The sequence below is a fragment of the Gouania willdenowi genome, chromosome 9, assembly GCF_900634775.1.
Source record: "Gouania willdenowi chromosome 9, fGouWil2.1, whole genome shotgun sequence".
NCBI lineage: Eukaryota > Metazoa > Chordata > Actinopteri > Blenniiformes > Gobiesocidae > Gouania > Gouania willdenowi.
The window spans coordinates 14,627,162-14,743,639 of NC_041052.1; the positions used below are offsets into that span (position 1 = coordinate 14,627,162).

Consider the following 116,478-nt stretch of genomic DNA (forward strand, 5'->3'; position numbering starts at 1 on the left):
GCAGTAGGAATATCGAAACTAGAGATAAACATGCCCACCAGCGGTGGATGTAATCAGTCTAAGGGTCATATTCTGACTTAATGAGTGTCATACCACCCTCCAGGGTGACACTCATAAAAGATCTTTTGATGCTCATTTCTTTCCCGTTTGAAGTCAGCGCTTTTGATGCCCTCAGTGGAGAGAAAGGCCAGATCTGGAGCAGCTTTCTTCCCGGTCCTTCTCCAGTTCTTTGTTCTTGTGTTTACTCGAGGTAGTTTTGTCTGTTTACATTCACATTCTCAAGACTATAAAGGCTGCTAATTGTTACCAGTGTACAGTATGTTTAGTTACCACCAGGAGAGAATACACAGGATAGTTAGTGATACATCTCTTTGATCGAGTGTGTCAGGTTTCCACTCAGTGGTCTCCATCAGAGCCGTTAGATGGATTCTGTTCACGAAACATTACAATCGTCACAATCACGTAATAATTTGTTCAACTTCAAAATGTGGCCAACGTCAGAGACAGCTAAAGTATGCAACATCCTGTGGTGTAACTAAGTTGTCAAACTAAAGTGCTGAAGATTTGCTGTAATGGATTTTTCTCCTGACACAACAGCTGTGGCCTGAAGCATTAGGTTTACAGGTTATAAATCCCTTTGTGTCTTTGCTACATCATTTTAGAGGAATGCTTTTACATAATTAGTTTTAACATTCACAGTGACACCACATCACAACTCTCCCCCTCCAGTGGACGTAAAGGTTTTCTTGTAATTTTTAATTTTAAGTACATTTAAAATCAGCTAGGAACTGATCAGAGCTCAAAATACGAGGTTTAAAGTGTTGTAAGACATGGAAGGAGTTCCATAAGTTGAGATTTGTGTGAAACTTGAGTTTAACTTTGAAAAGTTTATTTTCAATATGAGCAAAGCTCTGCATTGGATCCAGGTTGTAATGGCAGTGACTTCCAACAGTGGAGGAATAGGAAAAAGTATGAAGAGGCAGAATGTTTGACTATAGGTTCAGGACCCAGAATTTGGACAAAGAGGTTGGTTTTTAAGCATGTGAAAAAGAAACCAAATCAGATCCTTTTGATCAACGGTATTAATTTGGTCTTCATTCAAATTTTGTATTACATACTGTATAATACATAATGTAATGCTGGTTACCACCAGAGGCGCACATGCTGGCTCCCTTACAGTAAATATGTCTGCCCGCCTCACTTTTAATCAAGTACAGTCAAGTAGAGGCGTGGGCAATATGTAAAAGATAATTTCTTTAAAAAGATTCTCAAAATAAAGAGAAAAAAAAATCACGTTTCATGTTTTAAAACTTTACTGTTTATCTTTGCAGCCCAGTATCAGAAGGTCCTCAGATTTTCAGAGCTAAAACGAAAACATAGTAGCCGTCAAGGCCAGAACAAGTTACCGATTAAACTGGAGAGAAGAGTATCTTTTTGTAGTTTGAATGAATTATAAAGTTTCCCATATAGCATTCTGACCAATGGGATCTCCTTATTTAAGAACAGTTTCTCAAATAAATATAAATAAATATCTGTTGATTCAAGTAAACCTAATCGTAGAGACTTCCAATCCGGTGCAATTACATTCGTTTTTTCTTAGATGTGTCAATTGTCTTTTTTAGTTTTGTAGGGATTTACCAACATTTCTCTGACAGATCATTGGTTGTATACTGAGTTTTGCGCTCTTTATAACTTTCCAAAAGGCCCGTAGGTTGCCCTTTTCACTGCCTGTTTGTAACTTTCTAAACCCTATGTTACCCAGACCCTGTATTCACACATATCTTTCTTTCCATTGGCTTGCTGGGCTGCTGATGGTTGGACCCGCCACCGATACTCCATCCCACCCCCATTTCCATCCACAACCCCCCCATTCACACACACACACACACACACACACACACACACACACACACACACACACACACACACACACACACACACACACACACACACACACACACACACACACACACACACACACACACACCATTCCTCCCCTACTTACTTTCTCTCTCCTCATCGAGCCTTGAGGCGTCCCGTTTCAGCCACAATGCTGCTGGAGAGAGGGTGAATGGGTGGGGTGGTGGCGGCTGTGGGGGACATTTAAGAGAGCAGTAGGTGGGAGTGGAGTCTGGCCGCAGAGGATCCAGTGTTTAAGAGAAAGGGGATTCTCTCCTTCACTCACACTTTTTCCCCTCTCTCCTTCTCTCACTTCCTTCCTGCCTCCCTCTCTCTCTCCTCACTGGCTGCACACCATCAGCCTGCACTCTAGGTAGACTCAGGCAAACACTCAAAGACAGCATAGAGAGGAGGGAAGATGACAGAGCTGTCAGCCCTCTGAGAGACACGGACCTGTGAGAGCGTTTGTCAGGGCAGTGAGCTGATAAGCCCTTCACTCTACGCTGCTTCAGCTTTGAGATTTTTCATCAGCGTGAGAGTCTGTGGGCGATATTGTGCAGAGGGTAAGTCAACCTCTTTACCTGCTATTCTTCATTGAATGAAGGACTAATTGAAAGGATAAATCGGCTGATTGCTGTAGCTAATAAGAAGATTGAACTGCAATGCTTCAAAAAACTTTTGTTATTAAAACCCTTTAAAAAACAAGATCTTCCCCAAGTCATTTTGTTACTTTAATTGTTGAACATCTCTGTTTGGTCACCAAGTTTAATAGAATTCCTTCCATATCATTGTTAGATATCTTTGTGATAGAAAATTGACTTTTCATTCATTCAAGCTGCTACTGTATCGCATCCTTCCGTTAACTGACACCAGACTTGGAAGACTCCCACGACTTCTGCTCTTTACGGCAAGCACCGGGGTGCCAATTATTCCTTTACACAAAAAAGTTACTTGACAGACAGACAGACAGAACCGCCTACCAGGTTGAATTTTCCACTGATGCTGAGCTGTGTTCCGATGCCTTGGCAGGAGTGTGCAGTGTCTGAATGAGCGTCGGTGCTGCTTGTCCGACACTTTACAGCTGCCGACAGACAGGAGGCTTGTGTAACCTGGGAGACAGACAGCTGCTGTGCATTAGATGCTACCAGTTAGTCTCTATTCCAGATTTCCAGTGAGTGAGGAAGCCTGGCTGTGATTCACACACTTGCACAGTTGCTGGACTGTTCATCTCCCTTTATTTCACGGTCTCCCATCCCCAGGTCAAGGTCTGTTTTGTTGGTTGTTTGCATCCCATGGGAAGGTTGTAGAGAAGATGTTGAGCTGGTCCTTGCTGATATGAGTGTTTGCGGCAGATAGGCCTCTTTTGGATAAGTGCCAGTGGGCTTTTGTTTTCATATCCTCTGTCCAAACACTTGCCACATTTGATGTGGCCGTACTTATTGTTTTAAGTGCCAGTTTATGGTGGGACAGCCGCTTAGGCTGAGAAAGGTCGAAGCAAACATTCCTGAGTCCTGAGAAACTAATGAGCATCTTAAACTGACCAAAAAACTGCACTTTAGTTCATTGTCGATGCCTTAAGTGTCTTTAAAATGGTGCTCATTTTGATTCCTGCTGTGTTTCCTTGAAAGCATCATGCAAACTCATCTTTGTTGTAGCTGAGATAGGAAACCAGATGAGCAATAAAGAGAGAGAGAGAGAGAGAGAGAGAGAGAGAGAGAAAGGTGGGTGGGTGCTGAGAGGTGAGGTGGCCAGAATTGGAGGAGACCCACTGGATACCAGGGCAGCGTCTGCTGGATGGTAATTGTGTACGATGAAGAGATGCATTGAAGGAGCCTGGCCACAGTTCACTGCAGACGTGAACCTTCTCAGACAAATTTATCTGCAGCTTTGTTTCCACACAGGTTTGTCCGCCTCTGAGGTGTAGGTGGCAGCGCATGCATGGTGCATTAATGTTTCATGATGCTTTGGCTACACATAAGTGTGAACCACCATGAGTGACACTCAGGATAATGACGAGTGAAAAACAGGCCTTTGTTTGGACAGCTGTTAGCTCCCATCGCTCCACAAAGCTCCAGGAGAGGGTGACTGTCTTTAACCCCACTTAGCTCCCTCGGTGGGTGAATGAGAGCAAACAATAATTGCAAGTATTCATGATGACCCACGCCGGGCACGACTCTGGAGAGATGTTTTGGTTAAACTAAATGAATGTCATCTTTAATTCAGGCTTGTCTAGGCTCCCCGCCATACGTCCTCCTCTCTAGTGCTGCTCTTTGTTTCCATCTTTTAACGCTATTGCTGATTTCTACATCTCACCAGCTCTTTAGATTTGTGGGTATCAGTAAAATGTTGTGCTAATTTATGGACAAGTGTTTGTATAGTTTCAACTGGGCTGAGGTTTGCACTGTGGGCTCAGCCACCTGTGGTCCAGATGGCTCCGAGTTGTAAACCCAGACAGAGTTAGGTACAGGAACCATCCTGTCCTTAGTAATCTTCTCTTGTTCCTATTTGGTAAGTTAGATAAATACCCAAAGTTAATCGAAAATAAATGTATACATATTTTCAGTCATGTTCACACTTGACACTAAAGCAATGTGCAAGCAGTTAGGTTAGGAGTTCAATCTCTTTGAAAAATAACAATTTTCCTGGAATAATCTTGTAAAGAAACAACCTAATTTATGAAGTGATACAAGTTTTTGTTGAGTTGTAAAACATTCTTCAAACTCATTGAGTGCCATTTGTTTGCAATAAAGTAAACAGTGTGATTTGGTTCTTGGTCATTTTTGGGGATTATTTATTGTTTACAAGAAATACGCAATATTATTGTTTACAAGAAAGACGCAATAAGAATAATAATGAGTTTTCTTCAAAATTAAAACTTCTAGAGCATGATTTTTCTTTGGTAACTTCATCTGTTTAATGTAAATTTTAGTCTGGCTTGTAAGCACATTTTTTTTTTTTGTGTTGTTGTTGCATTTTGTTTGTTCTGCTTCTAATTTTATATTCTAAAGTACCAAATGCTTAGTAGCCTATTATAGAGTGAGTTTTGATGCTGATGCTTTTGTCTGTTTTATTGAGCCAGTCAGATCCAGGCATTGGGAGATAAAGTTGATATTTAAGCAATATACATAGAGTAAGTACTGTTTTTGAATATGAAAATGATATCTGATATCCATTTGTCGATGAACACAAAACAAAATAGAACATTCAGGGGCAGATTCACTAAAGGTTTAGGGGTATTTAAATGTGTGCAAACATCACTCCACGCACTAATCAGCCATACAAACCCCAGGGAATCAGCAGTGCGCAGCTGCTGCACGTGGCAATACGCCCTCAATCCATTCAGTGCGTTTCCTTCTGATGAATATGTAAAGTAGGCGGAGCTCACAAGAGGAGCCAAAAAATAGGAGGAGGACATGCAAATAAATGAATGCAATACATTAAATCTGGAACTGTTTGCGGTGATTGTTTTAGCACAGGAAAATAGTACGACTGACAAGCAGGCGCAAACACACACGCAGAGATCTGCTGCAGTAAATGTTTACACAAAACACAGCGGAGTTGGAAAAAAGGCTGCAATTAACCTTTCTAGTATGAGAAAACAATTCAAATAAAACAATAGTCAATATTAACATCCACTGAATGAGAAAATAAAGTGTGAGTCAAGTGTGTGTGAGGGAGAAAACAGCTGGATAGCTGAAGCCCATGTCGAGTCCGGTCCGTTTGCTCCAGTGGGCTTCTCTATCTTTCTCTCCATGTTTTGAACTTCAGACTCTGGTGCCGCGTTGATGGAAGGAGCATCAGGCCAGAATCAGCTGATCAGATGCGTAATTTATGCGCAGTGATGGCGCAATGTTCACATATGAGAGTGTGCGTGACACAGCGCTGCTCAGACCCGCTGGATGATGGTCAGTAGATCATCTTCAAATAGTGTAGACTGATTGACAGACTGTTACTGCATTAACTCGGATCAATGGCAGATCAATAGGATGGTATTTGTCCAAATCTGCATACTTTTCATGGACTGATCAGTGCAAAGTTACAGGACCTGATGAAGCAGCCACAATAAATTAGGGGAAAAAAATGTTTATTTACTTTTCCAAATTATCAAATGTTTGTGCAGCAGAAAGAGAAGTCCATCTGCCTCCAGTTGTGTCATTTTTTAAAATGGTTAACATGACTATTAATAATTTGGATCAATCACATTTTCTGCCCCCCACTGGTATTAACATTTCCTCTCCACGGTGCTCTTAGATGTATGACTGTTTTTATTTTTACATTTATTTAATATCATTAGCATAAATAGATCAATGTACAGCAAATGCGATATCATGAATAATGGTAATATAACTATACTAAACTTACAGTTTATAGATCCCTGTTGTTTCACATATCTGTTTTGATACATGTCCGACTGTCAGGGCCTATGTACTACCAAGCTGGATTTCCTCTTAATGCTCTAACTTCCGGAATTTATTCCATGTGTCCTGTACTACGACGCTGGTTAATTTCGTAAGGGGCTAAATTACCATGGTAACTTAGGCTGAACGACTAACCTGGTCAGGAATAGGTTTTTTTCTGGCTAGGATTTGAGCGAGTATGATCAGTTCTCTTAGAAAACGACCTGCTCAATAAAAGATGGATCATTGTGTGAGCACGTTGCTGTGTGGATCTGATGTGACAGCTGACAGCAGAGAGAGAATATTCAGGCATCGATGCAATCATTTCATTTACCCGATGACATCTTATAGGAAAGATATATTTTTATCTGATGGACTGACCTACATTAGTCAGCTGATAACGCCTGCATGCGTCGGGCGCTTTCAGACCCATGAATTCATTAATTCGTTCATGTATTCTGTGATGACACAGAAAGTCTCAGTCCTGTAAGACTAATTAGATAGTACAGGCTATATAAAATACAAACATAGTCCACTTTATCATGTAGGTTGAGCTGTATGAACGCAGCATCAGAGCCACAGACAAGGGCTGTGCTTAATAAAGTGAAACTGATCTGATTGTCCATTTATTCTCCCATGAATCAATATTGTATAATCTTACTAATTTAAGCATTAACAATCATCAATTCCTGTATTCCTTTCTTCCTGCTTTTGCGGCAGCAACTGTGTTGTTTTTGGTCGGAATTATGGATTTAAATTTTTCCTGTTTTTAAAGAATTATTCCTCAATTGTGACGTAAGTCTGCCCGGCTTCTCCGTGATTGGTCTGATGCTGTAATGTCCACCCTGTCAATGGAGCGTGCACGTAGCCATTCTGAAATCACCTGGGTTAAATGAACGTGTTGATAACCTGCTTGGTAGTATACTGTAGCTGCTCTGTGACAGAGAATGTTTGGTTCGGTGAGAACCTAACGGAGAGATATCCCAGATATAGCGGTACTTATCCAGCTTCGTTGTACAGACCGTCAGTGTCAGTTCAACAGTCTTTAGTTCACATCCAATTAGAAAGCATCTAAAATGACCTTTTCTTTCCTAATAGCAAATTTCCTTTTCTGTTGTTTACTTGGATTTTCTGTACTTTACCAGTGGATAATTGTCCCATTCAAACAATAAATTGACTGTCTCCATTCAGCAAGATCCAGCTCACTTTCCTATTTGCAAGGTTTAAGTTCTTGTAATTACTTGTAAACCCTGAAATTTACAGCAATTTTCCACAAGTCATCATAGTATTTAGGTCTATATCTTGAGCTTGGTCGGATTAGTCATAAGTAAATAACAAAGACCCCCTTCTTACTCAAAGGATTCCTGTGTCTTAACCATCCCAGATGGTTTTTAATGTGCCTCTGATGCTAATGTGCAACAAGAAAGGAGTGGAAGTCTTAAGGCTGTGGGATCCGGGATGCTTTTGTGTTGTATGGCCTCCGTTGGAGGCAGAAAATAGATGAACACATGTGGCAGATACTTCGCACCGACACTTTGCCTCCACCGCTGACCTCGCACATTGGAATGCATGAGCCATAATGTTCTTGGAACAAGACAGGAGGGAGGCTTTCAAAAGGGGCAGACAATTTAAATAGGTGAAAATGGTAAAGAGGAAAAAAAAAACCAGGAAAACCAATGAGGAGTCGACCTCAGGGACTGGGGTCATTAGGCTCATACAAGTGTCTGAATGAAAGGCGCTCCCAATTTGGATACGTAACACGCTTCGAGCTTTCATAACAGACAAGGACAAACAGATGTCTGGGTATCACAGCCAACATGGTAGCTTCTGTTTGTAGGGGAGGGAGAAAAAAAATTCTTTCCATGCTGTTTGAATGGAAGCAACCAATAAAGCTTCAGAGCTTTTCAGCTGAAACATGTGGCTATTGAAAGACCCCCCTGAAAACTCTCGGACAGGTCGATTCAGCATTATCTAAACTTACTTAACATTTGATGACTTTATTTTCTGAAGAAGTCACAATGATCCAATAGTTCCTTTATGTTGATTAAAAGAATACGTTAAAAGACTAAACAAGTCAAAGATAGAAAAACTGACTGAACACAATTAGAAGTAGAATTTTTTAGCATTCAAAACAAGTGTGGGTCTCCAATAGCAGATAAGTCTACCCAATTTTCAAGTATGTAACTCAAGTGTCTGGCTCATGTGATTACATTTTTCACTAGGGGTAACCAGTTAATGGCAACAAACTCAAACATGGTATTCTGATTTCACACCAGGTCGATACATAGAGTACTTAGAGAGAAGGCAAGTGCAAGAACACCCAAAGCCGACACTGATGATGAACCCACTTAAGTGTCGTGGGAAGACGAAGAGTGTAAATAATTGGTTTTGTCCAGTTTTTTAAGGGGAAAAGAAGAGTGATTATTGGTTTCTAGCTGGTGACGGAGCCTAATCGTTGTCCCTCCCTGTGGTCACAGGTTAATCTACGAAGTTTCTGTAGACGGAACAAAAATAAAAGTCAATTTCGGTATTTTTAATATTTGTTAACAGCTCAACCATTTATCGCATAAAAAATTTAATTAATTAACATTATGTGCCAACAAAATAGTAGGTCACACCCCTTTTTATCCAACTTTTTTCTCATTCACCATAGAGACATTCATCGCACTTGTTTCAAGGAAAAGTTTTTGGTGGATTGTTTTTCTTATCTCTGTGTTCCTGAGCTGCATAGTTGAACTACATAAGGAGAAGGTTGACTAATTCAAGACTAACTGCAAAATTATATAATTAGTGAGGCATTGCAAAGATTAAGAGCTTTGGTTAATCACATGAAGTAGTAACTTTGAGAAAACGTGCTCGAGATAACCTCCAAGATTATCGTCAGGAAGGCACACCTAACACAATTAGGCTTGTACACAATATGCTGACAGTCTTAGAACAATAGTTACACAAAATAGCCAAAGCTTGTTTGGGATCTAGATCAGTGGTTCTCAAACTTGGCTCAAGTAGCCCCTTTCTCTTATTTTTGAATCCAAGTACCTTCCGTTTCCCGACTACAACATTTTGCTTAGAAAACTATTTAAAAACAACTATAGAGCATAATGATGGAATGAATGATCATGACCCCATTTTGATATTAAGAATTTCTCACAATCCCAAAGACTTTTTTTTTTAGAATTAGTTTTTGATCATGATTGAGGTCAGATATTTTTTTTTCCTTTACTGCATTTTAGTTGAACTAGATTTACATTTCACAAAGTGAAACTATAGAAATACAGTTGTTTATTTTTTTTTTATTAAAAAAAGAAGAAAAAAAAAAGAATAATAATTCATTTAATTAATTTTCTTTTTAAATTTCAGGCGACCCCACATGGGGTCCCGACCCCAAAGTTGAAAAACTTTTAATTAGTGGCTCCAAAATAGATGTATTTCTATAGATTTTTATAATTTCCGGTCTCATAACACATGGGGTGGGACCAAGACTGGCGCTTTATTTGTTAATTTTCCATTCTCTCTCAAGTACCCCCTGTAGTGCCATCACGTACCCCCATTTGAGAAACACTGATCTAGATTGTGATCTCATCTCACTGCTGATAACCAATAAGAGAAGGTGTAGGTTACCTTGTAAGTTTGTTTCATGCCCTGGAGTTGACATGAACACCTCAGTGTAGCATTACACCACCGGCAACAGCCAGAAGCTTGTTCAGGTTTATAGTAATTCATAAAGTGTGGAAAAAAATCTATATGAGAGGAAGTTTCTACAAAGCAGTGCCACCAGTTAACAATCATGTAGAGGAAAACAGCAGGTGGACGGATTGTTAAGGATGCACAAGAAGATGCCAAGCCTGTGCACCACACAGAGGTTAGGCTAATAAACAGCGGGTCACCAGCACCCAGCATGTTCAAAGGCCCATGAACAATGACTCGCATCCACCCTTCCCATCTGGGCCTGGTGCGAAAGGCAGAATCATGGCGGGGGTACAAGCCATAAAGAAAATTGATGTGTCTGATGGCGAGCCGCAAGTCAAATCACAAGGTAGTAAAAGAAAAAACTGCATCGAGATTTGACTGCCTGACATGCAATTGACCCAGGGAGCGTTTCAGTTTGTCAACATTTGTCTTGTCTGTATCTTTGTGTCAAAGAAGGAAATTGGTTTTTGTTGAAGAAATAGAGTTTTCAGAGCAGTATCAGTCAGACACGTCAACACGGCCTCCGAATCACTTTCCTCTTTCGTGCAACGCGATAGCGGCTCAGCATTGGCAGAGCACTCGTCTCCTGAGTCTCCAGATGAGTGTTTCTCCTCGTATCTCCGAGCCAGCCTCCCGTGTCCACCTTATCAGCCACAAACACACCCACCCCCACAATTCTCCCGCTATCCGTGTCATCGGATCCAGTGGGGTCGTACAGACAGCCAATGAGCTCACAGCCTTGGTTTGATAAGACTCGTCCTTATTTTCATCCATCAATAACAACAAAATCCCAGTTTCACTCTTGTTTCTAATGTCAAATTCTTATAGTTCCGTTCCCATGTGTCACATCATGCCAAAGAAGATACAAAGTCGTAACTATATTTAGTGTTAATCCATTTTGATTGAAATCCTTAGCCTTTAGTGCGCAGTATGAAAATAAAGTGTGGTTCGCTTATTGAATGAGCTTCAACTATCCAGCTCATTAGCTTTGAACAGGGAATACCAGTGATGGTTGTAAATCTTAGAAAAATTCATGCTGGGAGAAAATGGCTTCTTCTTTTTTTTTTTTTTAACTTTTAAGTAGTTTATTTGAATTCTCCTTCACCATCAGGTATGTCAGAGCAGAGAATGTCTTTTTGCAGTTGTTAGCAGTTAGTTATTGGAGTCTTGCAGTTTGTGATATTTGTGGCTAAAAACTGGTTAACTTAGTTCTAAGGCAAGACAATATAATTAAATTTGATATACCACCAACTAAGCATTTGTGTTTATCTTGAAGGTATTTTTAAGGTGCCATGCATTAATATTCATTGATCTATAAAGTTTAAACTGCTCCAAATCTTAAATGTAATATCCAACTGAGTTCCACCCTGTTCATTTCTGTCCTCTGTAGTGGATGTTACTTTAACTGCACTCATTCCTCATGAGCGTTTTCAAGGAAAACCTGGACTTTTAATTGACATGTTGGTGTCAGATGAGGGAAACTTTGTTTTCAAGGAGTTTATAGCAAAACGTCAATATCGGGCAAAGAGAAAATGTCAAATATTATTAAAAAAATATATATATATATTTTTAACCTTTGGTAATAATATATATTTTTAATTTTGGACATTAAAGACTGAACCTAATATTTTATGTAGGGAAAGATAAAAGCCTTTTTGTTAATGACCATTTGAACAAACATATGGACAATTTAATTGAGTAGGTTAATCTGAAAAAAACATGCTAGCTCATGGTTTCATATTAATGCCTCTAAATGTTAGCCATACACTAATGTGTACGAATGAAAACTATATGGTTCATGTTATACACACAATGATATCCAATAAAATGAATGTATAACAACAGAGATTGTTGTGATTGCCACGATTTGGCCCTTTTGATGTTTGTCACTTTTGTTTTTAAGTAAAACCATTTTGTTGTTCGCCACTGTGGGTGTGTCACAAGATTTGAAATAAGGTTATTATCTACATAATATTTAGGAGATTTTGCTGATTGAACACAGACCCATTCCAAAAAATTAGAATATCAAGGAAAAGTTGTTTAATTTCCATAATTACATTCAAAAAGTTTAGCTTTCATAGGTTATAGATTCAGGGCCTGCAATTTAAACTATTTCAAGTATTTATTTGGTTATTTTTACATAGTTTAGGCTTCCAGCTCATATTTCAAAATATTAGAATACTGTGAAGAAATCACCATTGGCTGGAAGCCCAAATTATGAAAAAAATAAACAAATAAATACTTGAAATTGCTTAAGTTGTGGGCCCTGAATCTATAATCTATGAAAGTTTAACTTTTTGAATGGAATTATGGAAATCAAACAACTTTTCCATGATATTCAAATTTTTTGGAAAGGGTCTGTATACACTCGAAAATAATTATATTTAATTTTTACAAAAATATTAGCGACAAAATCTAATAGTTAAAATGATTATTAAGGTGAAATATCGTCCTCTGGGTAGTTTATGCTACTATATATGCACATCTTGTTCTCCAGCTTTATACAATTAGAATTTTATGCAGGAAGTTCGTTCCTCATTGTATAATAAAAACAAAGTAGCCAAGGGCAAAAATAGCTAAATGAGATCCCAAACACTCTGCTCTCCTTGTAAAACACTGCTGTAGAATACCATAGTCCGACTCCAAGTAAGATCATTAATTAAATAAATCAAAATCTTTGTCATGGGTGCCCAATTTTTTTCCTGGAGAGCACCTGTCCTGCATGTTTTCGGTTAACTCGTTCTCAGGCTTTCTGTGGAGCTGCATGATGACATCACCATTAGATTCAGGTGTGTTGAAGCACAGAGACATAAAAAATGTGGGATAGGGGCTCTGCATGATAGTATTATGAGGCATGTGCTGACTCACTGAACCAAACTCTGCTCAGAAATGTGTAGTTTAGAAGAGTTTTAAAAAGTCTATCTTAACACAAAGTCTGTTCTTACCCAGTGCGCATAATAGCACAATAAAAATGATATTAGAGAGATTATCATCTTGTCTGTGGCCACTAACTGAGCAGGCCGCTTTGTTATCCTGCCGCCAGGCAAGTTATTCCTTTGTGCAATACAACACGGCAACAATGACCATACTGGCCATAAATAGGCAGAAAAAGAAAGAAATAAAGGAAAGACGACGTGTGCTCCAAAGCGTGAGAGGATAATAATTGGGAGAAATTCTCTCTGAAAGGCAATAACAGACGTAGCATCGATCATACGTTGTGCGGCCTTCTTCAGAGGAGGCGTCTTCCTGGAAATTCATTTCTGCTTTTGACGAGAGTAACTCAGCACTGTTTATGCTGTACTCAGCAGCTCACTTTGCTGTGACCTTGGTGCGGATACAAGAATTGGATCGATATTCACCTGCTCTCACTGAGAACCATCGGTCGTGTATGTGGAGTTTTTTCAACCCTGAAAGCAATGTGAGTGTAATAAGTATCTGGCAGCTTGGTAATTTTTTTTTTAATTTTTTTCTTTAGACAATTTATTTCAATGAACCAAACATGTGGGCCCTCATTTATCAACCATTCGTACGTTCAGATCTGAGCGTACGAAGTGCGTTCGACCAAATTCACACAAACGATCTGATCTCACGTCTACGCAAACCCGAGTGTGTGGATTTGTGCTGCAGCACAGCAAAATCTGAAAACACTCTGAAAATAAAGTATTAAACAAGCCTCAGCTGTCATTTAAGCATAAGCAGACACATTCAGGACAGATCAAAACGGATTATTAAAGCAAAATAAAATTATTTTAAAAAAGCTTACGTTTTGACTGATACTTGCATTTTTTTGGTTTTCCTTCAATAAATCCACTGACAAGTAACACATATCAGGCTTTAAACTCTGCTACAGGGCAGGAGCCAGAGGTTCAGCACTGCCAAACACGCGCACAGATCACAGGAGTGCTGACTAGTCAAAATGTAAAGAACTGTCTTGATCAAATAGCAGGATTTACGCCTTTATGCTGTGGATGAGTAATATTTCATTTAAAACGTAATTTGCAGTTTTTGAGAATTGAATTCAAATTTCATCCCAAGTCCTTTCCAATACGGAAGCATTGTTCACTTCCTCCATTATTCTCTTTCACAGAGCATTTAAAGGTCCCATATCATGCTTATTTTCACCCTTCTCCATTTGTTCTAAGAACCCCAAAAACATAGTATTTTAGGTTTATTTTCCCAAACTCACCTGTTTTCCAGAGTTTTAGCCTCTGAAAAGTCACTTTCTGAGCAACTCTACACAAACAGGCTGATTTGCGGTCTACTTATGCATATACATGTGTGGGCGTGTTTATAGAGGACGTCCGCCCTCCTCCCACCCACTCCGTAGCCAAGCTCACGCTGCTTTATAAACACGAGACAGAGCGTGGGGGCGGGGCGTTCGCCAGTACATACATGGACTGTAGAAAATACATACATAGCACTGCACGAAGGATGCTGTATTGCTCATCTTCGTGGGTGTGTCTGTTTACATGTTAATCACGGCAGAGAGCTTCCTGGAGGGGCGGCTTCTCCAGCTCACTGCCACATCAAATTCGTCATCAAAGTGGGAACGCGTCATCAAATTGGAGCGAGGTGTTTGGGCTCACCCTGCAGTAAGAAAGGAGCAAATCACCTTCTTACTAACGATTGAGGGAATCAATGAATAAAACACTTTGGGCATGTGTATGAAGGCCAAATAGCACTTTGTGATGTTTAAAGCACAGAAAAGTTGATTTCGCTTAACATGGGCCCTTTAAATGAGCTCCTTAAATTCCAGTTTTCACACTACCGAAAAGCGCATTTGTATGTTGTTCTTCACCTCAGCTGTGAGAATGCTGATTTTCATCTCAGAAACGTGTATTTCCTTGCAAATGTTTGTGTTTGTCCACAGTGGGCGGGGCCACAACACTTGATCATTTGTACGCTGTGATTGGTCAGATATGAAGTCCCACATTGGTCCTGTTGTATGACAGAATGTGCACTCAGATTTGTACCCGTTTTCACGCAAGATTGATACATGAGAGCTGTGAATTGTTGGGTTTTTCAAAAAAACTGAAGCTAGTGTCCATGTCTGAGACCTATTTGCAGAGTGACAGTGCATCAAGGTGAAAACAGCTCTCAGACAATCACCCTTCATTCATTCATTCCTTTTACCAGGCGACCCAGATTTGGATTCTGTCACCAAAGAAGGCCAGCTGAGTTTTTGTCATGCCTGACCTACAAAACTAGACAAGCTTGATGAATTCTTCAGAAAAGAAAAGCGTGTGCATCCTATCAGATCTGTTTAACATACAGTCCTGGGACTTGAGTTGTAGTTGTTGCCATTGAATATTTAGAGCATTTTCACACCAAATGGGGCACAACACTGCACGCTGCTCCATTATTCACTTTGTTTGTTGTTGGGTTATCACATGGACGTGGCATCGTCTGCCCATTCTGCTTCCTAGTTAGTGAACCTTTCATTTTCTTTTGTTGAAAAAAGTGCCGTCTGCACCCAATCAAATTAAATTTACTCTTCAGAGAAACAAATGAGGGAGATAACAGCTTCCCATTTTTTGTGGGATTTATCTCAGAACTCACTCGTGATATAAGTCGGCAACACTGAAGGACAGCTGCACTGAAGTTAGTCAGCATCCTTGCTTTCTGATAAAAGTCATCAATCTTTAAAGCAACTGAAGGTAAACTTGTGTGGACGAAGCCGTGTCCAGGAAGAGTATGTGTATGACTGGTAATGTCATCATTCAGCAGGAGATATTAATATCAACAGAGACAGCAGCTTCCAAAGAGAAATGGGATCCATGACTTTTAGTTCTCCAGCAGTGATGTGGAAGGAGGGGTGTCCAGTTACCTATTGCAGATTTACGCTAACTTGACATTTGTGCTCCTGGTTGCCTTTGGCTTCTTATTGTGGTATCGTGATTTGCAGGAAGATTACATTGAAAAGACCAGCATTTATTCTGACTTAGTTTTATTCTTCTCAGAAATATTTAGTCCTAGAAAATTGACTGAATTTAAAATGATTTCAGTTGACCAAAACTGTAGAGCCAGGGCACTCAAATCCAGTTCTGGAGAGCCCCTATCCGCAGCTGGGGTGAACCAGGGGTGCATCTATAACAGGGGTCTGCAACCCGAGGCTTTGGAGCCACATGTGGCTCTTTAACTCTTTTGCAATCGCTCCATATAGCTTTGAAAAAATTATAGAAATAAATAATTGTTATTTTCTTACAGATGGCATTAATGATTAAGGACATTAACACCAAATAAATTCACAATATAAAAATGTGTGAATCTAAAAATAAATCACATTTTATTTCACCTCCTGCAACATTTGACCATCAACTTACCGTGCACCTGTGGTTAACCTTAAGTTTTAAATCCCTGGTAAGAGAATTAAATCAACTAAAAGACTACTCTGGAAAAAAATAAAGATTTTAATTGTGTGGGGGACAGATTTATTTAACTGCCAACGTGCCAGCTAAATATGCATGCTTGATATGTAGCAAGCAATTAGCATGTGTTATGAAATTCAAGTTATTTTTTTGTAGCCCTTCAAATACATTATAAAAAACAATTTCTTTACACAAGATTATTCAGTATTATTTTAACTGTATTGAATTTTATACACTATATCGTCTTCATTTAGACGGTATTTTTTTGGCTCCAGAAGGACTTTAATACTGGTGAGATGAAGCAAAATGGCTCTTTGGAGCGTAAAGGTTGCAGACCGCTGATCTAAAACGTGCAGGATGAGGGCTCTTCTTCTCTTTTTTAATCAGTTGGCCAGTGAGTCCTGGAGAGGATTTGTCGTCTCTCTGCCGACGATTTATTTATACCCTTCATGATTGTAGGGTTGAGTTTCACTGCGACTGGAAACACTCTTGAAGGGATCCTCCACTGTTTTTACAAATGGCCTAAAACCTTTGACATGGAAGATCTATACCTAACAAAACGCATCACACTTTTAAAACTGGGACTACTTTACCCTGTGCGCCGTCTAGTTGAAATGACATCATTGGCGATTTGATAAGCCCCATTTAGTCCATTGAGTTCTGTAGGAGTTTGACGCATTCAGGAGAATTTAGCAGGGGGCGACAGAGCTCTTCTTCTCTCCTTTAATGGCGTCTACGAAACAGCAGAGTGGGAACTGTCGCCCCCTGTGCCCACAGATTTTTTTCGGGTCACGGTTTTAATTTATCATCTCTCAGTAAACAAAAGAGGTTTACATGGAATATTTTAGGTTTTACTAATTTTTATAGCAACCCAAAGCAGCACAAGTTGTCATTTTGACTGAAAAAGCTGCTAAATGATCCTGAATGCTTAAAAATTGTCATTTTCCAAGATGATACAAAGCATGTTTTATTCAGCACAATGAATCCACAAGTCTTTAAAACTTGCTTTACTTTCTCCCACCTGTAAGTTATTTTATTGTTTTCATAGGCACCAAAGACAGAGGGGAAAGGGGCAGAACAACCCCCCATTTAACTAGAGTGGGGGTTATCACATGGTATATGCACCCAGTTCTGGCACTGCAATTATTCAAAATCTTGTCCAAGTTAATCAACAATTTGACATTAAAAAAATTGTATACTATCCTGCATAGAAATATTAATAGCTTCTGCTAAAGACTGTTTATATATTAATTAGCTAATATTGTCAATACATTTTTACATTCATTTATATAATTTAAGTGTTTATTATATTTCCTTTTTAATTTCTGCCTATAAACTAAACAGAAAGACTTTTGTGACATTGATAAAATTGAAAAAAAATATTTAGGAGAGTATCCAATTTGGAGGAAAAAAGTCTACAAAAGTCATATATTGTAAATTGACTTTGCTGAAGCTGTTTTGCTTTTATTGGAACTTATTTTCTTTACTTTCTTTGAGCTGATATTACATGTTGCATATTTGACATTTCAGAAGAAGCTTTTCTTTACTCAAGTTTATTTTTCTCAACATGATTCTAAGAGCTTCAAGCTGAGAAGACTTCTACTTGAATAGTCTCTCTTGTGCTCGCCTGTCAGAAAATATAGATTGTTTTTATATTCAACCTTTCTTTTGCTCATTAAGTATAAAAATCCTGTTTGAAATGGTGGATTTAAGTTTGAATTTTTTAGGGATGTTGCATCTGTTCAACATAATCCCAAAACAAGCCCATAACATTGATTGGACTTTCTTTCCAGCGACGGCGCTAATCACATTTAAAACGGGGGCCCCTGCTGAAGGATTTTCACACTGTGTGGGGTACAATACCTTCAAGTGTTCCCTCGCGCTCACAAACAACGTGGGTAATTTAGATCAGTAGCTTCGAATGCGTGTCTGCCAGCAGGTTTTCCTGAGTGGAATTCCCCTCACCCTTAAATCACACGGCAGGCAATGAGTTTTGCCTCTGTCTGAGAGCAACTATGGAGGAAAACCAAGGGAGAGGATAACAAAGCAGCAGCAGTCAGACTGTATCAAGTCTATGTGTGGTGCCAGCAACAAGCTGCATTAGCATATATCCAGAGCCACAGGGTGCCAGTGGAGGAAGTCCAGCCCAGAGGGATCAGCGCTTTCTCAGGGTCACATCCAGGATCTCCCATTGTGATCGCTCCGCTTCATTTCGGAGCAGCGCTGTAGTAGATGCACCAGTTGGTAATGTTTCAAGGAATCTGTGCAAGGGCTTAACTTGCCAACGACATTAGATCTTACCACACAAGGCCAGATTTCAGATTTTAGGGCAGCACTTCTCTAGTGGCCAGCCTTTAAAGTGAAAAAGCAACTGGCAAGAACTAAAACCTTTACAGCAATCTAAAGCTGTTTTTGTTGTAGTGGGTGAGTAGGGGGGATTTGTTGGTTTAAGACCTAGTTTGTGTTGCTTTAGGAGTGCATTGTGACTTTAGCGACAAGTGTGGAAAGTCTCTTTAGTGTGACAAAGTGGGAAAATAAGACGGCAGGAGCTCTTTGGGCCCAGATCCTTTGGACTCCCTTCAGTAGGCAACATTAGTGCGACAGGCATCCCATCATGGAAGCGCTCATCCCTGACGGCCTCACATAAAGGAAGATCTGGTGGGTGGGGATGAGGGTTAGAGGCTGCATGTCAAACCATGAATTCCTCTCTAATTCCCACTTTATCACACACACATAGCAAACACAAGCTTCGCTCACTTGTCCAATGTGAGAAAAAGACTGCTTCAAAATATTCCATCTAAAGGTCATATTACCAGCAAGTCTGTTTGTCCAGACATTTTCATGTGGGCTATAACAGCTATTGTTAACCTGCAGAGCAGCCCAGTCAAACAGTGGAAACAATTAGTGTCAGCATCTCTGTCCAGATGGAGGTAGAAAGTTATCATTCTACGACCACAGTCTGACTAAAGAACTTTCCACAGAAGTACGGTATCTGCTGGTACCTGTGCCAGCACACGTATTCCATATTTGCATTTTGAGTCTTATGGTTTTAGGGAGGCAATAAATTATAGGAAACAATAGCAAGTAGATCTTTCATAAATCAAGTCTTGTTACATTCTGTAAAACGGAGTATCCCAAACAATATCAGCAGAAGACTTAAAATGGAAGTTACGGAACTCCTCTAAAACCATTAAGTCAAATTATTTGCATCTAAGTCAAACAGCGTGATGAGAAAAAACTTAAAGTACTGTTTTTTTTTCTTCCAGGATTTTACTTTTGCAGCCAAAGGAACATTTATTTTCTCAAAATCAAACCCTTGCTGAGATGTGCATTATTATTCTTTCACCAAAGCAGAAGAGCCACTTAAGCCCTACATTTAACTAAAAGTTGAAAATGTTCTTTTTTCTTTAAGTTTGAATGAATATGGTTTTAATTTCTTCAAATAAATCCACAGTAATTCAATACTAACCTATTTCGTCATGTTTTTAAACCCTCTTGGGCGGATTTTGACAATTAATTGAGTTGCAATGTCCCATCCCAAAATTATTCTGATTAGTGTACTCAATAGCCAGCACAGTTAGCGAATTATGCAAATACAGATGCTATAGGTAATTTTAAAAAACAATGAAGCTCATTGTGTTCTTAAGCCAAAGGTATTTTCACATTTACAGCATTGCTCTTGCACAAAAAAGCCGCCTCATTGATAAATCATATCTAACTGGTTGATGTTACAATTACATCAGTAGTATCAGAGCATATTTCATGAGTACCAGTACAGGACAAAAGGTGGTCTCGCACCTGATGCCCAATAGCAGTATTGGTATTGGTATACCATTTAAAATTCATTTTTTATGAACCATAAATGTTTGGAAAAAATCAAATATGGTATTAAACAACCTTGGTGATCAGCAGGCTATTTAGACAATAATGCATCAGGGCTTTTAAAAATCTTAAGACTCGATAAGAGTAAGAACAACGAGAATCATGTTACAGCGCTGAAAGGCCAAACCCAGAGCTATCAGCAGAGCAGGAATGCTGACCTGCAGGTTTCCTCTTTCATTTCTGACTGCAGGGTGGATGTAAGTGCAGACTCTTTCCTCTGCTTTTACAGGAAGTGAACAGATGTTTTAAACATACTCCGGTATTAATCTGTCAGCTGGAAGTTGTGGTCTGGACTGAGTGGAAAACGAAGGGGGGCACCTTGGTTTTGCAGGTGTTGCAAGAGCTGTTTGTGTCACCGCCGCCTGGTCAGAATTCCTGGTGTAGATTTCACCCCACCCCCTAAGGTCACGCACCGCCCCCTCGTCCTCCTCATAAGTAATTGCCACTTTTGTTCCTCTGAGGAATTGCGAAAGACTGCTTCTAGAATATGAACCCTTTGAAGGCCATCAGTTGATTACATGCATATAGAAATAACAGAAATAATAGCATCTAAAGTATGTAAAAATTTATAAAAATACCATGGTGGTGTAGTGGTCAGCACATCTGAAAGTTCTTTTTTTATCATTGAATATAAGGGGGATTTGTTGTTTTACAAACTTTTATTGGTAGCATTCAAGTACTGTTCAAACGAGTTATTTATTAATGAAAACACCTAATACAAACCTCAATATAGGGAGCAATAAACAGCTTGTAATAGATGTGAGGATTATGAAGGAGTACTTTTCTATTTTCTTCGGTTTCAGGTTCCTTTGAAAATATATGTGTAAAATAAAAAGGTGTTATTGGTTAGAGGTAAAATAATCCCTAATATCTCACTAAACGCTCCTTTATTACGGTCATTGTGCAATTGTAGGTAGAAGATGATTCAGATGCTTACAACATATGCACAGTGGTTGATTTTTTTAGAAATATATTGTCAAATGTCCAACTTAATTCTTTACAAATCATTTTTAATATGAGTAGAACATGAATATCTGTTATGAATAAGTTGTCCTCAGTTTCTTTTCTTCTGTTTTGGCTTCTTTTTAAATTCTAGGACTACAGAACAGCAGATATCTGACCACAGTGAGCTGGTGTTTCCTGTGAGGCTGAATTGCCAGGCTGTCATCATGGGAATGAAAGTCTGTATATTGGGCTTTGTGACAGTGGCCCTGCTCTTCCAGCTTTCTTCTGCTGGGCTCGTCAAGCGAGTTATCCGCCACCGCAGAGAAGCCCTGATGCCTAAAAAGAACCAAGAGAATCTCACTCTGCCTCACCCTGACCAGCCGGTGGTGTTCAACCACGTTTACAACATCAACGTTCCCTCCACAACCCTGTGCTCTGTAGACCTGGAATCACCTGGCAGCACTGACCTGAAGCACAGTATCCCTCAAATGGACATGCAGAACACTGAACACATGGAGCACTCAGTAGATGGTGAAAATCAGATCGTTTTCACTCACCGCATCAACATCCCCAAGCAAGCGTGTGGCTGTGACCACCAGCCGGAAATGAAGGACATTCTGAGCCGACTGGAGATGCTGGAGGCCGAGCTTTCCAGTCTGAGGGAGCAGTGCAGCAGTGGATCAGGCTGTTGTGGAGCTCCAGTATCAGGTACATCTACCGGTACATCTCAGATGAAGGTTGTTCAATTGGACTTTGATAGATCAGAATTTTAACACAACTTAGGCTTGATGAAGAGTTTTCCATGAACACTGAGGGACATTTCAAAACAAAATGGTGGCCATTGTGCTACAAAATCTGCTATTATCAAATTCCAAAAGCATTTCCATATGGGCTGTCAAATATACCTTCTCTTCAGCGTGTCCTGAGTTAGCCCTAAAGGTCTTTTCACAGCTAAACATTTCCAGCATATGTCTCAAGGGAGGCAACCAGGGTTTGCATTCTCCACCAGATGGACCATTTTAATTGACTTATTTTGATTGAGGGAGAACAACTCTACTCTGAGCTCCACAGATGTGGACTCATTGGGAGAGGTGCAGGCAGGAGTGTCCAAACGTGGTCCTCGAGGGCTGGTAGTCTACCAGGTTTTCAATGTGTCCCACACAGCTGAGAGACTTGTTACTATACTTTACTGCTTCAGGATTTCAGAAGGGTTGGCCATCACTGTGGGCCCATGAGCAAGGCAATTATACAAAAGCAAATTGATATTAGTCTTAATCTCTTTATCACTCTAACTCTGAAGCAGAGCCAAGCCACCATGCAGGGAAATCTCATTTCAGCCACTTGTAATTACAATGTTATTATCATGGTCTTTACCAAAAGTTCATGACCATAGATGATGGATTGAAATGCAAGATGCATAGAGAATTTCAAATATTGCAGTAACTCATGTTCTTGTTGCTCCTCAGGTGAACTAACCACCAAGCCATACTGCAATGGTCGTGGAAACTGGAGTGTTGAAACCTGCAGCTGCTTGTGTGAACCTGGATGGACAAGGCCCCCAACTGCACTGAACCCGAATGCCCCAATGACTGCCAGGACCAGGCCGCTGTTTGGATGGAAAATGTGAATGCTTTGAGGGCTTTGGTGGAGACGACTGCAGCATCGAGGTCTGTCTGCCAGAATGCGGAGACTACGGCAACTGCGTGATGGTTCCTGCATGTTGTGAAGAGGTGCTTCATTGGTGAGGATTGCTCTGAGACTAATTGCCTCAACAACTGCCTGGGCCGGGACGTTGCGTGGAAGATGAATGCGTTTGCGACCATCCATGGACAGGCTTTGATTGCTCTGAGCTCATCTGCCCAACGACTGCTACGACCGAGGTCGCTGCATCAGGGCACCTGCGTACTGCGATGAGGCTTCACGGGTGAGGACTGCGGGGAACTTACCTGTCCCAGTAACTGTAATAACCGTGGCATGTGTGTAAATGGGCAGTGTGGGTTTGTCAGACCGGCTACATCGGAGAAGACTGCTCCAAGCTCACCTGCCCCAACAACTGCCACGAGAGAGGCCACTGCTTTAATGGGAGTGCATTTGTGATCCAGGGTTTGAAGGTGAAGATTGCTCCATCCTGGCGTGCCTGACAACTGCAGCAACCATGGACAGTGGCCGTCAATGGAGAGTGCATATGTGATGTAGCAATACCAGGGCGAGGACTCGTAGTGAACTGTCCTGTCCCAATGACCTGCCAAGGCAAGGGTCGCTGTGTCAACGGGCCAGTGTGTCTTGCGACAAAGGCTTTGCTGGTGAAGACTGTAGCAACAAAACTTGTCCCAAAGATTGCATGGACGAGGAGAGTGCGTGATGGCAAGTGTGTTTGTTTGTCGGCTTCACAGGAAAAGACTGCGGCGAACTGACCTGCCCCAATAACTGCATGGACCAAGGTCGCTGCTGAACGGACAATGTGTGTGTCACAAGGGTTTTCTCTGGCGAGGACTGCAGTTAGGAGAGATGTGCCCGAACAACTGTCTGGAGAGAGGCTACTGCGTAGATGGTAACTGCGTTTGCTACGAGGGTTTCACTGGCTCAGACTGCTCTTTACTGACCTGCCCTGGGGATTGCCAGAACCAGGGTCGCTGTGAGAATGGAGTGTGTGCGTCTGTGATGAGGGCTTTATTGGAGAAAGGACTGCTCTGAGGGTAAGGATGGTTTATATATATGCAAAATATATTTTTATATTTGACAGTTTATCAAATATTCTCATCCTCACATACATCTGCCTTTAGTAATGTATCTTTTGGTTGTTTGTTGTTTTGTTTTTAGGTATATTCAAGACCATTAATATGTTGCATGGATTCAATAAAATTTGCCTAGAGGACTAGAATCAGCAGTATGGCTGTCTGGCACAGAAACTGTTGCTTTACAAACAGATACTGCTCAACTGTGCATGTCAAACAAAAAAAAAAAAAGCATCATTGAAGACATTTCAGATATTTTCAGGTCCATAATTGCTGACAGAAGGTGAAATGGCAGTGTTATGACCTTTATTAATGAGGGTTTGTTTTAAAAAATTATAAAAATTACAATATTGGTACCTGATTAGTAATAGTTTTAACTATTACCTTGGAATGGTCCCTTTGGAATTTGTGTGACGTTGTGCATGCAGTTTAAGAAAATAATATTTTAATATTAATATTAATTACTTTTTTCAGTAAGGCAAATTAATTTAGGATAAACACTAAGACAAATTTGTAAAAATAACTCCCTGCACTAGTTTGCTGTGTGACCTAATACCTAATCCTTCCAGATAAAACACACTGTGCTATGAAGAACTCAAAAAGACATAAATATAGTCTTTGCATTGGTGCAGTTTTCAAGGTTATGCTGCTGTTATACCCTGTGGTATGGTGACATAACGTCAAGTTGACCTTTAAAATATGTCAACTGTCAAGGTTTGTGTAAAGTGCTGCACTCGAGAGATCCCACTGTCCCCCTATTATCTAAAATTGTGTTGTATGTTAGCTTTAAGAAACTGTCATCCATCTCATGTTCCTTAGTCTGAATTTGTATGTAAGGTAGATAAATAGATTTCATTTGTCATATAATGTTTTATTTTATTAAGCAACTTTGGGATTTCAATAAGCTGTACGCGTGTCTGTAGAATCAATTTAGAAGTGTGCGTGAGAACGGCAGGCCACCCCATCAGATCCGTCGAATCTCGTGGTTAGAACGGGCTTCTTGCATTTGTGTGCGTGGAGTGTGATGTCTTGGTGTGTAGAAGAAAATGCTGAAGGTGTTTTTGAGGCTGTTAATGAATAACCAGGAATGCTCTTTTTGTATGAAGGGCAAAGCCAACATATTTGCAAAGATCTCACATCCTCTACAGCTTTATGGAAAAAAGAAAGTCAGCAATGCATCATCAGATACTTGAGATAGGAGAAAGAAAATAGCACATTATATTGGAGCCCAAAATGAGGTGCCTCTTGGGTAAATAGTCATGTTTTTCCTACTGTTAAAATAATAAATGGAACAGCTCAGGCAGATTCCAGAGAAGAGAGAAATATTATCTGCCTCACTAATGTTTAGTGTCTCTCCACAGTCTCCCCACCCAAAGACCTGAACGTAGTGGAGGTCACACCAGAAACAGTGGGCCTTTCCTGGGACAATGAGATGCGAGTGGAGGAGTACCACATCACCTACATGCCGACGGCCCCTGGAGGTTTGGAACTAGACATGCGGGTGCCCGGAGACCAGAAGGTGGCCACAATTAGGGAGCTGGAACCGGGAATCGAGTACCTGATCAGTGTTTATGCGGTTCTCAGCAACAAGAAGAGCGTTCCTGTTACTGCCCGGGTGGCAACACGTGAGTAAAAGCTTTTCTATGGAGGAGTTTGATGCATTCGGTATTTGTTTGAAGGAGTGTCAACTCAGACACAGTGTTGGAAATTGAAGATGTCTATCAAATAATTGTGATCCAAACATCTACAAGAAATGACCACTCTGCTCATAAGAATTTGAACCCCTATGTGAACATGTTACTTTAACCAGTAAATCCACCTTCTGCACATAACCCTTAATAAATATAACTTTTAATATATCTTAAATCTATATTTTTGTGTTAACATATGTCCTGAGCTCTCTCCATAGTAACAATAACAAGGAATCTAAGCCATTCTTTAATGCATTCCTGACATGTTGGCCATTTTGGCTTTGAAATTTTAGAATTTTAGCATCTTCAGCAATTCTTTTCAGAGTTTAAGTCTGCTCATGTCTTTTGTAAAAATAGTTAATCAAGATAAAAAGATTGAACATTTTATTCTAAGCTGTACTGCGTGGGTTTCCTCCCGGTACTCCGGTGTCACATATTGAGTTTACCTCCGTACTGAGATTATAACCCTAACCCTAACCCTAACATAATCCAATAAACAAATAAAACACGTGTCCGTTCCCTTTGAAAACAAAAATGACTTATTTTTTTTAGCAAAAATTCATTTTCTGGTAGTGCGCATATGCACTTATACAATCTCAGTATGATGCACAATTCCACAATCCAAAAATATGACTGTAAGGTTGATTGGAGACTCTAAATTGCCCGTAGGAATGAATGCGCGTGGTTGTCTCTTTCTGTATTGCCCTGCGATGGATTGGCGCCCTGTCCAGAGTGTACCCTTGCCTTGTGAGCCAGAGATAGGCACCGGTAGACCCCCGCGACCCTAAAAAACCGGAACAAGCAGGTCTCCTGTTAGACTCGTAAAAATACAGTAAGTCTTAAATAACGCTTTACACATTCATTCATCTTCTGACCTGCTTGGTCCCCCTCAGGCTTATGATTTGCTGGTGCCTATTTCTACCTCCCAACAGGTGCCAGGCAGGGGTACACCCTGCACAGGGTACCAGTCCATCGCAGGGGCAAACACAATGGACCAGAAAACCAGTCACACTCCCATTAACTCCAAAGCACAATTCAGAGACTCCAGGTGACCTGACATCCATGTTTTTCCTCTTCCTGCTTAGATCTTCCTGAACCTGAAGGACTCAAGTTTAAGTCAGTGCGGGAGACATCGGTGGAAGTTCAGTGGGACCCGCTGGATATCCCGTTCGACGGCTGGAACCTGATCTTCAGAAACACCGTGAGCCCCAGGAAGCTTCTGTGCTCCACCAAGTGGTTAAATCCTGTAGCCCAAAGTCCTTATCCTCATACTCCTCTGGTGGAAACATCTGATCCACTACAGACCCTCATCCTCTAACCAAAACATGCGAGTGTCTGCTGGAAAAACAGTTCAGCCGAGCCAGCAAGTAAAAACTGAGCAGTTAGCCAATCTTGACAGCTCCAATGACCTTAGGGCTCGCAGTGAATGTTACTTTGTTTAATGCTTTATTTTCCTTTTAAACGCTCATTGAGACCTTTCCAAGTGGTGCTACTGGAATCTGCTCCAAGCCACACTTTAATAATCCCAAGTCCCTGTCAGTTTATAAATTCAAACACCACCCAGTTTGCCTTTATGATTTAGCAGTTCTTCTCTTTATACCTCGCTTCATGCCAGGATTCGTTTCTGTAGTCTCTCATGACTGATCATTTTTTTCCTGTGTTGACAGAAAGAAGAGGATGGTGAGATCCTGAACTCCCTTGGCCGCCCAGAGACCACCTTTGAGCAGTCTGGATTGGGACCCGGCCAAGAGTATGAGGTCAAACTCTCGGTGGTGAAGAACAACATGCAGGGACCGTCATCCTCTAAGAACGTCTTTACAAGTAAGTGTGCTTATGTCTCAGAAAACGTCAATCTCACACTTCACAATGTGACATTCCTCATGTGAAGGAACCAAGAAAACTGATTTTAAAAAGATCACACAGACTGACCCTCTTGAAATGTGGTTATTCACATTGAAATGGCCTTGACCTCCACATTTGTTAATCTGAAACACGCCATCTGGTACAGACAGACGTGAAACTGGCATCAGAAGCATGCATACATAGAACCGTGGAGGAGATATCCAGGAATTTGTGATTTACATTTTTCCCTTAAATAGACTGTTTACTGTGTAAATCAAAAAGTAAAGCAGAGAAAGGAGAAACATGTAAGGGGGTTGTAAAAGCAGATGGGTCTTATCCGAATTGATGGCAATTCAGAGATTGTGGAACATTTTGTTAAGGTCTTGATTGATGGATTCACACAAAGCACACCGAAAAACTCAGACGCAGTGTTGGAAATTGAAGATGTCTATCAAATAATTGTGATCCAAACATCTACAAGAAGTGACACTCTGCTCATAAGTATTTGAACCCCTATATGAACATGTTACTTTAAACCAGTAAATCCGCCTTCTCCACATAACCCTTAATAATTATCGCTTTTAATATATCTTAAATCTATATTTTTGTGTTACCACATCCTCTGAGCTCTCTTCCATAGTAACAATAAAAATGACTCTAAGCCATTATTTAATGCATTCCTGACATGTTGGCCATTTTAGCATTTTAGTATCTTCAGCAATTCTTATCAGAGTTTATTGTTGGCTTGGGGCAAATTTGTAAAGTCTGCTCACGTCTTTTTTAAAATAGTTTATCAAAGCTAAATAGACAGGACATTTTATTCTAACTTTTTCCCACAATCCCCAAAACATGACTGTAAGGTTGATTGGAGTCTCCAAATTGTCCGTAGGGGTGAATGTGAGTAGTTGGCTGTGTGTGTTGCCCTGCGATGGATTGGCGACCTGTCCAGGGTGTACCCTTGTCTCACGCCCAGTGTAAGCCGGAGATGGGCACCGGCAGACCACCGCGATCCTGAAAAACAGGAACGAGCAAGTCTGGAAATCAATGGATGGATGGTTGTTATTCTAACATGCCTGTCCAACCTTTCCTATCTGAAAAGTGATTGAATATTATGTGACAAGTACTGGTACTCTTTGGAATTTACCTGTCGTGTCATGTTCTAAAAATTGAATTATTTTGTATAATCTGTCAGTTCGTTCACAGATGTATAGAAATGGGATTTGCGTGAAGCTGTAAATGTTAAGGTTTTGTATCGCTGATGGTTTTAGAATTCTAGGTTTGACCCTGAGGTCAAACGTACTATTCTTGAGCTTTTCTGTTTAGTGGGGGGTGTTTATTAATGCTCAGACCGTTTAGGTTGTTAAACTTTGTTTTGTTTTGTTTTTTCAAAATAAGGCTGCAATTTGAGCTCTACCAGCTGTTTCCCAGTGGGAGCCGTATCTTTCAGCACATCAGACTCCACAATAAATGTCTGGCAGATTCATAAATAAGTTAATAAAGGTCAGCTCCTGCCTGTAGAAGGTATTTAGTTTGGTTTTTATGGAAACACCATCAAACTTTGCAAGATACTCTACGGGGGCCTCCTTTTTGTGTAAAGTATTGCATCACGTAAAAAAAATCCAATTCGCAGGCATTCATTAAGCAAACACTAGAGTTGGGTATATTAGTATGCACAGCCTAGCGAAGTACAGTAGCAGGACTAGCAGGACAGCTCTGCTTTACACCTCCATCCACCCAAAATCCTGAAACACCTCACCTGATTTTTTTTTTCTTTGTGTGTTTTTCTTTCCCATATGGATAATTATTTTTAATGACAGTATGCCATTTTCCATTACCATGCCTTTTTTAAGCCGAGCTTGCATAAAGGCACCTGGACGCCCTTTATTAGGCTGGTGTGGGCTGCCTCTTGCATTGCAATAATCTGATGAAAACAATGACATTAGTTAATTCAAGAAACCTGTTTAAAATTGTATCTGGAGCTGAAGTGCGTTCTCTTGGTGCCTGTGACTGTGAGGGTTTGGAAAGGAAATCAGCACACAAAGAACGAAGACGTGGCCAAAACAAAAGTGAGTTTCAAGTTTTAAAGATGCTACAAAGACATTGATTGATAACTAAATATCTGATTATAATTTCATATAAACCAGCAATACCATTCGATTTTTGTCAATAGAATCATAAACTAGAGATCATTGAGGATCAAATAGACATAAGAGAAGTACAGTAGCCTCTTTACACTTTGTAGTTCTGCTATGAACTACAATAGTATGTGAACCCGCGCACTTGCTTTTGACATTATCTGTCATAAATATTAAATGAAGAATTATACATATTGGTAATAGTGTCATAATTTATTATTATCATTGTTATTATTATAATTTAAACTGCAATCTTAGAGCTCAGAGGCAACAGCCTATCAGTTTCCATACTTGCTTACTATGTGTTTGACATTAATGGGGATATGCTATGTTAGGGGTGCACCTAAATAGTGCACAGGATCCCAGCCACTCCCAAAATAAACAATGCATTGTAGATGAAATCTTACAGGTGTTTGAGTTCCTAAGATTTCGGGATTGATCGGTACTATTGTTTTGCAGAGTATGAGTCATTGTTTTTATAACATTGTCAAAGAAGCTCCATTAAGCATACTTAGCACAGAAATGCAAATCTCAACAAAATGGCTCAACTGGCTTCAAACCAATGGTGAACATAGAAATGTGGTTCAGAATATGCAGTGAAAATCCCCCTGTGTAATACAAAAACAGCTCCTAACTAAAACCTTCAGTCCTTCAGTTTTTGATAAGCATGCGAACAGCAGAGCCGCTGGATGAACACTAATAAACGGAGTTTAACAGTATTGTTATGTGGACGTCGTTCGGATGTTGTTATTCACAAAAACCTGTGGAAAACAAGCAATTTAAAAATAAAGTGAGCGCCAACTAACAATCGTAGCTGCTCCCCTGAACACCAGAACAAAGAAGTTATGTGCACCCCTTACTATTGTGCTATTAAACAAGCAACACGTCACAGTCTTTGAAGTGAATTAGAGCAGAATGCTACACTAAATCTTGTTTAAAAAAACAAACTTGACTTAACTGTGACTTAATGGAGTAGCTAGATCATAAAGATGTACGAATAATTGACATAAAATTGAAGTCGAGTTATTTATTGAGGGGGATTTTTAAAAAGTCCAAATGGGAAAATTGATTTTCCTGTTTAATCATGTGTAATCACGGAAAGAATCTCTCTTCTTTTACAAACTGTTAAAAAACAAGTTTCAAACACATGTTTAACTTGATAGACCTCCGCTACAAACTCTTCTTTTTTAAATTTTGTGTGAAATGTTTTTTTTCTAATGCATGATTATCTTTTTAAAAACACTTAGGGATCTCAATCGGAATCAAAAATCGAGTTTTCAAAGTAAAATTTGGGAAAGTGAAGTTGAGAGAGGTTTAACTAAAGACTTTAATTAGGAATCAGTCCATGTTCTCTGCTTTGACAAAGGATTTGTCAAAATGTAGCCAAGCAAGTCAAACTGAGACGTGCATGCTGAGAGGCTAATTGTGTGAAGAGAGTTACCGTGCTGTATCCATCTCTCTCATCCCTCATGTTTTTCCGCCAACACATTGCGCCGTATGTGGGAGGCTGCAGTCAGTCAAGCAGACAGACTCAGAGGGACGCCAACCTCTCAGCAGAAGGGTATCGTGACACCTGAGTGATACAGCAGCCGCTTCACCCTGAAGACAAATCTGTGCTCAGCTCTAATGCAGATTTTCTTTTTTATCAGTGGTGCGCAGAAGGCTGACTTTAGTGGAGTCGCTCGCTGTAGAGGAAATCTACCCTTGATGGCGTGAGGAGGTTTTCTATTAATAGTGTGAATTACCTCAAAAGAAATGCAATCGGAAGGTCACATTGGATGAAATCACTTCTTGAGTTACCTATGTTTACATATGGAACACTGATGTATGTCCACCTCATTGCAAATATTAAATGATTTGGTAACACTTTATATGAAGGGCTACACATAAGGCTGACATTACGCTGTCATTATTATGACATCACACCTGTCACTAGCATGAATAAGGTGTCTTGAAGGCCATCATTAAGTGTCATTTGCTAAACTGACTTTATCTGTATAAGGTCTGTTGCCCACAGATAAAAGTCCCCTAAAGGGAGATGAGGACATCTGATTGCTAGAATGACCCTTTTTTCTCTGCAGGTATTGACGCTCCCAGTCAGGTGGACGTACGAGACGTGACAGACACCACAGCATTGGTGACCTGGTTCCAGCCTGTCGCAGATGTTGATGGGGTCACCATCTCCTACGGGCCTGTCTCGGACGCTAACGAGCGCAGCGTAGTAGAGCTGTCCTCCACCGACAACCAATATCACCTGGGAGGCCTGGCCCCCGACACCCAGTACAAGGTGTCACTGATGGCTCGGAAGGGCGGGCGTTCCAGTACCCCCATCTACGACTCCTTCCTCACAGGTGAGACTCCATCGTAATTATATAACGCTGTGTGGATGAAAACTACAGGCGACTTTAATGAGCTGCTAAAGGTAGGTTGGAGATTGGACCACACATATTTTACTAGTGGCGATATGTTTACAAGGAAGGACATCCTGCTGTTGTGGCCTTTAAGAGCCCAGGAGCCCAATTTAAAACAAAACGTTTCATTCTTCAATCAAATTTCTATTACCAATAATGAAATACATATACATTTAATTCAATTGAATTCAACTTTATTTATATAGCGCAGATTACAACAAAAGTCATCTCAAAGCACTATCAAAATATATAATTCGTAGTGAGGGAAAAAACCCAACAAAATCCACATGAACGAGCATTAGCAACAGTGGAGAAAAAAATAACTCCCTTTTAACCGGTAGAAATCTCCAGCAGAACCAGGTTCAGAGGTGGCAGCCATCTGCCTCGTCTGGTTGGGGTTAGTGGACAGAAGGAGGAGAACAGAACAGGATGGATAGATAGACCATCAGAGTATCCTAGAATTGTTGAGCCATGAACCACAGATCAGGAACTGTCAGCTCCAGCTTCAAGACACCTGAAACAGAGAAGAGAAAGAAGGGCGAGGAGACGGCACTGACTGCAGAAAAACATGATACAGTATTAGCAGGTCTGCCTGCAGGATTTTGGGCTTTGTTCTTAGTGGTTGGGTTAACGCTTGTTAGAAAAGAGACAAATTCTTCCCGTAGATTGGTAAGCTAGCGGCGACTCTATGGTCTGTAAATGCGACCGTTACAGACGAGCATTATATACAGTACATATTTTACAATTTTACCTCTATTTTGACATGGGCTGTTAGTTGCTAATGGTCTGGGATTCTCTCAAAGTTAGCTATTTCTATGATTTACTGTATATCAGCAGATGTTTTGAGTTTTCATTTCAGGGAGAACAGTGTCTTTCTGGCAGCTGTGTGTCCTGAGGTCAGTGAGGTGTCTATTCGGGTGGTGGGGGTGGTTTGGGCTTCTTGGGCCACATGCCTGGCTGGTCTTGTGGGTCCTGGGTGGTGCGTTGGCCAATAGCAGCTGTTGTGGACATGCAGGACATCTTTCACCATTACTGAGAAATGTTTGCTAGTGCTGACAAATACCTCTGTCACACTTTGATGCACACATCCACTCCTTTTTTTTTCTATCATTAACTGGCTGATTTTTACTTTATCCGGAGTGTTTCAGCGTGCACGCTCTCGCTTTCTCTGTCAGGCTGAGAGTCCAGTGCGCGATCACTCCTCGTAAACCTAATGCAGGGATTTGACAACTTTATGCCGTTTATTATTAACCGCTATTAAAAACTGGCTGAGTGACTTTTTTAATCTTATTGTACTTTTTATTCACTCTTCCCACTGTAAATGCATACGAGCCAGCACCGTTCCCCAAACTTCAATTTATTACCGGTATTTTGTTTTTATTTAAACAATCAGCATTCTTATTTTATATATCAATTCATCAATAAAAACAAATATTTAACAGATGCATGACTTCTGCTGTCACTCGCTCCCACATGAGTTATAAAACCTGTGAGAGGATCACTTTCCCCACGTTATCTGAAGCTCGTTTTTTTAATGTTCATTGGCTGTTACAGTTCAGTCATTCTGCTATAGGAGTGATTGTCAGTAATATTCTACCTCCTGACACCGACTTTCACTGGACACACGTGTGTGACACGACTGAAAAATCCACACATAGAGCACACCGCCGCATTGGCCGCACCCTCAACTTTAAAGGAAAAAAATAGCGTCCTATGCGTCACAAAATACGGTAGATTTTGGAAATGTTTAAATAATTTTTCTTTTTTAAAATTAAAACAACACAATCTTAAACAACTGTATTTCTACACTTTCCCTTTGTGAATCTACTAGTTAAACTACAATGAATAATAAACTAATTCTAGAAAGAAATGTTTTTGGGGTCGCCAGAAATTCTATCAAAATGGGGTCACGATTCAAAAAAGGTTGGGAACCACTGCTCGAAATACTGTTTCATTCCACCTATTTACAAAATGAGATTGTTTAGAATGTGTTATCACTAGTTAATTCCATCATTATAGTTGTTTTTAAATAATTTTACAAGCAAAATGTTGTAGTCGGACAAAGGAGGTACAGTACTTGAATTCAGAAATAAGAAAAAGGCGGTACTTGAGCAAAAAAAGTTTTGCTTTAGAGGAGCAAATCATCTTTTGACTTTGACTGGATGGATGTGCCAATGTGGACTTGAATGTTTTGTGTATTAAACCCATTTTAGCGTAAGTCAGAGTCTCTTTCCACCATTTCTGTGTTTTAGACCTTGACGCACCGAGGGAGCTGCAGACGGTGGAGCTGACGGATGAGAGTATCACTCTGGAGTGGAAGAACAGCCGGGCTCCCGTTGACAACTATCGCATCAAATACGGGCCGCTGTCTGGAGGGGATCACGGAGAACTGCTGGTCTCACCTGGACCAAAGGACTCAACCCAAGCCAAGCTCACTGGTACATCCCAAACAGATTTTAGCGTCAATGTTGTCATTTACAGCCTCAGAGACAACAATTCACAAACAGAATCATCTGTTACTTCTTCTGCATGTCGTTGTATAATCCAGGAACTGAAACACATTACCCTCGTTTATATGAATGTCATACTTACACTTCCTTATTCTTCAAATCTAAACTGAAGCTTGTCACAAATATGGCAACCCAAAAGTAGGCATTGCATTTTTCTCGTTATCACGTTACAAAATGAGTCACTACCCATAGCTCAATATTCAACATGAGTCATTTTATTAGGATTTTTATCAGTATTTGGCAAACTGATGATTGGTAATACATTCCAGCACAGTGTGGCATATTTACTCAATCTAATTCTCTGAAGGGGCTTCACAATGAGTTCCACACAAACTGCTAACCTAAATACTGTTTTTTAACGCTAATAACTGGTATTTAAATAGCTCTCTTGAATGTCTATAATCAGTACAGAAGCCTGTTAATTGGTTTTTCCTCATAATTGCTGATCTACTCAAGTTAGCCTGTAAAAAACATGCAAACTTGACAGCACATGCAAATGCAACATGTTGTCTTGTATCCTTCCATCTATCAGATGTGTAAAATGACACAAGCATCTATTCAGTACATTTGCCCGTTATGATTATCTAATCTGGACCTCTCTGCCAGAACACAAAAATATTAGGAGGAGGAGATGTAATTAGATTAGCTGTGCATTTATTTACCACAGGAAGGGACTAATGGTCATAGCTTTACTCACCGATGACTGCAGTTATTGTTGGAGGAGCAAAAGTAGGCAGAACCAAAGGGGATGTAATCGATCTGTCCCACTTAAGTGAAGTGTTTGTAACATATGAATCAAAAATGATTGAAAAATTGTTTTTTTTTTCCCGTTGTCCTTAAATCTTAGCTTCTTCCTTTGACTTTTCTGCTGTTTTTTGTTTGTTTGTTTGTTCTCCCCACAGCATTGACTTTCTTACAGATAGCCTCATATATTTGGTTTATTCAGACTTGTTTGCTGTAATTGGAGAGATACCATATCCTCCTCTTCCACTAACACCTCTAAAAGTTGCGCGCAACAGGTGAACTAACAGGGTGTGCAATCTTTTTGCATGTTTACCCAATGTAGCACTTGTTTTTTGGGATGTTGACAAATCAGGCTTAAAGAGCAGTTAAAGGGTCGTTTCTCTGCAGCCACATCAGGCCGACACTGTTGATTTAAACAAAACAGTTGACATTCTCCTGGTTTATTAGGAAAAAAGATACCGTGTGAGGAGTTGAATCCCTCTTAGGTAGTCAAAAGTTGTTCCTTTTACTATTAAAATCTTTGCATTTAAGACACGTTTGTATTGGTTCAAAATACCTTTTTCATATGAGAAAACCACCCAAGAGGGGTTGGGCATTCAGTCGTTAATCAGACAAACTGCTGGTTGTTTTGCTGCGAGGCTTCTGAAAGGAAAGCATGCATGTTTTCATCTTGCTACACTGCTGATAGAATCAGGCCTCATTTCTTCTGTGTGCATCATCAGAGCAAGGTTAGTAATAAATAAACAAAGCTTCAAAACAGACTAGCAGTGTCTTTGTCTGGCCTTGGTCCTCGTCTTCCAGGGGGAGCACATTGAGTGAAAATAACCCAGTGAGTCCATTCATTCGATCAACCCTCCCTCACTGCTCTAGCACTCCTTTCACACACTTATTATCTGTAATTGCCTTTACGCTAGTGATTTTATTGATGATGAGCTTCCTGGGCCTTAGGTGTAATTTCATGCTGTAAGCCTTGAAGTGCGCTGACCTCTGTGAGAGTTAATAAAGGAATTAGGAACGATCAGTTGAGAAGAGGGCTCCTATAAGGTGACTAACGGGCCTCCACAGTCTGCTGTATCGTAGCCAGTAGTGCTTCTGCATGGGACAAGGGTCCTATAGATCTATCAATGCCAAATACAGCTCTGACACTCCACACAGGCTCACCATGAAACGCAATTAGACTACGATCTATTGTGTAACCGAGTCACAAGAGGGTGCTTTTTTTGTGTTTGCCATGGGCACTGGAGTCACTCGTTCAAACAGCTGGCCACTTGACTACTCAGGCTGCCTCACTGTTCATGTGCTGACGACACCTCTGTGAATTTGTGCTAACAAAAGGTGAAAGAGCGTTTTGTCCCCAAATCATAGCCTTTTTTTAAGTGTCCTCTTTAACTCCTGCAGGCCTGAGACCCGGCACAGAGTACGGAATGGGAGTCACCGCGGTGAAAGATGAGCGCGAAAGTCTGCCGACGACCACCAACGCTGTAACAGGTGAGACACATAATACAGTCATGATATAGTAGGGCACTATTATTTCTGCGTTAATAGAATACGTACTGAATCACGGAATTGATCAATGAAAATGGAATCTACTGTTGAACGCGGAAATTGACAGACTGTTGATGAAACATCGTCACCGTGAGGAAAATAAAAAAACGGAATCTAAAAAATGTTATGTGGAGAACATGGAATTTGGAAAAGATAAAATGCTATTTACAGGGTTGGACTATAGTCTAAAAGTAAAAAGAGTAGCACTAAAAGTGTTTTATTCCAAACATCTCCCTCAGCCCTGGACGCTCCCAGAGACCTGACAGTGGCTGAGGTGACTGAGACGACCATGATGCTTGAGTGGCGACGCCCCCTGGCTAAACTGGACTCCTACAGGTTGGTTTACGTCTCAGCGGACGGTCACAGGGCTGAGGACGTGGTCCCCGGCAACACGGAGTCCCAAACCCTGAGGGGCCTGACACCCGGCATGCTGTACACCATCAGCATCGTTGCTGAGAGGGGACGACGAACCAGCGTCCCTGCAACCATCTCAGCACCCACAGGTCAGTGCTGGCAAACACACGCTTTGGAAATGATGGTTCTTAACCATGGAGAGTAGTCTGATGTCATAGAGCAGGGATGACCACTGTCCTTGAACCTGAACAGAGGTTTCTAATATCAACAGTCAGGATGACAATCCAAGATTAAATAAATACACAAGGTTGATGACAAACATGGGACAGTTGGTTCAAGGAGGGAGGAGACAAGAATCTGGGAAGAGAAGAAATCACACTAAAAGACACAAAAGTAAAAACTTGAATCTATAGCCTTGTGACACATAATGAGTATGTCCAAACATCCCCAGCCTCATTAACATACACATAGGGCCTGTACTACGAGGCTGGATCAGTATATTCTGGATTTATCTCCGCTTCACCTATCCACACATTTTCGGTCAGAGAGAAGCTGTACTACGAAGGAAGATATACAGCGTCAGACCAATCAAACACGGAGAAACTGTGTAGAGCAATTTACGTCACAATTGAGGAATAATTCTTTAAAAATATGAAGAATTAAAATCAATAATTCAGAGCAAAAACAACACTGTTGCTGCAGTAAAAGCATCAAGGAATGAAAGCAGGAGTTGATGAGTGTTAATGCTTAAATTAGTGAGAATATACATTTTTATGTCAACGGACATGAATCAGTTTCACTTTTACTTTTACCTTCTCTGTGGCTCTGATGCTGCATTCATACAGCTCAGCCTAATTCATAAGGTGGATAATATTTGTATTTTATATTATCTGACAGGACTGAGGCTCTCAACAGAATACATGAACAAATTAATTAATTAATTAATTTATTTATTTGTCAGTCTGAAAGCACCCGATACACGCAGGCTTTATCAGCTGAAGGTCAGTCCATCAAACACAGAGACGTGTTCACAGAATGATCCACCTTTTCTTGGGCAGGTCATTTTGTAAGAGAACTGATTGGTCAGGAGGCGGGACTTTAGTACTCGCTTAGATCCTAGCCAGAATAAAACCTACTCCTGACCAGGTTAAGTGTTCAGCATGGTGATTTAGCCCGTATTACGTTAGCCAGCTTCGTAGGACAACATACGCCGATTAATTCCTGGAAGTTAGCGCAATAAGAGGAAATCCAGCTTAGTAGTACAGGCCCATAATGTTTGATTTTTCAGTCTTACACATTTATGTAGTTCACATTTCCTATTTGGCCACAAATGGGCTCATTATACAGTATGTACTGAATGTACTTAACAGACTCATTAGGTATCAATGTAACATACTGTAGAATCCATCCATACTGTATTTATGAAGGTTTCTAAGAAGCTGTAATTTCTTTCTGTAATGTATTAATCGGTGATTGTTCATAGTGAGTAATTATTTTTTAATCCTTCTAAGCACATTTTTCTACTAAAGCTAAAAACCGATGAGCAATGGGTTCCTCTGCTGTCAAAAAGCAGCAAAGTTTATTTTAACACTTGTGAATTTATGGTGGTATTAAAAATGTCCTGAAAAAACAAGAGTCGCCCACACACTCCAGGAGCTAAGTGAGATCTTAGCTTCAGCTGAGACTTGGCCTGAGGGAAACTGCACGGTTCTGCTGGCGTTGGGTTAAAGAACAAGAGACGTGCACATTAACCGCAGGTTCGTTCTGTTTGTCCTTCAGTACCGCAGCCAAACCAAGGCGATGAATTGAATTCATTGTTAGCTTCTGAATGTAAGTCACACTCTCTCTCTCGACCCCCCCCCCCCCCTCCCATCAAGGCTCATTTCTAGCATGTGGGATTATTTTACATTTTTCTCCCTTTTTTTTCTTTTTTTTTTTTTTTTAAATTGTAACAAGAAAAGAGGTGATTATGGCATATTTGTGGTTAAATTGCCAGAAAGGATCTTTCAGTTATGCAACCAGTGCCCGTGAAACGCACGGCTGAGGGCTAAAAACAACCTGGCATGCAGGAAATGTTGGTAAGTTTCTCTAGAAAATGATGCTTCTTTTCCATTTTCCTTCAGACGGTTTCATTAAAATGTGAGCTTGTGAGAGGGTGTGAGTGTGCACGTGCATGTGTCTGCTCCTTGTGTGTGTGGTCGTGTGTGTGTGATGAAGACACCGAATGGCTAAACAGAATGAAGTGAACCTTTGGTTGTGTGTGGATGTGGGGTGTGTGTGTGTGTGTGTGTGTGTGTGTGTGTGTGTGTGTGTTTGTACAGACATGCGCGCATCACGCACAATGCTCATTCATGTGATAATTGCTGGCGTGAGCCCTGCTCCCCTCCTGGGTTTGTGCGATTTGACCGCGATGAACTGCCGGTCCGTCCGATAAAAGGCCACATGCTGAGACGCGTGTTTGAAACATTGTCTATAAAATCAGCCGCCCTTTTAATCCACGGCCGCAGCCGTTATCGTCTCCAGACACATAGTGCAAACACGGATCATGCTCCTTTCTCAGGAGGGGCTGAGAGAACGAAGAATGAAGAGGGGGCAGAACGTGGAAGGATTAAGATTGCCAAGCTGACATTGCGTGTTGGAGGGGAACTGACCAGCTACTGAACATAATAATGTGTTTCTATAAAAACAAGATATTTCCAGAGGCTGAAGGAGAAGGAGGATGTTGGAACTAAGCCATTTCTTGAAAGAAGGGCAGAATGAGGAGAAAACTGGAAACAAAGACCAATCAGCAGTCCCCTTGTTTGAAATTGAATAATACATTTTTACAGGATTTACAATCCAATCCTTCATGTTGTTTCTTGATGTTTATCTCGTCCAGTGGTTCCCAAACAGGGGTACAGGAGCACATTGCAGGGGGTACTCGGAAAGATTTAACCATGAATTCAAAAATAATCTGAAAATGCTCCTGGTTCCTTTTTAGGCTATTTTCTGGACAAATTTACCACAAACTAACAGGAATATTGCTCAATAAAATACTATATTTTCTTGTGATTTCTTGAAACAGGATTGCTTTATGCTGTAGAGGCCATTTTACTACACTTGTGAAAATAGGAGGCAATAATTACAAAAACATTTGACACTATGAATCACTCGTTACTATTCCAGTAATGTGAGATATATGACATAGGAGGGTTAGCACACAGACGGCTATCTAGCTATTTAAACAATACATTTCAGTCCGTAGAAATGAATGGTGTTAAATCACAACAAAAAATATTATCTTGTGGAATTCCACAAGGCTCAGTTTTGGGGCCTAAGCTGTTTATAATATATTTAAATAATATTTGCAAAGTGTCCCAATTTTTTTTAATTAATTATGTTTGCTGATGACACAAATGTATTTTGTTCTGGACAAGATATTAATAATTTAATTTCATTAGTAGAAAACCAATCAATAATTAGCTAGAACCAATGTTTGAGATGCATTTAGGGGTTTACTAGAGCCTGCTGTTCCAAAAATGAAATGTGAAGGGGGTAGTTGGGTACATGGGACAAAAAGAGATTGGGAACCACTGATCTAGTCTGCTTTTCTAATTCTTCATCATTCTTTGACCTTGTCAAATGCCTTTTACCAATGAAATATACTGTGTCTATGAAGATTCTCCATCCTCCAGGTTCAGATTTATGGTAAAACAGGTGAAGGCAACTGGTCATGCTCAGTGTATTTCTTGAAACGATTCAGCTTTGAATCAAAGAGAAGCTGAACTGTCTGTATTGAAATATATACCACACAAAAATAGGAATGCTACGCCTTCACCAGAGCCGTTTCTAGTTTTGTGTGAGCTTTACGCACGTTGCTGTTTGGGTGCCAGCAGTTTCAATATATGGTCAAGGAATTGCTACAATCTGGTATTCTTTTCATGTTAACGGGCGACAGTCATCAAAACCTGTCTTTAAATTTAAACATTTTAAGTTGAGCCTCTCAAGAAAGATAAGTGATTAAAATCAGAATGTCAATAGACAATACAGATATTTAGTGTTTTCAGATGATTTTTGGGAGCCAGAACACAACTCAAAAGCAAAATAATTTTAAGCACATTAGGGATGAAGAGAAGTGAATTATTCTCTCCGGATGAGGCTGAGGACTGTGTTCTGGGGACCCCTTAGTGACTAATGGCTTCCTAAGCAATGTCATATTCTATATATAGCCAGAAACGGCTCTGAATTTCTCCTTACCTTCACTAGAACTGAAGGTGCTCCTAAAAAAAGGGAATATGTTACAAAACATCTCTGAGCAAGGCAAGGAGCCATTTGCTGATTTACCATGCAGACAGTTTTATGCGCTCTAAAAGTACTTTAAATCCCTGATAATAATAAATAAAGAAGTTATTTTTGAAATAGAGCGATTGGAGATGCATGTCAGCCTGATAGTTTCGGATCCTTTCAAAGCATGCGCGAAACGCGTTTACAAACGGTTAGCCTATTTTACGGCAGTTCTTGTACTATTTAAAAGGTTGAAACCCTGCTTTAAAAATAATTATACATTTATGTTTTGAGTGAATTCCGATTTTTAGTTTTTATTTTATTTTAAGTTTAGTTTTTGATTGTCAATGTTTTGCATTTTTTTTTTTAGACATTTTTTTTTAAAAAAATTAACAATTACAAACACCACAAAACAGTCAATCATATTTCCATTTGTACTATTAAAACATTTAACAAACGTCCCTGGAGCTCTGTTGTAAATATTGCGAGTGAAGGAAAGTTACGTAGTCTACGCGCATGCGTTGAAAGGATCCTAAACTAAAGGATTGAACACTGACAATGCATGACCTCAGCCTGATCGTCATCCTGCATGTATGACAGTGATCTGTGCTGCAGTGACCAAAAGGTACACGAGGTCTGACTCATTCAAATACTAACCGACATGCAATGCTTCAGCTCACCTGAAAACAACAAAAGTATAATATCAAATGGAAGATATCATTATGAGATGATGATATCTCTGGGGATCATTTGATATTTGCGTATCTGCGACTGCATGCGCAAGTTAACCAGCACGAAAAAAAAAAAGACGTTGAGCTCAGTGGAGCTAAATCCGAGTCGTGACAGGAAGCAATTTTTCTGATCTTAAACTTCTTGAACAAGGAAGAGTTTAGGCCAGATTTCACACATGAAAACCAGACAAGATACGTATCATGATGAGTCAGCAGCACTTTTACGACATGGTGTGCGTGACGATATCCCAGTGAAAACCATAACAACATGTTTCTAGAAAGAAACTTTCTTGGTGACATTTCCAATTTTAGTTTGGCGTTTCATACTGGGGATTAGTATAATGTTTACTTTTTTTTATACAATCATAGGATTAGAGTCAGGATTGTATGAAACAAAACCACAGAGTAGTGAAAGCTTTGGTGTTAGCCACAATAAAACAATATTAACATATTAAAATTTGTACTTCAATTAAATCAGGCTTTTGAAAAAACATGTTTTTTCTTAACTTGTAGTTCCTTTTTCTCTAAAAGTAGTATACACTATCATTACAGTTAGTGTTGGGCTATATATCAGGATTTTATCCTTAGCCTACCCTACACAATATAGAATAAGACAACAATGTTTCTATGTAGCTTTATTGTAAATTGTATTGTAATTTATTTTGCTCTAAAATACTAGTTTTAAGAGTTTTGTCTTTTTAAAAAGTATGTTGAGTTGTTTTGTTATTCAGACAAGGTTTTTCAGGAAATCTTTATCTCCTGACATGTTTTGACTGTCTAAATAAAAGAAACCTCAACTTAACATACTGTTAAAAAAGAAGACAAAATGAATCTCACAGGAAGTCAAGTGAAACTTCAAAGGCGATCAGCAGAACATGTCAGGAGATGAAACATTTCCTTAAAAATCTTGTCTGAATAAGCCTTTTCACACTCGGAAATCTCACTCTCGTTCAGTACTCACACGTGAGTTCAATGGTCAAGAGGGATAAACTCGCCTTGGTTGACCACGAGTCTGACAGAGATTTAGATTATTTTTACCATTAGAGCGTTGATTTCTTGAAAGATTTTTGGCGGAAACGTGGTATCGGTCTCCAAGGCAGAAATGCAGAGTTAGCTGTTAAAGCTAATGCTGCACACGAGATGAAAATTTTAGTTTTTTATGCCTTTTTAAACAGTGACCAATCAGCTGATCAGTGCGGTTTCACTTATCAGCCTGTTTAGTGTGCATCTTGTGCATTTCCTTCAAATGTGTAAATTTATTTGAAAAAACAACTTCATAAAAATAATCATTCACCTAGTTAGTGAATGGTGTACTTTGTAAATGTACCTTTTCTTAGCTCAGGAGAAGGAATGTGGAAACAGATTCTGTTTCTCTCATTGGTTTTACAAAAGTACTCGGATATGTGCATCTTTCCTGGGAAGATTCAGAATTCTGCCCACTGGAGACCCAGGTAGTCAGTGTTTTAGTGCACCAGGTGTAATCTGTGCGGAAGCGAGGGGACCGCCTCGCTTCGATACTGCTGCTGAGATGCTCACATCGGTTTTTAAAAGTGCTCGGATCGGCCGAAAGTGGCTTCAGCGGAAAACCCTTGTCCTCCCTCAAGTCCAAATATGTGTAATAATAATAGTATAAATACTATTAAAACACTAAAGATATCTGGAATAAAATTACAAATGCTGTTTGGTTGGAAATATCAACAGAGAGAACAAACTTGTTTATGTTTATATCCCTCTCGAACTATGACCCCCCCAGGTCGCGCATGCGCAGTTACAGAGTGTGAAAAGGCTTATAAACGAAACCTAAACTTAACATACAATTTAAAAAGAAGACAAAATGAATCTTGTTGGAATCTTTAAAGATAAAGTTTTTAAAGTTAAAGTTCTAAATTTAGAGTTTTAAAGTTCTAAAGGCTACTGTATCTGTCATGAATAATGTAATCGGCAGACAAGAGAATGTTAAAGATAAGTTTTTACTGAAGGTTGGAGCATTGCTAATCTCTTCCTCATGCATCTCCAACAGCATCCATAGGTTCAATATGGCTCCTGTCATGAAACAACGAAGCTACAGAACTCACTGACACGTACTGTCTTCAATGAAAGAAAAAATTGTGCCATTATACGATTGGCCCAAGTAGTTTAGTGACCTAAAGGATATTGTAGTTTATACATGTTATTGTTAGCATCTATCCTGGGAGCTTACCTAAATATGAGAATTACACATTAAGTATGTCAAAATCACTTTTTTCTGCCGAGAGCAAATGTATTTGCTGTGACTGATTCTTGTCTAACTCTTGACATTTTAGTCCAAGTAGCGAATTTTGTTGTATAAATATCAGAGTGACTGTCCTCTATGGGTTGAAACCCAGCTATTACAATCCAATATTGTTATTGGCTGAGAATGGTGGCTTGTGACATTTTGGTTGCTTCTTACGTCATGAATCAGCACTGTTGGGCCCACCCCGCCAATAAAAACTAGCACCTGTCGACAATGCAATCTGCGGCGACTAGGTTGGATTGACAGAATTGTGAATAGAGAGGTATAGCATAGCATAGATTGTTCCATGGAGATTCTGTAGACTGAGCATGTCTTAAAGCAGAACTAAGTAACTTGCGCTTAGCGCTTCCCCTAAAGGTCCCTTTTGGTTATGTCACTGTCGTATAAACTCACTGCCTGTTCCACCCCACAGCTCTCTCTCTCCCCTTTGCTCTCCCAAGACATTAGCAACTGATCAATGAAAAATCCAAATTTAACAGTGACCCTAAGGGTGCTTTCACACATATAGTCCCATGTGAAAATAAATGAATGATGTGGGAGTAATACAGAAGGGAGTGTGGAAATGTGTGTGATGTGTTTGTTTTTGTGCTGACAAAGCGGCTCTGAAAATGGATGGATGAATGAATGAATGGATGGATGGATGGATGGATGGATGGATGGATGGATGGATGGATGGATGGATGGATAGATAGATAGATAGATAGATAGATAGATAGATAGATAGATAGATAGATAGATAGATAGATAGATAGATATTTGTGTGTGTGCTGCCTGACGGAGCGCTGGATTGCGAGTGTGTGTGCGTTCCTGTTGCTGCGACAACATTGTGTTTGTATTGGGCTGCCGTAAAGCAGTACGTCTTGCCACCGGGTCGGAGGCAGGAAAGTTGCAAGTGTGGTTTTCTGGCCAGAAACAACAGGGGGTGATGAAAGACCCCCCAATCAACCCCATAAACACTTGTATTACCCTCTCAGGGACTATGAGAAGAATTTATTAAGGTGAAAAAGTTACTCAGTTCTGCTTTATCTGCTCCAGGAGGCACACCCATAATCAAGGCTATTTTTATTTAGATTTCCAGCTTAGATACATGTCAGCCAAAAGCTCATGATTTAGTTACAGTATAAGAAAACAAAAATTTGAATAGAAACTCAAGACTCATTTTCCAATATTTTTTATTCTATTTATGTATATCTAACAACTTCAGTAAATTCCAAAGTAATACTTAATGACTCCTCAGACACTTGCTGCAGGCCCATGTGGTATCTTGTCTACATTCCATTTACTCCTCTCTCTGCAACACTGAAAAGAGAAAAATGGGAGACTTGCTGTTTACCTGATCCTTCAATCTCCCTCTATTTTTTCATCTCTTTGCTGAATGCTTGCACAGACAATGTGTTCCAATTACAGGCTGCTGCACGTGCTGCTGCTCGGCCTCCCCGTATATTTGAAGTGGACAGCGTACTTCTGCCGCCCCGGCGGGGCTACGCTGCGCCTTCAAATGTTAATGGCACTTTCACAGCCATTAACGCGCCCAAGCTGCATCAGCATGTCTGCTTCTCGCGTTCTGTCTTTACCTCTTCCCACTTATATGGAAATATAGAGGCTATAGGCAGCCGCCGATAATGAGGCTGTTTGTTCCCTCAACCTTTGTAGTGGAGATTGGAGGGAATATTTCTGCTTTTCTTCCTTCCCCCGACAGCAAAGTGAAATCATTGAGACATAAATGAGGATGCTCAGACACTGTTATGGGGGAGGACGTGTTTGTTTTTGTGCGTTTTATACATTGTCGACCGGTAATGTTTATTTCCAAATATCCTACAGTGTATGTTAATGTGTCTTTTTATGTATTAAAGAATATCTTGGATCTAGGAAATATTTCTACAGTTTGTTCTTAAGCGGCCAGTGAGCGACAACAGATAACCCAGTTTCCGTGAAATTAATTTTGAAGTTGAGGTTTTGTTTATTCAGACAAGGTTTTTCAGGAAATGTTTCTCCTGACATGTTTTGACTGTCAACTGACTCAGCGAGTCTTCTAAGACAAAATTAATCTTGCTGGAACTATTACGTGGAAGTCAAGTGAAACTTCAAAGGAACCATCAAAGAACCATTAACAGAACTCATATAACGAAAACTGGCAGTTGATAGTCGAAACATGTCAGGAGATAAAAAAATGTCCTGAAAAACCTTGTCTGAATAAACAAAACCTCAACTTAACATACTGTTAAAAAGAAGAAAATTAATCTCACTGGAACTATTACATGGAAGTCAAGTGAAACTTCAAAAGAAACATCAAAGGCGATCAGCTGAACTCCTCTGCCGAAGACTGGCAGTTGACGGTCGAAACATGTGGGGGATAAGACATTTCCTGAAAATAAATAAACAAAACCTCAACTTTAACGGATAACCTGCATACCAGTTCTGGCTCCAGTCATCCACGTTGAATTGGTTTAACCATTTTGTGTGTTGTTGGTCTGTCTGTCATCACCCAGAGGAGGATAAGCCCGTACTGACCAACGTCACCATCAGCGACGTGTCATGGGACAGCTTCCTGCTGTCCTGGTCCACTGAGGACGGGGCATTCCAGGCCTTTACGGTCGAGGTGACGGATGCAGAAACGGGCGCCAAGTGGCAAAACCACACCTTGCCTGCTGACGCTCGCAGCCTCCCCATCTCTGGCCTCTCCCCCGCCACCTGGTACAGGGCCAACTTGTACGGGGTGTTCAAAGGGCAGCTTTTAGAGCCCGTGTTTGCTGACACCATCACAGGTATCAAAAGTGTTGCTCAGGCCTCGCTCTTTTCACGCACTTCTTTCTTTCCTTGGCAAACTCCTCGGATTAACCAATGCCTTTAACTCTTTTCCATCAGAATAATATTAATGATAAACTTCACCTATGAACTCCTTTTTACTGCATCTTTTTTTTTCTGTGATCAAATCTACAATGAGACTCTACCTTTTAAGTTTGATATAAAAAGGTTTCCAACTCTCTTTGAGGTGTATGAGTGAAAGTAAATTTCTATTATAGTGATAACTTTGATAGTGAGTAGTTGTCTTAGTCTTTGTTTCAGACTTCTGATGAAGACAAAATTTAGTTTATTCTCATACATATATATATATATATATGTGTTGTCTATTTTAAGGCCACTCTTTGACTAATTGCAATATTTATTGTGTAAACCACTCCCAACACAACAACTATATCATTATTAGTTCAAGGGCCAAATATGGAGCAGCGTTATCTCAACGAGGTGGGACAAGAAAACTCCAAGCATAATAATAATTTGTGTCGAATGTTCAGTTAGAGTTAGTTTTTTCCCTGCAATTTCCACTGAGACCCACATCGTCCTGTTGGTCAAATTAGATGGTTTTACGGGCTGCATCTGGTCCACGGGCCTGAGAACCGTACAACATGCACATAGTTTTTCATTTTAATCACTACAGATTGTTTAATTTACACCCAAACAATAAAGCATTCCATGAGGAGATCCACATTTGATCCAACGCTGAAAAAATCAGTCAACATGTCTGTTAGTACATGTCCACCCTTTAACAAGCCCTGGTTGGTCACATGACCAGGAAAGAGTCCAAACAACAGGTGCGCTTTGTCCACTCCTACCCTACAAATCACAGTGATTAGCAGCAATTAAAAAGCTCTAAATCACAGTGTGTTCTGAATGGGAGGGCTTTAAACAGTGAAACCAGACCAAGGCTGTTTTAGCATCCTTTGTGCCATCAGGAGATAATTTTACCTACACAAGACAGTCAACGCAACCATATTTACAAATGTCTTAAAATGTATATCATTAGCGTTCAGTATTTTACCGACAAATCTATCAGTATGGTGGAAGAAAATAAAAGACGGGAAGACTGACGGAGGAAGAAATCCCTGAGGCACTTTAATCACTCTGTGGGAGGCCGCTCGTCTGTATGCATCCCCAGTTCCTCAAAGCCGCGACAGCTCTTCATTCTCATGCTGCCATTGCCCTTGGGCTCCGGTGCTGCGGTGCCAGTGCCAGGAGGCTCGTTGGGCCATGCAGAATATGGCATTCACTCAACGTTGTCCATTGTCTGCATGTTAATGGGGTGGCGGAACACCTAACAATTTTAATAGGTGTGCGTGGTTCATGAAATACCTACACCAAGGCTTGAATAAAACAAGGCTGCCAAGTTGATTATGTTCTATTAAGTGTTGATCATCCCTTGACAGGAGGAAATAGGAGATAAGTGCAATGTTGGTTAAGGAAAAGAAAGGAAAAGTTGATGTTTTATGGAGAGATGTGGGCGAAGTTCAAAACAAGCAGCATTTTTTTCAACTACGGGTTATCAGGTGAGACCAGGGGTGGACTGGGGCAAAAATTCTACCCTGGCAGTGTCTGACTAGACTAGCCCACTACATTATCAGAGGATACCATGTAGAAGCCCCTATTAAGTCAGTGATCCTCAACATGTGGCTATTTGTCTTAATTAGGCAACTTGGGCCCTTTTGTAATGCACCTCGTTTTTATTATTATTATTCTTACAAAAAAGTGATCGCATTTTTGAGGGCCTAAACACGTTCAAAAACTCATAAAAATTTGAACGCATATTAGGACTTGCGAAAAATTTGATTTTTTGGGGGGAATTGCACATGTAAATGTCAAAATGACTCAAAAAGCACCCCCTTGAAAATGATATTTTCTCTCAGCTGGGACTGATGATATCATCACAGTGGAAATTCTGTCAAATTATGACATCATCACGGTAGAGGTAAGACTGATGACATTGTCACAATGAGGATGTATACATCACCCATCCATCCATCCATCTTCATACCCGATTATTCCTGTTTATCAGGGTCGCGGGGGTCTGCCGGTGCCAATAATAATTATACACTGTACAATAATGCATACATTTCTCACAATAAACAAAAACAAGAACAAACATTTAATCTGGAAGTTATTAATGTACAAAATAGCACACTACAGGATAAACGAGTCTATTCTTGTCCCGATCTCCCCCTTACTTACGATCAAAGCCAGTCTTTTGCTCAGCAGCCTGTTCACTTGGATGATGTGCTACGCTTATGGTAGTTATCAAGAGTTTGCCAAAAAAATTGGTTATGTTTTAACCCCACCGTCATTCACAGTCATAGCGCCACCTATTATTATTTGCACTGAACATTGCAGAAAAGTTTGTGATAAAATCCTTGAAAATGGTCAGCTACGTGTTAACATCTTAAAATTTCTGCCACACCCCGACATGCAACACACCTCAACGTGCGCCATGTCCCAACATGCGTGTGGTTGCGACGGTCCATTCAATGCTGCTTGCAGCTTTAATTTTAATTATCATGACCCCAGAAATCCTTAAAATGGGGACAATTTTTAACTCATTTTTACCTGGTCACTTTCACCATTTTGCTACTTACTTTGTCCCATTTTTGCCCCTTCTCAAAAAGTTCTTACACTATTTTTAGATTTTAGCTACCTTTTACCAATAATTATTCCTTTCCCCCCCTATTTTTGCAGGTTACTTTTTGACACTTTTTTTCCAATTTTGTTCTTTCTTGAATTCTTTTGGCCACTTTTCATCTAAATAAGCTAACTTTTGCCCAATAAATATTAGTTGTTTAATTTTCCTCTACGATTTGCCCCTCTTTGTCCCACATTTTTGCCCTTTTTCACTATTGTTTGCCACATTTTGCTAATTTGCTCCATTCCTCTTTATTTCCCCATTTTTTGGCCACTCTTGACTGCTTTTAGCCCATTTTGGTCACTTTTCACTCTTTTCTTGCCACATTTTTGCCATTTTTGGACCATTTTGGCCATCTGTTTCCATATCTGCCTCCACTCGCTTGAAAAGAAAAACGGACCGGCCCTCTCTGGGTCGACGGCCCACCAGGACGATGCCCAGTATGCCAGATGGCCAGTCCACCCCTAGGCGAGACGAGAGTCGCCCGGACTTCAACTCGTAGACCCCCTTCTCAGTGTGTTTGCTGGCGACAGCCTCCGTCCTCCAACAACAGCCCTTTATGTGACCAGGGATTGGTTTTGAAAGGGAGGGTGGAGGTTTTGGGACGGTAAAATCAGTAGCAAAGCTAGCACATGTTAGCTTTCTTGTGCTGACCACATAAAGCTGCCCGGCGGCTAATGAAGAGTGACAGCTCCCTGGGATTTGTATACTCTGCTTCTCATTTCCACCCCTTCTTCTCACAACAAATGCCTCACGCTTTCTCCCCCTCACAAAGAAGAAAAGGGGGGCTTTCAGGCAAGTTCAAGGACCCCTGAGACCCTCACACTTGGTGTAGTGTTTTAATGAGCACTAGTGCTGAGTTTAGCAGAGCCTTCCCTGAACCCACTCATATCTGCCTCTATCCAGACTGCTTTAAAAGCTCTGTCCAGTCCGTGCGTCCATCTGCCACGCTTCCGGAAGTTTCTCTGGCTAATTAGAAAAAGCAAACTCATCCTCTGGAGAAGCTGAGCTCTTTCTCCGACAGCTGTAGGCTCCTGCTGCCTCTCAGCCTCTCTTCCTATCGCTGCCATTATTAGCCTCCGTTAATGACTGCCTGACTACCAGCTTTTACATGCCCACTCTCCCTGTATGCATATAGCTGGATGATTACTCGGCACTGTACAGCCTTTTAACACTATTCTGAGGGAAGCAGCTGTCTTTTGACTCAAACCTCTTTTACAGATTGCCCCATAAAAGCTGAATCAAATGAATTTGAGGCATTTCAGGGCAGTTTTTCAAGTGCAGCTCGTATGGGAAAGCCCTGTGTGAGCTGCAATAGGCATCAATTGACTTCAATAGGTTTTGAACGACATGATTTTGATGTGAGAGGACTTTTAATTAAAATGTAAAAGTTTTTTCACACTTGCTGAGTTTGAAGGATATCTTTTAAAGTAGCAACGCAATGTAATCAAAATTTAACAAAACATAAGGGGCATGAATATACAGTAATACAATTTGAGACAGAAATGCACTTCTGTAGTTAGATGTGAGATTGTCTTGTTTTCTCTGTTTTCTCTGCATTTCCATTTCACCTGTCCACTTCAACAACAATCTGAGCAATAAGATCAAGAATTGATATGATTTATTTTGTCCAGAGCTTCTTAAAAGATGAAACTACATAGACTGGCCTCATTTCATTTCATTTATGTGTACCTGAAACATTTTTTCTTGGTTTCCAAGAAGTGTTCATTGTGATCATTTACACATTTTTTTTTCTTTCACTCTGAGATGTTTATCTATCTCTAAAAAGTCATGCTGATTCACTCTCCTCTGCCAACATATTTTTTGAGTATCAAAGCTTTCTGAAGTTTCGTTTTGGAGGAAAACTGACTTCCACCCCTGTCACTCAGAAGTTGAACCGGAGGTGCAGGCCCTCCTGGTCTCCAATGTCACCCCCTGGAGCTTTAACGTGAGCTGGACGGTCGATGAGGACGTCTTTGACACCTTTGTGGTAATGGTCAGCGAGGTCGAGGGCACCGGCCAGCCGAGAGAGCTAGTGTTGTCTGGGGATGAGAGGAGCATGACAATTATGGATCTCGCCGAGGACACTGAGTACAAAATCGAGATGTTTGGTCTCGTTTTGGGAAGGCACTCCAAGTCTGTATTGGAGTCGGTCAGAACAGGTACATGGTTATGGGGCTGGAAGGAGAAATCCAAGCAGGAGCTTTGGGCGTGTATTTCACTCTGGGTGTTGTCACTGTTCTAACATCTTGTCCTCGACATTACCGGCGTGTTTTGTCTTCTAACTTCACAGCAAAGCTCCTTGGTGTCCAAAACAACTTTTACCAAAGGTTTGGGAAATGATCACCTTTTCTCTTGTACACCAAATTCAATTATTTAAATCCATAATTAAGTCAATAATCTGATTACTAATTTCACTCACTCACTTTAGTAAGTAGGCATATGCTCCATCTGGTCTAATAGCAGCTGTAAGGCTGTACAAGTGCAATTACTCAACAAACATTGACCTCATTCTCAGGGCCACAACTTCCTGTTGATCTGGGAAGAAGAAAAAAAAAGTACAGAAATTGTATTTTTTTCTGTTGTCTCAAACCTTACTTGCTGCAAACTGGAATTCCATCCATTTCAAAAAGGCAGTAGCTATCCGTATGGTTGCCGTATCAATATACCGACATTCTATCCATACACAGTGCCTCTATTTAGCCAGTTTAGGTCACATGAGTAAGACTAAACCTTTCCCTAAACCTAACCCTAACCCTAGAAATTGTTGCGATATAGGGTTATAACCTAACCGTAACACGAAGACGCTACGTACGTGTACTTCGGTAACGGTAATAGCAACCGTACAAATAGACACTATCTTTCAAAACCCTTGGATTAGTCTATACTCCTATCCTGTAAGCATGTGGTCCCCAACCACTAGGTCGACAGAATAAAAAAATTTTTTTAAATAAAACTTATTTTATTTTCATTCTTTTTCTGGATATTTAATTGAATTAAAACTGGCACTTCTGGATAGTTTAGGACAAACATAATTTTGTTAGAAAAATGCAAAAATGTATAACTATCGCACATAGACAAGATTAGAAAACTTAAAGTCGACCCCTACACAACTGAGAGACAATAAAGAAAGTGTCTATTCGTATGGTTGCCGTACGGTCAACCCCTGGTGTTATTGGTTCGGTTACCAAAGTACACGTACGTAGCGTCTTCGTGTTACGGTTAGGTTATAACCCTATATCGCAACAATTTTTAGGGTTAGTGTTAGGTATACAGATAGGTTTAGTCTTAGTCATGTGACTTAAACTGGCCAATGACTGACCTTATCACGTGACCTAAACTGGCCAATGAGGGGCACTGCATACGGATTGAATGTCGCTATATTGATATGGCAATCGTAGCCACTGCCGAAAATAATTTTCGGCAATTTTTCCTACTGATGCCGTATGTGTTTAATCATTATTGTCATTAGTTAATACTTTGTACCCGTCTTGATAACAGCCTTACAACCTTAGTGCTGCTACCACTCTTCCACATTGCTCTTTTTTAGCTGGAATCATTAAAAATGGACACCAAAAGCCTTTTTCTGTCTATTTGTGCAGTAATTTGCTACACAGTAGAAACCCATGTTTCCAAAAGATGTCAATTACAACATAAGATAATTCACTTAATAATCTCAGAAGATGTCAGTATTTCACATAGGATGGCAATGTCTGCAGTGCTCCATGAGCGTTTTAGATCTTAGTTCTGGATACCTTGTTTTGAAAAACTGGCACTTCTGGATCATTAACTACAGACATTATTTTGCCCAAAAATGCGAAAAAGCTTGATAACTATAGCAGAAAATGATACACAAACAAGATAAGAAAAATTCGAGTAGACACTTACACACTTTTTTTTTATTCTTTTATTCTCCAGATGGCATATTTACAATGCATTGACATCTTAAATGTGTGTGTCATTTGTTATTACTTTGTACCTTGAGTAAAATGTTTGATTAGGGGTCCTGATACCAGCCTGAGGTCAATTTTACAAGAAAGTGCAATATTATACGTGTGATATGTGTTCAGCACATTGAAAAAAATATCATGATCTTTTTATGCTTAATCAATTTTACCCATCAAATTAGGAAAATTCAAGGTCAACTATTATTTTTTGAATGATAAACAACCCCAATGTAGATGTCAGCATTTACCATAGGATTTCCTTGTCTGCAGCGCTCCATCAGCTGTTTTAGACATTCTCTTTTATGATACAGGAAGTTGTGCCCATAACCGTTTCAACACTAGTACCTCTGATAATAAGGTAGTTGTAAATCTTGAACAATATATAAATGTCTTAATGTTTTTGAATCTATGGAAACTTCACCCAAGGTCATTGCGTTGCTGTTGCTGCTGTGATCATCAGCCCGACATGACTCTGGACTTTTAATCAACCTTCATTTGACCTGTCGTCTCTGTCCAGTCCTGTCTAATGTACTCTGTGAAAGTCCGGCCCTCTGCGTCCGTGTGTGCCCTTGCAGTGTGGAGGTAGCTGTAGCTGTTATAGTCATCTTAGGTGGAGGGGGGGGGGCTCTGTCCTCTTTCCTCCCTGAGGGTGATGCTTTACTCTTGGTGTGCGTCGAGCATGTTTCACTTTTGTGTTGCAATGAATTGGGGGCGAGTTAATCTCCTCAGGTCTGTCACGCAAGATACTGTAGCTTTTGCTGTTAACTGGAAGGTTCTCTGACATTAACCCAGGCCTCCTTTTGTCTGCTTGTACCTCCTTACTCCCTCTTCCTTTGCTTTGCTTTGAAATAAACCAGTGCCTTTGGGTGGTGGATCTGCCCTAGCTTCAATTACCCAATATGTTGGCAGCTTTTATTGTCTGCTTCTTCTTCTTCTTTTGTAGCAGCCAATGCTCATTTGGAGACTGTCTGTATGAGCTGCTTGTTCAGTCCTCAGCCACATATTGGCCTGCACTCACACTGACAAACGCTTGTGTTTTTGGATGCTTGTCTTTTCTGCGTCAGACATGGGTTCACCCAAAGGTATCCGCTTCTCTGATGTCACCGACACGTCCGCCACAGTTCACTGGGTGACACCGAGAGCTCGGGTGGACAACTACAGGGTGACCTACGTACCGGCCCATGGAGGTCAGTGAGTTCATGTGTTGAGAAATCCTATATATATGAATTACACATGGGAGAAAAGTTTCTATAGAATATCAATAATAACTTAAAAAAAAGCATATATAAAGTTGCCATAGTTTAATATATTGTAATAATTGTTAATATTTCAATCAATAATTACTGCAGGGTCATTTTTCTTTATGAGTTTCCATAAGGATCCTTTCCGAATAATGAGTAGGTGCTGCCCCCTGCTGGCAGTTTCAGGAAAGCTAACCTGACCACTAAAAATGACTGGTAATAGAAAAAGTATTGAACTTGCTCCTTTACTTGAGTAAAAGTACATGCTACTACATGTAGTTAAGTAAAAAAGTAAAAAGAAAGGTCCCTTCAATAATACTGGTAGGTACATGGAAACAAGTTAAATCTCTTATCTTTGAACACCTGGCGACTTTAGCACTCATAATAGATCAAATGTGTAAATAAAATGTTTTAAGAAAATAAATGCAAATGCTCAATTAAACCCAGAGCAGCTTTGAGTTTAACATTTTTAAAAACTGTTGTTAATGTTAACCATAAAACTAAGGGACCTGCTTAACAGAAAAAAAACTCAAGCTACCAAAATTGTGCGTCTTTTAGTAAGTAGTTAAAGGAACGAGCTAATTTTTAAAATGTAAGTAGTAGAAAGTACAGATAATTGTTTAAAAAAAGTAAGGAGTAAAATATTGCCATCAAAATAAATACTCAAGTAAAGTACATATACCAGAAAAAACTACTTAAGTACAATAACAAAGTATTTGTACTTTATTACTTTGAATACTAGTGCACATTTCTCATTAATTTCTAAGTCCACATTAGCGTCACATTAAGTTTGGCGATCTGGTAGAATTTACGACTGCACAGATAATGCATGAAGCAAAAAATAAACTGCTTTAAACATACAAACACTGTTCAAAGAAAGACAGGGGGTTATAACTTTAGAGGGAAAGTAAACTTAAAACAACATTATGCTCGGACCAATTTAAAAAGTATGATGTATTTTCATTTGTGGGGTGGTTTTGTGGAACAATATTGACAAAACGATTAAAAAAGTATAAATATAATGCAGTTATTATTTTTTAATAAAAGATATATCTGTTGTACAGAAAAGTACAGAATGTAAATCTCACAGACGTTAATGGCGCCTGTTAATTGTATTTTATTTATTTATTTTGTTCTTTTTTCCTAATAACTCAATTGGAGTATTTATTTGTGCATTTAGTTTTATTGGATTTTGAATTTTTTTGTTTATTCTTTTTCATCTGTTTTTACTCGTTAGAATAAATACATCAATAAATTGATGAATTCATTAAAAATGTTATTTAAATGTGTGACATCTGCTGATGACTCTCAAGGAATCATCATGTACCTGACCATGTGACATCAGGATTATTATTTTTCTTATCAGGCTACGCAAAGACTGTGACCGTGGACGGCTTGGAGTCTCAGACCATGTTGCCCAACCTCACACCCGGGGTCACCTACGAGGTCACTGTTGTGGCCGTTAAGGGTCAGAGAGAGAGCGAGCCTGGCTCGAACAGCTTGACCACAGGTAACCCAGGCAACACACACATCACACGCTGAGCAAATATTAATATTCATATTAATAACACAATTTTCATCGTTCTAACCATTTACACCCAAAATAGATTTCAAAATAAGCAACCTGGAAGTGCTTTGAATGTAGACTGTAATTTGAATTAATTGCTTAGATTTTAGTTTGGTTTTTTTTAATAATCCAAATCAGGCAGGGTTGGGGTCAATTAAATTTTTCAGTTACAGTTTTCAATTATCCATGTTCAATTACAATTTAATTACGCTTACGGTTACCAGCATTTTTTCCAGTTACAATTACATTCTCAAGTTAATTAATCACAATCACAAAATGAATCACAATTACAGACCCTGAAATAAATAACCTGATAAAAGTGAACCGTCCTCTTGTGTTAGCTTTCTGTTAGCATCTCTAATGATAACTGGTCCTAAATCAGCTGTAAAATACACTTTTTTCCCCCTATCTATTGGTTACCTTGTTAGGCTACCTAATCAATCAAAATATAGGTTTTAATATTTTTTGGTGTAGGCGTCTGAGGCTTTTGTGTGTCAGTATACCCCTAAATTTCATTTTTTTTAAATAGTAAAATGTGGGAAAGCTTGAAATGAAACATATTTTAATAATTGGTAACTACATATGTGTAGAACTGTATATAGAACTATAACATGGTTCCCTGGTTTTATTTATCATATAAAATTGATTTTTATAGAATTTTCATGGCATATACAACTACAAAGTCAATTATCTAACTCAATTGTAATTTAGATACGATTACGACAACAACAGTTTTAAAAAAATAAATTACAATTATGATTATGACATAATTGTAATTAATTATCAAAAGGCTTGTTTACACTGTTTGTGTAGTTTATCTAAGTGTGTGTGTGTGTGTGTGTGTGTGTGTGTGTGTGTGTGTGTGTGTGTGTGTGTGTGTGTGTGTGTGTGTGTGTGTGTGTGTGTGTTACAGCTCTGGATAAGCCTCGTGGTCTGACTGCAGTCAACATCACAGACACAGATGCTTTGTTGCTGTGGCAACCCGCCATCGCCACCGTGGATGGTTACGTCATTACATACAGTGCAGACACAGGTATGTGTGTATATGGATGATACTCTGAGTTCATTATATGATGGGATACACAATGTTGGTCCCAAAAGATCATTATGATAGGATGGTTTGATAAGTGGAGAAAAAATAAACTTGTTTGGGGGGGTAGGCGTTGTTCTCCTAAATTCCTTTTCCTTGCATCCCCCTACCCCTGGATGTATGTTTGTCCTCCTTTACCCAGGGCTGGGGACAGTCACAATTGAGCAAAAGAACAAACTTGTAATTACTTCATTTTAACATGCATAGATGTCGCAAACAGATGGCACTTCTTATAGTGTTGGTAATCTTAGACGACTTATGCAGGCATGGGGGGGAAACATTTAAAAGGGCAAAAAAAGATTAAAACTGGTTATAACAACAACAAAAAACAAGATATGAAATGAAAAAAAACCACCAAGCTTGGATACAACGGTACTACTCAGACCCTTGACAAGACATCATTTGATGTTTTATCATCGCAAAATCGCAATATTTTGTTCCACTTCTAGTATGTACTGTATACGTGTGTGTATGTTAGGAAAAGGAGATTAATGAACACAAATACCCAAAAAAATAGTCTTTAATTCTAACCCTAACCTTTTATTCACTCTAGCGTCCGATTTAGGACATCCTGAAATTGCATTTGGCATTTGACACATAGTTTTGTGCCACTTGTAATTGTGACAATGGTCTGTTTATAATTATACATCATGCCTTTTTGAAACTATATTTTTATTATTCAGCATTTTGGTCAACTTTGGTTGTTACAACGCTTTAGAAATAAAACTTGATTGATTTAAATTGTCTCCAGTCTATATTTGAGGGTTTTTGCACACAGAACTGCTATGGAGCATACTTTAACAATTGAACTTTTACACTACATTTACTTTTACCTTAAATGTGATAAAGGTTTAGTCTTTTTTTCTTAACAAAAATGTCTATTTGTAAGGTTGCCGTACGGACAACCCTCAGTGCTATCGGTACGGTTACCAAAGTACAAGTATGTAGCATCTTAGGGTTAGGGTTAGGTTATAACCCAATATCGCAACAATTTTTAGGGTTAGGGTTAGATTTAGTCTTAGTCACGTGACCTAAACTGGTCAAATAGAGGCACTGCGTACGGAGAGAATGTCGGTATATTAATACGGCAACCGTAAGGCTAGCCATTGCCGTTTTTTTAAACAATAATCAGGAACCCTTAAAGAACAAAATAGCTGCTTTTAGCCTCAGACTATGGTACTTTCTTCCCTGTGGTTTGTCCCACATGTTGGTTCTCATATTATTTCACTGTCCTGTATGTGTCTCTGTGTCTCCCAGTGTCCCCAGTGACGGAGCGCGTCTCAGGAAATGTGGTGGAGTTTGAGATGAGCTCCCTGACCCCAGCGACACACTACACCGTCAAGGTCTACGCTGTGAGGGAGTTAGCCAAGAGTGCCGCCACGACAACCGACTTTACAACAGGTCTGTTTACAGTGCTTTGGTGATACCAATGGAAGGCTCCTTAATCTGATAGAGGAGGTCTTTATTTGTGTCTTCAGATGTGGATGCCCCCCATGACCTGACAGCCAGCAGCGTACAAACAGAGAGCGCCCTGCTGACGTGGAAACCTCCTCGCGCTGACATCACCGGTTACATCCTCAGCTTTGAGTCAGGCACCGGCCTCACCCGGGTCAGGAGAGAGCACCCCAACATTCACATCCCCTCACGTTGAACCAATGATGTGTGTGTAACCTGTAATACATGTGTGCTCCTCTAGGAGGTGGTGCTGAGTCCCAACGCTGTGTCCTACAACATGGCTCAGCTCGGCGCCTCCACCAAGTATTCAGTGAAGCTACAGGCGCTCGCCGGACCCAAGAGGAGTCGAATCATCACAACCGTGTTCACCACCAGTGAGCAGCTCTCATGCTTTTATTGGGACACAATAGCAGTTTTTAGGCCTGTGCAGTCAGTAAATCAGTGTAAATAACTAAAAAACATTAGATGGCGTATAGAGTGAGAGCATGCAGGTTGTGCAAAACTCGTGAACCATTTTGACTGTTTAACTTGCAAAATACATGCAGAGAGCTGATTTCAATTGAAAATGTTTTTTTCTCTCTAAAATAATCATATATAAGCTCCTACATTTAGATTTAGAGACAAAACATTGGTGGAAGATGACGGTCCTTGATTGCTTAATATTAGAATTAAAGAATACATGTCATAAATAGCAACATCTTCCACTTTGGTACTGAGCGATGCTATCTAAATAAGTGGTCCCCAACCAATGGGTTGCAGACCATTACAAAGAAAGAATATTTTTGAAAAATTCCTACTTCCAGTTCAGCTTGATTCACACACACGTGCGCACACACACACTGGTATGAAAGTGGTCCGTGACACATCAAAGTTGGGTACCACTGCTTGAAAGCTAGGGTAGGCGATTTCCTCCAGATACACTTTTTAAGTTTTTGGTTGAAATTGTCTTTACAGTATGTCCTGACAGAAATTAAGATCTTATGTGCTCTGAAAAAGGAATGAAGAAAATCTGTCATCTGTAGCAGCTGTAAACCTGTAATAACTTTGACCAATGGAAAAAAAAATAACCGTTTTTTTTTTTTTTAACCAATCACGTCTCCCTGTTCGTTCTCGATCCCTCGCATGCACAAGCTCACACTGAAAGCACGTCACCGCTGACAGAGTTAAAACAGAGTTTTTGGTCACGTTTTATTAACGTATATAATGGTAAAGTTTATTATTTACTTACTGCTAAATGAGACATGAGACAACGAAGTTTCTACACAATACAAGCGATGAACTGAGGTCTGCTTCTGCAGCAGCTGTGCGCATGCATGTGAGTGAGACAGGGGAGAGGGGTAAAGGCTGAGCCATCACGGAGGCTACATTCAAAATCATGCTGGCTTTTGAATATCAGCTATCTTTCCTTTAAGTTACCTTTCTGCTCAAATAATTTTATCCTAGTTTATAAGGAGAAACCTACCGACTCCTAAAAATAGACTAAGTACTAGCAGCTAGTATTTTCTCTCTGACCCTTAACATAAACAGATCTGTGTAGTGTCTGTGTTTCAGGGAAAGTTGATAAAGTGCTATAAAAAGTAATGGTCCTGAAAGAGAAACTTGTGGAACTCCATGATTAACTTAGTTCGTGGATCTGTATCTAATGTGATTTAAAGCAACGCAGTGAGAATTAGGGCTCTACTTGGCCCCCCTCATCACTACTACCATGTGTGTGTTTGTATTGTGTAGCTGGTGTGCTGTACAGACACCCCAGGGACTGCTCCCAGGCCCTGCTGAACGGCGACACCTCATCAGGCCTCTACACCATCTACGTGGGCGGAGACGAGAACCAGCCCCTGCAGGTGTTCTGTGACATGAGCTCAGACGGCGGTGGATGGATTGTAAGTCAACAACAGTTCATTCTGATTTCTAGAGTTCTAATGCGATGAGGCAAAAACATTTGGTTGTTGTTTGATCTTTTTGTGCTGTTATGCTTTTACATCAGGATAGTCTCTGACTCACTCAAACGGACGTGGAACAGCTGATAATGGTAACTTCTTGTAACTTGTTGTCGACAGATCTTCCTGCGTCGTCAGAGCGGCCGACTGGAGTTTTTCCGTAACTGGAAGAATTACACAGCTGGATTTGGAGACATGAATGATGAATTTTGGCTGGGTAATTCTTTAATATTTACTTTTCTTAAAACACACAACAACATTTTCAGTTGTTTTATGTTAAAGTGGTTTCACACATGTAAAAATGTTTTTCTTTTTTTTTGCTTAAATACATGAGATGTTGTCAGAAGACTTACCTGGTCTTTCTCTCAGGTCTCTCCAACCTACATAAGATCACGGCCAGTGGACAGTACGAGCTGCGAGTGGACCTCAGAGACAAGGGCGAGACAGCCTACGCCCAGTATGACAAGTTCTCTGTATCTGAACCCCGAACTCGCTACAAGGTCCACGTTGGCGGCTACAGTGGCACAGCAGGTGGGTGAGAGGTTGGGAAAGCATGAAAAAAGATACAGTAGAGACGTTTTCGAGACTTGTGTTGCATAGTACTTGAATTTTTCACTTTTTGACTCTTAAGCCCAATTCGCACGGGAATAGTTTTACCTAGGGACCACAGGTAATACATAAATGACCCCCCAATGTCTGCTTTTTATGTGGCGCATTCGCACGGGATAAATTTACGGACATCTGAAAACGTGAAACAGTGTGTGAGTTGATGTTAAAACAACTTTGCAGGCTTTTGACCACAGCTCGGTGGTGTGTTACTGCTAGTGCTAGCTAGCTGTATTAAATAGAAGGCCACAAACAGATAAAAAAAAAAAGATTATTACCGCACAGTCCAAAGCAGGACGTGATCTACCATTTGCTTCTGATATTGCTCCTTCTCTTTAGCCTTCTCTTTTTGTTGACGTACATTACGGGCCGATAAGGTTTTGCTGGACTGGGACCCAAAAGGTTTTCTAAACACTCCAATGCTGCCTCCATTCTACGCCAAAAGTAAATAAACATGCGTCTCGGTGTCACGGCCTGAGTTTACCTTGTACTGTGATCGATTATGAGCATGTACAGTGGGGCAAAAACGTATTTCGTCAGCCACCAATTGTGCATGTACTCCCACTTAAAAAGATGAGAGAGGCCTGTAGATTTCATCATAGTTATACCTCAACTATGAGAGACAAAATGAGAAGAAGAAAAAAAATCCAGAAAACCACATTGTAGGATTTTTAATGAATTAATTGGTAAATCCCTCTGTAAAATAAGTATTTGGTCATCTACAAACAAGCAAGATTTCTGGCTCTCACAGATCTGTAACTTCTTCTTTCAGAGGCTCCTCTGTCCTCCACTCGTTACCTGTATTAATGGCAATTGTTTGAGACATGGCCGATTGTCACGGGATTAACATCACAGACATTCTCTGCAATTATTACAAATCGCATGTGGTCCCTAGGTAACACTAATCTTGTGCAAATGGGGTTTTATACTGTATATTTATTTGCATGATAGTTAAATACTTTATAATGACGTTTCTATATTATTTTAATCTTTATTATTCTTAATCTTTTTAATTTGTTTTATCAACATATAAAAGAGACATTACCATGTATGGTTTCATTTAGTCAAACAAGTAGTTACTTGTGATAAAACCAGAACAGGAGCTGTCCAGGAGCGCTCACTCTGCTCTGCGTCTCCTCAGGCGACTCCATGACGTACCACCACGGGCGGCCGTTCTCCACCTACGACCACGACAATGATATCGCCGTCACCAACTGTGCTCTGTCATATAAGGGAGCCTTCTGGTACAAAAACTGCCACCGGGTCAACCTGATGGGACGATATGGAGACAACAGTCATAGCAAGGTGAGCACAGCATGCACAGTTTGAAGAGGGTCAGTGTATGTTTTGGTCATTGAATTTTGTGTTCAGAAAAGGAAATTGAAGAATAGAAAACAATTGATTAACTAATTTTTGTTTTCAAATTGAAATTCAAGGCAATCCGAGTACCGTTCTGTTAATGGTTTATATACTGTATGTATACAGTATATAAACCATTAACTATTTTCTGGGTAAAGTTTTCTTACTAACCGCAAAGCCTCCCTTGAGCTTTCAAATCAATATATTGCTTGTGAATCTGTCTTGCTTTTTGTTTTTTTAAAGTAATTTGGAATATTTTGCTGCATTTTTTGTTTGGTCGTTTCATTAAATGAAAACACCACTGAAGAGGTTCTTTGGAGTTTAAGTATTTTCATAGTAAACAAAAAATTGGACCCTTTTTTTTCTGCTCGTATTCAAATTGGATCTTAAATTTTAAACTATTTTTTTCATGTCTTGCCATTTTATAATGATGCTTAATGTAAAATATAATTCAGTTATCTACTTTTTATTGTGTGAATTTTTATTTCAGCCTCCCTACATTGATTATGTAATAATCACTTCTGCCACTAGAGGGAGTGTATCGTGCCTCACGATGTCAATTTAGTCCCTTCTAGTAGTTACTAGGTTCTCAAAGTAGGGTACGGGTATCATAAGGGGTACATGAAAAAAAAATAGAATAGAATATAAATGGAACAGCAGTCAGAAGCCTCCATGCATTGCCACAAATGACACATTGGCCTCTGTAAGACTGCCCTCTAGTGGTGACAGAAAAACAATCTCATCAAAAAAAAAAGTGCAAAAAATGACAAGAGCTACATTGCTTTATGCTAGCCAACTTACTATCAAGACTTTGATGCCCTTTGTCACCAAGTACTTTTGTGAAAGTTGATTTTCAGCTTTGACAAACATGAAAACAAAATACAGAAAAGGCTTTGCGTGGGGAACGATTAAAGATGCACACTCTCTCATTGCATAGTTCTGTTCATCCTCTCAAATGCACCATTCTCGTTAAAGTAGTAGTGAGTGGTATTTCACAGTTTCAGGGTGATGAATATGTTGTATTACTGGTATATGTTCAATCAACAAATGATTGGCAGATTGTGTCAAAAAGATGGTTTTTTTTTCTTGCTGAAAATGCCTTTTAAATAACTTGAGTGATAATTCTGAAAAACATGTTTTATTTATTTAAAGGAGCAGTCCGCAACTCTCATAACCCTCTCTCTCTCCCTCCCTCCCCGCTGCTCTCTTGCCCTTTTTCCAAAGTCCCTCCCTCAGAGGAGCTAACATCACAGTAATATAACATGCTCTGTTAAAAGTATATTACTGTAGCGCTTCTCTCTCTCAATGTGCATACACCTCAACAGCAGCAGCAACAACACAGTGTCACTTACAGCAGCCCAAACGGAGGCTGCTGTGCGCACATGAAAAACACATGCACTACAGAGTTCTAGTGTAACAATTACAAATCAAACATAATGTAAATCAAGCAGCAGTAATTATCTTTCAAGCAGACAAGTCACCAATTATATCTTCTACTCCTCCAGACCATACACTGTAAAAAAGACGGCGCTCTAGCTCCGGAAAAGGGGCGGGGACTGTGAGCAACAGCTGTCAGACAGTCCATCAAACACAATCCTGTCTCTGATTGTTTTTTATTTGCTCGGTCGCAGGGCATTCTGGTAATCTGCCAAAAGCTGCAGGAGCAGCAGGGGGGACACGATGAGCCTGTTTTTTTTCACACAAACTACTAGTTTCATGTAAAGATGTCCTTACATAGTGACAGTTTTAGCAAATGTGACAAAAAGTCCCTTTTATAAGAGTTGCAGACTGCACCTTTAAGTGTGCAGGAGTAGGAGGTTAAATGTCTGACGGGGTACAGGACTGTGAAAAGTTTAGGAACCCTTGTTCTAGTGTGATTGATTAAGTGAATTTCCAGGTGAATTCACCCTCTTCCTTCCACTGCTTCCCCAGGGCGTGAACTGGTTCCACTGGAAAGGCCACGAACACTCCATCGAGTTCGCGGAGATGAAGATCCGTCCATCCAACTTCAGGAACCTGGAAGGAAGGAGGAAACGATCGTAAGCGATCACCGCCCCCTTCAACGACAGCAACACTGCTACCGATCCATCTGGATTTACCCATAAGCCACCTCAGCCCTGTCCACCGCTACCCCCCTGTACTCCCTCTGCAGCGACCAAAGCCACTGCCAAGAGCTCAGCTGCCTGCTCCCCATGCAGACCCCGCCTCTGCCCTCCCCCCCGTGTGTGTAAATCCATGTGCATGTTAACAACTGGACTTCAAACGATGCCCATGCCCACAACAGTTTGTACTCCAGCACCAAAGACAACAGCAACTGCATGCCGCAACATTCTGACAATGTTTGGCAGCGAGGTTTCCCTGAGGCATGAACGCAGCTCTGTACAGTCAGTGATTCACATTCACATAGACGGCCATGTTCGGGGGGCTTCACAGAGATGTGAGGCTGTTTGTGGTGCAACACACAATCATTCATGACCAGTTTCTCCTTGTACAGCACCACTACACATATGCATTTTATATACAGGTCAGGAACACAATAGATTTGGCTGGATGAGCACCTTTTCACTGTTTACAAAGTTGTTTTCAAGGCAGACATTTAAGTAGTTTTATGCATTTCCATCTAAAATCACACATTTAAACCAATTAAATGTGAGATATTTATGCAGAATTGTGTAAATGTCAAATTATAATTCTATTTCAGTAATACATTAGGGTTCAGGTCCATATTTAAAAACAAAACTGTTGAAGTGTTACATTTTTGTGATGCTATTTGGAGGTAGCAGTAGCTTGGGAGGCTTTGTTTTTCGGGGGCCGATGGTCCTAACTGGAAGCTGTCTTATACTTCCAGCTGTATGACTGTTGTGTGCATGAATAATGGTTTCTCTCCTCGCTGTGGGCTTCTGACTGGAAAAAATGCCAGGTAAATCAAGGTTTTTATTTTTTACGTTTTTGAGTCTAGATTGTTTAAACTAGTATTTCCCAAACTGGGCTTGAAGATAAGCCATCACTTGGGTGTCCGTGGAATAATGTTAAAACATTAAAGTGGTCCACTTGTTTAGGTAATGACAATAAATTCAACATTCTTAGAAAAAAAAACCTGTATCGCTCTGATGATGATAAAACTTGAACAGGGTCTCAAACATTTTCAGGTCTTAAAGCATTTAAACCCTAAAACACACACTCTGGTTTAAACAGCTTCATGGTAAATACCCTTACAAACTAAATAGGACAGTTCGCTCATACCATATTCTTGACAATTGTTTAATTTTAGACCATATATTTTTGCTGCTCCCGAAGCAAATGCACAAAATGACTACAAAAACATAGAAAACAACAGAAAAAAAAATGCACAAAAACAATTCAGAGATATAAAGAAAACCAAAAACACATAAACCAAGTAGAAACACCACAAAAGCACAACATGTCTCCAGAAAAACACAAATGGGAAAATATGCACAAAGGAACTCCAAAAATACACAAAATGCTTAAAATATCTTCAAAACGACAACAAAAATACAACCATTGATTATGAAAAAAACACACAAAAGGACAAGAAAAACAGCCAAAAACCAAATTTCTTGGCTATTATACATCTCAAATGGTCAATATTCCCAATACTGCCATCAATGTAGATAATATGGCCCTCGGATCAGACAATCATGTTATTTTGGCCCCCACTGTGATAAAAGTTGTCCATCTCTGATTCAGATCAAGGGGGAAAAATTAATATTCTCCCAATTCATATACTGATGTGTGGATGCTGAAATGTGATATGGTATTAACATAAAGTTCATCTGTGAAAACTCAAGTTTTCACATGAGTTAATACAATTAGATTTAGATTACTTCTGTGCTATGGGATTAAAGTATTGGGTCAATTCAAAAAAAAAAACAAAAAAAAAGGATAATCCATAAGGGGTTTATTAAGAGTAACTCTACTGCTGGAAACACAGGATGGACATTTATGAGAATAAATTTTTTTTCAGGTGCTGATCTTGCCAAATGTTGCTGATCCCTGACAAACATGTGGAACAGTTTAGATGTCCCATCTCTCTCTATCTCTATTTCTATCTAGCCATGTTGCTTGTCTTTGTGTGACTAAACTCCTCTCAGTGTCTCATCACTCTCCTCACATCAGGTGTGCAAAGAATAAACGATGAAAAACAGAGTTTTCTCCTCCATCAGTGTCTCTACAGAGGGACACATTTTTCTTTCCTGCAGTGGCGAGGCCTCGAAGGCATCACACTGCAGCCACAGTTGTGTGTATTCAAAAAAGCTAAAGAACAACAAAAAGATTTTTTTTTTTTTAATGAATCCGAGGCAGGACCTATTATTCAGTATATTAATAACACGCAGTGATTTTATTTTTTATTTTGTTCTTTTTTTTATGCAAAATGTGAATACAGTACATATATGTGGAACAAGAGAATGTTATGTATTGCTCGAAATGTTTTTTTTTTTTTGTTTTTTTTTTTTAAATGGCCAATTCCACTTGAATTCAAGTTGTTATAGTAAAGTCTCTATGCTTTTGTTGATAAATATAGTGTTTTAAACTGGCCAAAATTAGAAAACTAGTTGCTGTTTATCCCTCTCGACCCCATTCAAACCATCAATCCCCTTCCTGCACTGGCAGGACACTAAACCACTGACCTTCAGAATGCCTGTGTAAATTAAGTTTGTTTTTATTGTTTTGTTTGTTTACAACTGGGTGAACAACCAGTGTTTCTCTGTAAACTGTATTACAATAAAACTGTTTCTTTAAAAGAAGGATGTTTGCACTTATCTTGACTGTCTGGTGGGTACTGGGGTGTTGATATACTTTATCTGATACTTAGAAAGTGAAGAATTTAGAGGATTCAAATTATTCCAAAATAATGGGTAAAATTTGGATCTATATAAAATAACATTCCTGAAAAGAATTTCATGACCAGCATGAAAACAATCTGTTTATTTCATTTAACTTACCTTTATAAAAAAAAAAACTTGGTTTTTATCAAGTAAAAATCCTTAGTTTATTGGATTGAACTTTAATCAACTTTATTGAATTTGTGTAATATACACAACACAAATCAATCAAAGAACCTGTTAATATGTTTAAAAAAAAAGTTAATATGATGACATTTAAGTGCAAAATTAGTTTTTTTTTTTTTTCTAAACGATGATCAGGATTATTTGACAAGATGTTACCTTAAAAAAATAGGAATGTACTAACAAAAGTAGCTTTGAATTATATACAAACACCAATAAAAGAAACATTAATTGTTATTTGTAGATTTTGTGTGTGCAAAATAAGCTCCCTGTTAAGAGCAGGTCAACTACATTGAGCTCTGTTGTATTTATTGTGTGTTTTCTGTACTTTTTAAAAATTGTTTTTAATTTAGAATGAAATTTAAAATACGCACGCGCGCGCACACAGGCACACAGACACGCGCACGTACAGTGAGGTAAACTTCCGGATACCTTCGGCTCCACTCGTGCTCATTCGGCGCTGCTGTTTACGTTTGCTACTGTTGCTCTTCCTGCGGGCGGAGGTGGTTGATCTACTTCCTGTTATTCCTGTTGTCCCGTTGGAGCAAAGCGGGGTCTGTTGCGGGCCTGGTGCCGTCGGGGGTCGTTCGTACGCGGCTGAAGAGTTGAGGCGATGTGGATGAGCTCACTGTGGAGGTTGGTGAAGTTTGTTGTCGCCTCTGCTTTGGTTGTTCTGTCCCTCCAGTTTATCCTGAGCGTCCTGACTGGAACTAGAGTCAGGACGCCCCCACTAACCGCGGAGGAACACCGCCTCATCTCCCCCCGCACCTACGAGTACCTGCACAACCAGCCCTATGTGTGCCAGGTCCGCAGCCCCTTCCTGCTGCTGCTGGTTCCCGTGGCCCCCTGGGAGGTGGCCGCCCGGCACGCAGTCAGGGGCACGTGGGGCTCCTCAGGTGAAGACGCCATGACACTTTTCTTCATGGGGCTTTCAGCTAATGAACCCCAGGCTTCCCTCCTCCAGCAGAGCCTGCAGAAGGAGATCAAACGGCACAGGGATGTGATCCAGATGAACTTTGTGGACAGCTACCAGAACCTGACCATCAAGACGCTGATGATGATGAACTGGGTGGCCTCCCACTGTCCCAACGCCTCTTACGCCATGAAGGTCGATGCTGACATCTTTGTGAACGTCTTCTACCTTCTGGCGTACCTGAGGGGGTCACCCAGGACCAGCTTCATCACTGGGTCTGTGATCAGAGACGGCAGGCCAAGGAGGGACCCCAACAGTAAGTGGTACCTGTCTGAGGAGCAGTACCCAGGGGACAGCTTCCCACCCTATGTGTCAGGGGCAGGGTACGTATTCTCCACTGAACTGGCTGCTCAGATAGTCCAGGCTTCCAGGTTTGTGCGTGTGATCCCAATGGAGGACGTCTACGTGGGCTTGTGTCTGCAGGTGCTGGGGGTTCGCCCCATGTATGCACTCAGCTTTCTCACTCTAAGGAACCTTTTTGAGATCAGAAAGCTGGAGTATGACAGGTGCACCTTCACCCGACTGCTCATCGCCAACAACTTCAGGCCATCAGAGCTGTTGCAGGTGTGGCAGGATTTCTCCAAAAGCCACGCTGACTGCTGAGGCCTCAGAGTGCTTTAAAAAGGAGAGGAAGCCATCAGGAACTCAGAGATCCAGGTTCAAAACTGTCAGGAGTCAGGTTGTGTTTGACGTCCAGGGACCAGGAAGCAATCAGGGAAGTAATGTGCTTTAACAGGGTGATTCATGCTGAGTCACTGTTCATAATGTGTGAAATGTCCTGCTTAAAGAATGAATTGATTAACTTCAAACGTTCGTTTTAACTGTGCCTGAAAGAAAACAAAGTTTACTTTATGTTAAAAGTATTAAAATCATGTCAGAGGAGAGAAATCTGTGTCTTTTTAAATGCAATCAAATGGATTTAAAATTTTAAAGATTTGTAAACAAAACAGTCATTAGTATTTTTTATATTTAATGCTGGCTTTGTTTACAAATCAAAAATTAGTTCTCATGAAACTATAAATTTTGTTTACGGTTTTGGTTGCATTTTTTAAGTTTTTGTTTGCGTTTCCTGAAGTTTTGATAGCATTTCAACTTCAAGCTTGTGGGCGGGGCCTTCTCTGGATGATGTTGGAAGTCTTTTTTTACACCATCGTTTGAAACTGACCAATAAAAAAAACTTTGAACATCGTTCAGAGGAGGCCCCGCCCACAAGCTTTGACGTTGAAACGCAACCAAAACTTCAGGAAACGCAAATAAAAACTTTGAAAACGCAACCAAAACTTCAGGAAACGTAAACAAAATGTATAATTTCAACTTGAGGACTAATTTTTGATTTGTAAACTAAACCAGCATCTGAAAAAAAATTGTCGGCCTAATAATAGTTTTGTTGTCAGATTTTTTTTTTTTTTAATATTTCAAATCCAATTTTAGTTTGATTGCATAAAAAACTCTCCTTACATGTCCACAAGATGTCACAACTTATCAACAGTTGCCATTTTTTTGTGCCACAGTGTTGCCATTACCAAAATCAAAGAATCATAAACTTGAAACATGATAATCCGAAAGTTGAAAGTAAGACATTTGAAAGTATCACAAAGTATTATACTTGCTAACTTATGGCTTTAGCCTAGTTTACCTGCATATGCCTTATTGTGTTACTGTAAAGTAGGAATGGGTTCAACTTCCTGTGATATTTGTATTATTATTATTTTAACAATTAATTATTGTTTTAGTTGTGAAAGTAAAAAGCTGAAGTTTGCGATCAGAGCTTTTTCAAATTCATAAATCCTTTGTATATTTTTTAAGTATTTATCACTCAGGAAGTTGCACCCATTAACAGGAAGTAGCCACTTTGTGTTTGAAAGAAATGTTTAATTTTTCAAGTTTGTACCATTGCTGCTTTTTAAACACTTAATGGCTTTTGTATTTTGTAAAAAAAAAAAAAAGAAATGTAATGTCTTGATTCTAAGCCAAGTTAACGTAGACTTATCTTCTCTTTGTAAAGACTACACCAAAGAATGCGTGAAAAGTCTTCCTCACTTGTGCCTAATAGGCTGGAGAGATTTTTTGTGCTGGTTGAAAGTTAACACTAGACCTCAATCACATTTTTTCTTATTTCTTTCCTAAATCTCTTCTGCTATTGGTTGATTGTGCTGCAACATGAAACCTCAAATCTGACAAATCACATATGCATTCAAGTGGATTCCATACGACATGTAGTATGAGACCTAACAAGAACAAAAGTTGAAAATGTGCACTTTTGGAACAAGAAGAAAAGTTTTTTTTTTTTTTATTTTAATCAGATCTTTTGGCTTTCATGCTATTTGCTGGAAACGATGGCCCAGCTGGAGCCTATTTCTCTGCTGAGTAAGGATAAAGGGAAGTCTATCACAGGCTTTATCCTTGTGCCTGTTGCACTGAACCTTTTATATGAATGTGTCAGATTGCTGTGCCTCTTTATTATCCTGGATCTTATTCCTTAGACCATGGCGGTCCGATTTGGGGCCCGCGGCCTCAAAGGATTCATTTTGGCCTGCTGCCCATATTTAAATTGTTTTTAATTTATTATATATATATGTTTTTGAAAAAATAATTATGTAATACAGTGCAGTCATTCATAAGAAAAAAAAAATATATATATATATGAAATTGTGTTTAGCGTCTGAGTTTTCTTTGAAAAGGGCTATATAAAACTGGTTTATTATTATTAAAGCTGATGTCCAAATACATTATTTTTTTTCAAGGTTTTAAGGATTTTTCAAGGCCTTTCAAAATTGTGTTTTGGTCATATAGGTGGGGTATGTTGTGTCCCATTTTGTTGAATTTATGTTGCACTAAATGTTTTTGAAGACATTTAGATGTTTCATAATTTTATGCCATTAAACACAATAATGAAAAGTATTCTTTAATTCCAAAACTACTTTAACTGTTTATTTTTCACAGTTAATTATTGGCATATTTAATTTCATGCACTGACACATGAATGTTTAGTTTTGCCCCGCGGCCCTCCTCTGCGATTCATCTTTGGCCCTTCGATGAGAATGATTCGGGCAACCCTGCCTTAGACGCTGTGCCTCTTCATACATATGATGTAATTGTACATTTGAACCAGCTGGGGGGGCTATCAGGGTTCTTGTCAGGAGTTCTTCACAGCATAGGGAGAAAATTTTGAATTGTATTACTCTTTGAGGGCCAAATTTAGTGAAGTAAAGCTTAAGTTGTTGGAGGTTTACAGAGGGATTTGACACTGAAGAAGCCAATGGAGTAGAAACTCAGGAAGTTATAGTAAGATGAGTTCAATGTCTGGATAAATAAATGTCTTTCTGCTCCAACTCTTTACTTTGTGTACATTCATTTTTGTGTAATGGATGCTCGTAGTGTGTGGCAGATTTTTGAAACAGTGTATGAAGTGTGTTAGTTTAAACTGTGTTTTTGGCCTTTTTGTGACTAAATGTGCACATAATTCTGTTAGATTAATTTCTTTATTATTATAATAGAGGATTTTTCACGGTGCATCAACAACAAGGGAGTCACCACATTGGCGATATTCAGCAGACGAACAAAGCCAATTGGTTAGATAGACCATGATCCACTTCATAACTTGGTACCGACCAGGTTACTAAAGTTTGAAATGATGATTAATTAAAATCCATAATCAGACCAAAAACAACCCTGTTGTTACAGAAAAGGCAGGAATAAGAGAACTCAGGCAGGAAGCTACTGACACTACACGTGACACGTAAAAGTGAGATTATTTGTTATATTAATCCATTGGATGATAAACGAACAGCACTCTGCAGTTAAACTTTATTACAGCACACACATTTTTCTTTTAAGTACACCAATTTATCACACACACTGGGATGAGAGATGAGAGCATATTGTTTAATTGTAGTATGTGCCAAGGCGGTTAGCATATGAATGAATGAATTAATTAATGACTTCACGCATTCGCGCATATGATCGAGACACAGGCGTCTTTAGCTAACTGTAGATCAGTCCATCAAATATAGATCTATATCTTTCCTAAAGGATGTCATTGTAAATAAAAGGATTGCATTTGTTCAATAATATAAACGCAGCTGTCAGAAGATCCTGGTTGGTGCAGATCTATCAATGCGCAGGTCATTTTCTAAGAGATCTGATTGGTCAGGAGGCGGTGCTTTAGGATTCGCTTACATCCAAGCCAGAGCAGGTTAGCCGTTCAGCATTAATTGCCATAGTGATTAAGCTCCAACAAGCTTCGTAGTCCAGCACACATTGATTAAATCCCGGAAGTTAGCGCGATAAGAGGTATTCTAGATTTGTAGCATATCCCCTTCAAGTTTTATAGACTTCCAAAACATATAACAAACAAGAAAAATGTCAAAAATTATCAGAGGAAAGGAGGCGCTTGTGGCTAGCGAAGCTAAACCAGGAACTACGAAGAAAAAATCTGAAAAACATCCGAATTTGTTCAGCCCATTGCTTGTCAGGCATGTGAATTTAAACTTTGATAGTGATAAGTGCTCTGTAGTTTACAGTGTATATAGAAATGTAGACTGTGGTCTGTGGACTAATGCATATCAAACTGGAGGTCCTTGAAATGAAAAACTCTTGGGTATTCATGATATCACACAGTTAAGGTTAGGTTGATGTTATTGCATTACTTACTTTGGCCTTCACGACATCTATTGTTGATGAATTGATACTGCATCTCCCTCACCCATCCACACACTATCTGGTTATAGGCCTCCAAACTTTGATAAGATTTTAGGTCTTCCGCTGTGTATGGGCTTGGCGAATACCCGGTAGTTGATGATATCAGGATACATAACATATGGAAGACTCTTCGGGTCGTCATTGATCAAAGATGAGGAAGCCAACTCGTATGGATCTGCACCACCAATAAAGCATAACTTTTCCAAGTATCATGCCCGTTCCTGCGGACGAAGCCTTTACACAGAGGGGATAGGCTGTTTTTTTTTCATTATTCTAACAGTATTAGTATCTTTCATAACAAGTCACATAATCTTACTAATTTCTTGCAGTGCACACACACAAAGCTTTTGAAATGTACGAGATTAAACATTTGTATCTTTTGTAATTGGTTAAAGCAGGGGTTTTCAACCACTGTCTGCTGTGATAGTTCGTCAGGTGTGCCGTGGGAAATTGTAGAAATTTCATCTAATTGTTCTTAAAAAAAAAACAAATTTTTTTAAACCAATTATTTTTGTCTGCAACCATGTCATTGTGCTGCCATGAGCCCCTCCTTGTTCCAAACATTAGTCACTGAAAGACATGGAGAGAAAACAGAAGCCTGTATCTTTATTCCTGCCACTAGGTGGGGATGAAGATTCAGAATGTCACTTCAAAACTGGAAAACAATCAAAAGTAAAATACATTTTTGAACAATTTGAGCCCATTTTTGCTTATTTTTACCCTTTTTCTGCAACTACACCAAACTTGCTGTATTGTAACCTATTTTCATCACTTTTTTTGCCATATTTTTGCAGCTTTTAATGCATTTTTGCAACTTTTTTGCTGACACTTCATCAAATTTAAATAACTTTTTCTCACCTTATGTCACATATCTTGATCCATTATTGTATTCTCTTTTCATGATTATTTTTGCCAATTTAACCACATTCATGATTTGTCATGCCCATTACATGACAGTTTAAACTAACTTCTACGAATTGTTCCAATATTAACACTTTGAACCCTTTTTACAGCTTGTCCTGTTTCTGGCCACTCTAATTTGCAACTTTTAACCTATTTCTGTGGTTTTTAAAATCCCATTTCACCACTTTTTCCACCACATGACTGACCTGAATATTCATGCCAGTGTTCAACCATCTTTATTCTTGGGGATCGCGGGCTGAAAGCGCTGAGAACCACTGATCTACTGAGATGATGCCTTTGTGTGTCTGCAGGTTTGAGTTTGTTTTTCCTTGAAATATGAGCCATTTGCACCCAGACTGGGTTAAAGCTGTATTGAAGTATTGATAACAAGCGTCTCCCTTTCCTCTCTTTATGGACATGAAATCAAGACCTGAAAAGCATTAATACATTGTATATAGTATATTCCCATGTGAGATTGTACGTCTAGCTGTGTGATGATGACTGTCCTAAAGGCTGATGAAGAGCCAGCTGAAGACTGTGATTCATCACTGAGCGTGGGGAGATAACAGCCTCTCAATAAACCTGCTGCACCTACTAGAACACTTAACACCTGAGGGTCTATGCTACAATTCTCCCAAATGTGACATGTTTTAGAGCAGGCTTTTAGTCTCAAATTAGACATTAATCTATAAAGAACATATAGTGGTTACAGTAGAGATCTGTCCTTCAATGCTCATCACCAAACCTCTGTCTTCTTCTCCCTCCACAAAGGGTCTGCTTGTCTGATGTTGTGAGTCCATTCATTTCCCACACGGACTGAGTAGGTGGCTCTGCCCCCTGCCAACCCTGCAGTGTTGACAACACTCCCACTCCTCACTGCTGATGATGCTTCACATCATATGAAGCTAACTGTATCAGAGCAATAGCCTCTGCAATTTATGATGTGTGTGATTTAATGAAAATGTGATACAACTGGAATGAACATATTATTGTATAGGAAAAGACAGGATTATCTTCTAAATATTGAGATGAACTGTAAGTGTGTTTATTTTTAATAGTCGACAAAAACCCTGCTAACAAGCATTCCACTGTTCATTATCAGGTCTAATACAGCAGCAGGACATGTAACTATCAGCAAGTGACATGGTTTGTGAAAGTTGTATTCTCTATGAAGTCCATTATAGTTAAACCTGTACTTTGATTCTGCTAAAAAAAAAAAAAAAGGTTTACAATGTTCCGTATTTTCTTTACCAACATTTTACTGAAGTCATTTGTTAGGTAATAAAAATCATATGATTTTTTTTTTTTTTTAAATGTCATTAAAAAGCATTCACTTATGTCATTATTATTTCAAATCTAATATTTAATGTCGATTGAGAAAAAAAAAATCGAATTCAAATTGAGTTTATTTTATCTATTTTCTTTCAAACAAGGATTACAATACACAAGCTTATAATAAACCACCTAAACCAAGAACATAACTGCTTAAAACGTTATCTATCAAGCTATAGGATGGAACTTAAATAAAGAATCCACATGAAAAATAATAATATATAAGTCTGGGCTTCTTTGCTAAGGATGCTGCCCCCACGACCTGACAATGGCTAAGCAGCAGAAGATGGATGATTAATATATAATAATAAAAATACATTTCCAGAAAAAAGTTAAAACAACACTTAATGCAAAGATAAATAATAATAATAATAATAACAATAATTATAGTAATAATATATGTGATTTTGGTTTATTTGGATATGATCCCATATTTGTATTTACTTGTAGCATCTCATATTTTACTTTAATACATTACTTTAAAGACTGATGATTGCATAATCAATGAATGATTGTTTCTGTCATGTAATAATTTGTGTCTGACTTCAAGAAGACTATAGGGATCCTAATAAATAATACATTAAGGTTTTCACAGAACTTCCAAGAAACGAAAAGTAATGTGATTGTATATGTCAGCATTTAGAATAATGACTAATCAGCAATTATTACACTGGGTTTTTTTTTTTTGTCTTTGTGGTTTTGATGTTTTCTCAGTTTTTAGTCATTTTGTGTGTTTAAGGGGTCATTAAGTGTGTGTGTGTGTTTTTTTGTGTTCTTGTTTTAATTTTGTGTATTTTTCTGTCATGTTCTGCATCTTTGTTGTCGATTTATGCATTTTTTTTGGGTCACTTTCTGTATTTTTGTTGTTGTTTTCTGTATTTTACTGTCATTTTGTGTAATTTTGTTAACAGTTTGTGTGTCTTTGGAGCTATTCTGTAACGTGTTGTTTGTGTTTTTTTTTTTTTTGTCGCCATTTTGTTTGTTTAAGTGACCGGTGTGTCTGTTTGTTGTCATTTTGTGTATTTGGGGATTTTTTTGTTAACTTTGTGCGTTTTGGGAGTTATTTTGTCTATTATGTCTGGCTTCATTTATTCCTTCCAACTTTTTGAATTACAAATCAAAAAAAAAAAAAATGAACTGAGGCCCACCAGTTGCTTATGGTTCTTGATGACACGAGTTTCCATGTTTTTGAGGCTTCACTGGGTGTGGGCGGAGTTTCATCCACCGGCTTTTTAAACAAGCCACGCCCACCGCGCCGACACCACGCATTTGCATCAGCGACACCAACGCGAGTGCACGCGCGCCGTCCGTCTGCAAACAGAGCAAAGTTTGATCATCATCCACCGTCATTGTGTGTGAAGCTGCACCAGGAAACAACGAGAGGAGCGGATGTACACGACGGTCTGAGCTCCAGCTGCATCTACAGTGACTGTGTGTGTGTGAGTATCACCAAATACACATCACAGATACAACACAATGTGCTAAAGCTGCATGTGCACTTTCAGATAGAGAATCTAAGAGTGTCTTGTAATAACTGTACCATTCAGTTCAGAATTCAACTATTTACAGACCATTTTTATTATAGAGTGGCTTTGTTTTTATGCACAGAGGTGTAAAGAGTACTGATGTATGCTACTCAAGTAGATACTGGTACTTTATTGAAATTGTACTCAAGTACAAGTAAGTCATGCATAAAATACTTGAGTACAAGTAAAAAATTAGCTCAATTAAATAGTACTCAGTGTAAAATGAGTTTATGTTGTAAATCTTGCCACGGTTTCTTTGCATACAGTAAACATCTCATAAGTATAAACTTAAAAAGGGACCAAATCTTGCACATTTGAAAATTAATGTATTTATACATCTGTATAAAATAAAAGGTTTGTCATAATGTACAATGCTTTCTCTTAAAAAAAAAAAAAAAAAAAAAAAACACCAATAAATTCAGTTTAAAATTCTAAGTAATTCTCAGGCTCTAAATAGAGCTACGTTTATTAGGGGTGTCCTAATCCGGTATTGATATCGGATATCGGTCCGATATCAGTCAGAAAACTAATATTGGATTTTATCGGACTGCATCTAAAATCTTAAATATAAGCACTCTGATAAGTAGACCATTTTCTCTTGTTATTAGAGTGATATGTTTATTTTTTTTAATAGTGAAGACTAAGAGCAGTGATCACATTGTTTTGGGCACAGTCAGTGAAACTGGAGCGGTGAACTCTTAACTTTGAGCGGTGGACAGTGGACAATATTGTTTTTGACCCCGCCCTCAGTTGTTCCCACCATATACTGACAGTAAATAACAACTGAAGTGAACTTGTATTGTTTGCACTTTAAAAGTATAATTTGTTTTTAATGATATTTTTCATTGTCTTAAAATGTATTTCATAATTTGTTGTTATTGGATATATTTAGGTTCGTTTTCATTGTCTTATATTTTATTTTTTATTTATTTTATTCAATTGTAGAATACTGTAGATATTATGTAGAAGGTTATAATGTATGTAACCAACTGGTTAATAATAAACGGGTCAGTTTTTCTCATACCTACTACTATTGCTGACTATTGTTCTCTGTTTGAGTAACATCACTTGATCAAGCCTTTTCTAACATTCCACACTACAAAATAAGTAATAAAAGAATGTATGATTCGCGCTGATATCGAATCGGATTGATATTAGCCAATACTCAAGGCTGCAATATCGGTTTTGTTTTGGAAGTGAAAAAGTTGTATCGGGACATCCCTAATATTTATGAACTTTAAAACTGAGAAAATGACCGGCATTCAATGCTGTGTTAGCGCAGTGCATTACGTTTAATCTGGTTGGTTATGATTGTTGTCTACACCGGGCATATCATTTTTTGTAGTTTCAAAATGTACGTTGATCATTTCAAAACAATTAACAATATTTTTTCAATAATGGTTGGGTGTAGACATGTAACAAAATACTTTTTAAAAAATGTACTTAAGTACAAGTAAAATTGCTCATTTAGAATTACACTCAAAAAAGTACAAGTACAACTCACTTACAGTAACTTGAGTACTTGTAATTCGTTACTTTCACCCCTGCTGATGCCAACCAAATCAATAGAACAGATCTGATTGTTGTGTGTAGCAATAAAAACAGAAATAAGCTAAAAGTACAGAAGTTTGACTCTGAACACTTGTGTCCTGAGTTACTAAGGTTCCATGTAAAACGTGCTGAATCGGGTGTACAAAAGCAAATGTTTTGCCTACACTTTCTCTGTTTTTCCCCTTTAAAGAATGAAACATTTCCACCAAACAATAGTAATAACAATAAAGTTCTTAGAGTGCAAAGGTTTTTTCTTTCTTATGTTTTTCAGGCTTTTCCTAATTTGATATAAGGTATCTACTGAAAAGCCAAACGTCTGAAAATAATGCTAAAGCGTCTTACAGTCAGGCATTAGTTCAAGTAAAATATTGTAAATAATAGTAATTATTATTTATTTAATTACTGTTATCATTCACTGTTTGATCAAATTGCGCTAAATCTTTTTCATAGAGCAAGATTTTGCACATCCCATTAGTAAATCCATTGGAGTTCCACAGGGTTCTGTGTTAAGAACTCTCACTTTTAATATTACGCGTTATCAGATCTAATTGTGCATTTAAGAGTTATTCCTGATTCTGAATTTGTAATAGAAATAATGACTTTAACCAACCATGTATTAATGTACAGTATGTCACATTGTTAGAGAATACATGTGGTTTCCAAACTGGGTGGCGGGGGGGGGGGGGGTGGGGGGTCTTGGTGTATATGGAAAATAGAAAATAAAATAAATTAAAAAAAAATTTTGTTCTTCAAAGGAGTGCACAACAGAAAAAGTTTGAGAACCATTGGTGTATACTATACATTAGAGCTGCACGATTATGGCCAAAATGGTAATCGTGATTATTTTGTTCAATATTGCAATCACAAGTATAGTCACAAATATTTATTTATATTTATTTTATATAGTGCTTTATCATAGACACTCAAAGGCACAGACCATAGCTTCAAAGATCCAGTTTAAAATGTACCAAAGTATAATTGAATAAATACACTATTACAGAGTGCATAGCCCATATTTTAAATCTAAATATTGCTGACAATCAGGTTAATTTAATTATGGTAACCAAAATTGTGATCACAATTAAAATGTGATTAATTGTGTAGCCCTCCTATACATTACTCTGGATTCACACAAAATGCAAGAATACTAACTTATTATTTTATGTTTTAAATAAATAATTAGATTTATTTGGGTATTTTACACTGAACAGAGGTCGAAATAAGGTACAATGTGCTTATCAAATTTATTAGGCTACAATAAAAACAAAAAGCAAAGAGAGAATCCATGGCCAGGTTTTTGTTTGCTGTCTGACATAACTTCATTAGTTTGGAGCCATTTTTCATTTATCATCATCTGTGTTCACGTTGGTGTTCAGTGTTGCTTGCTCGTCGGCTCACGTGTGCCTTTTGCGCGACATCTCGTGTCCGTGCTTTTGCTCATTGGTTGTTGCATGTGTGTGTGGTTTCACCCTCAGTTCCTGCGCAGAGATCTCTGGCGTTGTTCCACCACCCACAAGATGCACATGAATAGCTTGTTAAACCAATGGAGTAAGTACTCACACATTCAGACACTCTGCACACACGGCCCACATGGACTCACACACACATGCTGACACGGGGGACATTAAACACCCCACGGTCGATGCTGAACTGAGGAACCACAGCTTTGTCTTGTGTGTGTATATATGTGTTATGAAGTCATGTCAGCAGGTATATCTGCAGCATGGTCGTTGTGTTTAGCTTGTCCTTGTTTTAAAATAGAAAGAGTGGTGCTCAGCCTCCATCCCGTCCCAGCCGGTGAAAAGTTGGTGCGTCAGTAAAGTGTCCTCTTACCATGCCTTCAACACACCGTGAACAAACTGTAGCCTCTGTCTTCTCTTACCTCATCTTTGTGTATCCTTACAGACGACTCATGCAAATGCAAGCATGACAGAATCCAATAGAAAAAGAACTTTGGGCTACAGTTGTATGGTATGGTTTTTATTTAGACAGGGACAGTGCACAAGTTAACATTGACCAAAAGGAAAGATGCATTGTACCAGGTTATAGCAAAAATGCTAATTTCCACCTGTAGACCCTGTGACAATTATTATTCCAACCACCAAATGTGGAACGCAAAAACTCAACCAATTCTTACCCGATTGTGCAGCTGATCGCTGATATAGCTGCTATCCAGTGACACAAAGATACATTTAGTACTTTTAAAGTTATTTCCATTTCAGTACAGAGTAGAAAGTTGCATAAGTTGATTGTTTGTATGAAAAAAGACATTAATGCAACACTGTGTGTGCCCAATGTGCACTCCATCAGCAGTAAGAATTGTTGAAATTTTTGGTCAAAAATACTTTTTTGTCTGAAACTATTAATAATTTGATGTTAGTCAATAAAATAACAGCAAATTTTGCCTGAAAGACTAAATCAGGACAATACTGGGCATTAGGCCTGGGCAATATATTGAGATTCAAGATATAACTAGATTTCTATTTTTGCCATACAGAAAATTACAGTATCCCCTATATTGATGTATTTTTATTTTATAGTTTATTGTGTATAAAAAATAAACATTTTAAGAGTCGCTGCTTCATTACTTCTCAGAACAGCATGAAAAGCACAGTTTGATTAATTTTTGAGTGTGTCCTAACCCAGACCTTCCCCTAAACAAGCCACACCATAGAACTCACTCATGCTGTTCCATAGGGGAGAAAAAGCCAAAAGTGGCACATATTCTGTGCTTGTTAATTGTTAATAAATGTGCTTGTGACATTTGGCATCTGGAAATTTAACCCAGAATTGTCTTTGTGGTAAGACTTTATTTTGTTAAAATATCGAGGTTTATATTGTACATTGCCATTTTGAGAAAAAATATTTCAGTTATTGAAGGAGAACAGCATTCTTGAAGTAACAGAATGTGTATGAGTGTCACCAAATGCTATTGACCATCACAGTGTTACAAAGAGCAGTATACATACTTGTAGAGGTGTCTCGATCCGATATTGATATTGGATATTGGTCTGATATCAGCCAGAAAATGAATATCGGATTTTGTCGGACTGCATCTAAAATCACCGATATAAGTTCTCCGATAAAAAGTTTCTGCTCCAGCACTTATATCCACATGTGGTTCACACTCCAACAAAGTAACCTACTGTTGCTGACTATTGTTCTCTGTTTTAGTAACATCACTTGATCAAGCCTTTTCTAACATTCCACGCAACAAAATAAGTAATAAAAGTATGTATGATTTGTGTTGATATCGAATCGATATCGGTATCGGCCGATACGCAAGGCTGCAATATTGGTATTATATCGGAAGTGAAAAAGTTGCGTCGGGACATCCCTGCTTACTTGTGCTACAGTTACATTGGCTAACCTTTTATCCGGCGCCTGTAGCAACCACAATTATATAAACTAATATGCAGTTCAAAAATTCCAGTAAACACATTCACACATGGTAGTCAAAAACCACACACCGTATTCACCAGTTGAACCACAGCGCCAGCATGTCAAGCCACTCCATGCATGGTGCCGCCTCCTGATGATGAAGGAATGTTGAGTAAATGTGCTTTTGTGCATTGAATTATAGTCACGTCAACATACAACAACCCATCCTGTGCTGATCTTCATTCTGAGGTCATTTAAAAAATAAAAAAAAACACCAAAATAGTTATACTGTCTGCTGGGATGATGCTGCATGTGGCCTTAGCCAAGCACGTGTAACTTTTGCCAAAGAAGCTGTGGCTGATGATGATGATGTGCTCTCTGTGGATTGTGGTGCAGGAAATGTGTGACAACAATCTACAAGTGCATCTTTCTCTCCTCAAATTAGTATTTGTCAATACATGAACTTTGAGGTACAAAGTACTTTGTAGAGGAGGTTCCGAATTTCCATTTCATTCCTGTTTAATCAGCTTTCCCTAATTACATGTCACTAGCTATTAAACTTCCCGAAATCATAGGAAACATGCCGTATATGGTTAATTGAGTTCACTGTTGTTATTCATTTCATAGCTTTATGCTGAAGAAGTGTTCCGAAAGCACAATGCGCAAATCATGCGATCACATGGCGCCAGATTTTGCACAAGATATGACACTTCTGTCCATTTGATCCACTAGCTACCTATTTTATGTAAAAAAAAAAATATTGTGAAAATGCCTGATATCATGTCCTCAAAACACATCGGTAAGGGTTTAGTCTGAGTAATATCGCTTTTTCCATTCCAGGAGGTGAGGTCCGTCCTAGCGTGAGATTTTGTAGCACATTTGTAGTCTTTGTCCAAAACGGCTTGAAAAAGGCTTGATATTGTCACAAAACATGCATATGAGGGCATATTCCATGTCATATTACAATTTCTGTTTAATTTTGTTAAAAAAAACAAAACAAAAAACAGAATCAGATATACTTTATTTATCCCAGGGGGAAATTACTTTTTTTTTTTTTTTTTTTTTTTTTAGAGATGCTTTAGAATATTGAATGGAAAGAACAAACACTAAAACACAGAAAAGAAAAAAAAAAGAAAGAAAACGTGCATAATTAAATAAAAGACTGATATTAAATACAAAAATTGATTATATAAAAATTAATTGAAATATACACCTACATATTTCCATTTCATCAAGTGAATTCCAACGTTTGTCTGTTTCAGAGACAAACTGATCAGCGGCCCTATTAAAGAACGCTACCTACGTGTATAAATAGGTGTTAACTTTGATCAGTTTGTTTAAATATGAACGCTGTGGCCCAGGGTGTCATATTCACACGTGCCCTGCCCAGTCCACTGAGGTGTCCCTGCAGGTTCCTGTGGGAGCCTGTGATGTAGCAGTGTTTCTGTGCTGCAGGGTTGGGTTTCTGCTAATGTAGCTACAGGCAGAGAACAGAAGGCATCAGATTGTGCTGATCCCAGGCCAAAGCAAAGACCAGCATTTGCAGAGTTCTCTGTTCAGCTCTAGAACAAACACTTGTGTTTGAATAAGTAGTGGTAAGTGAATTATCTGTACACAACAATGCATTATTCAGCCATTGTTTTGGTTTGATATCTTGAGTAGGTCTTTGGATCGTCTCGTTTAGGATGTTAGTTGTTTATTTCTGTCTGCTGGTGGGAATGTAATGGGCACAGTGGAACAAGATGGTGATTTACGGCCTTCACACACTACAAAGTTCATGTTTACACTGGCTGTGGAGGCCGTCTTAGTTTGCTTTCATCCATCACTGACTGGTGTTTAGATCTGAGAACAGAGGTTTCACCCTGTGGATAACAGGAGGAAAGGATTCCCGTTGAATCGCTCTCACTCCATGTGGATTTGCTGAGGGATTCCCTCTGGCCGAGGCATGGTCCAGATAATCTACACTAGTGCCATGCAGAACTAAGCCCTCACACAGTCACAGATGGTAAATGCTCAGAATAATCTCACCATGAATCATCAACAAATCCTGTGAACTTCACATCTCACTGGGTTTCTGATCACACTGTGCAGACTCTGCAGGCTCTATTTTGCCATGCGCGTAAGTCAAAAAAGTGGCGCTGTTTTTGGCTGCGCGTTATTCTCCTCCTGTACTTAAAGGTTCCATATCATGCCATTTCACCCATCTCCATTTGTCCTAAGAACCCCAAAAACATAGTATTTGAGGTTTATTTTCCCAAGCTCGCCTGCTTCTGAAAAGTCACTTTCTGAGCATCTCTACACAGACAGGCTGAATTGCGGCCTACTTATACATATTCATGAGTGGGCGTGTCTATAGACAGGGCACTGACTTTTTCCTCCCCGCACGGTGACGTAGGGCCAGAGGATGGCCCACCCTCCTCCCACCCACTCCATAGCCGAGCTCATGCTGCTTTATAGACACGAGACAGAGGGTAAATGGTAAATGGACTTGATTTATATAGCGCTTTATCACCACACTGAAACAGTCTCAAAGCGCTTTACACATCAGCTCATTCACCCAATCACTCTCACATTCACACACCAATGGGACAGGACTGCCATGCAAGGCGCTAGTCGACCACTGGGAGCAACTTAGGGTTCAGTGTCTTGCCCAAGGACACTTCGACACATAGTCAGGTACTGGGATCGAACCCCCAACCTCTCGATCAGAGGACGACCCACTACCACCTGAGCCACGGTCGCCCTAAGGTGGGGGCGGGGCGTTCACCGGTACATACATAGACTGTAGAAAATACATACATAGCACTGTGCGAAGGACGCTGAAATGCTCACCTTCGTGGGCGTGTCTGTTTACATGTCAATCACGGCAGAGAGCTTCCTGGAGGCGCGGCTTCTCCAGCTCAGTGCTACGTCAAAATCGTCATCAAAGTGGGAATGCATCATCAAATTGGAGCGAGGTGTTTGGGCTCACCCTGCAGTAAGAAAGGAGTAAATCATCCTCTAACTAACGATTGAGGGAATCAATGAAAAAAACACTTTGGGCATGTGTATGAAGCCCATATAGCACTTTATGATGTTTAAAGCACAGAAACGTTGATTTATCTTAACATTAGCCCATTAAGTCACTCACTGCGTGCCTCCATCCCATTTACGCACTATGGGTGGAGCAGCCCTGAAATGTGGGCGTTCCCATTCAAATCTGGCTTTACGCGTATTCTCCCGTCTGCTTAAGATTCTTCTCCCCTTACCCATTACTAACTTTGGAATAAGTGCAGCGCCCCGATAAGGTGAAACATTATATTGCACTAGAGGCATGGACTTGGTTACAATTGAAGCCACACGGACTCATGATATTGCAGAAGTGACTCCCGGAAAAAAGCTATCCAAAGCGATACTGTCACGCTGTCACTGGAGTGGGGGGAGTCACACAAGCACAAATATTAAAGTGCAACAATGGGTGCATAGGAATATGAGCAGGTTTAAAAATAGAAAACAGAAAGTGAGTCATACAATATTTATTTTTTTATTTATTCAGTTTATTTCCGACATGGTTACATTCTTTTTATTATTATTTTTTTGTTTTTTTGTGCATGCCGAAAACAGAGCCAAGTTTTCTATCTATTTTACCAAAACAATAGTGTTACTCTTTGACATCTTACACCAGAACAACAACAGTTGGAAGAATAACTAGAAAAGAATGTGTATATGGGGTTGGGGTTGAACAGACTTGTCGACTTTAGTGTTGTTTCGCGACTTTGTTTCGCGACTTTGTCTACGTGACGTCGACTAGTCGCAGTACCTGACTTTTGCCCAAGATGGCGGCGCAACACAGCAACCAAGGGTCCTAGTACCGCTGCACGGCAAGGCAGCACAACATCAAGTTAAAAAAAAAATCTGTGATCGGAGGTGGTGACAATTCCAACCCCTGCGGCTTCTTGGCGGACGTTTACTCCCCCTTAAACACATTTGTAATTCTTCTCCAGTCTGCATTTACTTCACCTACCGGCACAACACAAACTTCGGTGAAGGAAGCCAAAGCTACTGTAAAAACAGCCCAAACAAAGTCTAAACGCTCGGCTCTGAAGAAGCCTCAGGGTTTAACAGTTAGCGTAGACTCACAGCAGTGTTCCTGGGTTTACTTAGCTTCTATAGCATGTCTCGTGTCCCGGGGGCTGGCGGTGTTGTGCCAAAGTCTGTGACCACTGCGGCTTCTCAGCGGTAGAGAAGAAGTGTGCTCCCCTTAAACTTTGGCTTTTGGTGACATCATCGCTCATAAGTATGCACATAAAGTCGATCTTTAAAATGATGTAGTTTTTCAATCCATAATATGTGCAGACTAGCTTTGAGAGAAATTTTATATTTGTCATTGTTCCAAGTAAGAATGACCAATCATGCCACTTTGAATTTTGGAATGCAATGCCAGAGGGGGAAAAAATACTAATTCTAGTATTCCTAAGATGTATTTATTTTATTTTTCATTTTGAAAAATCTATGTATCTATTTAGTTTCAATGTATTTATGAAACAGTCTTCCTGAATACATTATGACATAACTTCCAGTTACTAGTTGTTGCGTGGCTTCATCGGGGTCATGTTTGGGTGCGTGTCCACATTTTTCCGGCCTTGCGTGACCTCCACAAACATTGATGTTTGGCTCAAAGTCGGGATGATTCCAGCCTTGTGGGAGGCAGCAGAGAGAAACAGAGATGGATTGTGTTGTTTCCACATTTTCTTTGACCTCCAACATTGTTTCCAGCTCTTTCTCTCTCCACCACGTCACACAAGTGCCATGTTGTTCTCAATCTCAACACAGTTTTTTCTCCCAGTAGACTAAAGACAGCGATGCATGTCCTGTATTTCCAGTAACGGATGGGTTGCCAGTGGGAGATACTAACTGGCCTTTAAAGTCCCACGTGGCCTGGATGCTTTTAAGAGAACCTCCACCCAGCGGTCCTCCTTTATGTTTATAACCTTGAACATTACGACATGTACGTGTATAGATGAGTGTTATCCATTTACAAGCCACTGTGCATGTTTGATTAGACGCTGCCACATGTACTCTTTAAAATGGATCTGTGGCTCCATGGTTACAGTCAAGCAAGGATTCATTTGATCATTAGTCACTTTTTATTATATAGTTAGTCCAGGGTCACATCATGGGTACATATGTAGATTTACTTTCCACGTCAAGCCACTTTCCACATTTCTGTTTCATCATCTTTTCCTGTTTAATGATGTCTTTACTGGCTGGTAAAGTTCTTAAAATCATACTAAACATGGTAAATAGGGTTAATAGTAAACTACTGTTATTCATTTAATATTTGATATGCTTCAGAAAAAGTGCACAAGTGAGATGGTTAAGCTTACACCATGCAAGATTATGTTGCAAGACCAATATTAGCCATGGCTAGACCCTCGGCTATGGCGGAAATAAAATACAAATGAATACATAATTAAATATATACTTGAATAAATAAATAGTTGCAAAAATAAATACATCAATGAATAAATAAAAAAATAAATACTCAGTACTAATTTTATATTTATTTCCTCAATTATGCATGCTTTTCTTGTATTTTTTTATTTGTGTATGTATGTGTATATATATACTGTATAGATATATGTGATTGTATTTCCACATTCATTTATTTATTGATTTGTGTATTCATTTCTGCAATTATTTATTTATTGAAGTATATATTTAAATATTTTTTAATTTATCTGTATTTATTTATTCATTCATTCATTTGTGTCATTTTTTTGTCCTCTATACTCAGCCATCAGTTTAATGGGTAAAATACCATTGAAATGTAGGACAAGGTCCTAAAACGTTATTTGTGAAACCTTCAAACACGTCAACTGGTGATTCACCCTCATGATTTCCATGAAATTACACACATCGGTGTGGTTGGAGATGCAAATTCATCCACAGTTCAGTTAATACATCTTTAGATAAAGCGTGACATGTATTTTTAATCACAGGATAACCTGATCACTACTCGAACCGAAACATGTTGCTCAAGATTTGTATGGGTTTATCAGAGGAATTGGACATTGGATATTTGTCCATTTGTCACACTTTTTAGTTATTCGAAATATCAAAATAGCTTGTAAAAGGGTTGCATGTGAGGGATATTTGTGTCATGCGTGAGCCCCATTTTTTTTTTTAAAAAAAGCACGAGTTGGATTGTTTTTATGGTTTCAGGATGCAAATTTTCTTTTTTCTGTCCATGTCCCATGATCGCATTAAATCAGAGACATTAAGTGAGTCAGCACTTCACATTTAGTTAACATGACAGAAAGTGCTGACATGGCCTCATATTAAAAACATTTAAAAAATGGCTTCCTCATCAGCAGTGATATTATTAAAATCGTATTAATAAAAATAAATTTCCCTTGTTGCCTTGGTAACTTTAAAATGACACACATGGCGACCGCACAGAAGTGCAGCTAAGTCCCAACTAAACATTCCTGTGTTTCTCTTGGTACATCTGCGCAGTATTTTTAAATGATAATGAGGCAGTGGAGGGCCTGGGGCTTTATGTTTCTCCTCATATGTCAACCCGGCTTTACTGGGATCATTTATTCCTAGCACTAGTGCTGAACAGAATGGGGCAGAAAAAACCAAAGTACAATCTTTAACAGAAGAAATTGACTTGCATCAAATATAAATTACTGAATAATGATAACTGGTGTTTTTGTCCTTTGGCTAGCATCGTCTGATTTTAAAAAAAAAAAAAAAAAAAAAAAAGGGATACTATTGTGAATGTTAAAGATGTAAAGAAAAAAGGATGACTCATTTAAAGTCAAAGGGATGATTAGTTTCACATCTGCCTTAGAGTTGGGTTAGGGCTTGGTAATATGGTCCAAATATCATATCAATGTTTGTTTTCAAAATAAAATTTAAACAGATAATTATGAGTCATTCATTATCACAAACTTCCACGCAGGCACTTTTTTTTTAACAACTAGTTGCACAAAATCAACATGTATCGCCACTTTTGGCCTTTTCTCTCATTAAAGACAGCACGTATGAGTGAGTTCTGTATCTTTAACCCTCGTATTATCCTCGGGGGTCAATTTGACCCCATTCATTGTTTATCATTCAAAAAATAATACATATAATATATAATAATAGAACACATATTGCACGCATTGGTGTTCCTCTGGGGTCAAGTTAACCCCAAGCTGTTTCAACTGTGTAAAACTTGTCTGGTGACGCTAGAGAACAGATCAAGGTTTCATTACCAAGGGGTTATTTATGTGTTCAACAAATAAACAAAGTGTCTGACTGACACAAAGACTTTGTCAACAATTTTCTGAAAATAATTTTCTGAAGGCAAATATCTCTGGGGTCAGATTGACCCCAAGGGTAATATGTGTTAGTAATATTTGAGGATAATAAGAGGGTTAAAATAAGACTATTGATGTAACAATATTGCATAAGATGTAAATCTGGATGTGTTGCCCATTCTACTTACAGTGTGCTTTTTTGATGCTTGATTCCTTTTTGATCTAAGATAACATTATTACTGCTGCTGCTGCTGCTACAAAGTTGGTGAATGTCTTTAAAGTACAATAGAAACAGTCCCGCCCTCACTAAACCCAGTAGCTGTGTTTCCATTACAGATTTTTGCAAAATAAAAGCAATATTTCTAAATGTCAACAAATAATTTGGTGCTTTGAACTTGTTTCTATTGAAGGTTGTTTTGGGCAGCAGCCTCATAACTCCCGTGAAATCTCATCCCGCGAGGCATTGCCGCAGGAAGACGGACGCTCAGAACCTCCGTATAACACTCCGTATTCCTTTATTGTTTCACGTCTAATGTGGCAGTGGTTATTTTTAAGTATAATGCTAAAAAATGTCTATGTAAATGTTCTATTTATACGTACCGCGCTATGTGGAAAAAGTGTTTCCATAGCGTTTTTGCGACACATTTCACTATCGAAACGTCTGAAATTCCTCCTCATCAAAGCGTAACAACTTCTTTGCAATATTTGAGTGTTTTTTTGAAATCCATTACAAGTTTCTATTGCGTTACTTAGATTTTGCGCATTTCCAAGGCTAATGGAAAGTAACACAGCTACTGAGTCTGTAGTCAAGCCCCTTAACCTGTCACTGCCAACATAGCCCTTAGTCAGTCTGTGCAGCCATGACGTCTCCTGTAATGGAGCTGGTTTTGCAACCCAACCACCATCCTGGTATTCAGAGGTGTCCCACAGAGCAGAGATAATTTTACATCCGTTTGCCAATAACAGCTTGGAGTTATGGCTCAGACTTTGTGCGGTGCTTGCACTAAATAACGGTTCTTGCACCCATAGTGTTTTGATGGGTATGAGATAATTAGCTGCTGACCACAGACATAGTTTCCAGCTGAAAACGGGATGAAATAGTGCAACTCGATCCTCGGGGCAGTAAGTAAATACTGCGAGTGAGGTCAGTGGAGCGGAAAGACGGAGGAAGAAGAAACGTGTAATGTATCAGTGTTTATGAGTGAGAGGAGAAGCACTGCTGAGAGGAAACACCTCCACTGGGGCCTCAGTTTACAGCACGTCAACCTATGAGGGACACGTTAAATCCCTGCTGAAGAATTAATCAGTGCCACTTTTTAGCTTATTTTCTTTACGGTATGACTCGAGCACTAAGGCGGAATGATTTTTTTGTATTTTTATTGTTTATGTATTCAGCGAATAATAATAAAGTGCCTGACACAAAAACTTGGTCAACAATTTTCTGAAAATCATTTTCTGGAGGCAAATATCCTTGGGGTCAGATTATTTATATATATATATATATATATTATATATTTTTGTATTATATTAAATATATATATATATATATATATATTTAATATAATACAAAAATATCAATATATATTTTTGTATAGTTTTTATTCACATTTTATTTTACTGAAATAAATGGAGTCGACAAAATTCGTAATCAAGAACATTAACTGAAGTGCTAACAGAATCCTAAGGATTAGCAATGTGTAGACATTATGAAAACACTGATACATTTAGTCCAGTATAACAGTGTACTGTAAATTACTACATAATCTAACATAAAAGTCTAACATAAAAACCTTTAAATAACACCCTAGATCTCAGTGGCCCTAAACACAGATCAAGTGTGTTTCCAATAAAACAAGCACTGTATAATTGTAGAATTCTTTATCATTAGTTCTTCATGTGGTTTGACGCCTCAGGGCAGACATAGTAATGGATGATCCGGCTCCGTTATTGATCCAATGTCAGTCTATCCCACATATCCGTGATCCCTTTCCGGTCTATCTGCTGGTGCTTTCAGCCTTTTATTTTTTAAGTAGAAGTCTGGTGTACTAATACCAATGGTTTTGTTGTTATCTGAAGCCAGTGAGAATTTTTATTTGGATGTCATGATTGGATCGGCAGTATCTAACCAAGGGCAAAGCTTATTATCACACAGATTAATATGTTTTATGTGCTTCTTGCTATGGTATGGATTTCAATCCTCAGCCATTTTTTCTGTTGGGAACTGGATTATTTTAGCTCTCTGAGTCATTTGACAACTCCAATCGTCTCGAATCACCTGTGAGATGACGTATCGCCTCACAGTCGACTTTTTTGACACATTTCTCACACTCGCATTGGCAGGCAAGTTCTCACTTTGGTGTGAACTCCGTTTTACAGTCAAATGTTCACACGTGGCAACGCCCATCAGCTGGTGTGACGTCAGCGAGACAGACGGTGTATTCCAGTTAATGGTTTGTTTGCTCAGACAGGTCAAACTCACTGGAAGCTGTGACAAAGTCTGATTTTTCAGTGTGTTTTCGCACATGTTGGCTTCCTATTCCGTGTTTAAACTGCAGAGCGACCAGTCATAGGGTCACGTGCACGAGTCAGACCTCAGAGATTATCGGTATCCGTTCAGTGAAAACGCAGTGATTTAAACACTGTTTTAATCAATCTTTTTTTTGTGCGTGCTGTGTTTTGCATGAATTCATCAAATTATTACAACACGTGAAAATAAAACAAATTTCATTTTTTAAAAGACTTTAATTTTTTTTACTTTGCGGTAGCGCTCAAGATATATCTACATTTTTTAAGTTGTTTTTATTCATACAATCACACAGTACAAATAAAGTATTTCAGATTATTCATAGAGTACAGTCAAACAATGTCCTTCTTTGCAACTTTTCCATATTTCTGGGATATATATTCTAGAGCTTATTTTGTATTAAAATACCCCAAGAAACCAATAATATATTTTGGGATGTTGAGCAAGTCCCTTAACCTCAATCCGACTGCTCCCCGGTGTGCCTGCAATGGCAGCCCATTGCTACCCCTCAGGGAAAATGGGGAAAATGTAGGGAAACACTCATTACGGTGATGAATAAAGTAAATATTCTCAGAACAGCATGAAAAGCTCAGTTAGATGGATTTCTGAATGCGTACTAACCCAGACCTTCATCTAAACAAGCCACACTACAGAACTCAGTCACACGTGCTGTCCCATATGCTGCGTTCACACCGGATGCGTCACGAATTGTCCGTACATCCAGATTACATACAAAGTCAATGGATAGATGCGCCCCAGATGCAAAATCTTTCTTGTGCGGTCCGATCTGCATGTCAAGAGTGTTGACCAAGCTAGCGCACGCCCTATTTTACGCATATTCGCACATTCACAAGAGTTGAAAATATTGAACTCCTGCGGCTGTTTTGCATGACGAAAGCCAATCAGAGTCTCTGTTGATAATGACGTCAGGCCGTCACACGGACACCGGACTGTTCACCCATTCAACCATGGAGTAGAAGCTGTGTGTGACCACCTGGAGCTGTCTGACACAGCCTTTATAACCGGGACCGGACTAGGAAGGATTTGGAGTGGAGGAGAATCAGCGAGGAGGTGGTAGTAGCAGGTAAAAGTTCTCTCTGTAGTTTTCATCTTTGAAAATTGGTACTGAGCTAGGATAGCATTAGCCGCTAATCACACCGTCTTTTTTCACAGGTGGTTTATGTTTATAGGAGGAAAACGAGCGCAGCGCCTCGCTTCAGCAGGCAGTGAAACTCACACTGAGTTGGATGTGTTGCTAGTGGGCGGTGCTTCACTTCAGATGCGCATTTGAAGCAAATGGGGACATTATTTTATCCTGCGACACATGCGGAACGTTTCGTGCGCAGAAGACTCATTCCGTGTGAACGCAGCATTATAGGATAACAAGCCAAAAGTGGCACATTGTGCAGCTGTTTGTTAATGAATGTGCCTGTGTGGTATTTTTTTTAAACAGCAAATTTAACCCTGAACTGTGTTTTTCGATAGGACTGTTTTGATTTTAAAAAAATTTGTTGATTTATATCGTATGAAAATATAAAAATATCAAGATCTAAGTTTTGGTCCGTATCGCCCAGCCCTACTTTGTGGCCTATTACCAAAAGTCATGTGACCGGTACTGGCCCATGGCCTGGTGGTTGGGGACCACTGGATGACAGGAGTCTAGAAGTTATTCATTATTTGTTTTTTGTTGTTGTTTAGTACAGAAAAAAACAGATTATTTTGCAAGTTGTCTATGTAGTTTTTTCCTGATTTGAGCCACAAAACATTTTCGGGCTAAACAAAGCCTTTTTCTTTTATTCGTCATTGACTGTTATAGAAAGTGGAGAGAATAAAGCAGAAAGAAAGAAGCAGCTTCTTATGATTATGATAATTCACAATGATTGTGAAGGCTGGCTTTCTTTTGCGACTTTTTTTATATTTTTCTCTTGTTATTTTGAATTTTATGTTCTGACAGCGCCGGAGCTTGAAGTAGAGCGATTGTTTTGAACAAAAGCAGACATGAAAAGATGTCATATTCCCCCTCCCCCAGTTTTATATATATATATATATATAAAAAAAAGACTGCCAATTGTGCTAGCCTGTTATTGTTGAAAGCTTTCCACCGCCATCATTATTGTGGGGGAAAAAATAAAATACAAATTTTTTGTGGGAAAACACCAACTCTGACCTTCTCTAATCGTCCATCAGCTCCTGTTGGAGGGAAACTGGGTCACAACTGCCTTAATAAAGCTTCATACAAAAGGGACTATATGCATTTTTTTTTTTTAATATAAACTTGTGTCCACTTGAAACATCACAATCCTCTAAGTAGATGCTTATTATAAATTTATTGCACATGAATGACAAAATAACACTCAAATTAATGGCAAAAAGTCACACAATGACCAGAAATCTACAGCAAAAAAATGATTAATGATTTAAGACATGTTATACTTGGATGTTAATAAGATACTTTTTCCCACAGCATTGTTAACTATAATAAATGCATTTTAAAACCAGTTGCATTGTTAATTATCAAGAGTGCATAATAAAATGATTTTTTTTTTTTTTTTTTTGCCTTTATAAGGCATTGCTACAGTATATTAATGTCAATAAACATCTTTTTAATGTTGATTAGTTATTAAATCCTTCAATGAGTCTTTATTAAGAGGCTTAGTAACATATTAGTGCTTGAATAGCATTGATTTTTACATTTATGAAGCTTTTTTTACACTTATATAGCCTTATTAATGTTAATAATAATAACATTTAAAAAGGCCCAATGAAGAATCTCTATCATATCATTACTGATTATTACAAGACGCTTCATTGTGCTATTAATATTAATACATGTACATATGAAACTTTTTATTAACACTTATGTAGTCTTGTTCATACAATTAAAAAAAAAAAAAAAATGTTATTGGGAGATTATTTACCCCTTTTCAGGCATGTTAATAAGATATGAAATATGTATATATGTATGTTGATAATTATGTGTGGGTCTAATTAAACAGAGTTTATATTTTTTTGTATCACTATATTTTCACAAGATATAATTTATTTTATTTATTAACATTAAACGGTGTATATATTTGTATATATGTGTGTGGGTATAGGAATATTTGATATGTATGTGATATGTATATTTATTTATTTTTACTGCTTATTAAGGCTTATTACAAACACCTTAATATGAAGTGTTACCTTTTTACATTATGTGTGTTTTCAAGCTAACAAGGGCATAAAGCAGGGAAATGTTGTCTTCTATTTATCATTAAACGTATTGCTTAACGGTTTAGAATCCGTGCCACACAGTCTAAATGTGATGAGTCTGCTAATAATTGTTGCCAACTATGATAACCAGTGTTTCCTACACACACACTGTGAGGACTTTTTGTGTCCATTTTATGATTGTTCAAATTCATTCTTAAATAGGCGGTACTGTGCTTTTTTTCACCAATCTCCATTTGTTCTAAGAACCTCAACAACAGTATTTGAGGTTTATTTTCCAAAACTCGCCTATCAGGCTTCTGAACAGTGACTTAATGAGCAGTTGTAAAACAGGTTGTTTTGGGGTCTTCTTGCGAGGGAGATCATTGATCACCAAAAGCGATTTTCTTTTGCTATCCACTCTCTGTTGTTATTGTTTTGTTTTCAGCCAAAAAACTGCACATTACAGTAAAACACATGGATATCTAAGCGGCTATTGTGATTGTGAGTCAGACAAACACTGTTTCAGGGTGTGTTGAAGCAGAGTCAATCAGCTGAGTCAGCTGCTTCAAACACTCACCGGAGCTGCTATGTTGCTTTCTTCTCCTCCTCTCTGCTATTTATTACAGGAATAGTCCATTCAAAGTAATAGTTCACTGGCGGTATAACGGATACAAAAAATGGAACCGATTGTAACTGCTCCCTGGGCACTTCTCCGTTGCTGGGCACTGCTCTTCGGGGAGGTGTTAAATGCAGAGAACACATTTTGTGTATGTAGCTTTACATATATGACAATTTTGGGGAGGAGGAGCCAGGTTTGACAGGAGGAGGAGTTTCCGTTGGTGACATCAAGTAGCGGGGAAAATCCAACTCGCCTGTTTAGAGCTGACTTTTTACAAAATGTGAAATAACAAGGGAGGGAGGAAATGGAAGTTTTTCAACTTTAGCCTCTGAATGAGGCTAAAGGGATTTATATCACTGTAGCAAAACCATTATAAAGTGATTTTTTTTTTTCATAGTATCGCCCCTTTAAGATTGTATCAAGTTTGGGGGATGCAGGATTTCTTTGCCGTCGATGTCGTCAATAGACAAAACGGTTTGTTTTCATCCGTTAAAGACCAACAGCAAACAAAATATGCATAATTCAATCATTGTAGCTTACATTTCTTCCTATGGAAAATCCCCATGTTAGAACACATCTAGTAAGAAACCCTTCGAGCTCATGTCTAATCAGCCCAGCTCGCATTTCAGGCCTCCCAGCAATCTTTGTCTTTTGCTTTACCTGTGAAGTTGAAACTCTTTGCTTCATCTTTAATCATCAGAGGTGAGCGAGTAAAATCCGACCCTTTGAGAGCTTCTCTTTCATCCAGCGTCACCTTCATTGCATCTGTTTAGGAGGTTTATGGTGTTCCTTTGATGGTGTCATTAGTGAAGCAGTAGCCTCCAATGGAAATAATTATTCAACAGCTTGGATGACCTTCTACTGAGAGGAAAATGTTCAAATAAACAAGTGTTGTGCACTTATACCACACTTTGTTTTTGTTACATTATCAGGAGTGGGAGTGTCAACTCTGAAAGCAAGGTCTACCATCACATTAGTCGTTTTCACACATTTGTGAAATGTTTTTGAACAAAAACAATTGAAAAGGTTTTAAATGTGTTTGTTTGCAGTTGCTTTTGTAGTTTTTGAATCAATTTGTAAAGAAACCCTCCTGCAGACTGGTAGAAATGCTATCAATGGTTTGTCACTGGTTTCCCATGGCTTTCTACCACTCTGTTTGTTCTTGTTTAACTTCAACTGTCTATTAAAAGCAGGCATGGCCTTTACCATGTTTCCCCTATAATTGGGACCATTGCTGCTAAGAATTATGGGTCCTTTAATTTGCAGTCATACAGCAGTAATTAATATTTAAGCCTGCCATAGGATCAAAACAACCGTGACTGATTTAGATCAGATAATGACCAAAATATTCAACTTGTGGAGAATTGCAGCATGTCACGGTGCTCACGGTGGGTTTCGGTTTAGCTGATCAGGATTACATGTGGAAAAGTACTGTGTGTACATGGCTGAATGTTTTGTGCCATTGAAGATACATAATTGTTGTATTTAGGAATTTGTTGTTGATCAAGTTAAACAGGAAGCTCTCATGCCGCGATTGACATGTAAACAGACACACCCACGAATGTGCGCATTGAGCATGAGCTCAGCTATAGAGTAGGTGGGAGGAGGGCGGGACGTCCTCTGGCCCTACGTCACCGTGTGGGGAGGAGGAAGTCAGTGTTCTGTGTTTGGACACGCCCACTCATGAATATGCATAACTAGGCCGCAAATCAGCCTGTTTGTGTAGAATTTATCAGAAAGTGACTTTTCAGAGGCGACCGTGGCTCAGGTGGTAGTGGGTCGTCTTCTGATCGAGAGGTTGGGGGTTCGATCCCAGTACCTGACTATGTGTCGAAGTGTCCTTGGGCAAGACACTGAACCCTAAGTTGCTCTCAGTGGTCGACTAGCGCCTTGCATGGCAGTCCTGTCCCACTGGTGTGTGAATGTGAGAGTGATTGGGTGAATGAGCTGATATGTAAAGCGCTTTGAGACTGCTTCAGTGTGGTGATAAAGCGCTATATAAAATCAAGTCCATTTTTTTTTGGTATCTGCATCAGCCTTTGAAAATCCTATATCGGTCGACCTCTAATAAACCACTGTGGTCTGTAAGTTATAATGCAGTTTTATATATGTGTTGAAAAAGGATAGCCAGATTAATGTGAACGTATAATAGAGTATTTATCGTTATTATTATATTGCATGGAAGCTGCAGTTACCATCTGTTGTGGTGCATTATAAGTTGGATGAACGCGTGCTGTCTGGTTCCAGAGTATTTCAGATGTCCAGTCAGAGGTGTCATGAAGACTGAACTTACAGTTTTTGTGGGTTATTGTTAGAACAAGCACGTTCGCATTGGTCAAAACCATTTACCTCTGTAGCACCACACCTGGCGCAAGATTCTCGCACCCTTTAACCTTTTAGTGGAGCCACTCCCAGACAGAATTGGCTCCGCCACCATCGGTGTATGAATGGGACCATCAGTGTAGAATGCTTTAAGAGACTATATGTATGGTATAAGGTGCTATATAAACAATGTTCATTTATATACTTTTTTCAACATAATTGTATAGCGCAAAATACAAAAATTAATCTCATGGCACTTTTGAAAGTTATACTTATTAACATTTAATACACACTCAAATGAAGTGCTAATGCATTTTACTACTTATACCTTTTGTCATTTATATTATTATTGTTGTTTTTATTGTTTATCAATAGACATTGTAGTCTTCTGTATTTTTTTCATAGAACAGTTACATTTTGAATTTTATATACATTTTACTTATTCTTTATACCATTATAAGTAAATAACTCAGCCAAACTGTTATGACAAGTGAAGTTATTAAAGATTGTTTCAATATCGCTGGGGTGCTTTTTGGGTTAGATCAAGAGGTCAACACTTCAAAGCTAATGTATTAAGAGGAACAATTGGAGTGTACCAATTCTACCGAGGCAAGACAAGGACCACATTGTAGTGGGTAGAAAACTAGATCAGAGCAGATTCAATAGCGCTAACTTTTTCTTGATCTCTAGCAGTCTGGATTTATCAAAAAGAACCGAAGCCCCATGACTGGACATGGAAGGGCTGATGCATGTTTATGGCTCACATTAGGAGAACTTAAAGCTGTTTATTTAGTCAGAATATACTGTCCATCACATTTTAATCTGTATAGGGCATCATAAAGGAGACCTAAACACTATCAGGCAGGTGGACATAATGGACCTGGGTCTATATACGACTACTTGGTGTATTTTTGCACATTTTAAAGTTTTTCCTGATCTGAGTTAGTCTCTACCTTTCTCCTCAGCGGACATCTCCAGGATGTGCGATGTGGACGTATCTTCGGAGCCCAGCAGTCCCACGCTATTCGGCGAGTCCTCTGATAAATATTACCACGTGGATCGCTGGCAGAAGCTCCGCACTGCCGTCCGAAAGCTGGAATTCTGGGAAAACTTCAGCGCTGAGTTAATTGGGAGCGGCTTTTTCTCCAAAGTCTACAAGGTACTGCTGTCCTCCAGGTTGAAATGCTTCTCTGCTGACCTTTATGTGGTCAGGCCTACAAAGGCCTCCTTGTTAGAGACTCTAATTGGGATATTCCTGCCATCCTCGGGTTGGCCCCCCAAGTTTACGACTCGTATAGCATCTTATTAGGTATGCCAAAATTGCCAAAGCTGTATTCTAGTTTATATTAGCTATTAGATTAGCTCCTTGAATTCAGATTATGTATGTTATGCATTATTATTTCCCAAACAATGAGGAGGACATCCATTGGTACACTCATGGGTAATTTATAGAAACCAAGTGACATCACTGCTCAGCATCATAACTAACCTGAGGTTTAGTGGTTTGTCATGAATAAGTGCTGCCACCTGCTCACCTTAAGACATTGTTTTCTGATGACTAATGTCATCATTGAATCGTTAGAAAAAAAATGTTAAACAGACTAAATACGATCATAAGAAGTTTGTTTGTAGACGGACCTGCGTGCATCAGAGCATTTGTTTGTATGATGGCAGTCAGGTCTGCTTCTTGTGCGAAACACGCCAGGGTTAGGGTCAATAATGTTTGTAATTGTGTAGTTGGTAATTAATTACAATCATGGCATAATTATAATTGTAATTATAATTTAATACGTTTTTTGCTGTTGTAATCATAATTTAATTTTAGTCGAGTTCAGATAATTCGATAAAAAACTGTCACAACTTAATGAAACGCAAACATTTCTTAACAATTGTTAAAAATGTTGCATATCAAGTTTACCTGTTAGTTCGCTTGAAAATCATTTTACCATTAAAACGTAAATAAATAATTGAAATCGAGGGCTATGCTGACAGAAAAATACTTAGACGCTCACACCAAAAATATTAATACCAATATTTTCATGGATAAAGAAGCCTCACAAGGTAACTAAGAGATTAGAAAGAAATTAGATGATAGAAAATATGTTTTGGTGTATTTTACAGCTGATTTAAGACATGGTTAAAACTTACCTGTTATCATAAGAGATGCTAACAGAAAGCTAACACTATTTTATGTTTAATAAAGGCTCAGAACATAATTGTAATTGACTTTCAGGGGGAAAATAATAATTTTAATTTTAATTAACAATGGATCAGTGGTTGAGTAACCGAAGGGTTGTGGGTTCGAATCTCGCTCTATCCAAGTCATTGTTTCTATACTCGCTTTGATTCTCCTTGGAGAAAAATTGCTATATAAATCTGAGCCATTATTTATTATTATTGTAATTGGAAAACATTTTGATCAACGTAATCATAACTGAGTTGTAATTGAACATGTATAATTGACGACATAATTGTAATTGAAAACTTTAATTGAGCCCAACCCTGAAAGACACTGCTTCCTTTCAGGTGATGCACAGCACCAGCAGGAAGGTGATGGTGGTAAAGATTTACAAAAACGACGTGGACCAAGACAGCATTGTACGAGAGATCAGCCTGCTGCAGAAGCTTTCTCACCCCAACATCGTCAGGTGGCGTCACCCTTCTCCATGACACCTTTCCTTTGTTACATTAGGTGTATTTTAGAAGAAGCAGCTGTTCATCCTCCTACTTTTCACTTTTTACTGTTGAGATGTACAATCTCTTATTAGATTGAACATCTTATGTTAGGATACAAGAAGCAGGGCCGTGCAATTGCACAGTTCTCATATAGCCAGAAACGGCTCTGACTCAGTGTTAGTGCTGCAGCTGCAGGCCATACAAACAAAAACAGACACCAGCACTTCTGCGTGGGATATGCAGGCAGCCAAGCAAACAAAGTGTTTGTCAGTGCAAACTCATTTTAGCCATTTAACAAGGTCGTAGCCGCAAGGTTAGCTTAGTGTAGGCTACATAGTGCCATGGCGACAGCAGCAGGAGGTCATGCTGTTTGTACACGAACTCATGACTCAAGGAAATGTAATTAAGAATTAAGGTGGATGTAAGTCGATTAATGAGAATGTGGCAGCTTCATGTTTCTTAGCCCGGTTTGGTTTAATGAGGAATAGCGTCTACAGGAACAAGGCAGTGGTTTCAAACTTTTTTGGGTATTTTTCACTTTCCACCCCCACCTGCACCCATTGCCCACTAAATAATCCTGACAAATAACAGATTTTCCAATTCATTGATCTAACAGGGAACAAGTAACAAAATAAAATCAAAAATCACAAACTAAAATAAGTAGTAAAAATGACAGGAAATAACCAAACATTGTTTTCAATCTTTGGAATGACTATTTCCATATAAACATCAAGCAGAACACTTTAATTACGAATAATAATTTAATATGAAATAACTAATAAAAAAACATAATGTGACCATGGCCATTATGACTGTTTTCAAACCAACATATATCCTGTCCTATAGTTAAACATCTACTGGTGTTCATGATCCTACCCTCTGTCAATGTAGATATCTGGGAATCTGTGTTAAAGAAGACAAACTCTACCCAATCTTAGAGGTAAGTTCTGCTTTAATATCTGTATGTTTTTCAAATGCCATTGCCATGATCTACACTGAAATATGTATCAAATTTGGGCTGTTTAGTCCTCATCAGGTTACTGTAGAATCTGTAGTCTTTTATTTTGACATCATAAAACACTAAGTGCTTCCTGTATTGTGCAGTATGTGAATGGAGGCTGTCTGGAGGAGCTCCTGGCCAGGAAAGATGTTCCCCTCAGCTGGAGGGAGAAGGTGGACCTGGCCTGTGACATCAGCAGAGGAATGATCTACCTGCACTACAAGAACATTTACCACAGAGACCTCAACTCAAAGGTCAGCCCACGTCAACGTCGTTTTCACCTTTGACCAGTTGTTGCAAACTTCACAACTGACTGTTTAAAGCGTAAATATGTTTTTTTTTAATAACCTTGATAAGTAAAAAAGTCTGTGATATTTATGAGCTTAGGTGATAAATATAAAAAACAGAGTTTATACTTCGCATTTATCAGAAATCAGAAATATATGTGTGGGTTGTATGATGCTTCTGGATCCTGCTGTGTGTGTGCGTGCGTGCGTGTGTGTGGCTCTGCTCTTGTCACAATGCGCTCATGTTGTATAGGTGCGTTTGACCCGTGCTGCATCAAGCGTGGAAGTGAACTAGGAAATTTTCAAAATAAAACACCTGGAAATAGAATCCATATAAATGTTGAACTTTATTTATTTTTTTGCATCTCAGTACAAAATGGTCGGTAACCCTTTACTTGAAATTTCATACATGCATTAGCATTAATAAGGGTGTTAAGGGTTTTATTTAGTGTCGTTCGCTAAATTATGACACCTTTGGAGCTATGTTGGCATTTTTTGGATTAGGTGGAGGGATCGAGTGGGGTTAGGGGATATACCTGCGCCTACGCCGTCAACAAGGCGTGACGCCAACTGTACTTCTGCGTCAAGGGAACGCATCGCTATGCGATTGGCCGCCATGCCGTTTGGGGGTTGCGTGTGTTGTTACAGAGGAGTATTAAAAATACCTTGTTTATCTTCCAGTCATGGACATCAGTGTTTTATGTTTTTTAAGCATCTTAATATGTTATTTATTTCTGGACTATTACTTACTTACCTATACCATGTGTGTTTTGTTTGACACAAACATGAAAACAACAGTTTCAAAATGTGCGTTTTATTTTTTGATACAACATATGCAACATGTAAATAAAGTATAAAAGAGTATCGAGCGCACTGTTGACCGCTCCAGTCGACAGTCATCCCATCCATTTGTTCTAAGAACCCCAAAAACAGTATTTGAGGTTTATTTTCCCAAATTTGCCTGCATGTTTTCCAGAATTATAGCCTCTGAAAAGTCACTTTCTGATCAACTCTACACAAACAGGCTGATTTGCGGACTACTTATGCATATTCATGAGTGGGCGTGTCTATTGACGGGACACTGACTTCCTCCTCCCCGCGCGGTGACGTAGGGCGAGAGGACGGTCAGTCATTGTTTACTGTTAATGAAACACACACAAAAACTACTGTAGGACAGAGACAAGGCAGAGTAGTGTTAATAACAGTAAACACACACCTTTTGTCTGTGATTGACTCCATTGGGAGGTGCATCACGTGCTGCAGCAAAGAAAGGAAATAATGAAACTGGAACTTTTAGTCCATCTCTGTTCAATTGTAGAAACAACTCTCGTATTGCTCCGCAAAAAGTTGAAATAAGGCAATGTTGATTGGAAAAGCCAGTGACCGGGGATGATGTTTGGAGCTGACTGATCACAGCGCTTATGTTCCATGTCGCCTCGATGCCGAGTCAGGGTTTTTGCTGATTGGAGCAGGAAGCTTTCTGATCTATTGCAAAGTCTGTATTACGTTGGCAGCTATTTTGGGAAGGTTGCCAGTGATTTCTGAAGGATGGGGCAGAGCACTCAACACTAAGACTAATGTGATGAACAAACTCAAAATTAAGCTACTTTGGAGCGTTTACGCTGAAACCAGCTTGGAAAGGCTGAGTGCTCGGTTTGCAGTTTGAGGCCACATTATTGGATTTTACTGCTGGAAACAAAAGACTAAAGGCTACCGAATGTGTGCTTGCCTGAATCGAAAACAAATTGTTTATCATCATTGGCCTCCCCTTCACGCCAACCACTCAAGGTTGTCTGTCTTCTATTTCACCAAAGATACTGTGCAGACTGACGCTCCTTCGCCCCCCACCTACCCCAAGAAAAGATGGCGTTACGTGAAAAACTAAGACAACAAATGCAAAGCTGGATTAAAATAATTTAAATAAATTGAAAAATATCTTCGAGGTGAAACTGTTACCAAAGTTAACTGATATAAAATGTCCAAACAAATAGGGAGAAGGAACTCAGTCACATGACCTCCTGGCTCTTTGGTATCTGTCAGTCGGGAAATTTGCCAATAATGATCAATTCTTCATTAATTTATTTCTTTAAACGTAAACTTGCGTGTAATGCTTAAGCCAGTTTCTCATTTGTAAGTGAATATACGTCTCGCTGTGTCTTTAAAACATGTTTTCTCCAGTTAAGAACGGTCCCTCGCTCTGCTGCCTTTTTTCTGGTTTCCCGGCCTCCCGTCTAAAACAGCCAGTGATTCAAAGCAACATCATGACAGTCGGTCATTGTGATGCTAATTGACGGTTGCTAACGAAATGCTGTTTATGCACACATAACTTGTTGGCTCTGTGAGCCCATTGGAGCCATGTGAGAAAGTAGGGCCTCCCCCTCAGCGAACATACCCTGCATGTCGGCCTGGAGGCTACTCATTTGGCCTCATCCCAATCCTCTGCATTCACACTGAGGCCAGGGCTGATTTACGTCATACTCTGGTTACAGTGACTAGATGAACCATTCATAATATAATAAGCACTTTGTGTACAAGGAATCTCCAACAGAGAAAAACAATCAGAGATTTTATAATAATAAAAATAATAGGTAACATCCATGTATACTTATAATTGCAATACTATGTGTGCTCAAAAGGGAGTGGGAAGAAGAAAGACGTATTTAATCCCACCCCCATTCCTTAATATTCCCATACAATTTTCATCATATTGCTTCTGTCTGTTTGGACTTATAGAAATACACAATAAATACTGTTCATAAGGTGTCCAAAGTAACCACAGTTTGACTGGCGATAGTTTCTAAATGATAACGGAAATGCATTGTTTTGGTGTGGAATCTCCTCAGAACAGTTTCATATTTACTGAACCAATTTTCATGAAAATGTTTTATGATTATAAGGACCATAACATTTATCTACAATATAAGCTACCGTATTTTTTGGACTATAAGGCGCACTATCAGTGAATGGGTCTGACTGGGTCTATTTTCATACATAAGGCGCACCGGTTTGTTGTTATTATTTTTATTATTATTATTATTATTAAGGCTCATGAAGCGAAACAAAATAGTCAGATAAGTCAAACTTTATTTATTACCAATAACTCTCAACATTGGTCAGGTTTAACGAATAAAATATAAAACATTACACTCACTTTTTCAGTTCAGTATGTTGAAGCACAGTACTGGTACATATCACTACGGTAGCCCTGAAGCGCCAAAAATCCATCAAGCGGTGCAGCTTCATAGTTTACCAAAGTTGTACTAAAACATTTTGACATATTACTTTCATACATAAGGCGCACCTGATTATGACGCGCACTGTCGATTTTTGAGAAAATTAAAAAATTATAAGTGCTCATTATAGTATGAAAAATACAGTATATCATTGACCTAAATGGAGCATTTACCAAGCACACAGAAACACTTAAGAATACTTAACAAATATGTCAATGACTTTTGCCTTATTGTCAGCATTTTTCTATGAATTTCTATTTGTGGTTAGAAGTTGTAATTTTAGCCGCAGTGAGCTGCTCGTCTGAAATAGGAACCTCTGGCTTTTTTTTTCTTTCTTCTTTTATGATTTACCTTTACAGTTAGCCTTATAAGGATATTAGCTAAAAGTTAGCTATGCAGTTAGCGTCTGTAAAATAACCTGACATGAATTCTAAATCTCACTTTTATCGTTGTTACACAGATAGATCATTAGCTGAGGAACATTAGCATATAGCATTATTGCTAGCTTTTTTTTTTACCAATATATCCAATATAAAGTACGGAAAAAGTGCCATATATTGCGCCCCAAATATAGTCCCCAAATGTGATTTTATTTTTATACCCTTCCTCACTGAGGCCTGGTGATGGCTTACTTTAGTGGTTTTTGCAAGAAAAAAAAAACATGTTTGTCAAGAAAAGATGGCGCTACGTGTTGTGTCTAGTGTGTGGCTAGATTAAAATAATCAAAATAAATAGAAAACTATCTTGAAGGTAAAACTGTCACCAAAGTTAACTGATATAAAATGTTCTGGCAAATATTGGCCGATAAGATCACCCATCTTCAATTATTGCTGTTGTTAATTTATCCATTCTGTTAAGTTCTTTTTAAATCACCTTATAACTGACTTTAGTTCCTTTAGCAATAGCCTCATAATATCAGCATCTGACTTTGGAATATATGTGAAGGTTTTGTTTATTCAGACAAAATTTTTCAGGAACAAACTTCATTTCCCTGAAAAACCTTGTCTGAAGAAGCAAAACCTTACTTTAAATATTTGTTACTATGTCACAAGTTTTATCACAGCTTCTTAGGTTGTTTTGTAGACAATTCGTCCTGAAATCAAAAGTTTTAATTTGATTTTAAATGTATTTCTACCCAAGATGTGGCAGATTTGTCATGTTTTCTTTGTGGCTATGCACTTTTGTAAAAATGAAATTTTTATATATTGTTCTTCTTAAAAAAACATCGTCAGGTGTCAGAAACTATTAAGATTAACCATAAAGATTTAGTTCTATTTTTTTCCTTTGTGCACCAGGAGTAGGGTTTGTTCTGTTACACACTTTGAAAGGTTTAACTGGGATTAAAACATGATCCTGTTTAATTGTGGAGCATTTGAATCATGTGACGCCAATGTGTCAGGATCAAAAAGCCAAGTCACATTTCACAGCCTCTGAACGTAATTATGTCTTTGTGACGTTCCTTCAGTAACTCTGAACTCCAGCCTGAGCTCTGGGAAAAAAGTTGTCTTTCTCTTGGATTCCTTTTTCTCTTGTATTGGCATGTCTTTTTTCTGTTTTTGCAACCCAAACTGTTGCTTTCCTTGGCAGAGCGAGCAGGGGCCGCGGCTAAATTTAGAGCTGATGTCTGGGGCCGATTTCTTCTTTTTTTTTTGTTTTTTTTTCTTTTGCCTGGTAATGAAAGGCTACTGAATGGAAAGGGCTTCTTGTGCAAAGAGAACCAGATGTCCAAGACGTCTCATCCACACCCTGTGAGCTTTACTGCTGGAACAACACAGATTTCCATACATGTAAACTAGTTATTCCTTAAGCTGCCACTATGTTCTGTTTCAAACCTTTGAGTTCCTCAGCTGCAGATAAAAACATGTTTCTCTTCTTTTTTGTTTTTATTTTAAAGCATAGTTTAAAAGTGTGACCTTTAGAGGGACAAAGGCTTCCCAGAAGCTCACAGGCAGACAACAGAGGAGAGGTGAATAATTTAGTGATTGAAGAGCCTGCTGAGACCATCACAAACACATGAACACACAATGAAGAGCTTTCTATTGAAGCTGAAGGAAAAAGGTGCAGAAAAGAAAGCAATGGTTCCCAACCCTTTATGGATCGTGACCCCATTTTGATATCAAGAATTTCTGGCGACCCTAAATATTTCTTTTTTTCCTAGAATTAGTTTTTGATCATGTTTGTTATAGAGTACAAATAAAGTTGTGCCATCTCAGATATTTATATACTGCACTTTATTATTATTATTATTATTATTATTATTATTATTATTATTATTATTATTATTATTATTATTATTAATAATAATGATAATAATAACTAATAATTAATCAGTAATTATCATTATTTTTATTTGTTTTTTAATCAATTATTAGATATTTCAGGTGACCCCACATATGGTCCCGACCCCAAAGTTGAAAAACACTGTCTTAACCCTTTACTCAATGTTTATTCAGAAACTTAATATATATATATATATTTTTTTTTTTTTGTAAAAGAATAATAATTCAAAAAAATTCAAAAATACATTTTTAATCAGTAATAACGAGACATTTCAGGTGACACCATTTAACATGCTCCGGTCATGGTAGCATGGTAAACTCAGGATTACCATGACTACCTGTCAACATTGAGTTGTTGACTCTGAGGGAACCTATGACATCATCAACAAGCAGTTCCACAGTGTGGATTGGAAAGTGAATGGGATATACTGTAAGAAAAAAAAAAAAAAAAAAATATATATATATATATATTTTTTTTCCAATTTTTTTTTCTTTTGGTAGCCAGAACATCACCAAAATGTAATCACTTGTTCCATGTCCCATTTATCAATTTTCATTCATAACTTTTCAAGTTATCTTGCTAACTGACAAACAGAGTGACTGACAGATAAACGGGGGTAAAATAACTTTCTGCTTTGCTCTTTGCGTGGGTAATAAGAAGAAGAACAGACAAATGACAACAAAATACACAAAAAACCCACACAAAATGATGATGGAAATAATCTTGATTAGAACATGAACTGTAAATACAAGGATACGTCTCAGTCGCACCAGACCTGAGGTGACAGGAAATGATGAAAAACCGTAGAAATAAATCTATTCACAAGACGCTAAATACAGTTTTATCCACTTATTTACATAATGAGATTCTTTTTTTTAATAATTTGAGCAAAATGTGGTAGTCTGACATAAGGGGGTACTTTAGCAAAGAGAAAGAGAAAAGGGGTTCTAGGGCCAACAAAGTGTGAGAACCACTGCTCTAAACAACATAGTATCACTGCCCCCTGCTGGTGAAAAATAACATTCTGAAACTTCTTTTTTCTTCTTCTTTTTGCTGCTGTGGATCTCCAGAACTGTCTGATCCGGGTCACACCCCGTGGGCGAGAGGCTCTGGTGACAGACTTTGGTCTTGCCAGAGAAGTGGTGGAGCTGGCTGTGAAAGATCCCGGTAGGAAGCTGTCGCTGGTGGGCTCTGCGTTTTGGATGGCCCCCGAGATGCTCCGAGGGGAGCCATACGATCGCAAGGTGGGAATCCTTCATCTGGGATTGGTGCTTTAATGTGTATCAATACGTGGAATTTACTCTGAGCAGGGTTGGGGTCAATTAAAATTATAATTGCGTAATTGATCATTAATTACAATACTGGTGCAATTGTAATTGTAGTTTTAAAAATCTGTTGCTGCGTAATCGTAAATAAATTGTAATTGAACCCATGATCATAAGAGATGCTAACAGAAAGCTAACACAAGAGACAGGGTAACTTTTATCATGTTATTTATTTCAGTCTCAGTAATTGTGATTCATTGTAATTGAACTTTAGTAATTGAGAATGTAATTGTAATGACTTACAGGGGAAAAATAATAATTGTAATTTAATTGCAATTGGGGAAAAATGGTGGTCACTGTGATGGTAATTGAATTGTAATTGAACATGGATAATTGAAACTGAAAAATGTATTCAACCGCAACCCTGAATCTGAGTAAAAAAACAGTTTTTATGTGTTTTTTACCTAATCCAATCTCTGGACCAATAACTGTTTGTTGTAAAATATCCAAAGTGTATTCTTCGGTGTCATCAAAGCTCAATAAACATATGAAACAGCTGCAATATTATTGGTTTAACGAATAAGATGTATTTTTATTCCAAATATTGGATTTCTTGTCCCCCTATCCATCATAATCTCACACAAATCTATGTTTCATAGGTGGACGTTTTCTCTTTTGGAATCGTTCTGTGTGAAATCCTGGCCAGGATTCCTGCTGACCCTGAGATTCTACCCAGAACACAGGTTTGCCCGTCACTAAACTATGAAGGTAGATATGTTGCAAAATGGGAGAGCTTTTAGAATGTGATGTGAGCTTTTTTTTTTATTAAAAAAAATCCACCCACGTGAAATTAATTTAATCTCACAAACGATGGGAAGAAATGTAGCGATTAATATTTACACAAACAAAATGACTTACTTGCGTAAATGATCGTTTGCAGCCACAACTCTCCAGGTTGCAACGTCTCCAATCTGCCGCTGCAGATGCACAAACTACTTTTCTCGCGTGAATCTGCGCTGCTTGAGTTTTGCGACACATTTTGCAAGACGTCTGTCGCAAAACTGATTCGCGCTTGTAGAAATGTTTGAAAAAGGTTTATAGAGTCATTTCTGAACAAAAATAGCCATGGGGAGAGCTTCTCCTTGTTTAAATTCAGGTAAACTCTATGTGGAATTGAGAGCCGAGAGCTGACAGCTGATGCAGTGGCCAAGCGGTTAACGTATTTTACAAAATCTACAATCTGTATAATGTGACGAAGCAATACAACAATGAACATGTATGTCAACTGTCTCATGAAAAATAAAGAACGATTTTGTGAAATACATTTCGAAAAGGAATTTCTACGAGCTCGAATTAGTTTCGCGACAGACGTCTCGCAAAATGGGTCGCAAAACTCAAGCAGCGCAGATTCAAGATGACGCCTCCAGGATTTTGATGCGTGCAGGAAAGATTGTGGCCGACCCCTCCCACCCGGGGGTCACAAACCGTTTCAATCTCTCCCCTCGGAAAGGAGACACAAAAACAAGTTCTTATATATATTTATCATATTATCCTTTATTCTCTATTTTTCTTCCGCGCACCGACTACCAAGTCAAATTCCTTGTGCTGTCTTAAAAACTGTACTTGGCCAATAAAACATTTCAGATCCTGATTCTGATTGACGCGATGAAAAGTAGCGGCAGATTTGAGAAGTTGTAAACGGAGAGTTGTGCTTGTAAACGATCATTTACGCAAGTAATTAAAAAAAACCAAACATGTGAATAAATGTTGGATTACAAGTTTGCAGCTGTATTTTTATTTGTGTAAATATCAGTTGACACATTTGTTCCCATCATTTGGGACATGAAATTTATTTCGCGTGTGTGGATTTTTTTATAAACAAGCTCTCACATCACATTCTACAAGCTCTCCCATTTTGCACCAATACCTACCTTCATAGAAAACATCTTTCTCTTCAAATACTTACTAAATACGTTGTGTTTCAGGACTATGGGCTGGACAAGAACGCTTTTGGGGAGCTGGTGAACGACTGTCCACAGCGTCTCCTGGAGTTAGCGGCGAGCTGCTGTATGGTAGGTACACACACACACACCGTCAGTGTGTGTTCGATCCCCGCTAACGGTCACCAGGGATTGTGGAGCTCATAATAAGCTCACTAATAAGAACAAATGTAAATAGAAACAGGACAGACAGAAGCTGTCATTAAAACACATGAATCGTTTTGGGTGATTTAATATAAGAATACAAGTAGTCTGAAATACAGAATATTTTCTACCAATCATAATAAATAGTTGGGTAGAGTTGACTGTCAAAGCTGTACGGTCAAACAAATGCCTGGTAAATATTATAAGTCAAAGGTGACCAAGTGTGTATGTATGTTGTTTATTCTTTTATTTGTGATATTGTGTATACCTCAATCAATTTGTTTTTGGAGTTATGAATATTTTTGTTGTAATTTTGTGTGTTTTTGTTCTAGTTTTGTTTGTTTTTACAGATTAATTTTGTCTGTTTTTGTTGAGTTTTTAATATTTTTTAGCTGTGATATTGTCTATTTTCATTGTGTTTAGTGTTATTATCTTATTTTTATGTATCGTTTGTAGTCTGTTTGTGTATTTTTGTTGTTATTTTGTACGTCATTGCTGTTATTTTGTGTGTTTGTTGTCGTTTTGTGTGCTTTTAGAGTCATTTTGTTTGTTTGTTTCAGTCTCACTAAAAATATTCAAACATAAATCACAATTTAAAAATATATAACAAGACTAAAACAGGCAGAAGCAAAAATGCTTATATGCCCAGCATACAGTAAATACCATTCAAGTTAGTTGTAATAACACACACAAATGAAATGCAAGCATTCAATAAGTACATTTGAGTTGCCTTTTTTCAAATAATGCGTAAAAAATTATATATATGTATTTATTTATATACAGTACAATATTAAAAGAACACAAACATGTTGCAACTGCTTTACATAACTATCTAAATAACATTGTGACATTTTTTTTTTTTTTTAAATTAAATAGTCACTCATTTTTATTTCTTTATCAACAGTATTCCGCAAATTAACCCCAAAAACATTCTTCTAATTCATAACTTCTAATTTTGCTTTTGCTAAAATTAACATAAATTGATTTCTTAGGCTGTATTTACTGGTCTGTAGTGAGAAGTGTTTTGGAACGTTGTGTTTTTTTTTTTTTTTTCATAAGAAATAATATCTTTAAATTTCACAAGTTTTGATTTCACAAATAATGGATGTGTATGGTCATAATATCCTGCTTGGTTTATGAATAGTACAGCCTTTTTTTGGAATAAAACTAAGGCTGGATGATTAATTGCATTTGCGATATTATCGCGATATCATAAAACACGATTTTGTATTCGCAAAGGCTGCGATTTTTTTATTTTTATTTTTGTCTGCACATGCTGTCAAAGGTCTACACTACAAGAAGTGCAATCTTTCTATATGATGAAGAGGTAAAGCCACAGATTTGTTTGCTTTATTGTTGTAATCTATGCTTTAGATTTTATATCTATTTAAATAAATCTGAATTTGTTTATTATCAAACAGATTGATTTATTGCTTGTGTTCATTGAAAAATACATGGCAGAAAAAATTATTGCATATTAAATTGCAATATTCAGGGAAATAATTGCAATTAGATTATTTCCCAAAATCGTTCAGGCCTAAATAAAACAATATCATTTATTATGGTTTTAAAAGTGTTGCCCCAGAGTTCTACGCAGTACGTCATATATAGCAGTACGAAAGTACAATACATTATAAGTAGGTAAATATTTAGTTTTATATAACAAACCGAGGGATGCGTTTAATGTCTAATTTGCCGATGCCTGCTGTACTTTATATGTACGTTCTACATTCCTGAGTTTAATTTGTGTAACTAAACTAAAGCTCGTAAAGAAGCTGTAAAATCAAACCATAACCAAATATCTTGATTTTCACATTAAAATCAAACCAAACTCAAAGCTAACCCTGTCTCACTTGTCCTCTATCCGCGCTGTCGATCAAAGGTGGAATCTTTCCGCCGCCCCGGGTTCATGGAGCTGCTGGACGAGTTGGGAGAAGTCGCTGAGAACCTGGAACCACCTTCAAAACCTGACTTGGCCACGAGCTGAAGGAACGTGGGCGAACCTCACCCGTCCATCACCGACGCCTGAGGCTCTGCTTTTATCTGCTCACTGATTGGTCAGAAACCTGTGGTTAAGCCAGGCTATAATATACAGGTAGACTTTGGATTTTCTGTGGCGTCCTCCTGCTTCTCACAGACATGCGGCGAGTTCTCAGTGGGCGTCTTTGATTCAACACATCAGTGAACAGTCTCACAGTCAGGAGTGAATACACACACGCGTGTGTGTGTGTGTGTTTCCTCTCCTCTGATAGTATTTGAGTTTGTTTGTAGAAGACAACACAGACCTCCACGTCTGTTGATGTATTTTATTTTCTATTTATCTGTTTGTTTTATTCTATTCTTTAGATTCTGCACATTTGGACTTATTACTGAAATAGTCTTAACATTGTCCTCCATCTCAAAGGCTGAGAGCTGACAACAAAGCACCATTACAGTATGTAAGCATTGGACAAGCAGAATAAAGATTAATGCTGCAAAATGTTAGAAATATATTATTACTTTGCAAGAGAACAGTTTCGTTCTGGTTTGTTGGAGTCCGAAAACTCTTTACTCTGGGCTTTTATTGTGTAGGAGTCAATGACTCTGCTTATGAGCGTGTATTTCTTTCTTTTTCATGTTAAAAAAAAAAAAAAAAAAAAGTTGATAATGTGCCTGTCATGGCAACAAAAATCCAATTCTCTGTTATTGTACAGTTTGATTTCAACAGTCTTACAGGAAATGCTGATGCAGATGATGATTTTAAAAAGACATTATTGTTTTTGTCATGTTTTGTTATTTGTTTATTTGGTTTGCGTTTTGAGTTCACTGCGTTCTTGCTCCGTGTACATTCTTGGAAGATTTTTCAGGCAGCTACGATCCTAAATACGTCCCTCCATCTTTGTTTTTTGTTTTTTTTTTTTAAAGAAAATTAACCAAATCTTTCAAGATGAGGTTAAAAACATCGATGAAAGGTTTGATTCAGTTTTTACGTTCCTTTCTGTATAACTTAAAATGTATTTTTTTGTTATTGTACTGCAAAATAAAATTGTCATTGTATTCTTATGTGTGGATAAAGTGTGTTAATTAATTTAAGGTGTTGGGCAGTGGTTGGAATTGGGCTGCTGGGGGAAAATATCTTAGGATTTCTCTGCAGGCTTTTATTTTTGAAAAATGCCTTCTTTTTTTTATGTGACAAATCTTTGCGAAACGATGACAAACCTAACAACAAATATTTTTAATTCAAAACATTTTTTTTTATAAAATATTTAAAATCACTTCAATGAGAAAAAAAAAATCTTTAGAATATATATATATACATTTTCATTTTTATTATAAAATGAACTGATTGTGTCCATTTGCCCCCCAAACCAATCTATTTAGAACAGTTATTCTCAACTGGTGGGTCGGGACCCAAAAGTGGGTCGCGGACCTGTACTGAGTGGGTCGCGAACAGCTGGTCAAAAATAAATAAATACATAGTCTCTCATGTTGGACTGGTCTTTTATTTTGAAAGAAACTTTTCTTTTGACAGGCATGCTGTAACATGCATGTTGCATGTATAGATTCATGTTTTAAACGAGAGAATGTGTGTTTTCAACAGCTAATTTTGAAAAACGCGGGTCACAATTTAATGGCCGTGGGAAAATGTGGGTCTCAGGGTGAGACCAGTTGAGAACCCCTGAGTTAGAAGACCTCCCTATATGATCAGCTCAGTTATTTAATATAATCATGCACTAAACCACATCCACTGGGATTGTTTGTCATTTTATCCTTAAACCACTCATACTTTTTGGTTATCTAAAAACCTATAACCTCCACAATAACCGTCCTGCTCATCATCAGCCTTTAAAATATGTTTTTAATTTTTTTAGTATATCATTTCAGAGCTGTTATTTACTATTATGCAGTAGTTGATTATGAGAGCTATTGGTTCACATTGGTCGTGCACATCAAAGATGATGAAAGATTCAGTATTTCCTTTCAGAGTTTAAACACACACTGTATCTCCACCCACAGCATCAGAATACAGAGAAAAGCCTTGATGAGGATGCATTATGCAACACAAATCAGTGTTTTTTTTTTTTTTTTTTTACCTCTTTTGTAGGTGTGCTAGCTGTGTTTGATTAGAGGCTGAATGAGGTCGACCCTGTATCTTTATTATATAAGCTTTGCTGAACTACACTCAATAGCTAACAAGTTTAATATAAACAGTAAAATCCACTGATTCATAGAATTTCTTAAAAAAATAAAATGAAACACTTCTTTTCATATTTACTAAGAAAAATGTATGTGTTACTGTCTATGGAATCACCTGACAAAATGGATTAAGCAAAAGCAAAATGAAAAAAGCAAAGACAAAACGGAAAAAGAATATGACTACATTTGTATTTTTTTTTTTTTTTAAATTATTGATTCTCTTAATGTTTCCTTTTAATTTTGGCACTTCTGTGATTCCATAAGTGTCTACTAATAGAGTTTTAACAGACTATTATTGCAGTACATTTATCTAGTAAACTTTAACTGCATTCTCTAGCAAAACATCATATACAGTATTTTTGGGGGGTTCCGTCAGGTAACGTTCTTCCTAAGTCAGAGTTTTTCAACCTGGGAACGTTAGCCCACATGAGGTCACCTGGAATTGAAATGGGGTCACCTGAAATGTCCTGTAATTGATTTAAAAAAAAAAAAAAAACACTGATTAAAATTGTATTTTTAAGGTATTTTAAACATTATAATTTTTCAAATAAAAACACCACAAACAATCTCAAACAACTGTATTAAATACTTTATTTTTCTCAAATATATATAACAAAAAACTCTTCCCCACCCCTTCCATTTTCCTACCCTGACTCCCTGTTCCCTGTTCCCTTCCCCCTCACACTGGCCTCTCTTTGTGTGTGTGTGTATATATATATATATTCTCCCTTTAAATAAAGTTTTTTTCAACCTTCCTTAGGGAGGGCTGGTGATGGTCACAATTATGTAATAAAATAGATGTATTTGTTTAATTGTAATAAAAAAAACAAAAAAAAAACATGTATTGCTGTCTTAAAAAGATTGCACTTCGTGTCGTTTTGACCTTCAACAGCATGTGCAGACAAAGTAAAAAAAAAAATAGATAAGCAATAAAATAAATGAATAAAATGTGAATAAAAAAGATTAAATGCGAATAAATAATTATACATCTTGTCACTTTGTG

General features: G+C 38.7%; 3 protein-coding genes across 4 annotated transcripts; all 3 read left to right on the plus strand.

The window, feature by feature from the left end:
* The first annotated feature begins 2,072 nt into the window (after nt 1–2,072).
* LOC114469202 (tenascin-like) lies at nt 2,073–66,475 on the plus strand. The gene is given in 37 exon segments (XM_028456465.1): nt 2,073–2,462; nt 21,333–21,889; nt 22,648–22,730; nt 22,733–22,778; nt 22,781–22,911; nt 22,913–22,964; nt 22,967–23,041; nt 23,044–23,091; nt 23,094–23,176; nt 23,179–23,263; nt 23,266–23,316; nt 23,319–23,344; nt 23,347–23,397; nt 23,400–23,628; nt 23,631–23,827; nt 23,830–23,862; nt 23,865–23,877; nt 25,278–25,541; nt 26,693–26,808; nt 27,275–27,428; nt 31,666–31,935; nt 34,248–34,433; nt 36,648–36,737; nt 37,034–37,297; nt 46,907–47,182; nt 51,756–52,028; nt 54,878–55,000; nt 56,421–56,564; nt 57,535–57,654; nt 58,969–59,112; nt 59,190–59,320; nt 59,408–59,540; nt 60,895–61,046; nt 61,224–61,320; nt 61,473–61,634; nt 62,851–63,014; nt 65,001–66,475. Coding segments are annotated over 36 exon segments (5,061 nt in total). The 5' UTR covers nt 2,073–2,462; nt 21,333–21,405; the 3' UTR covers nt 65,112–66,475.
* Nucleotides 66,476–68,563: 2,088 nt separating this feature from the next.
* b3galt8 (beta-1,3-galactosyltransferase 8) lies at nt 68,564–71,005 on the plus strand. Its single transcript, XM_028458642.1, has one exon. It carries the CDS (start codon nt 68,709–68,711, stop codon nt 69,669–69,671), a length of 963 nt encoding a protein of 320 aa, XP_028314443.1. The 5' UTR covers nt 68,564–68,708; the 3' UTR covers nt 69,672–71,005.
* A 6,278-nt stretch (nt 71,006–77,283) lies between these two features.
* On the plus strand, nt 77,284–114,167 carry LOC114469758 (dual specificity testis-specific protein kinase 1). Of its 2 annotated transcripts, XM_028457548.1 has the most exons (10): nt 77,284–77,443; nt 80,557–80,629; nt 99,380–99,573; nt 100,941–101,062; nt 101,982–102,030; nt 102,195–102,344; nt 108,961–109,134; nt 109,815–109,898; nt 111,141–111,227; nt 113,182–114,167. In XM_028457548.1, the coding sequence occupies exons 2-10, from the start codon at nt 80,599–80,601 to the stop codon at nt 113,284–113,286; spliced, it is 996 nt and encodes a 331-aa protein (XP_028313349.1). In that variant the 5' UTR covers nt 77,284–77,443; nt 80,557–80,598; the 3' UTR covers nt 113,287–114,167. The 2 variants fall into 2 exon arrangements, with proteins under 2 accessions (XP_028313349.1, XP_028313350.1); XM_028457549.1 differs by lacking the exon at nt 80,557–80,629.
* Nucleotides 114,168–116,478: the final 2,311 nt, after the last annotated feature.

What these genes read in the sequence shown, in the direction of transcription:
- b3galt8 (XM_028458642.1), top strand. Translation starts at nt 68,709, where the DNA reads ATGTGGATGAGCTCACTGTGGAGGTTGGTGAAGTTTGTTGTCGCCTCT.
- LOC114469758 (XM_028457548.1), top strand. Translation starts at nt 80,599, where the DNA reads ATGCACATGAATAGCTTGTTAAACCAATGGA. An exon ending in TAGCTTGTTAAACCAATGGA is followed by an intron (nt 80,630 to 99,379) that starts GTAAGTACTCAC and finishes CTTTCTCCTCAG; the next exon opens with CGGACATCTCCAGGATGTGC. An exon ending in GGGAGCCATACGATCGCAAG is followed by an intron (nt 109,135 to 109,814) that starts GTGGGAATCCTT and finishes TATGTTTCATAG; the next exon opens with GTGGACGTTTTCTCTTTTGG.